Source organism: Cyclopterus lumpus, chromosome 24 (assembly GCF_009769545.1).
Source record: "Cyclopterus lumpus isolate fCycLum1 chromosome 24, fCycLum1.pri, whole genome shotgun sequence".
Classification (NCBI taxonomy): domain Eukaryota; kingdom Metazoa; phylum Chordata; class Actinopteri; order Perciformes; family Cyclopteridae; genus Cyclopterus; species Cyclopterus lumpus.
This window is the reverse complement of record NC_046989.1, coordinates 10,095,612-10,232,801: the sequence shown is the minus strand read 5'-3', so window position 1 is coordinate 10,232,801 and position 137,190 is coordinate 10,095,612. Positions and strand designations below refer to the sequence as shown.

The 137,190-nt window shown below is 42.0% G+C and overlaps 1 protein-coding gene across 1 annotated transcript; it reads left to right on the top strand.

The window, feature by feature from the left end:
• Positions 1-52,316: 52,316 nt before the first annotated feature.
• gphnb (gephyrin b) lies at positions 52,317-136,428 on the top strand. Its single transcript, XM_034527566.1, is given in 23 exon segments — positions 52,317-52,383; positions 77,225-77,303; positions 85,026-85,083; positions 85,190-85,282; positions 89,032-89,126; positions 89,605-89,671; positions 95,615-95,887; positions 98,374-98,508; positions 121,398-121,440; positions 122,826-122,963; positions 126,041-126,133; positions 129,158-129,213; positions 129,767-129,886; positions 130,059-130,117; positions 130,584-130,737; positions 132,317-132,438; positions 133,444-133,531; positions 133,855-133,928; positions 134,049-134,113; positions 134,235-134,264; positions 134,267-134,337; positions 135,327-135,423; positions 136,196-136,428. Coding segments are annotated over 23 exon segments (2,208 nt in total). The 5' UTR covers positions 52,317-52,319; the 3' UTR covers positions 136,330-136,428.
• Positions 136,429-137,190: the final 762 nt, after the last annotated feature.

Here is a 137,190-nt window from a genome sequence, read left to right as displayed (position 1 = left end):
CTTACTGAGGGGGGCTCTGGGAGTTTCATTACTGATCCCTCTTTAATTCCAACGCCGATCTGCATGCTTCATTGGACGGCCATAAGGAAAGTCACGGCGCTGTAGCGGAGATGAGCTGTTTGTTGTTGGAGAGAGAATAATGGTTTTATTTTTTTGTTTTTTTTCTCCTGCCTGACAACAATCCGCAACCAATTTAGCCCGCGTTGACAAAGCGTTCATAATGCACACGCAGCGTACAGCAGTTCATTGAATGTCTCAATTCACTGGGAAAGAGTCCCTCGTGGGCTTTCTATACGCACACGCTAACTGGAGGGCACTTTAATTAAAATGCACTCGTTGCTGTGACAGTGGCCTGCAACAGTCGTTTAAGAGAGACGTTAGTTCAGTTAATTATTCTGTTAATTGGACTCCGCTCCTGATAGAGAGCAGGCGGGTTTCTTTCCCTGCATTTGTGGTCTAGTTTTTGCGGAGCTCGAGAGCAGAGTGAGGTTGTTTGCCTTCCACTTAAAGTTGTGTGTTGAAAAGGAATCGGTCCCATCTAAGTGCCTTAGATGGGACCGATTAGATCCATTCCCAAACACGTGTGTCAACACGCTACTTTCATTTCATTTTGAGGTCCGTCTCGCATGGTCACAGCAACAAGGGAATGTTGTTCTCCAGCCATAGAAGCTCTGTGAGGCTGCACTTTAGCACAGTGGTGCTTTGGGCTAAGTGCTACGATCGGCATGCAAACAGATGTTGACGTTTATATCTATTAATTACTTGGTTCACTATTTCCGTCCGCATGAGACCGCATGAGGCTGATGGGAATGTCGTTCATTTTGTATTTGATGTAATCAAGCATTAGGTCAACAGAAGTTATCCTCTCAGGACCTTCAGTGTCTGTTGCAAATTCCATAGGAATCCATCCAAGAGTTGATGAGCTATTTCATTCTGAATAAAAAATGATAAGGATTCATCTTCTGAGCATCTTGAATGTCTGCAACATGTCATTGCAGTTCATGCAATAGTTGTTGAGATATTTCTGTCTGCACCAAAGTGGTGGACTGACTGACATTGCTGTCCATAAAGCAGCTGGTGTGGCTGAGAAGATTTACTTTGCAAGATGCACACTTGATTAGAATATAGCTAAAACTGCCGACGCCTCATAATCAAATTAGCTTTGTTTTAATTTGAACATTTTGCATAGACTTAAGCCTTTTGTCCCCAACCACGTATCACCTCGAGAGATGATCTGCATTTATTTGCATCAATCTGGAGGAAACATGACAGTTTTGGTATCGCAAGTGTTCTGGTTTCAGTTTGTAGTCTGAGGTAAACAGTCCGCGTGGAGAGCAGTAGAGGTGGAACGCATCGGCCCACTGGCTATCATCAGACAATGACTTCGATTTGGATTACTTTCAAATGTCCTTGTAAACCGGCAACTTGTGAAACTATCCGGTCGTATGTCATTTGTCCACTCCAACTACAGTCTTGCATTTTAAGTTACTTTTCGGACTGTAAACAAACCAGCTATGAACAGAAAAGGAAGTCTTAGAAATATTGCCCCTTGCCCCCAGAGGCTTATCCATCATCAGGCCGATAGCCAATGGCTTCACAGATTGGCCTAGAGAGGAATCGCCTCACGTGCGAAACAATTACAGCGACCAATCACTTTTTCAAAGTGCATATGGGCAAGCGAGTGTTGCTTCAGGACAAAAAAAGTGTGAACCGGTCCTTTAATGCTCCAAGAACATTTCAATGTGTCCGTGCGTGTAACTCTGATGGAATTCATATTACATCGCCTGGTGGAATTCTAATCTTGTAGAGGGCAGCTGAATTAATTCTGACTGACTCATGGAAAAGGGAGAGGAAATGGAAATGATTATTGTAGTCCTGGCCGGCTCCAATCAGTACTCTGTTGGCGCAGCAGTGACAAGTGAAGTCTGCCCCACGGTACCTGGCCCACATCAAAGCTGAGGGGAGGAACTCGGACAAGAGGCTGTCGGGTTTTCACAAGGCAAAGGATACAATTGTAGGGGGTGAATCTTGTTCCTCTTCCCCTTCAATCAACTCCGCAATGGGCCGCAGTTTGGCTTTTATTAGCTCCGTATTTTTAATCCCACCTGTTATCTCGACTCACTACAAACCCGATTCTATTAACCTGATTCTTGGCACGGAGCAGGGCCAACTTAAGCCGCCGAGAAGTACATCATCACTCAGAGGAACAAAAGTGTATTGTTTGGCACATGTGCTGTACTGTGAATCCAATAATCAATGCTTCTAATGGAGTGCAGACACACCTGAGGACAAAACTGTTATTTACCTCTTCAAACTCTACAAAAGCCATTTGCTATTTACAACTATCTTTATGAAAGAAATGAGGCATGTGTATTTTCTGATTTTAATCACTGTAAATATTCATTTTGGATTGAGTAGTGTGCTGATGTTGCTGTGATGTCACACACATAATGGAGGCTCAGTCACTCGACTCTCTGTCGCGTCCTTTGTTGCAAAACAGACAAAGTGCTTTGTGTTGCCAGCCTGATGGAGACCGAGTGTGTTGTTGACTTTGATGTCATAATAGTTCATATTAATACATGGTAATGATGGCACTCTAATATTGTGATAGCATGTTTTGAAGGATCATTATTCTTCATTGTAAAGAGTAGGTCATATTTTTCGAGTTTTGGCTATCATTACTATCTGTCATTGTTAAGATTTGGGGATTCGTCCTTGAGCAGACAATTATTCACAATGTAAATGCCTAACATATATGTATTAGCCTTTAACGTTAGATATGGCCGTCACCAAACGGAAATCATTTGACTGTCATCACATTTCTGATGACAGTTGATTGTGATTCAGCTCTCTCGCTAAACTCTGATTGGTGAACAGAAGAACATCTACTTTTTCCAATGATAATAAAGAGTGTGTTTGTGTAAGAACACACTCATAGTAATAAACTGACTACGTTTTCAAGAGCTGTAGTTAAACCCCCATTTCAGGAGAGAAAATGAAAGCAATGTATGAAATGATTCCCCCACCGTGCCGTAAACATCCAGCATGGTTTACAGTCCAACTGAACTTACCACTGTTGCATGTGAAGACAGTTTCCCTGTGCCACGGGGCACAATTACTTCTCACGTTTGGTTTTACCATTAAGTAAAATGGTTATGATAAGAGGTTATTAATCCCTAGGCTATGGACCAGTACCAGACCATGGATCATATGATACTGGGCTGCAGGGTAACTATTTGATTTGGGAATAAAAGCTGAGTACTAATTGTATAACTTAATATGCTATTGAGGGCAATTCATTGTTGCATGGTGATTCACTTGGGGGCAGTCTGTCTGTGCTGCACTCTTCCTCGTCTCTCCATGACAACAAGTAACCACAGAGGGTCATGCAAGGTAGCCAGTCTGTCATCAGCGTGTACAATACAGAACTGAAATATTGGATTCTATTTCATGTTTTGTTCCCTTTGTTATGTTCATTCTCTCTCTCTCTCTCTCTCTCTCTCTCTTCTTTGTGCTCTCTTTTGTCTCTTTCTGTACTTTTCTGACTTGATATTAAAGATTGTTTGTTGGTTAGATAATATAAAAGAGGTCACACCAGCCCTGAGTTAAAACTTCCATGATGGTAAATGTGTATGTGAATCCAAAATGTGTATGTGAACCCCCTGGGCTCATTACCAGCTTGTCAGAATATCTCATGTCTCTTACCCCACTGGACTTTGCTGATGCAATGTTGTTGAATCTTTTAGTGGGTAAAGTGTTCCTCAAAACCAATCACAAAGATGGGCAAATAATAATTGAGACCCAAGCATATTTAGTCTTTTAACTATAAGTCTGCCTGGATAGCGAAGACACTTTACAGTAACCTACTGGGCGTTTTGATGGGACGCCTGTTCGACTGTACAGCACAAAGACAATGTTGTTGCTGCAGCGTGCCTCCAATGTCGCTCTGTGTGAAGCCTGCTGCTGCAGCCGTGGAGAGCAGCGAGCACAGCTCCAGCCCCCTGCTGCTGCCTGCAGGGTTCAGCCCGCTGCGATGACCATTAGCGTCTGGCTGAGGCTGCAGGAGATAACAGGTGATTTAAGGCCCTGTACCCCAACACAGCCAGAGAGAAATGGCCGTCTGCTGCTTATCTCCCCCTCCGCAACACTCCACACACTTTTACATTAGGCTCCCCTGTTCAGAGCCATCTGTCTTCCCAGTCAGGGTTTGATAAAATCGCCTGCGTACATCACATGGGGGGAGGAGCGGGAGACGGAGGAGACGCACAGCGCCACTCCACCTGCATACATATACACAGCAATTGAGAGGATCACGATGGAAGTCGACAACTTGCTAAATACTTTATCCGCGCTGACTTAGAGCCTGGGGCGACACAGTGGGACTCGACAACAAGAGCTGAGCAGGAGCGCACACAAGATACTGTACCTGGTTGTAAAGCAGAGACCTGAGTAACCTGTAACACCACCCCTGGACTAATTGGACAAATCAATGGTCTGGGGGAAATTAATGTGATGGGGATAATAATCGCCCAGGGCTGCCGCACATCATCCATTCATGCCCAGTGCCGAACACTTATCACAGTAGGTGCCCCAGTAAAAGCTCTGGAGACGCTATCATTCCTCAACAGAAAAAAATGCATTATATATGGTGGAGGGTTCCTACCTCTGAGCAGGGCAATGAGAATGAGAGAAATATCATTCCTCCTGATTGCTCAGAAGTCTTTGGCATGTCTGTAGACTGGTGATTAAATCTTAATATTATAACATATTTGGCAGCCTTCAGCAGGAAAAGAGATTACTTCATCCTTCTTGGATGTGCATATTTGAGGAAATCTCCGTTATCTATAAAACACGAGAGGAAGAAACGCCTGTTATCTTAAGGAAAACACACAGATCCGGAGGAGATGTAAAGACTTAGATTCAGACGTGGAGCGGAAGTTGTATAATTGCCCCTGCTCGCTGATTTTCTCGCTGTGGAGGCTAAGTGGGCAGCGGCTGTCTTCCTGTGGTCCCTGCTCTGTAATTACGGTGTCATTGTGTGACAGCAGAATAGCCTGAGCTTCAACCAAAGGACAACAAAAAAAAAAAGTTCTCTTGTGTCTGGACATTCGCGGCCAGAAGAGCTCTCGTTCTTTGCTCCGTCCATATCTTTCCTGTGTTCTACTTTTCAGTCTTCCAACTGCATTGACTCTTTAAACCTGATGACCAAGCACTGGTTACAACGTGCATGTGCAATTAACTGTAGTGCACAGGTGTATTCGTTCCTCCTACGCTTCAAACTGTGACGCTCTATGTACCTCTTTAAGCATCAGTGTTTGGTCATACGCTGAAGTATTGGACATATTTATTATTTATATATTGATACAAAAGGTTGCATATTGCAATGAGTACAATATTATGGATTTTAACACATTTTTACCACTGGAGTTAAATCCAGGGGATCACATAGGTCAGTGTGACCCCCTGGATTGCATTGCAATCCTTCAAATATTAATAGTTGTTATTTAATATTTAACTAATAATATTCATATTTAATATTTTAATAATTATTAATATTTCACTGAAGTGTTTGGCAGACCAACGGACTGACCAACTCTAGCACTAGCATGGCTAATAAGATGCTGGCTCGTCCTCGCAGCTTGTCCAGCTCTGTGTTTATTTTGGCTGCCACTCTTCACATAGACTGTACATTTGTCTCTGTCGCAAGCGTGGAGTATGATAATTAAAGTGCTCTAAGAAATGTCTTCCATTAACACTAAGGACACGATTGACTGTGTATGTGGCATTCCGATGGAAAAGTGGCCTCTTTTGCTAGTTGGCACCCAACCAGATGAAGACTTATTAATAAATACCTCCTGCTATGATAAATGCGCTGCCAGGCTTGTAATGAACCTCCAAAAAGATTTCTTAACCGCATGGTCTTAGTTCAAATTTTTTTTTTTCAAAAGTCAGTTTGATTATGCATAGTTTAATCATATGTTAATTCAGACACATGTATCTGACATCATCCCACAATTATCCAGTTAATATTAGAGGGAGCAGGTGTTTAAAGGAGCCTTGGATGATAGGTATTACCTATAAGCCTTATTATGAATAAGCCTTAATGCTCCCATCCATGTTAGTCATCAGAGTAATTCCACCGGGGATATTTTCTCCATTTTGTTTTGTTTCTCTTTTGGGGGTATTAAAGCAGAGGTCTCTTGGCTATTTGCAGGGTGCAACTCCTTGATTTCGGCAGATAACAAAAAAACTGATATCTGAGCGTCATCTTTTTCTCAAGTAGGAATGTTTTCCTCGAAGATATGAGGATATAGTTCTAGCTTTTGAAGCTTGGCCGGGTTAAAGTTTTATAATTCCAAGTGGATTTTTCTCACTCCCAGATGGGTGAAGTCATGGAGTCTGAAGCTTCGATTAGACTCGCTGTTAGATTACTGCCTCGAGCGCTCGTCTCCCCGTGATGACGGCCCCGCCCTTGACCCACAGTTACCTTTCTCCCTGTGAGCCTAGCCACTGTCATTTAGGGAACAGTGGAGGCTGTGAGTTGTGTTTGTGTGTCCATGCGGAAGGATGGACACGTCTGCTGGGCAGAATGTGTCTGCACAAGTTAACACACGGATGAGCTCTTGAACACTTTTATGTATTTTGGAAATAAATCATATTATCGCGTTTTTTAACCCAGCTGATCCCCACAAGTTTAGCCCCACAATCAGCCCTGCAGATAATAAACTGGCTCGTATTTCACTGTGGCCTCGGTGACAGTATTTCAAGATCGACGACCACTTTCGCTGCATTTGTGGACGCTTTTGAAAGAACATACAGAATATGACTTTCTGTTTTATTCTCACTGTGGCATAATTTCCCTCTTGACACAGTCAGTTAGGGGTCACATTTCCTTCTACAGCTTTATGTAAAAGTTCTATCAATCAATTAAACACCAGGCAGTATTACTTTGTGAAATGCATATCTCAGTTTGCAGAGGCAGTAAATGAACCCAACACAGTGGTTCTGTTCTCCAAGCAGGGAGACCTCGCCAGCCGTCCCTGTCGCCCATTCTCAGCATGAGAGCGAATTAAAATGATGACTGAGTATTTATTAGGATGCCTGAGCACGCTGTTCATCAACCGCACAGTCGGAGTCATTTAATTTCCCAAGTTTAGTGGAAGATTCAGGTTATTCATATCATCCCAGATGTTTGCCGATTTACTTAACATCCATAACATATGCAATACCCCAAAGCAACCTAGCTCCCTGGCTAATCACAGGTTACTGAGAGGCTGATTCTAATGATGTCATTTTCCATGCAAGGTGACATAATGCTAATGTCACCCAGCCAAAGGGGCACACAGCCGAGGTTCGGTAATGAGGTCCAGTGCAACAAACAGCACACTGCAAGCAAACACCTTTTTACTCTCTTTTTATTAAAGGTCTTCAAAGGGTTGGGTCAACCACATTATTATTCTCAACAAAGTCACAAGCTCCCCATTGACATCAGGACAGCAGAAAGTCTCTACATCTTCCGTCGCAAACTAAAAACACATCTTTTTCGACTATACCTTGAATAGGGAAGGTAGAGCCGTAGTAGCACTTTAGTAGCACTTAAATGTCTCTTACTGATGGCACTTTGTAGTTTAACTTTATTGAAGAAATTGTACTTGCTTGATTCTTGTTGTTGAGTTTGGACTCATGGTTTAATGCACTTATTGTAAGTCACTTTGGATAAAAGCGTCAGCTAAATGACATGTAATGTAATTTTTTTTTTTTTTTCATTCTCACATCCAGTGGCATCTATCCATATGGGTCATTTTCTTTAAAATCGTTGTTTTACTGCAATGTCTGCCCTGACACAATGTGTCCTCACAGAAACAATCTCTCCTGCACTCATATGATCAGATCCATTATTAAGGTACATGTACAAGTGATGTTAGAGAATTCGTGGATTGTGGAATTTTGAATGAATTCATGTAACGTTCGTATTCTGTTAACCATATCAGTGTGAAAGTAGGGTTTTTTGTTGTTGAATTGGCACGAGCGTTGTGACCGCTACAACAATATTCTATACTAACTATCACAACTCTCACACTACAACAGCTGCCTCAGGGTCTTCATGCAAGTGGCTGTACAGACGAACTGAGGACTGTCACGTCCCGTTGACCAACTTCCAAGTTATGGGCCATAAGGTTTTTGGCATCTTTCTTAATGGTTAACTATTGCTGCCGCCGTAGAGCTCTGCAATGACAGTATTGGCAGCTTTTGACAAAGCTCCACTTTGTAAAGTTCTCCTTTTTACGCGTGGGAAAAATTGAGCAGAGCAGGAAACCTTGTATAGCAAGGGGTGTGTGTGTGTGTGTGTGTGTGTGTGTGTGTGTGTGTGTGTGTGTGTGTGTGTGTGTGTGTGTGTGTGTGTGTGTGTGGTGTGTGTGTGTGTGTGTGTGTGTGTGTGTGTGTGTGTGTGTGTGTGTGTGTGTGTGTGTGTGTGTGTGTGTGTGTGTGTGTGTGTGTGTGTGTGTGTGTGTGTGTGTGTGCCCAAATGCCCACAGATGGGCACCGTCTCATGAACAGGTTGCAAACTTCAAATTGAAACGCGCAATTTACAAGTTTGTGCTGTTCGGAGGGTTTTGTGAATTCAACTTGAAACCTTCACACGAGCTAACCACACAGAAAAGAAGAAATAACACAACAATGTTTAAGGTCAAATTGTAACAAGCTCCTGGCTGTCACATACGGGTCCCTCTCCCCCCCAGCACCAAAGGATGAGCACACTCAGTGTATATTCTGTAATGTCCTTTATTATACTGCAGACTGTGCCTCTGCTCTCCTCCCTCGTGCCTCCATCCCTATCCAACCTCATATAGGGCAGAGACACCATCACCTGATCCCCTGCAGCTGAGGCCAATTAGGCCTTTTCCCGGCACCTGTTCCCTGAGCCACTCCCCCACACCCCTCCGCAGCTGAGCCTAGCCACGCCCCCGCCTCCACACAAATGTTCCTCCATACTTACCTCATTGTGAATAGTTGTCATAGAAACTACCACTAAAGATGCCGTATGTAAAGAAACAGTTGACGGCGAGCTCCATGTCTGGTTGGATCCCACGCGTGCTAAGAACATTGTTTTTGATTTATTTAAATAAAGTGACACTTTTTAAACCTTTTTCCCTTTAAGGTTGGACACAACATGTTGTTCCACACAATACCAAACACAATGCGTATGGACTTGTTCCAGCTCTTCCTCTTAACTGAGTGAAATATTCAAATATCGTAGATGTTTTGTGCATCATTTAATGGGCATTTCTCTTGAATTCAACCCAACACATTTCTCCTCTGTTTCTGTCGGTTTGATAAACGTGAGTTGGTAAGACTGACCCACCAGCAGGCGAGGATTAAGGGGTTACAACGACCATGAGTTTGCACAATTTTGTGCTTGTGACATGCTTCTTTAAAAAGAAGACGATGTGTATTGGCTTCACTTTGGCTTTTGCAGATCAAAAGTAAAATAAATATACTGTAGCCCCGCTGTGTATGGGTGCATACTGCATGTGGAAGTTCAATTAGCATAATGAGATGCAAAGCAGTAATGTGCAGAATTGTGTCTTCAGATTGTCAAAGGATAAACTTAGTTAAGCCCTTATATATCCAGGGAATGTTTTTGCTGAGCGGGCATGTTCTTTTGCATACTTTTCGCTCTGCTCTGCTTCATGGTCTGACTCCTATACAGAACATTCCCACCTGGGAGCTGCCCAGTGCAGCGTCAGTGTTCCACTATCAGATGCTGAGCAGTTCCACTTGGCTAATTCAGTGTCAAGTTTGTCACTCAAAAGCACCTCCGTTGCAGCGAGGTGGAGTATTATTCTTCGTCGGACAGGTTTTCCCCAGCTGGTCTGAGGGAACCAAGATTGGTTTGTCCTAGCCTGTGGGGTAAGACAAGACATAAAGTATGCTTCAGCCTCCTTCCAGATTAATAATGCAGTGGCGCTATGTAGAGGCTCTGTGACTAATCCAAGTCCCTGAGAGCCCCACGGTATGTTGGTACCTTCACGTAAAGGCTTTTCCTGCCTTTCCTTTTGGGCCTCTGAGCTCATAACATGGAGCTGAAATCCAGTCTAGTTGTCCCAAAAGAGTTCCTGCTCTATCTGCTGTGTGCGGCGGAGAAGGCCTGCCACACAAGGGTGTCATGATCAATATTCCTGAGAGTACTTGCCAAGGCCCCACTGAAATGAGATAAAGAAGACAGATCTTATCTACCGTGTGTGTGTGTGTGTGTGTGTGTGTGTGTGTGTGTGTGTGTGTGTGTGTGTGTGTGTGTGTGTGCGTGTGCGTGTGCGTGTGAAGAAAGGAGTGGCGGTTGTGAGACGGAGCGAGTAAGAGATAGATGGAGAGAGTTCGACACCATCGTAACAGCCAGGCTCCATCGTAGATAAATGTACGAGGATGCACTCTGAATAATTTATACACGCCAAAAATAAAATCAAAAACCTTGTTCTCGCTTCTTACAGATAGATGAGTTCCCGGGATCCCGGGAGACCTGCAGACAAAGTAGCGAGGTTGGGAGACTGAGCCGGGACACGGCAGCATCCATGTTTGTGTTTCATCCAGTAGCCATTAGTGCACGGTTCACAAGTGGTAAATTAACATTTAACAATTAACATCCTTACTGGGATGGATTAAGAAATATATAATACAGAGGCGATCATGCGTGATTACAAAGAGCCCTGCATCGCCTAACAGAATGTGCAAAATGATACCGCGGTGTCCTTAATGATGTACAAGCAGCTTGTCGCGAAGTAGACACGAGATGTAAATCCCAAAAGAAAGACTTTATATAACTTTGGTACTTATTCATGTTAAGATGTACAGGAGTAATGGCATCCAGCCAAACAGGAAGCTTCTTTTGTTGTTCACGTGGTCAATCTTGCCACGTGTGCATGTTCATTAACGTGAGTCACAGTGTGTGCACACAACTGGCAACTTAATTGCCACCGCTTTTCACAGCCAAGCACAACTCCCCCCCCTCACCACCCCCACCACCACCACCACCACCCCCCAATCCTCAGGTACACGCTGTTTGCTCCGTCAGCGCTGTTGTCGTTGCACCTTGAGCTACAAGCCAGCGGCTCAGTAGCCCACATGCTGAGAGCTGTGTGGAGGCAATCTTTCACTCAAAGATACGATATGAATTTTTTCGAATGTACCACCTGTACAAATAGTGATAAGAAATAATAATTTCTTTGTTCTTCAACAGCAGCCAATTGTGTTCTCATTTTGAGTTCTCACAGCAACCATTTTAATCAAGTACTCACCCCGCGTTACTTTGTTGAAACGCTCTTAAAGAAGAAGATTCGCTGGCTGAGCAAGCACCAAATCCAGGGATTGTCCCCGGACAACACGGACGTCCTGCCATCCGGCCTCGGGAGTTCTCATTGTGCCTTGTAGTCGCTGTGTCCAAATTCTCAGGTCACTAAAGGCATGACAGTCAGCTTGTTATGGATTTCTCTACTCAGAATATCTCATACCAACACTTGCACACATGGAATGTCACTGACAATCTGATGGATTGTCTTTCATTGTAACTTGAACCTGCAGAGTTGGAGCTCCAGTGGTGTCCATCCTCATTACTTACACATTATCTAAAGTAAATGGGCTTCCCCCCTGCTTTGCTGTGCCTCTCTGACCAAATAGGTAACAAAATCATATTTCTTCTGGGGCTCATGAGCTTAATTTTGGAAACGCATTCACATTTGAAACACTAAATGTCATTATTTAAGATTCGCAAATGCAACATTCGAGCAAATGCAACATTAGAATGAAGGTAATTTGGTTACATAATCACTATTTATGCAATTTTGCCATAAGGCAACAAGAATCAGAATTGTTTATTTTAAGTAAGTACGTTGCGCACACAAGGAATTTGGCTAGGTGGCACACAATATAGATATCTCACTATGAACTAAGCAACTTATTAATAATTGGTTTAACAAAATCAAAAATGTCCATTTCATGGCCTCTGTGCTGAGCTCGCCTCTGGTTGTATGTTTAAAGAAATCTGTATTGAAAGTGATATCTTATGAGCAATATTATTATTATTATTATTATTATCAGATGCGAAAAGAAGCCATTTTTCATTAAACCATGGACAAACTGAGCTACGTGCATATGACTCACTTGGTAAACATTTAATAACCTATTTTTATGGAACAGAGGTAATGTCCGTATCTTGGTCTTGCAGATTTATTATATTTTACTGGATGTTTCTGCTGCCTGAAGATAAGTCTCAATATAGTTGAGTGCTAATCCAGACAGAATTCCAATAATTTATGAGAAGATAAAATAGAAGAAAGGATAGACAAAATGTTGCTCTTAATTGGATGCCAATCCAATCCAAATTATTTAGCTTCAGATGAATTCAAATAACTGACAGCACCTTTTAGAATATTGTTACTATGACATTTTCTTTTAGAAGATCCAGGTAAACGTTGTAGGTACTCGGACAAACATAAAGTCTGTCTGTAGCATCTATTATACCTTATGACCATTATATTTCTCTATGTCCCATCTCCCATCACTCCCTGTGAGGTCATTGGCTCCACACTGGGTCAGAGTTCAAATTGAATGACCAAATGACCCAGTGCAGAACTGATGTAGAAATGCCTTTTAATGGTCACTATACTGGTTTTAAGAAGGTCACCAGAGAGAGCAACAGCAGACGGACAGCAGTGAGGTTTATCTCAGTGACCACATCTTTCTATCAAGCATAACACAATCAATCTTACAATATATATCCTAGTATTACACATTAGATTTGTCTTAAATATTTTTTAATTTGGCACATTCACCAGGGAGGTCACAGAGCAAATGAGATACAAGCCGTGTTTCTTTACAAATAAATACATTGCATGACGTGATGGTGGAAAATGAAAATAAAGTACACAACATGAAAGCCCATAAACACCAGTGTTTCCCTTCTTTTTTCTCCTCTTATTTTGAGATGTGGAATCGTTCCCTGTCGGCTATCGAAAACAGCTGATTATTCAACGAAAATAGTATTCACATTGTTCATATACTATGAACAATGTGAATACTTTAATTGAGCTATTACCTTTAATATTGTTATGCATAGTAATTGGGGACCGTTTTTCCACTTGTCTTGTGCTTGCTTTGTCATCTTCGCAGTATCTATATCACATTAGATTACATTCTACTCTTAAGCCTTAAGGGAGTTATTTAAATGTTCAGATTTTCAATATTGGATTTTTGTCCCTGAGGGTTAAAAGTAATGATTCATTGCATTGAGAGTTTATACTGCTGCTTCTTCCAGGAGCCATTGAAAGAAGACCTGCGTCAGCGTCTCAGAAGTGTTTTCTTTAACTTTGAATGAAAAACAAAAAATATTCTCGTGATATCAACCAGTTCGGGAAGTCACACAGTGGGAAATATAATTTGTCTAATCTGCTGAGTGTGGCTACACGTGTATTCTGCTCACAAATGTGAATCCAATTATTTGTTCTGACACTAAAGTGCTGACTTCACGGAGACACAGAGAGACTAGCCGTCTGCTGGATCCCCAGGCATGGGACACACGGGAGTCCATCTGCTGGGCATGGCCCAGAGGATGTGGGGGGGAGAGGAAGTACAGTATACATGAATCCATTATGATGTGGGGTATCTATTCTCACAATATGGGGACTAAACTCCAACGTGGGGACAAAAACATGACATTCTGTCTCCACTTGAAGATCAACAACACCATTTGTCTTTTGTTCAAATGCTTAAACCAACCTACGTTTATGTTCCCATGACAAGCTGTTAGTAGTGTGCTGTTGTCAAACTGCCACAAAACCTCTTAGAGCTGACGTCAGGGTGGATGTTTAGATGTGCAACGTGCCCAACTTTGATAGCAGAGACTAAAGTCTTTGTCCTGCCCTCTATAAACTATAGAGTTTGCTTTCTTTTACCCAGGGCAGAGGATCTTTTGCTTACTTTATATGCATAATTTATATTTATAAGAGTTGGGCTCCGGGACGCAGCATACCAAAGCATGACATATATGCCATCTTTTCAAATTGATATGGTGAAAATGTTAGCAAACAGTTGCTTATCTGCACATCCAGCAGACATAGAGAAACATTTCTACAGAGTGGTGTTTCTCTCCACCTGATGAATGTAAACCTGTTAGTCCTTCTTTTCTACAGGAGCGCTGTTGTGGTCTCCAACTCCTGGGGGAAATATACCCGGCTCTTCAGCTGATGGATGCTTCACTATGTTCAACAGCTAGAGTTCGGTGATCGGCAGCTTCCAGCTGCATCTGAAAACGAGGCTTGTGAGCACCGTGGGACTGAACTGTTGTTAAGCTGTGCGCCAAAGACAGCATGGCATGACTTCTCAAGTGCCCGACATCTTTTGATCGTTAGAAACCTCTGGGGAAAAAAACCCTGTGGCTACTCATCATTGTTGACTTAAAATGCCGATCGATTCGAGCGGTATGTTGGTCTCCAGTGATTGTTTTGGGAAATCCAATGCATTCCCACATAGATAGTTTAGAGTGGAGGCAATGTCAGACTGTATTTTGAAATTCAGACAAAGAAACTGCACCGCCGTGTGTATGAATAAACATAACTGTATTAAAACACTATATACTTGAATGTAGTTGATGCATTAAATGTGATTGTGAGAGTGAGAGAGTAGACGCCATTTTTGCAAAACAAGACCATTACTTACTTGTTGATTAGACTTGTTTAAAGTTAGAAGACTCCAAGAGTGTCCTCACATTTACAGTAATACTGTATTGGTGTACAGCTCTGCCTCTGCTTAGGGGGTCACAGGTACAGTACATTAGATCCTATAACGGGGAATACTGAAGATGGAAAATGGAATTAAATCAAACCTCTCAGAGAAATTACAGCACCCATGTATGAAAAGATGTGATAACACGCTGCAGTGTTATAGTAATCATAGATCAACCTGAAGATTATTGTATAGGTTACAGCTATCTACCTGTTAATAGCTTGGGCATTATGCTAAAGTAAAAGGTTTGTGGTTATGAAATATTTAATGAAATGTTTTTATCTACAAAGGCAGATAGGAAACATAACACTCTCTCACTAGGCTGATTTAATTAAAGTCTTTCCAGTTCTTGTGTTTTTAACTAAACTTAAATAATCAGTGTGCACCTGCTCAAGCTGTTGAATTATTCTTTCTCGGATATTTGTCATTTTTCTTTGTGTGTAGAGAAAGTATTTTACTTTTTCTTCCGGTATCTCATAGAGAGATAAACCAAGCACAAGCCAGAGAGCAACTTTAATCCACAGACGGGACGAATGGCAGAAAGTCTTTACATCTTCCGTCGCAAACTAAAAACACATCTTTTTCGACTATACCTTAAATAGGGAAGGTAGTGCCGTAGTAGCACTTTGGTAGCACTTAAATGTCTCTTATTGATAGCACTTTGTAGTTTAACTTTATTGAAGAAATTGTACTTTCTTGTTGTTCTGAGTTTGGACTCATGGTTTAATGCACTTATTGTAAGTCGCTTTGGATAAAAGCGTCAGCTAAATGACATGTAATGTAATCCTGGTGATTCTGACATCTATGAGAACTGAAGATGATTTTTGATGATGTGTCTTTTTTGGAAAAGGTCTTCTTCAAACTTCAAAACCAGCTCAGAAAAGAAGGCTGTCACAGTGTCACGTTATCCTTTAAACCAACGCAGGTGGAAGGTGGAAACGCAAGGGTTTCCCCTCGGCCAATCTTATTTTCCTCACTGCAGCAGTGTCAGCTTGATTGGCCTTTTCCTGACTGTTAGATTTTTGTTCACCTGTTGGGTCAACTTACACAATCATCATTATCATGGTGAATTCAGGTGGGATTCACTTCCCATTCATTTCTATGTGGAACGAGCAGGGACACATTATGTATTTTTTGTTTATGTTCTTGTTTTATATCTGCATGGTGAAGTAGTACAAGTAGCAGAGAAGAAGAAATGCTGCGTGAATGCAGAGAGTGCAAATACAGTGGCAGAGGTTAATAACAAAGTGTTTGATAAAATACTGTAATTTACAACTTTGATTGATGTTGATAACCCGTTACCCTCAATGTATGGGGTTGAAACCCTAGCCATGCTATTTCATGTATTTTTTCTCACTCCATATTTGATTTATTATATATATATAATTCTCCAGGAAAAAGTCGTGGCAGCATTGGAGGTAAGTTAGTAATGGAAAAAAATCTAAAATGTCATAACTGAGAGGGAAAAAACACAAAAAATGTGCTCAATGCACATGCAAAGAATCTTCTTCTCTGGTATTTGATGCATTGTTGACGTGTCGCCACATAATCGCCCGGTGAGCGCTTGGAGATATTTTGTGAAACGACGGTTGTGTGGACAGAATTTTATTTCATATATCATACAAGAAAATATCTGTTATATCTAGATATCTGTACACTTTAAGAAATGGAATTAATTTAGTCCTTGTTCCTTTTTTATACTTTAATTATAAGAGTTTAATAAACACCACTGAAGGTGTTAAAATAAAGATTATGTCGTTATTTTTCTCAGATGTTTCCCTCTATTTTGTCCCCATTTTTCTAATTTTGTACATTTTCTTTTTGGGGCGTTTTTGCCTTTATTTGATAGTAGACAGAGTTGACTGGAATCACACCACATGTTGTATCTGTCTTAACCAAAAAGCCATCGGGGTTGTCCCAAGAGAGAAGACTACCATCTGCCTCCTCTAACACACAGTATATACATTGGGACAGCGTGTCATGTGGAGGTTCATACTTTCTCTATTTGTGGATGACGTTGCTGTAACACCCTGTTTGTCCCATGTGTGCATCTCCCCAGTGTCTCCTGATTGTTTATTCCCTTCACCTGCTTTCCATGTATTTGTCTCCTGATGTTTCATTCCCTCTGTGGTTACCCCCTGACATATATACTCCCCTGCTTCCCCTTGTCAGTGGCCAGATTGTCTTTGCAACCGTTGTGTGTGTGCGCATCGGCTTCGAGCGACAGCTTCCAGCATCGGTTTTGTGACTTTGCCTAAGTAAAAGACTTTGCTTTTGCCTCGCCTTGACTCCTGTCTTTGCCTCTGCTCCTGAGTCTCTGCTACTGCCCTTAGAAACGTGAACGTTGCAGCTTGTCTCTTTCAGATGTTGTGTATGGATGTTGGCAGAATAATGGTAAAAAGCCGAGGTCATTGGCCAGCATGATACAAGCTTTTTTTAGAGCCTCAAGTGGCTCCTTTGTCTCTCTGTTAATGACGGCTGATGACAGTTGATGAGTGGGATCTGTCAGACACGGTGGAGGAGGCTGATGAAAAGTTCACTTGTCTCAGAGAGCAATTAAGCTCTTTGGGAGTTGGTGTCCCACCAGAAGGTGAAGTAAGAAATGGACTGCTGGTAGGCTGTCAAAGTGTTAAGCTCAGAGGACTGCAGTGTTGTCAGAGTGTTAGAGGTAGACGACGAGCACAGTGGAGAGCAGAAAGAGAATGATGCTCAGTACACCGCTTTGCTTGTGGGGGTGGAGGTGCTTAGTGATGATGATAAATGAAGTTTTGTATCGGAGCCTGAACACCGGTGGGAGTGAATAGGGCGGAGGAGATTTTTGATAATTTCCATGTGTCTGCCATTTTTATAAAGGTTTCTGGAGAAAGATGCATTTATATATTTTTTTAAAAGAGTCAGGTGTCTTAGGTGTGTCCTGCTGGAGCAGAAAGCATGGACCCAGCCTTTTATTTATTGGTTATAATTTTGATATCTTGACCTGATGCAGCCTCCATATGATACAAATGAAGCTATCTGAGAATGGGAAATCTTCACCCTCTCGGGTCCAAGCCATTTTTCCTACTTTTGGTACGACTGGTTTCCCTTTATAATGATGCATGTAAAACACAACGATTAATTGCACAATACGATGGATACGATACCACCGGAGCCCTCGTTGGAAAGCTACAACAACGACGAAGTGGACTGTGCGTTCCAATACCAATACTACCAAACTATTTGGTATGCCAGAAATCATTTTAAAGATGTCCATATGTCAAATGCAGTATGGCAGGAGGTCACATTTTGTAAAATACAATTTGCCAGCATGTTTTCTCTGTGCAGCAGATAGTGAGCAAGAGGGTCAAAGTTCACGGTACAATGTAATTACAAAGTATTTCCTAATTGAATGAATACTGCATGCAACAGTACATACTTTGTGAGAGCAGCTGCTGCATGTAGTAAAAGTAAAAAGAAAAGTATGCAACTTAGACCACAGCTCGAGTGTAGATAGTACAAAATACAAATTCAAGTACGTTGATATTGTTAACAACATCACTGATCTCAGTTCAAAGTCTTTGAGATGTAAGATGTTCACAGCTCAGCAACATATACCACCTGTCACAGGTCACCAAACAGGAAATTGGAAAGAAAATGGATCTTTATGTTTTTCTGACTTTTCTCAAATCTTTTATCTTGAGAAATTTAAGATAGATTTAAATTATCAGGCCTCTAAAATGTATTCAAGTAAAATATTCTGATAAGGAAACATCACTTTTTTTGTGATCTACTCACAACTGCAAGAATGAGCAAGCTGGGACGGGGAATCACAAATAGATTGTGTCGCTTTCAGAGGAAACCGCAGTGAAGGAAGAGCCATGAAGTAATGTTGTGAGACAAAGGGTTTATTTCTGAAGATATCTTCTCTTGAGTGCAAGCCATGGTAATAAACACAATAATGATAGGTTTAAGGTCAGGTTATAAGTTTACAGTCAGGTTATAGCTAACACTAAAATCTCAATATTGTCTGGTAAACAATAAACATGTTTTAAGTCTGTGGCGCCTCCCGGCATAGAAAATGCTTTAAAGTCACAAACTCCCTTCCAATCGCATGAAATGATATACTTACTCAAACAGCGAGACGATCCTTATAAATAGATTTTTTAGATCTTTTTTTCTGCATATCACAACTCAGCATTGCATGATTTTTGGTTCATTGACTGCCTGCTTCCCAGCTGTTTAAATGTGTCAACCTCAACCTGTATTAGGATTTAGATGTATGTGAATTCAGCTTGTTTTTGATTCAATATGAGTTTATATCCAATGACTTTATAAGAAATAAATATATGTTATTGTTATTTTTTAAACCTATGGTGCTCATTCCAGCTGAGCATGATAGATGTGTTAGCTTTAATTCAGTCCTGCTCGGCCTTCAAATTAGTCCGTAACGGGTTTATTTGGACCATTTAATTACATTTCTCCTTTCCGAACATTTGAGTTTGTCATGTTTTTATGGAGGGTCACTTTGATTCATTGTTCATGGGTTTTGTGAATCCCTTAGAGTATTGTTGATTATGTAACAGAGTTTCCCCCCAGAAGAAGCAAGGCCATACAATCGTTTACAGTATGAAAATCAAGTTTGAGTGAAATAATTCATTAATCAGGAAGACTTTGCCTGTGTTCCTGTGTCCACGTGGAGTGTGTTTCTGTCAGTACACACATCATCTCATGCTCCTTATATTGTCACTCAACCTGAAACTCACAGGACGAGATGAAGTCTCCCTCAAAACCTGCTGTCTACTACTTGTCACATTCATATATTTTATATTTAGGGAATCTTTTGTAGTGGAGATGGCAGCTATGTTTGGAAGCGTGTGTATTTTTAAAAGAAAAAAAAATAGAAATGTAATGTGTTGCAAAATGGCTTGTAAATACATACAGACCTTTACACTGTAATATTAAAGTAACAGGTTGATATGAGAATCAGTTCAGACTAATTAGCTTTGAGGTTCTTCAGAAATGTGAAATTGTGTTTAATTTTTTTCTGTAAGGACCTCAAAGTTGGAGATTTGTCAATGCTGATGAAAAAAGTGTAGTGGATCCCATAAAAACGGCATAGCCAGACCTATCGTCACAGCACTGTGACAGTGCCAAAGAAAGGTCTGGCTCCACACATCATCATTCGGCTAGAGGGGGAAATGTATTGGTTTCACAAATTCTATCTTCAATCATTACGGCATCGATGCATAATAGATCCAGCCAGTCAGACTAGCTGTGGCTCAACAAGATGTCCAATCAGGAGCTTCTTCAAATCAGTCTTCAGACGAGCACCATCAAGCAAAAGAAACCGAGGAAAAGCTACCTTGACTACACATGAACATGACTACAATGGGCTAATGAGAGTGGCTATGTATACATTAGTACTTTCAATTTCAGTTAAGGGTAACTTAACTTAAGCATTAGTTAAGAATGAGAACACGCTTAATTCACTCATTAGTATGCAATTCACAACCACAGTTATACATGTTTTATTCTTGATTAATAAGCCTGACTATTATCATGATAGGGTTTTTTTACTTTATAAATGATCTATCCCCTATTTGTAAATTAAGTAATATGTATTACAAACCAATTATTAAGGATGTATAGATGATTCATTAAATAATTTATTAAGTGTTAGTACATTTTTTTTTTAAAGATTTTAATTTAAATTCATGCATTTATTTATACATATAATGATTTAGATATGTACTAATGGTTATGGACTATGTTAACATGTGCAAGTATTTTGTGTGACCTCATCTATAGGTTCTAATGTTTCTTAGTTTGCTGGCGCACACATGATTTATTATGAGTATTTAGCTAGCTAACCAGCGAGCGAGCTTTGGTCTGCTCGATTGGTCTGCTTACAACTGAGGTGGCGCGTGCCTGTCTCAGGACCTCTAGTTATTTGCTATTTGTTTACATGTGTTTGAGTTTAGTTTTGGCCAGGGAAGCCAAGTTAGTGAATCGTGTGTTACTTGTGTAGTTTACCTGCGCTGTTAATTTTTTAAAATTCATTAACCAATTCTGAGTTCAGTCACCTTCATAGACCTTCTGTGCTTCCTCACAAGCATAAAAGCTTATTTATAACTCGAAGTTCACTTACTTTTTACAGAGCTTCTGTCTCAAACTCCATATACTCAAGAAGGATTCAGTCCTTCAGGTATTTAACAAAACAAACATATATATTTGTTTTGTTAAGGATAAAAAGTAGGATTGGGATGTGTTTTGTCAAATAACTATAGGTATAGAAAAATACAGTATTGTTTCATGGGAAGTACGAGTATGAGTGTAACTTTAGCTGATAATTGTCTGTTCATGTAGGACCCCATTGCTTATGGTGTCAAGCTGATTAAGAAAATGGGTTTTCAGCGCCTTTAAGCTTACCTCCACCTGGACCAGCTGCAAAATTAAGCTGCTGTTTACACATAAAGGCATTTATTATTTAACGCTGACGGCAGCCATTCTTCATGAAGAGTGGTTTTAGTGCAATACTTTGGTACATTTTGTGAAAACACTGTTACTTACTAAACATAATTACAGAAATTAAATGTGAGGCTTTTAATTACGCATTTCTACTTCTACTCAAGTGAAGCATCTAATTACTTTCTCACTATACAGGTCTGGAGGGGACCACACTACATGCTAAGGGGTGAGGCTCCAGTGTGCTGGTAACTCCCACACGTATGGGGAGCTGAGAGGAATGTTCACTTCTCAGGTAGACACAGGTATTTCCACTCCGCTGCCTTCCATCTATTGTGTGTGACAGCTGCTCAGGCGCTGGCTTATGATGACATTGCTGTGGGGCAGGTGACAGAGACGGACGCCCAATCTATCGCTCATCTGTACCCCTTACATACACACAGACGCATGCACACATATCCTCTTTATTGGCTCCCTCACCCAATCATCTGAAGTACACCACACTCTCACATTTGTATCCCAAAATGGCACCTCCTCTTTATCCTGTCACAACCAAACAGGCTCCAAGGTGGCTGCTGGATAAGCCTCACAATGCTGCTTATGGCACATGAATCAGGAAATATATAACAATGAAATGCACAGATTCATGAAAGTAATTTCACATTGGAGTGATTTATGACATACTGCTGGATTGAGACAGATACCTGGAGGTTTGTAGCAGAGGGTTTCCTGGAGTGCTGTAACTACATGTATACAAATATAAAGTAGCAAAGTAGGAGGAAGCACTTGTCACAGAAGTTTCCATCCTTTCAATTAGTATTTAAAAGATGTATTACATTTTAACGTTCTGAAATATAACTGCATAGTTAAACATCACCAAGATAACAATACCATATGTATATGTTATGACAATTCCCATTCAGCATTCAAGATGATTTTATTGTGCTGTGAACACACCAAGACAGTCTATTAATATCTGCGTCACATCTTGACTGTGTTATGCTGGTCTAGCTTGCTTGTTTTAGACAATAATTACATTAATTGTGAACAGACAACCTGAAACTACACATCCTCACACACTACTATTTATATCTGTCTCGGGACACAACATGTATAGAATCTTACATGGAACAATGCAATTCTCAGGCCAGGTTACTGATGCTACAATGGCGCTAAAGCCTGTGCGCGTGATTAGCATCCTTTAGCTAATGGTGCTAGCCTTAGTTAGCTATCTTCTCTTTCAGTTCTAAACACTTAATAACTATCAAAACATAGCACCGCAAAAGCGAGCGAACATAACATAAATATATATGGCGCTTGTGTACTTTTCTCACCTGTGAACACACCAGTCTATTAATATCTGTGTCACATCTTGACTATCTGGTTTATGCTCGTCTAACTTGCTTGTTCTAGAGAATAATTACCGCGCCAGTCATGCCAAAACCTGCTACAGACACCTATTGGCGAACATGAGTATCGCCCTGCAGCTACTTTAGGTGAAAGCAGATGAGTTTTAAGTTGAACACAAAGCGTTTTAAATTATAATAACCAGAAAATAAGAATGAGTTTTAAGTTGAACCCAAAGTGTTTTAAATTATAATAACCAGAAAATAAGAATTGCGGGGGCAAGGTACTAACACAATATAATACAATAACCATTCTGACAACAACAGAAAATGTCCAGGGTGCCACACATACATTTATATTAATGCCATCAGTTTTACAAATTTCAGCTAAATTATTTTGTCAATGTCAGGTTTCCATCTGTTTGGGGTGGCAAATACTTGGCTACATATCAGCCTCAGTAGCCTTTGCTGTTGCAATTGGACATGAAACACAATCCCACAGTTGTTTTTAACATTGACACTGTTTTTAACTGTTAAGCGTTTTTAACTGTTAAGCGTAATAGTGGGTTTTTACCATAGACTGTTTACGAGAAGTGGACATAGTCACCGTGATGTGTTTACAATTTTTAGGTAATAAATCAAGTCAGAAGTAGGGTCATTTTCTCATAGACTGTCTTTGTTTAAGACACTTCCGCATTACCTTCACTTTTCAATGTAATCTTTAGCTTTCAATCATATTTCCATGTGGAGTGGAAATGTATATGTATCTTAATATTTATATTGTGGTAGTCTTTCCATTTATTTCCCAATAGTATTTTCAGTCGACAAGCAAGCAATTGAAGAATGAGCTTAGTGTTTTAAACATTGTTCAAAGAAATGTGTTGATTTAAAGAGTCATACCATAGAGCTGTGCCAGTGTCATCTCAAGATGTCAGCATTTTTCTGATGTTATTTTTCATGGACGTTGCAAGGTACCTGAAAAAATGACGCCTCATTCTTGATACAGCCTACTGATATGTGATTGATTGTTTCTCCAACGAGTGGAACCAGCTGTCAGTGAACATAATATCTGACCTATTTGAAACACTGAACAAGTCAAATATGTGTGCAGCAAATCAGAGATCTGGAACCAGGCTATCAACTACCTGCCACCTGACATGTCTTTGCAGGAAATACCTTTACCTTTTACCTCTTACGTTGTTACTTCTGGTTACAACACACTTCTTTTTTGTCATCCTATGGAGGACAATCCCATATTCTATTTTAGATTTCTAAAATCTGGTATTCATGTGCATCCCATGCTTCTGTGCATTCTCGTCTGTCAACAAAAGCAGCTTCAGAGGAACTTCCTGTGCTTGTAACCCTCCATGGCCTGATAACAAATTTGTCTGTAACCCCAGTCTACATTAAATAAGCTGTATTTAACATCCTGAACATTATGTAAAGATGTTTAGTGCATGTTAGCGGACCCCACTGGTTTGCTGCAGCTGATAACGCTGTCCTGACCGATAGCGCCATCGAGGAAGGGTGGCACCCACCCCCTGATTCCTCCTCAGGAAAAACACTGTTAGCGTAGTCAGCACATTCACTTGCACTATGCACTTTTAGCAAATAGCTTGCTGTTTCCAAGTTGAGATGCGTTGAGAGGCATTAAAAATGCTCCCAATCTTGTATCCTCTACCTTAAACCAAAGGTACCAAGAAAGGCAAACTGCTCCGCCAGACTTTGACCCTCCCATACAATACTGATGTGTTCAATGCTTTCATATCACATTGTGAACACCAGGGCGGGAGCTACAGATCACATTTTATATTCCAGACACAGAAATCCCGGATGCAGGCATTAAGAACATTATTTGCTGTCAAACCTATTTAAGTAATGGCTAAGGGGAAAAATAAAAAGCCCTAATAAATTACTGAATGAAAAGGTAGGGTGCCATAAGAGATGACCGATGCTTGGGCAAATGGAGGTTTCCTGTGCTTTGGTGCGTTTCATCCCGAGTAATGAAAATGAGGTCCCTCAACACAGAAATGACCCCAAAGATGGGACAATTCTTTATCTCCCCTTTTCATCCGACAAGGATTATTGATTCATGAATGTAAATGATCGTTCAGGGTTTGATGTGCCCTTGAAGGTATTCTCTCTCTCCTTTGAATCTTTCATCTAGTCCATGTTGGCTGCAGTGGGTTAAAATTAAGCGTGAAGTTGGCAGTTGGAGGCTATTCTTCCTATCCTGCAATATTCATACCCTACTGTATTGTTTTTTTTCCCATCTCAATGGAAATCCCCCAATTTGTGTGCTGGTGCCTTTGCAGCTCTGTAATGTTAATAGACATGAAGGAATAACATTATTTTGTGTGCAGCCATGGACTAATCTCCTAATAATGAGGTCCATCTGCGGGAGTGACAACAAGTACAGCACCTTCACTTTAATACTCGATCTTGGTTGACACAGACAGCATTATATTGCCAGACTAATCCACTGTCCGATTTCACGGCATCCAAAATCTAATTTGCCATTCCATTTGGGACTCAGATATTGCTGTTGTTAGTCCACCTGTTGATTGCTAACACTGCTTTCCTCGTGCACCTGCCTCACGTTTTACACACACACACACACACACACACACACACACACACACATACATACACACACACTCTCACACACACGCATGCACGCACACACACACACACACACACACACACACACACACACACCCCGCTGCCTGCGCTCCCTAAAATGGTTTCTCCCACATAGTTTCCATAGCAACAGTCCAGTTTTAGTGTTCTGTTGTTTTTCCACAGATGGAGAGTGGCTAATTTTTCAGAATGAGGGTCTTTGATGATAAAGAAAGCTAGGTTGCGAGATTTACATAATGAATGAATGCCACGCGAGATCAGTCACCACCTAGCACTGATGATTGCTTTTTGATTAATTTCTTTCCTCCATGTCCTTAGGTAGCCCAGCTGTGTGAACCCATTTGTGTCCTAAAAGAGCAATGCTCACATCCATCTTTTTAGGTCAGTCTTTGTCTCTTTTAAAATTGTAGTCAAATTGCACACACCCTGAGGGCATAATGTCAACGTGACACTTGACACCTAACACCACGGTCTTTACAAGAGAAAATAGCCTATACGGTTCTGTTTTGATGTGAACTATTTTTCAGGTCATTCGTATAGACTGTACCGTGGGGTAAAAATAACACTTCATGCCAACCTTTTCTCAGGACTTGAATTCCCTCTCACATTTTGTTCTCATCTGCCCCCTGCCAAGTGCAAATAGTACATTTCTGTGTGTGTGTGTGTGTGTGTGTGTGTGTGTGTGTGTGTAAATATGTATACATCCATAAGTGTTTGTGTGTATGTGGAGGGTGACGTCAAGGGAATGGGAGAATTTAATCACACCCTGACAGATGTGTGCATTATTGATTTGTTGATTTGTTGTTTTGTGAGCACTGCTTCAGGCCCTTTGGGAGGGACATAATCTATCAAAGCGACCTCCCCTGTGGGTGTTCACCAAACTAACACATTACATCATTTGTGTGTGTAAGCACATTTGCGTGTGTGTGTTTTGGGGGGGGGGTACAGAGGTGATGCCAACGTACTCGTTAAACCACTCCAGCATGAGAAATGTATAGTTCTCTACGAATAGAAATGGTTGATTCCTCCATGGGAGAAAGCAAACCTTCTAAATAAACAAAATTGTGATTAGGTTTGTGATTCAGGGCACACAATATTACAGCTGCAGTTTAGGTTGCACTGAAAGAATGCCAAACAGTTAGGGAGTTGGTTTCCTCACAGGAAAGGAACCTGAGTCGTTGTCCGGGTGAGTGCTGGCTTTGACAAAAGGTTTCTACTTTCCTCCAGTCAGATGACTGAAATGACACGACCTTTAATGTGAACTGGTGCCATTGTGATCTGACCCCTTCTGTCTCTTCTGACAACTTGTCCAGCTCGCCACCCTTTCATCCACACCCAACACACACTTTGTTTTACTCTCTAGTGGCGCCCGCCTCAGCACCCAGGGGGCTAGAAAAGAGAGTAAAGAGTGAGACCCATCCTCCCTTCACCTCCTTGTTGCCAAACGGATTGGAGAGAGGGATTTTGTTTACTGCCGTGGCTAATATCCTCGTTAACACTAATCTGTGGGGAGTGTGAAAGAGTGAGAAAAGGAGGGCTGTTCAAGAGAGAGAAAGAGAAGGGAGGTATGGCTGGGGAGGGAAATAAGTTTGGGAAAGAGTTAAAGGAAGAACCAGACAGACTGCATGACCAGTGGACTGGTCTGGGCACTTGATCCCTGATGGACTGCGATTGGCTCATTAACCCCTCCTCTCTAGGCTGGCTGTACTGCATGCTGCTCTGCTATATATATTTAGCACACATTATCTCGTAGATCCCCCACATACATGCAAACAAATATGCTCATTAGCGAGCCAATGACATGGGCAAGCATACACATACCATTTCTCCATTAGACACACAGCCAATGGATCATTACGCTAAGTATGTTCTCTGTCAAGACTGAACTTTGAACAACAACAACCTCTGAGTGGTGTAGTGCCATACAAACCTCAGATTTCCACTCAAATAAAGATGGCCTCCAGATTCGGTCTGTGGCAAGAAATAAAAGTAGGAGCAGTAGTCAATGGTGCAGACAGAACCTTTTTAACCTTTAGAGCGTAAAGATGCATCTGACAATCAAGATCTAATAATAGATAGCAAAAAAGCCTTATAATTTGTTTGAAGTTTTGTTTTTGGAAATAGTTCATTTTTGTAAAATGCCTCCATTAATTAATAATTAATCCGATAGCTTGAGTCCTTCGTTTTTATTAAATGAATCAAATTTAATGAATGAATACACACTTTTTGATGGCTACAACTGTTCATACCACATGAGCTGAAAGTCAACACATGATAGTGCAAGTGTTTTGTACCAACTGTGTTTCACAGAGGCAAAAAGTTAGCAATGATAAGAACACTGTCAACTTGACTGGTCCTCCATTGTCAGACATTTCTCAAACACGGCCAAACATTTTGTTTTCGTTGTCTCCCCTTTCTGATTACATCTCACACTGTCAAAGCAGAAAGCTATTTTTCTTTCAGCTATGAAACATCCCTGCAGATGTATGTCACAATTTCAAATAATAAATGGAAGTCTTGGACAGAAAAGGTCTTTATATAGCGGTGTACAATCAAAACGGCAACATGTATGTGTCCATCTAGTCCATTATTTATTGTAAAATTCCCAAAAGCACTTCCCACACTCTGCCGACGCTACTAACGACTCCAACTTGAACTTTGAGTGCATTTTCATTGGTAAAATAACTGGTTGCAAGCATTAGTCACACATCACCGTCAGAGCCTGCTCATTTGCTTTGTCATGTTTTTGTTGTTATTTCTGAGTGGCAGAGGTGCAATGACCAAGTGGTTGTTCACACGCAAATCTGGTTGTGTTTTATGGCCACATTGCTGTCAGATTTATATCGTTTAGTACTTAAGGTTGTATGTGATCAATTCCGAGGACAAGGGTGGAAATGTGATTTCCAGGTTGTAAAACACTCAACATTGAGCTTTTGATTGCATGTGCTTATCGGTTGGTTGATGAAGAGCCAGGTAGAGGGCAAAGGGGGAAAGGGCTGCACATAGCTTACTAATTAGAAGGGTGTGGTGACATTTTAAATGTATACAAGACATTTAATAGCTGTAATGCATGAATCAAAACTAGGCGCTGCTCCTAAAATCTTGACTGATTGCCCGTTTTGATGTTAACAGCTCAATGAAGTCTGTAAAACATATACTAATAATATAATGTCTCTATAATAATAGAGACATCAGAAATGGCTGGGGCTTTAGAAGTCCAATTGACTGTTTGCTAAACCCCTCCTCTATAAGGTGAATGCCCAAGCTCAAGACCCTGCTTTTGAAGACTTCCCAACAGGGTGAATTGGAATATATTGGGCACTAATATGAGGAAAACCAAATATCCAAAGGGTTTGAAAGAGGCTGTCAATTCTTGGCTTTTCCAAAACCACAAGAGCGAAAGTTTATAGAAGGAATTAAACTGTCTACTTCAAGTTGATCTGCTAATGTTAGCCTCATTAGAGTTTTCAATGAATCGTGGTTATATCTGAGCCGCGGTCCATGTTGACACACAATGCTACTATTATATATTAGTCACATTACTATTACCGATACCATATTGGCTTTTATCATTATTATTGTATTAAATCCACTGCTGCTGTTATTAATAGCAGTTGTTTCACTAACAGTTCCCAAATTCACCTGGACTGGTCTGTCATGGTCTGGGCTGTGCTCTTACCACTATTGACTAGTGCAGCTGGAATTCATCCCTCAATCAAGCTCCAGGATTGATATTCTCAAGGCCCTGCACTCATTCCTTGCCAGATGGTCAGTTTGCAACCAGGAACTAATGCTACGGCTCGAACATTCGTTTAACTCCTTTTGTCTTCTTCAGCCTGCTCCCGCCTGCCGACCATTCCTTCAGCCTGCCTGCCGACCCTTCTTCCAGCCTGCTCACCAGATTCCAGCCCCTGGTTCTTTTCTAATAAATGGCATAAAACCCATTTCTGCTCTGTTTGTTGTTCTGCTCTTGGGTCCAGCTCACATACACATGACATGGTCACTAAACGGGCCTTTGCTGTTTGGGCCCCTAACTGTGAAACTCCTTTCCTGGTAATCTAAGGCAAAACAAATTAAGTATCCTCTTATGAATCTCTTCTGGAGACTCACTTTTACTGGGTGGCTTATTTTAAATCTGACAGATAAAAAAAAAAAAGTGATCTTATTTACCTGTTTGATTGTGTTTATTTGCTTTCATGTTTTACTTTGAAGCACTTTGTAACTTTGTTTTAGAAAAGTGCTGTACAAATAAAGTTATTATAATACCATACTCAGGTTGCCGTGTGGACTTTTGCATACATTCTAGAATGCAAAGCTTGACTGGTTAATGGTCTGTTGGACAAAGGATTCTACTTATGCATGATGTTGGAGAATTAATAGCCTTTGTCATGAGCTTCTTTCAGAAGATTCACCAACAGCTTATCGTTGACACCATTGTTTCTTTTTCTTATCAGCCACACTTACATTAGCAAGTTAGTCAATAATCTGTGACTATGGATTAAGATGTCACCCTGCCATGGATTCCATTTACTCTTCATGTATTTAATATTCTCTTGTTATTTTTTATCTGTTGTTGGGGAGCATTCTATGTCGTGTCTCTCACTGATTTCTATTTAATGAACGTCATTGATTTGCCCTCATCAAAGCTTCATTAATCACCATGAAACTGACAGTCTCTGTGTGTGTTCATCATGGTTACTCAACTGGAAAAGCCTGCACGCATTTTTGTCGAAATGTGAGCAAATGCATATAGAATATTTGATTAAACCTTGTGGCATATCCTTTATTAGTCATTCACGGCAGTTTTTTTGGGGGGGGGCCTTTTTACTGCCTAAAAGTTAAAATCACCTGTGTGCACATGCATGCATAGAAGCATACATATATGGCAGGGAGTTTGTCTTTTTTAAGGCACTTGGCTGTGTACATAAACTGTGGCTGAAAAGCCAGCAAAACACAATTACGGTACTTATTTTGTCTTAACAATATTTCTCATGCAGCTCTTCTAGGGTGAGAGGCACTAGCAGAATGTATATTAAGCTCCATCTCACATACTCTGCATGCTCCAGCACCTGGGGGATGGGCCGAGCATCAGCTCCAGGGCTCTGAGTCAATATTAATCTACCAATATGAAAGACTGGATTATCACTGGGGTCGATTGCCCGGGCCTCATGTAAGAGAAGCGTATAATGGGAGGGAGAGTCGGAAGGAGGGAGAACAAAATGGACAGGGCTGGAGGAAGGCTGGGGGAGAGATAGAAAACTTTCAGTGCTTCTGCATGACAAACCTTGTCATGTGTCTCGCTAGTGAAGCGCCCTGAAATTGATTTGAATCATGAGAACAGTGTTACAGCAGAGGGTAGAATTACGAGAGGAGGGAGTGATACGAGGAGGGAGCCAAGGGCATTGGAAAGGTGGCTGTCATTGCATGAGCCCATCTGCTGGGGGGTGGGGGGCGTGTGTGTATACATTACACATATGTGTGTGTGCGTGTGTGTGTGTGTGTGTCTGCGTGTGTCTGTGTGTGTGTTGCGATGGATGAAGTGTTGCATGGAGAAGGTTGAGGGGGACAAAACATAATGTTGGCCTCAAGGCTTCAGGCAGTCATGTATTTGCAATTTCCAAAGTAAAACTTGGAGGTTAAAACTAAGTTTCAGTATGATTTTTTTTGTTTACTTTTAAAAGGATTAAGAAAATAAATGCAAGTTGGTACATAGTAACTAGCCCTTACTGAAACTAGTCCAACTTTCTTTATAAATTTCCCAGGATAAATTGGCCTATCGGGGACAGTTTCTCACAGGAAGACCTGAGAAGGTCAACAACAACTACAAACAGTATATTGTATGCAATAAACTGCTCAAAAATGTAATTGCTATGTTCTTTGTTCAGCATAAACATGTTGTGGGAAAAATCACAAGATTCCAGTTCAATATTTGACTGACCGTAAATTAAAGCAATCACAGGACTGTTTGAATTTGAAATGGGTCGCTCGTAGCATTGAACCCACAAAGAGTTATTACCAGACTGAGCTACCTGACCAGCACCAACCAGCAGACGGATACAGTTAGCAACCAGCTGGAGAACATAGTGGAACATTTAGCAGTAATTGAGCCAGCAAGGCAGAGTTAAAGGAAGAGTCAGTATTGGACTTTATCAGGTGGCCAGAGAGACTCCAAATGAATACTAATGCTCCAGGGTATCTGCTGGATGTGTAAATAGTCAACAGTTAGGCATTAAAAGGTGGTAATGGTTGTCTCTTCTCTAAACTTCTCTTTACATCTTTCTTATTTCATTCTTCACACAACCAACACTTCACATTATACTGTATGTCCAACCGAGTACAGCAGTATAAATGCCTTTGTGGTGATACCATCAAAAAGTGTGAGCCGTATTTGAACAATTATGAGTTTGTGTCTCTCTATATAATATTGTTGGTTTTATCCCACCATTTGGAATAGGTATGAACACTCATGACTCTGATGTGGTCAGACCACCTTAAGCATGAAGTAGTTTGTTTCAAGTACACCCTGGCCTTTATGAGTAGAGATACAGAATCCACCAACAAAAATAGTATTATATATTATATTAAATAATAGGTATATGGTGCTGACAAACCGCGTGTCTGCGTGTGCACACACAGGTCTGTATGTCATCCCAGAGCAGTAAAACATTTCGCAGCACATGCGAGATTGCGGCCTCCTTCCAGGCCTTTATTCCTCCTTCCCCACAGAGATCACTTCAGACTCTTTGTCCTCCTTGACCTGCTGTTGAACTTCTCCCCCATTATGCATACACTCCACCCCACAGGCTGTTGTTCCCCCGCCCCGTACCCGCCCCGCCCCACCTCCCCACAACCCCACCTCACATCACTTCTGGGCCACAGATCCGGCTCCGGCTCCTCGACAGCCCTCTCTGCACTGCGACACTTCGTTCCCGTCCGTTGCCTGCTGCCCGCCTGCTAATCGGGATTGGTGGGGAAGAATGGATCGCTGTGGGACATGGCCGTCCTCTGGAGCCCACAGAACCAGGCCAAGGTCACTCGCATCACTCTTGTGTTCCTGCAGCCAACAGCAAACAGGGAAGGAGAGAGAGAGGGATGCAGGAGTTAAAGGAAACAGCGATAAGATTGCTGCTGAGCAGTGCTTCGCAGTTGAATGAGGTCTTGTGAATTGAAGTGAACACAAGTCAATAACAAGACATGGGTTCATTTAATCTTAGCGATTAGAATGAAAGCATTGGAATATTATCATCATATCACATGCCTATTTACTCCTTTTGATTAAATATGCAGGCATGTCACTGTGTTTGAGCGTGAGCTTATAGGTAACCTATTTTCTACTCTCTCCTTGATCAACACTCATCAATAATTCACTCATGGCCCATTAGTTTTGCGAGAAATGCTAGGGAGCAACATAAACTAGTCGGGAATTAATTTCTTATTTATTGTGTGTAGAAACATATGGCACAAGAACAGTTCTCATTGAGGATGTTTGAGACGCTTCACTAAGCAGAATAGTTACATGGCACACTTAAGTCTTGCCGTTAACCTTGAGAAAATATTTACATAAATTCCAATCCAGTGCCACATCAGATTTTGAGCAATGGAGCTCTTTTTACACTTTTGCAAAACACACTCGCGAGACATATCTTCTCAGATCTCAGTCAGTCGTTGTTACGGTGTGCTGTCATTCAGTGGGTCATTCCCCAATATAGCTGACGGTGTGCTTTATGGAATAAGTTGAGAGATGGATACTAAATTGAGGGCCTTTGTCACAAAAGCTCACAGTGTTGTCATCAACAAGGCTGCTCTTTTTTTCCATCCCATTGCCTTTGCTGTAATTTGCACTCTCTGGTGTTCTCCCCTCCCTCTGCTGCCATTATTTCAGACTATGTTTTAGAAATCACAGCCGGTTTCCCAGCCAGTGTTCACACATTTGTCATTGCATGTCAGCAGGGCCTGGGGATTTTGCTGCTTCACTTGGCAAAAAGCAATTGTGTGCTTCAAGCTGCGGCTCTGTCGTGGGAAGCTGAGACACACCTGGATTGAAAAAGGGCTTGTGGGTAAAGACGCTTCTGAAGTTATTAGGAGGCGGTTGTGGAGTCCAGCCCATTTTACATGTCCCACCTGCAGGCGTGGGTCTCTTGTCTCTTTTGTCTGGCTTTTATCCAGACGCTTGTCTCTAAGTCCTCTCAAGGCCTGAGCATCCCCTCTTCCTCCTCAGCGAAAGCTCAAACCTTAACACACCGTGAGTCCTCAGCGCTGTTTCCAAAGCTCAGCTTCCAGATCCTGTAATCTCCCTCTGGCTGTACACACTGGATTGCCAACATGATTTTTGATTAGGTGCTTAAAATTATTGTACTTTTGAAGAGAGTATAGTGCTACATAATTGAGTACCACTGGATAGGGACCGAGGCAGCGACATTTCATATGACAGAATAAAAAATACCATGTTTTGCAACCTTAGGTCTTATTTTGCATAGTTTTATTTTTCTTATGGTTCTGAATATAGTGTGTTCACTAATTGTTGAGATGTAGGGCATTCAGTATGCAGATAACAATGCCATAATGTAACAATGTAAAAATCTTTCTTACATTTCAAATTCTACATGAGTAAAATAACACACAAATATTGCCCGCTAAATGTACTGAAATGTATATAAAACTACTATGTTTTTCAGAATGAACATTTCAGGGTGTCACATTATCAATCCCCAAAGGTCTGAAAAATAATATATTTTTTGTTGAACCTATGTCTACAAAATAATACTTTGTGCATACATTTGTGCACATTGTATTTGGCGGCTACAGCTGCTGTTTTTTTATTGATACATGTCTGTGTTGTCTGCCTTAGCAATGCTTTATTCTGCTGTCAATGTATGTAGCTAATCGCATTGCATGTTGCACTCGCCTCTGTGTCGTTATTGTTTCATGGTGATAATCATTACATTACATTACCTGTCATTTAGCTGACGCTTTTATCCAAAGCGACTTACAATAATCAGTTTTAGGCACAAGTTGCAAAGTGCTTGTCTTTTGAAAATAAATAAATTGTTGGTTTAGACAAAAGGCCATGGCATTTTAATGCACTTTATTTTATAATTTAAAGGTGTTCTTTAATAGAATAGTTCTTCCACATGACATCATTGTGTAACTTTTTCTTTTCTTTTCTTTCTTTATTTCAAGATGATTAGTAAGAAAGAGGAATTGAAATGACTCTAAAAGCCATTTAAATTAATCTGAAAAGAGCCCATCACTGCTCAATTGAACTGCTCACAGCTCATATGCAACCTGTAACTTGGGGTTGTGATTTGGCATTGCTTGACTATAAAGGGTAACAGACCACAAAAGGTTGGGAACCACTGCTTTAATATAAAATAATTCAATTCATCAGTGTGGCGTAAAGCACATTTGTAAATGTAGACACATGTACTGTATCTAGGTTTAAAAAGTTTAAAATGATGAAATATCATGTGGTGTGAGATATACTGTAGCTGGTGTTACAAACACTACCATTACTAGGGGAGACTTGACAATTGGGTGCAAAAACAACGACATGGCCCTAAATGGCAGCAACACTAAGTAGTTAATTGTTGATGTTCAGTAGAAGAGTGAGAGCCACACTCCCATCACTGAGACTGTTGCAACCGTGAAGGCAGTGAACAGTTTAAAGAGCCCCGACAGGGTGGGTTTTCACAGCAGCCTCCCTTCTTGCCATTTTTCAAACAATACAGCTGTCAAATGGGCTGGATGAAGACTCTGTGGATCGCGTGCAGGGCAGCAATCTGTTCCACTTTGCTATCCACTGCAGGTCTAATCCATTACTGCCACTGGAAGAAATATTAGAGTAATCTGATCACAAATGGAGCTGATTATTTGTGGGATTACTCAGAGCATGTTTGGTGGAGGAAAATGGTATTTTGATTGCGAGCGGTTGGACGCGCACACAACCGTACGCATCTTGAAACAATTGATGCAGATAAGACTAATGAAGTTGCAGCTAGAAAACTGAAATAAATTGCTTTTCAGCTTGTGTCTGAGGAAAAGACACCTTAAACATTGAGTGAAAATGGTCACATTTTACCAGCAAGTAATTACAATTTTCAGCTGGTGATATTACCTATGATTCTTGGTCATTCTCATCCAATGATGGCACAAGCTTTCAAAGAGCAGGACCCTGAGGCAGATCAGTGTGAGAGCATTAGAGTTAACTAGTGGCTCAGATCGTATGTTGGTAGTGGACATTACTCCACCTGCTTGTGGCAAGACATTCACACATTCATTGGGTCAGTAAAGGACTTCATGGTGGCATACAAACACTCTCAAAATAGTCTGTTCACACTGGTGGCATCACACATTCACCTCTCTAGCTTGTAACCTACACTTCATCAGCGGTCACTGACATACGATCAAAGTCTGCTCACCAAAGCAACAGCAAAACAAGTGATCACTTAAAAAGGCATGTTTTAAGACAAGTCAATATTAAAATGGATTGGTACTCACACATATGCTTTTCTCAATAGATATTAATGTGCTCCACTATGGCACGAACAGCGGCCGGCAGCATTAATATTCCCTCTGATTGCAGTGCACACAGGGCATTAAAATACTGCCATTAACATCATTAACGCCATGGAAATATATCAACAAGTCATGTTGAATTAGTGTTAATGTGCCAGCTGAAAGGGCACGCGTTCCCCTCCGCCCGGATGAAATGCCAGCATGTGGTTTTCTGCTCAGCCTGGCAGGAGGCCTGCTCTGGCTGCCCACTCATGACCCTCAAACACTTGCTGTTATCAGGAAAATGGATCAGCCTTTCTGGTGCACTAAGTTCTTTTTTCAACTTGGATTAATTGGAGTAATAAGAGGTTGTCTTGCCCTCCTGTCAATGCTTTTTATCTCTCGCTAATTGCTCTCCCCTTCCCTGCATCCCTCCGTCTCTCAATTTTCAGATAATATTGGTGCTTGGTGTCTCATCTCTCATTTCTTCAACTCCCTTTGTTAACCTTTAACGTAAACAATCTCCGATCTCTTTGTCTTCCCTCTTTCTGTTTTTTGTTGTATTCTCTGTCTGGCCATTGTTTGCCCCTGAATGACTTTGTGGTGGAAACTGTGCTTTTCACACACTGGCATTCAAAAGAGGCGCTTATCTCACTTCCTGTGTCGAGGGTTTCTCTCCCTCTGATCTTGCAGCTCCATGCATGTTAACATAGTCAAGAATGACATGTGGACATGCAGAGTGAGACAGAAAGCTCAAGCTGACATACTGGCACACACTGTACAGTACACACAAACAAGACAGACTCATGCATGAGCCAAAACAATACACACCCATATGTTGATCCACAGGATGGGAAGAAACTTGTTGCCATCGTGAATGCATGGATGTGTGAATCAGTGTTTGACTGGCATTTCCTTGTTTCTGGTTAACGTGCACAGAGAACCAGCTGTTGGCCATATTGCCATGTATTTATAATTTACGTGAACATTCAATAACCAGCATTGTGTATCTCTAAAGACTAAGTAACTGGATGTACTTTTTTTTCCCGCAGGATTTTTTCTCATGTTTAGGATTGTCTCTATGTACCTTCTTACAGAAAGCAAATAAAACATGTATCTGCAACAGTTTTGATAATTGATTGAAATAGTTTTCCAAGCAAACATTAAGTTTCTGGTTTCTGCTTCTTGAAGAAATACTTTGATGTTTTTGGAAATGTGCTTGCTGAGAGTAAGATGGGATGATCAATATGTCATAGTTGCTGAATATGAAGCTACAGACAGCTAGCAGCTGGTAAGCTTGGCTTAGGGTAAAGACTGTAAACGGCTCGCCTGGCTCTGTCCAAAAGCAAAATGAAATCAGTCGATATGCACCCAATCATTAACATGGTATGACTAATTTGTTTATAATAACAGCAAAGGAAACACTTGACAAAGCCAATCGGCAGCTGCCTCTAGCTTTATAAGTGCTGTATGAGTGATCTTCTGATCCAACTCTAACTCTAGCCTGAAAAATAATTTAAATCCTTAGAATTTCAATAGGGTCCTCTCCGACCGACGCTGTCAGTGCTTAGACCATAATAACTACTGTAATCCATGTAGCTCTTGTACAAGCTGTATATTTTAACAAAGGAGTGACTTTTACGAGCGTCATGCGTAATCATTAACCGGATTTCTCTCCAAATCAGGTTAACACGTAACTTCTCTCTGTGTGTAACCACTGGCAACAAAGGACAAATTCCAGTTGTTAAATGTTTGCATGTGCAGAATAACCTGCTGAAAGAAATAGGGGTACAACAGAACGATAAAACTCATAACAGCATGATGAATTTACAGTGGCACCACTTTGCTCCCCATGCTGCTTTTGCACTGTGTATCTGGTGAGATACCATGTGTCTGAAAGTTGGAGGGAGGAAATCTCTCTCTCTCTTTCTCTCTCTCTCTCTCTCTCTCTCTCTCTCTCTCTCTCACACACACACTCTCTCTCTCACACACACACACACTCTGACAGTCTCACTAGCCACAGTGGATGGGATACACATTTATGTCTCGAGTATCCGACACTCGCTGATGGTTAAAAATGACTTGTACTGAATGAGTTATATGATGCTTGCGGGCCAAAGGGTCCATAAATCCCGGACTAGGCCATGTCACACTGCTTGGCCAAGCCTGCTCTTGCTTATTAATAGCAATTTACCCACCTTGTGTTTGATGCAGTGCGGCTCTGGCTGGCCAGTCCACTGCAGGCCGCTCCCCTCTGTACTCCACTCAAGGTTCAATCCCCGTTTCAGGCAGCTGCTGTTGGGGTTGAGGGCTACACTGACACCTGCTGGTTACTAGTGGTACTTTAATTTTAAACTGCCTATATCCCCATTAACCCATGCAGTGATCCTCATACTGGAGTGATGATAATAAATGTCACACCGCTAAAGGTGCTATGGGCGCATGCCACACCGGCCGCATTCACATGGTTATTTGACAAATGGCAGCCCATTATTACGGTGTGATGGGGAGGGCTAAGCCTTTAAGAGTGGCTTAAAATCTCCTCTCAGACATTAAATCGTGTCCTACTTTTCCTCATTCTTTTCAGATAAAAACATAGTTGCCTTTCATGAATCACACGACCGAGGAAGTCCTCGGAGTGGTGTCCTACTCTGGTTATAATATGTCTTGCTCACTCCCTCTCTTTTTTAGAACATGGGCATGGTAATCACTCACTGTTTAAATATGGACGATTGTATCAGGATCAGGATTGAACTGCTTTCTCTTAATCTTACTTTCCCTACTCTCCCTCTCTTAGACCCCTGCCTACCCATCACAAATATCAGAAGGTATATTACAATTAATGGTTCAGAAGCTATGACATTAATGCATATCTTGCATATGTATTCAGTAAGTGTGTTGTTTTGTGTTAACCTATACATCTTTCTTTATGAATTTAAGTTTTTGACCTCCAGAGTGAGGACCTTTTTGCACGGTCCTCAGTTCTTCAAAGGCCTGTTTGAGGGTTTGGATGTGGTGACTCAGATGAGAATGAGGGTAAGGGTTGGGCTTTCAGTTGTGATGGTTACGGTTTGGGTAAGGGGCCAGCTAATGCATTATATCAATGAGTGTCCTCACAAAGATAGAAGTACAGGTGTGTGTGTGTGTGTGTGTGTGTGTGTGTGTGTGTGTGTGTGTGTGTGGTGTGTGGTGTGTGTGTGTGTGTGGGGGGGGGGGGGGGGGGTGGGGTGTGTGTGTGTGTGTGTGTGTGTGTGTGTGTGTGTGTGTGTGTGTGTGTGTGTGTGTGTGTGTGTGGTATCTGTTTGATTCCGTAACTTGTAATGTAAATACCCCGGTAGTTCAGAGCTATTTCCCCCGTGGGGCCTCTCCATCACTAGCATGTGTTTTGCACTCCCCCATCATCTCGTCAAGCACTCATTGTTTTCTCTCTCTCTCACACACACACACACACACACACACTTCCTCCCACTAGGTACATTAATGTTATTGGCTCTGAGGCAAAATAGTAATATCAACATGTCATCACGGGCATTTTTAATAAGCAGAATTATATTGACAGAAGATTAAATTGTTTTACACAGATGATTATAAATCCTCAGAGGGGATGTGGCATTATAAGTTGTATTAACAATAAATGCATTCCCATCTCCCACTTGATGCAGCACAATGTCCTCAGCAGACATTAAAATACTGTAATGGTCCAGTGGTTGGGAAAAAAAACCCTATCACAGCTATTTTGACGGGATACCACTTAATAAGCATGCTGTATTGATCCCTCATTGGGTCACAGTGAGAAGCACTTGTGGTTTTGATAGTATGAGCGCAGGTTCAGGCCCTAATGCATAAGCACATTACTTGAAGTGTAGTTTATTGTTTATTATTTATTATTCTCACTTTACAATCCTATTGACTTTGTACTATTAATTTATTTAGCACTGCATACTAGTCCCTTTGTTCTTGCCTTTAATTTGATCTCCTCAATTACACTGCAGAATATTCATTTAAATAAGTGAGGTAGTATTTAGTCTTAAAATCTACATCCATTTTTGATGAGGCGTCTCTGCTGTAATGCTCTAATTCCACAGGAAAATGTTCTGACTTAAATGTATTCATACTTAGAGTACTTTTTTTTGTGGAAATGCATTTTGTCCCAAAGAGCTTCGCGATGCAGCTTTTGTGATTTAAGGTTGATAGAAAAAAACAAAATACTGAGACTATTCGTTCCCACACAATTGTGACACTGAGAAAGTGTATCTGTTCATGTTGAAGAATAAGCGTATGTGACCTTATGAGATTTATATATAGCCGCTAAAATAATATGCTAGATTGAGAGAGAAATGAATGTCAGCCAGATCCCTTTTATAAACATGATGTGACTTTTCAAGGACATTCAATGACCGACCAAGAAGTCAGCTTGACCTGGACAAGAAGGTCGACTTGCTAGAATCAGATTGGTGGAAAGTGGCATGAAGGGAGGTATATAATTCAGATTTAGGGAGTCTGCTCTTGAGGAAATGTTGAACTTGTTGTAATACTTTATTCTTGAATAAAGTAATAAAACTTGCTTGAAATCTGAAATCTGAAACCTGTCTCCCGTTTCATTTGCCACAACATTCACTTGTCCTCAGCCGCCTGTAATGGGTGCACTGACTTTGTATGACCAGAAAGTCAAGGTTGAGTCTAATGCCTTTATGAAATATTAACACAAGGTGGTGCTCTTGTCCTCTGGAAGAGCCCCTTGGCAACCTGATGCTATACTATGTGGTTGCCGGTGAGACTGGTGACCATTAACTGGCTTTTGATGGTTTCAGCAGTTGGCCAACATATTTACAAATATAAGATGTTAAAAGAACATCGTTAAGGGGATGGGGAGAAAGGAATAAACTATGTAGAAAGTAATGTTAGAATTAGGTCATAATGTCTAAAAAATAGAAAATGTCCATCTAATCCCTCTTCACACCTGTAGAAACATAAAGGCCTTAATGTGAATTTATGTTGAAATGTTCAGAGAAGCATAAAACATCTGAAACAATGAAACATTTATGGGAAAATTACAATTTGTCGTCATATTCAAATGTTGCTCAATTCTGATGCACGAAGGTGTGTTGCATCATAGTTGTCCAAATGAAATAGGTTCAAAGCAAATACATAATAATAATAATAATAATAATAACAATATTTTAAGTATATAATATTAAGTTTCCATACTGACTTAAGGGTATTGTGTATGATAAATTCATTCTAATACAGAAACTGTATACAGATTCAATGATTATGCCAAATAAACAATTTATTTTCAAAGCCCCAAGAAGAATATTATTGAATGATATGATAATATTATCTCAACAATACAGTGCCAATATTGCATGAGGAGAAATAAAGTGTTCTTCTCTTCCATTAGGCAGCCAGGGCTCAATATTAGTACACGGTGCGTTATCCGTCTCAGTTGGCACAGCCCTCGTTAAATTGTTTAGAAAATTGCACAGGGCCGTTTTAATGTGATTAAGACACAAATTGAGCACGCTACCTACCTCCTCCTCCTCATAGCTCCTCTGTCGCTGGAAGATGCAAATGTCAGGCATGTGTAGTTGGAGAACAGAAGGATGGGAGATGCTGTGCAGAGCTCCCCTGCATCATTGACCCAGTCAAGTGGGAACTCTACAGTAGAACAGCATCACATCTGCAGGGAATAGTCATGTTAGGTGTGTATTACTCAGCAAGGGTGTGTTGGTTTGTAGAGAGTGTGAAGAGGAGATGTGTGTGTGTGTGTTTTGTTTTACAGAGGGCAGGCAAAGCTGGAGCATCCCATAGCTGTGATTGAAGCAAAGACACACCCCGCCCCTTTCTCCTTGCCTCTCTCTTCCTTTCTGCGGCCCTCTGTGGTCCCCTAGCCGTCTCCAAGTCATTTCAATCTAAATGCAAATTTCATCAACCTCCCTCTAAAAAGACTGATATTAGTATCAAATTCAATGTGTTACGGCTGTGTCGTGTGGACGTGTCACTCTCAATAGCCTCTCCGTTGCGGAAACCTGCCAATCTCCCTCCACTACTGAGAATGGATCTCAGCTTTCTTTCTCTCTGTTTGTGCTTCTTTTCCCGTATTATTCCCCTCTCAGCAGCACTCTCTGTGGCTAACATGTTCCCTTTCTGGACACCTTGATCCCTCTGTTTTCTCTTAACTCCACATCCCCTCGTATTTGGCCTTGTCTAACCTTTCTGCGAGAAGCCCTCCAAATAGATCCTCATTAGTTCTCCATATGTTGGGTTTCGCCTCCCAGAGCCCTCTTGCCCCCGCTCTGCACTTAGCAGCTCACTGGGACTCTGCACATGCTTGCAGACCAACAGAGAAACACAGCAGAAATTCACTTGGCTCCTCACTGCAGTCACACACACACACACACACACATACACACACACACACAAACACACACTCGCTCACTTCCCTCCTTCCATTTCTCTCCATCCCTGTCTGAAAACATCCATCCTCCATTTTCCTCCCCTTACTGTCTTCTCTCTGTGTTTGCAGTCAGGTGAAGCAAGGTGGAGTTCCGGGACGGAGGGATGGGTGAAGAGGAGGTCTATTGAGTGAGGGAGAGGGTGGGTACAGAGAGAGCAGGGAGGTGGGGAAGCTGAGAGAGGAGGCAGAGCACCCCGGGAGGCTGCGCTCCAGGGGTTGTTAACATGCAGGTTGCATATTTCTGAATTGCAGAGCAGCCTTATCTCACAGTGCTGGGTCACTGAAGCACTTCCTTTCTCACTGTGTACGTGACTGTATACGTGACTGTGTGTGCACTGTATTCCTGTCTGCATTTTAGGTTGTATGTGTGCATGTGCCTGCATGAGATAATGTGCATATGTGTATGCAACCGTTATGGTAACAGCAGTAAATGTGAAGCTCTGATGGGGAGGAATTCTCTCTCTCTCTCTCTCTCTCTCTCTCTCTCCCTCTCTCTTTCTCCCTCTCTCTCTCGCACTGCAGCAAGAAACACTCATCAAACTGCAACACGCATCTCGCTGAAGCCCTCAGATACAGCAGCAGCAGCAGCAGCAGCAGCAGTAGTAGAGCCTGGGCCTCCTGTTAACACACAGACATGACACAGCGACAGCCAACAGCTTAACACTCTGCTCCCCAGCTGGCTCTGCTCTCAGGTGGGCCTCTAAGGTCTGCCAGATAAAAGCTTGCACTGCAGGGTATTAGCGTTCTAGCCAGGGGGGGGCGACTGTTAAATAACTGGTGTCCCTGCCTGACTGGTGTACGTTAAGGAGTCTGTTTGTCCTTGGGAGGTCAGGCTCTGCTTAAGGCAGCGTTGCATGCTGGGCCCCTACATCTCCAACATTTACCACGCTCTAAATGAGCCTCCCTCCTTAACATCTTTGTCACGATCCCCTCCATTTGTCACAGCGTGGCAGTAACATTATTGTCATACACGTCGCTGTTGTCATTATCCAATAACGCAGTGTCATGCAGAGGTCAGAGTTTAGACTGCGAGTTGTGTGTGTAAGGACGATCACGTAATGCACAGTGGAGATCGTGTGACTTCTACTGAATGCACAATTAGGTCTGTTTCTGCTTTGACCTTAGTAAAGTGTACTTTAGTGCATAGGACAAAGGGACAGTTTTAGGTAGTATGCACGCAATAATACCTTCATATTTTCAGTTTGCGTATATTCTTGTGCTGTAGATCAGTAAGAGAGTCACTAAGACATTTCTTCACAGGTAGCTGTCGTCTCAGATTGTTTAACTTCAATTCACTTTTACGCACCTGAAGAGGAAACGCTTTCCTGAATTTCTGATTATTTTATTGCACGTATTACTCCTACTTATCATAACTCGGTGCCCACATTACTAACAATGCAACTCAATTGCAAGCAGTTGCGTCTGAGATTCGGGTGTGTTATGCTCGTGGCAGTGTATGTAGCTAGCCTCAAACAGAGATAAGGAGCGGGTTGCAGAGTTCTGCTTAATTGTTTCAAACTCCACACCCCCAGATTTTTTTAATTTACAGAAACTAGTCCCAACTGGCACTTACTCTTGTGACATCACTTGAGGCAATATATCAGATTTTATACAGATCCCTATGGAGAACTTTTTTCACATACTGTATGCAGAATGCTTCCCAAGACCTTTAAATCAACTTTGATATGTAATCATCTTTTGTCCTTTCAGACACAGCTTGTGACCCCATTGAGGGTCCCAACCTTAGACCAAAATGGACTTAGTCCTTGTGATGTCACCCACTGGTTAGTGGACTTCAGTTTTGAAGGCTTGGGTTTGGCATTTTGGCCATCACCATCTTGGTTCTTTGCAACCAGAAGTGACATGAGAGGGTGGAGCTAAGTACAACCCAACGCTGAATGAGACATTTTCGGGAGAACAAAATGTTACAATCAACAAACAGAAAACACACTGTGAACGGGTCAAAGTTCTAAGACGAAAACACAGACAACTCCTAGACAGGGTATTGCTGTGATAGCGACCGCAAGGTCAATCACAAGGTAGCCACGCCTTAAAGCAAAATGGGATTTTACTGTTTACTAAATTAATATCATGCTGTGTTAAAGAAGACTTGAAACTAAAGATTGAGACCATAAATTCATGTTTTACCATGTTTACTGAGGTTATAAATCAAGTGAGAAGTAGCTTAATTTTCATAAACTTATGACTTCCTTTCACAACCACATGAGTAATCCATTGCTGACTATTAGAAAGAATGTAAGTTTAGGGCACTACCGCATTGGCTTCACTTTTCAGACCTGCAGGTTGCAGCTGTCCCTTACCCCATGTTGCGAATCAATGATATAGACAATACAAATAAAATAGAATAACATTGCTCTGTGGTTCTAACAAATACTGAACATACAACAATGCATATTGTCGGCTCACATCATTCTTTTCATTCAAAATGTGTCACTGCATGCACTCGTGCATGTTTGTCCATGTGTGTTTTCCTTTTAGTGTGACTGTGTGTTTGTTACAGTGTTTGATGTATTTGCGTGAGGAGACCGGATCAGGGGGAATGCTGTGACCCATCCCTGGGGTCTGTCTTCATGACTGAGTGGACTTGCACTTTGCAGATTCAGGTTCAAAACTGCTGCTTATAATAGACACACTTTAGATCTTAGCAGCCGACATTGCTCTTGCCTTCGATGCAGCTCAAGGTTGAATGGAGCATGTACTTGTTGAGAAAATAACATGTCTGTGCTAAACTATGACATGTGCATCATGGGTCCTTGAGGAGCACTCTACCAGAGGCAAAGCTCTCTGCTTCGGTCTCAGCTGGCTCCATTGTTGATCTCTGGCCCCTGCAAACGCAAACACATTACAGCAATATATTTGCCACATCCAGGCCAGTGTATTTTCTCAGAAAAGTCCTTTTCGGCTGCTGATATGGCTTAGCTTAAATCCCCTGGCCCTGTGACGACACACCAACTTAAATGGGCCAGACAGAGAAGGGTTCAGGGTTTGGAAAGCAAGGGATGAGCGAAGCTGTTAATTATTCTTGTCTCTTTTCTTTCTTGTCAGATCAAAAAGGCTATCTTTAAATCACCAGCTTGAAATGATTAGATTTGGACTTTAAAAAAATCTAAATTGTTATCCGCTATTGGTATATATCTTTGCCAGTCATTTCAGCTCTCATATTGCCCCCACATCATCTTCTACCTCTAGCTTTTCCTCTGTATTGCTTTACTTTGAATGATGTGTATTTATTGGTCACGTTTTGCAAGGTGAGCAAAGGCTCTCGCCTTGAAAGACGTTGCGTGACGGACAGGAAGAGAGGTGCTGGGTGAGAGCATACCCTTCGGCCTTACATGTGTTGTGGTTAAATGAGCAGTGGAAGTTGGGAGTACCTATAGGCCAGGGAGAGGAGGGGGGGACTGCATGGCTTGATTCAGTGACTGACAGACTGGCTGGCTGATTGACAAGCTAACGGGCAGAAACAGGAGGAGTGAGGGGTGCACAGCTTCACGCTACTGCCGGCAAGCATCCTTGCGGCTCTGAGGTCCACCAAAGGCCTGGATGAGTAATACTTCATGTAGTGCTCACCCCCCCCCCCCACCCTAACTGCAGCACCTTCACTTTGGGGGATGGAGAGAGGATGAGGAAGAGGAGAATGAAGTTGAGGGTGACAATAGGAGAAAAGAGAAGAGACAAGATGGATTAAGAGAGAAGAGAGTAGTGTAAGGGAAAGGAGAGACGGGAGCATCTCGAGCTGCAGATATCTCGTGCACACTTCAGTACGTATATTTGTGCACATGCATGTCTACATACAAGAGTGTGTTTGTTGTGTTTATGTGTGTGAATTTAAAGCATCAGGAGAGAGCTCTCTGCAGGAAGATGTCCAATCCAGTCAGGCTATGCCACTGATCCCAGGCCACTGACTCTGCTCCCAGGCCCTGTCAGGTCCAGCTTCTCTCGCTCTCTCTCTCGCTCTCTCCTCTCCATGTCTCTCTCTCTCTCCCTCTCTGTCTCCCTCCACCGAGTTTCTTACCAACCCCCAACCTCTAACGCTGCCGCGGAGCTGACAGCTTAGGCCCAACAGCGCGCTAACCACATTACCTGAACTCACCACAGTCATTATCCTGCACTGGACCCACTGGAGCTTGAAAGTCATTCCAACTTCTCTGCTTGTAGAGGTTAATAGGTGTGTGGGCGTGAGATTACATCCCAAAGGCTACGTAGCGTCCAGCAAATCGCGTAATTCAATTCTTTCATGGGAGCACCTTGGAAGGACAGGTGCCAGAGGGTGGTTTTTTTCCCGTCTTTATTTTCTGTTTTCATTCAGTTCACGCTTCCTGACTTGCATGTCAGATTTGATGACAAGAGACAGCCACAAGTGTCAGTGCATCTGAAAGCACAAACGTATCAGCAGTGCACCACCACTCCTCGAGGTGATGCTTCTTTAGGGACTAGACCTTAAATGACCTTAAACGTCTCTTTAACTCTATTTGAAAATGGATTATTGATTCCAAATGGAACCAGAGCTCAGCAAGATTACATTTCAGATTTTAAAAATGTTATTTTATAGATTTTATAGTGAAACTTCGACACCTGTACCTATGGTACAAGTTAAGAGAAACAGATTTAATTTTTCAAGATTACTGTTGCTGAACTTTATACAGCTTGTAGCTAAATTAGCCAATTGCTGCTTTGTGCAGATAAACATATCTTTTATTGGACCATTTTCTTGCCCAACTGTCAACAATAAGAGACACTAGAAACAAACAAATAACATTTTAGATAGGTTAGCGGCTCCTTGACACAGGGCACCAACCACTTGCTTTTAGTGGAGCATTTAGTGTGTAATGTGCAGATACAATTACATTTTATAGCAGTTTTTATGTACTTATGTTATGTGTATATCCTTATATTGGCAACATAACTGGCTGGTATCCACTCTATAATAACAAATAGTAATATAGATCTGAGAAATTGGCAATGCAATATGTGGTTTGAAGCTGATTTGCCGGCTAATTAATAAAGTTACAACTTTTATTGGAGTTGCTTAGTCTGTATACAAAACTAAATTAGGTAATTCATTAAAATGATTAAATATAGTCCTAAATACAGATATAATTTTAATAACTTGTCAAAAAAGTTTTCATAACCATTTCCCTGAAAGACTTTAATATAGAAACTAAACTCTCTAAAAGTGTACCTATAGTGCCAACAACATTTCTGCTGTTACATAAACCAAACCCCCACTGGCTGTGTATCAGTTGTGGTGCTGCCTTACATAAAGTTTCATTCTATAGACTCCCAATTTCCTTGATATTGCATGTAGCTGTCAAGTGAGATGTGTTTGGGATGTAGCGCAGACATGATGTAGCCACATAGAGTATGGTTTCTTACACAAACAGTTCATCAGAATAGGCCGAGAGGCCGAGATGGATAGACGTGTTACCTTCACTCCACTACAGGGCAGCTCAGACAAAATGAAGGCCAGGCTTGCCAGACACATTGCACAACACGTGACCCTTCTTTTCAATCCTCATTTAAAACCACTAAGCGGTCTCACGCCAATTTGAAGGAAGTGCCACGTTGCGGATGTATACACAAGAGAGAGGATTTGAAATGCAAATGGAGATCCGTCATTTAGAAATGGTCATTTCCTAAACTTCCAAAAGTCCAAGCTGACTGAGAATCACCGACAGGAATCCGGGAGTGCTGAGCCCATTAACAGGAGGAGATTTTTGTTTTGCTTTAAGGGCAGAAAATCTCTATGTTTAACTCCTCTGCATTAGGAGCCAATTACACGGCTGAAAAAAATGACCCGGGGTAGTTTGGTGTCCAAGGTTGTTTGTGCTGACATTCTGCTTTTCAAATGCCAGTCTGTTAATTATGCAAATGGCCTACAAGGCCCCTGTATAAACATATACGTAGTCCCTTTTATGTGTACATAGTCCCATATATCCTGTGAGTTATTAGAGACAGCAAGCCCTTGTTTCAATATAATAAACAAAACATGTAAATATGAAATGACCCCTCCGGCTGCAGCGAGCCTGCCTCTCCAGTATCCCTCTCAGACTCTCAGGCCCTCACTCTCCTCCTCCCCTGTCCTCTCTTTCCTTGTGGTGCATCTCTTTGCGCAGCGATGCTATGCGACACTGGCCAGCTTTAGAGAAGGCGAGTCCACATTGCATTAATTCTGAGCAGAGAGAAATCCAGTATCAGATGTAATGGGTTTGATTCCAAAGCCCTGGGGCGATTTTCTGTGCTGCTGTAATGGTGGTGGGAGTCGGCAGAGATCCTGCACTCATCAGAATGCTGCCTAACACACACACACACACACACACACACGCACACACACACACACACCCTTCCCTCTCATGTCTGCTCTCTCATTCTTTCCCTTCTTGTCTACTCTTTCTTCATCTCTATCCTTCTATTTTTCTCTCTCCTTGGATGACCAGAGGTGTACTCCACCCCGCCTCCGACTTTTCCCAACCTCCTCGCCATGTTGTTGCCTAATTACTGTCTCTAAACAAGGGGCTTTGTCCCCAGCAGTCCTGAATTCAGTGTCTGTTGCTCATTCGCAGATGGATAATTGTTTTTCTTTTTTCTTCCTCGCTGACTTCCTCTACAGCTAAGGCCAGATTTAGTCAGGTATTCTGGAGGAAGGCATCCTTGGATAATGTCGAATAAGCCCCAGGGTAAGTTCCCCTTTTTGTTTTTTGCTTCTTTTTTTCATATTTTAATTAAAGAGCAGCCTGCTATCGTGAACAGGGCTCCTCTCCAAGACAACGTATGATTGGTTTAAGGAGTGACAAGTCTAATTGTTTGCTCCAATCATTGCCATCACAGAAACTCATGCACTCCCTCAAACAAACTGATATACTGTTGGCTAATCAAACACACCTCAAGTGCAATTTGATACTCAAAAAAATATTTAACCCTTATAAAATGATGGAGGTACAAAGTTGGAGCCATAAAAAGATGTTTAAACTAGTAGCTCTATTAAAGTTGCAACTTTAACAACATTAGCCTGCATTCTTTTTGGGGCAGGCTTGGGCTCATTGCAGTGGGAGTAAAGCTTTATGGCTCTTTGGCGACCATGTCCTGTATGCTTTATGGCAATGGATGGATGTGCACCTTTTTCCAGCCTCTTCACAAGCCCAGAGACTTTAGGGGAAAGTCATGAGACTGAAGTAATAAAACAGCATCCAAAAATACCTCATTTAATCTCTGTTGTTGAATAAAGTGTGTGTCGTGTAGCGTGTTTGCATTGATGTAGAGGGTGAGTGCTGCCCGGCTTTGTTTCCTTATAGTTTGTGGGGAGATTCTACCCCCTGCAACATGTCCCAGCAGCCTAAAGATGGGGCTTAAGCACCTCTAATGTGGCATAACACAAACCCCCAGAGTAAGCTGCTGTCCTCTGGCCTCCCCACCTCTCCTGTGTGTGGAGCCTTCGGGGAAAACGAGGGGCTTCCCAGGGCTCAGCAGGAAAACGGGGAAGCTTACATTTACAGCTCCCTCCATCAGCTGGGGCTCCCCTTATTATTGTGATGGATAGTAAAGGAAAAGGGGAGAGTGATGGCCCTTGCCTTCTCATCACCTATCCATGAACAGCAAGCAGCTCGATCGACGGTGAGGTAATTACACGTCATTATAATGTGCACTTTTGCACAAGCATACACACTCCAACACTACACAAACACACACCAGATGGGGTCCCCAATGTCTTCAGCCTGGTGCCTCCCTCCCCCCCTTCTCCCTACATCCCTGCTCTACTATCTTCTCTCCTCAGCTCTCCCTCTCTGCTCCATCGGGGGAATTCCAGTCATCCAAGAGAGCTTGCCAGCTCTGGACCGTGGAGTGTGCCTGTGTGTGTGAGAGCATCTGTTTGCATTGTATATATGTGCACAAGCTCACATGCATATACAACTCCTCTGTTGATGCTAACCCTTAAGAATGGCCTGGTTAGCATTGGGCCCTCTCCATCATTGACATATGTGGATGCTGTTGTGATGCCATGCTACAGGGAGCAAGATCTCCTGTTCTACACCAACAAATGGTTTCTTTTCACAGAGAGAGTCAACATGTACGAACAGTTGATTCTTCCAGAGTAAACAGCAGCTTAAAACGTTGGTGTGCCCTCCAGGGGTTTAAGTTCTTGCCTTACTGCAGTGATGTAGCAGTGTATGTTAGTACACCATGACATCACTGCCAGCTGTGGTTACAGGTCTGACCTCACAAAATCACTCTCAGGAATGGAGGTGCAACAAACTTGAAATGATGAACTAAAGAAACCACTAACACATTGCTTTTCAGCCTGGTATTAAAGGAAAAGTTAAACGTGTTGTGGGACACTTAGATGAAAAGAAACTCATGTGACTCTCATGTTGGTACGTTAAATATTAAGCTAGAGCCAGGAGATTGTGAGGTTGAGCATGGCCAGCAAATAGTCCAGCACATAACCCCAAACATGCTGTAATGTTTCACTTGGTGAGCTTTAAAGGTGCTGATAGATGGATTTTCTTCCCTTTGGAGAAATCCAGCACCGCTAATTGTCTCCTCACTGTGGCTTCATATTTACAACACTAGCAGAATCATCTTCTCATCTAGTTATAAGTAAGAAAGCATACATGCGTATTTCCCAAAATATTCTCTTCCTTTAAGATACTCCTAAATAGCAAGTGTTTGCTGGTGTGTATGTATTTGTGGTAATAACATATGCATTAGTGCATATGGTTATACACATTCAATAAAATAAAATGATGTTTGAAACCAATTCCTTTGAATGTGTGTATGTGTTTATGCAGATTAAAATAGTTTGACCAATGAAATGCAGAACAATGAGCGTTACATAGCCTAAAGCCTATAAAACAACTGTTATTTTAGAACAGGGAATAGTCAGGCTATAGCATATATGAGAACAAAAAATACAATAAGACCAGACTAGACTTTGCATTGTAGCTAATGGTCCAAATTAGTATTTGCATGGCAAATTGCTGAATGATTGTCCAACTCCATGGTGTGTATATAATGTGCAGTAGGACTCTGGTTAAAACATCAGTAAAGCTTTGAAGGTCTATGTCATGTCCTAGGCCGACTCACACCTCTTGTTGCTAATTGGAACTCAATGGAAGAGGGACTACTATATAAAGTGTGGAAACTGTGCCAGTTCTTTTGGTCAGGTCATTGGACACAGACATGGCAAAGCTGTTGAAGTGAGCCAGTCATGCTGGAAGAGTTACCCCATTTCTTGCCATGGTAACTGCGCTCATGCATGTGTGTTAATGAATTATGCATATTGATAGATTTCCAACAGAAACTGGAGGATGGGCATTTGCTTTCCATGAGAATAAACAAGTGAAATTATACACCATGGAAGCGTGCAGCCAGCCTATAAATAGCAGCGGTGCTTTTTTGCCCGGGGATATAGTTGCATTTTTACAGGTCAGACTGGGATCTTCTGTTAAGCCTCTGCATTGAAATGTGGCCATCACATCTCTGGGGTGCTGTCGCTTACTCTTACAGGGGCCCCTGTAATCTCTAAAAGCAGGGGTGCATAATGGATGAAAAATGGGTGGGAGGGGACTTTTTCGGGGGCCCCAAGACTATTTATATTGAAGAACTGATGCTGTTTATCATCAGGTCATGGGGTCAAATTAGAGCCCTCTAAGCTGCACAGATCTAAAACTTCAGCTGCAAAATGTCATCCAATGCAATGCATGCCATGAGCAAAGTGAGTGGCGTCAGAAGACGTGCTGCTTGTCAGTCTCCCCTAAAAGCATTCACAGGAAATCAATAGTGGTCTCCATGAGACTTAATCCGGGATCCACACTACTACCGTGGCAGGCGGCCAGCTGAGTGATGTGTGCGGTTTAAACGGCCCCCGCATCAGCCCGCTTATCTGTAGGTGTCCCGATGATCACTCGACTTTCTACTCATCTCGTCTGGCTGTTTTTTTTCGTGTGATTTTTTTTTTTTTGTTGCTGTATCCCAGCCCTCCTCCATCTCGTCCTCCTCTTCCTCCTCCTCCTCCTCCTCCTCCTCCTCCTCCTCCTCCTCCTCCTCCTCCTCCTCCTCCTCCTCCTCCCCTCCCTCTCCCCACTAAGTTCGATGCGATCGGCTCTGGGGCCTGCCGTGAGTTCTCGGTGCGGGCGACAGCGCTGCTGAACATGGCGTCAGACGGGATGATTTTAACGAACCACGACCACCAAATCCGGGTCGGGGTCTTGACAGGTAACCGCATATTTTTCCATCGGCTCTTTGACATTTTGTTCATATTTCCATGAATTCATTTCCGCCGGCTGTCCGCGCGGATCTTCATACATGTCGGCTGTTTTTTTTTTTGCGTGGTGGCGGCTCTCGCTCGCTCTCTCTCTCTCTCGCTGGCTGTTGCAGCGTCTTGAAGGCGACGCTGATTTAAAGCCTGTTTTTTGTATTCCTTCTTTTCATTTTACCGGTCGGCTTTGCATTGATGTACAAGCTACATTACGTCCAGTGCTTATGCGGTTGAAGCGGTAGATGTGGGCTCTGCACTGGTTTGTGTCCGCTCGTGTCTGCTGGATTTCTTGTCGAGCCGTTTTCCTCGCTGAAGAACAGGAGCTCAGTTTATGTGTATTGAATAATTCATGTCCCTATCTGCTTGTCAGAGCTGAAAATTACAGCTGATCGTGTGTTGTGTCGCTGCTAAAGATGCCCGGATTGCATTAGATTGCATTATTGACACCCAGCTGACCACAGCGATTTTTGAAGTGTCGCTCACGACAGCTGCTGAAGGTGGATGTGGTGATGAGCGCATCCTTGGCCTATTAAGAGCAAAGCATGATCTGAGAAAATCTGTGAAAATGCGTGTAGACGTCGGCTGTGGTTTATTTTGTGAATGACAGTGCCAGCCGAGGAGTTTACATGACATATGATCACGGCTCTGGCTCGGTTTGGTGGGTACATCCTCCTGACAGTCCTCTGAATGTAACGCGATGACGGCGCGTCTCTCACTTACCAATATTGGAAACGTTATGCGCTTTGGATGCGATGGCTATGAGGCGGCGGATGGTGTTAGATCTGGTCGCCGCCGGCCCTCATTTCCTTCCCCTGTGTGTGTGTGTGTGTGTCTGTGTGTGCAGCCTATTGCTTTGTCATGTTTCTGATCGGCAAACATCATGCGAGGCGAATCCAGCGGTTGGTAACATGATCGGAAAGTGAGTTTTTTTTTCTTCTTTTTTTGAGAATGTGGGGAGGGAGGGTGGTGGTGTGGTGGATATATGATAAAAGCTGTTCAGAAGGAATACCTCTCTCTCTCTCTCTCTCTCTCTCTCTCTCTCTCTCTCTCTCTGTCCATTCTGTGTGAGGCTGGGTCGATCAATATTTCATGAAAGAAGTGATCTCACACATACGGTATTCCTCCGTATGGGAATCCAGTACGGAGGAGGTGGTAGGCGCTGTGCAGCGATGGAGGAATGACTGTATAGACCCTCTCCTGAAATCTGCCAGGGAAACCCCAACCACCAACAACACCACAACCACCCATCGTCTCCTTCTCCATCCCTCCTCCTCCTCTCCGAGCGTTGGAGAGCGCTGTCCATGGTGCTGAAATCCAGCATCACTCACAAATCAGTGCGGTACTGACCTTACCACGGTAAATACTGCATCAGTTAGATACACCCAGGGATGGGACTCAAGTCACTTATTTGCTCCATCTCCACTGTTTACGGATGAGGTATTTAGAGTACATGTGGAACAAATAGTCACAAACCGATGAGGAATTGGTATTTTAAGCAGAAATAAACATCCTGTCAGGTTGTTTTTGTTGGGGTGACCGTTTGATGTATGTTAGTCACCAGCTGAAGGTGAGAATATACCGTCACTTTTTTTTAACACTACATCAATGCCCACGCCACATCAGAGAGGTTAATTTCTCTATGTGTCATCAGTCACTTGAATCCCCAACTGAACCTCTAGTATAGTGACAGATTGCCGTTTTGATCTTGCTATGCAGTGTTGAAAATTCCAGCATACATATGTCGATGTTGAGAAGCGCAGAGACTCAACAGACAGGCTTATTTGTCTTTTTGATGTCTTTGTGCGTGTGTGTGTGTGTGTGTGTGTGTGTGCGTGTGTGCATGTGTGTGTGTATGGAGTATAGGGCTTGCACTGTCAGGGAAACAAAGCATCAAAGGAGTGAGCAGAAAACGGGGAGGAAACGGTGCACAGTGGCATTAAGTTGCCATGTTTTATACCTGACCCTTAACCTTTTAAGAATTTAATCGTGGCAGGATTACTCATGCCTACAAAGAGCGTTGTGTGTGTTTTTTTCTTTTGTGAGATGATGCATTTTGACAGCAAAAGGTCCCCTGCTGTGCTGCTAAGGGGAAGCAAAGCTCAAAATATTCAGGTTATATCTCTCTTTCAACGCAGAACATTTGTTGACACACCTCAGTCTTATACCACAGTGTTCATTAGTTTGCTGTTGTATGGCCTGTGTGAGCAGAATGCTAATAGAGTCTGGAGCAGTGCTCAATCTCCCTTCTTGTGAGGGTTAAAGGTCAGCCGTCCACCCCTGCATTCAGTCACCGAGGAGGAGATGAGACCTTGGCTCACCCTCCTCCATCACTTAACCCCCCTAGGTGACAGGGCCCAGGGGACATCTCTGTTTAGACCCTGGACACACAGTACAGGGAAGTTGAAACTGACGTGACCAAGTGTGTGTGTGTGTGTGTGTGTGTTTCATTTCGTGGGATGTTTGAATAAGAGGTGGGTTTTATTTGCGAGGAAAGGGAGGTAACTTGAAACAAGATAATTGGGGTGAACATGCTGTCACTTGTCAAAGATGTCACACTGAAAATGTGACCTTTGTCAGGAGTGGATGAAAGCTTCTCTCGCTGTGCTCAGCTTATTGTGACATGTGTGTGTACCTGTTTACTTGTTTGTGTATTTTGATGCATCAGTGCTCATTGCCCAGTTTCTAGCTGTCGGTGTATCTTCCTGTTGAGCATGCGTTTTAATTGTCCTGTGTCTCTCTCCCTGGACCTGCCTCAGGGTCTGGACAGCTTCACGCTCACTCATTTCAACTGATTCTGTGTGCCTTAATTGCTTGATGCATGTGTATTTGTGTATCCAGACATGTGGGTGTAAAAGAAGAGGTGGTGAATTGTGGCCTCAAGTTTGTGACAGGCAAAGATAAACTGTGTTTTCAGACTTTTATTGTAGGGGTGCTAGTTTGCTAGCTTGACTTAGTATGATACATAGTGTGAATTGATAATATAATGAGACATTCCAAGATTTTTCTCAAAAGCCCTCATGAGAACTGGGTTGTACCACATGTCAGACACAAACCAGCTGAGCTTTCATGCATTTGTAAGCACATATGAATGTGCACATGCATGTGTGGTGTGTTTGGCCTGAACATGTGCAGGATGTGCATATGCATGCTCTTTGTCTTTCTGCACTAATACTGAGCTCTGGCTGGAAAACACAGCTTAGCATATCACCCCGGCCCTAAATATAGCTACAGTATACATACATTTCATGATCACACACTGAGAGAGAAAGATGGCAAAGAGAAAGAGAGAGGCCTGCAAAAGGCATTCAGTTGTATTTAATCTGTATAACACCAGTGTGTCAGACCATACGGTATTATTACACAGAAACTCTCCATGCATGGGCCTCGGATACTCTTGCGTGTGTTACTTGATTTACAGCCCGTAGCCCATTGATGCTGGCTGCTGAGAGTGTGTGGGTTCACTCCAGCCCTTCCTCAAAGAGACGTGGACACACACTCTGCACCGGGCCTCCAATAAGCAGCCAGGGCTGGAAGGCTTCACTCTGCAACAGACAGCACACATTTTTACATCTTCTCTCTCTCTCTCTGTATATCAATCTCTCCCTGTCCCTCTCTCTCTGTATTCTATTTTCTTTAGCCTCAATTGTAACAACTGAGAGAGGCTCAGCGATGTGTGGGCGGCTCTCTAAACTTACATGTCTATCAGAAAGACATGAATTGTCGGCAGACAGGCTTCCAAAAACAACCTCATTTAGATCACTCGCTCAGCCCCTCTGCTAAGTAGAATGTGTCTGTGACTCCCTGTAGAATGAGTGGAAGCTTTTACGTTGGCAGGAGTGGGCATCCATTCCTTAATTGCATGTGGTCTGCATTTATTTATCTGTTAAAGAAGTGAAGGGTTGTCCCAGAAAGCTGCCAGAGAAAAGTTTTTGGGACATCAATATGTCTAGTTTGAGACACACCACACATCGACAAAACACATATTGATAATCCCTCCATATTGAAATAATACATATTGAAATAATACATTTTGAACAGATACAGGAAACTTCGCAGCCCCAAAATACATATGGGATTTATCTTTTTTTAATAATGTATCCTTTGGTGCAGGCCTACATGTTGAGTGTGTGTGTGTGTGTGTGTGTGTGTGTGTGTGTGTGTGTGTTCCCCCCTTTTCTATTCTGCGAGTGTGTGTGCACGTGGGCACGTGGGTTGCGAACATGTATGCGTGCCTGTTCGTGTGTGTACTTGTCTGGCTCCAGATGGGATAATAACTATTTAATCTGCTTTTCCACATAATTTAATCTCTGGAGTTTGTCCCAAGCTCACCTCAACAGCTCAGGTGCTAAAGAGGCTCACTAGAGAAACAGGAGTCAAGTCAGCAAATGCAACCTAGCGTGGCAAAGCACCTTGACCAAAAGTAGGAGACGGCGTCATCTGTCACTGAATGGCGTGGGTGGCTGCCAAGTTATGGAGCAATCTCCTCTCGCTGTCTGTTTCTGAATGACTCAATCTACTGACTACAAGGGAGGCCCAGGGTTTCAGCTGTGGGGTTCTTGTGTGAGCACTGATGGCAGATCACTTTTTGATTTGATAAAAAAAAGTGTATGTATGGTAAATGCAGTGGGCCTTATAGCTGCATTGCACTTTAAGCATCTGTTGGTGGACAAATGATGTAACATGGATTCTCAGTGTATTATATTTGTATTTATTATTTAGTGAATTATGGTGTAGAGTTTTTACATAATTGAAACAATTTTTATTTCTCAGCAATAACTTTGTGCATTCCAACGAAAACCATTGACCATTGTTGCTGGTGGGAAGCTTTTGAGGGTTTGTGTCCATGTTTGACTCAAACTGGTTGACTCGGGTGTCTATATAGTGGGAAATGTTGTGTTAAATATCAAGTTGACTTTTTTGAAGTAATCTCTAACTGCAGTTAGCTTTGATGAGAACCATAGTATAGGAACTTTAACTTTCTAAAGAAAAAAGAAAAAAACGGAAACACCATCTGCTCTCAAATTCTGTTGTAGTATTGGTACATTACGTTGTCTGCGTTTGCCTAGTTGGAGAATGACACAAATACACCATCAAACTATTAATCAGACCCTGAAATGGATATCAAATTGATGTTATTTTGACAGGGTTCAAGAGTTGTATCCACTTAGCCACAGGATCTAGAAATATGTAGAATGAAAGATTAGATTGGAGTTTTTAAGTTATTTGTTTTTTACGTGGATGACCTAGACCTAGTGCTGCTTTCTTGTTATTTTGTATTTTATGTAAAGCACTATTTTTAATGATATGGCACGATATAAACTCAAACATTGGAATTGAATTGAATTAAATTTCCCTATTGAATTTACCACAGCCTTAATCTACTGCCTGTCAACCACTCAGTCCATATGCATATTGGCGAAGTCATTGCTAACTCCTTCACGGCCACTGGTCTGTCTGTCCTCCGATTAGCATCACAACGTTATTATTCCTCCCCATTTTCCACTCTGTTGACGCTGAGACAGCCAAACGTAAAATCTTGACATGCTGACATCATGACTGAATAACAAAAACACAAAATAGATGTTAACATTCGGTTCACTTGTGATAGAGTATAAAGATATGTGGTTTGGATGGGAATCAGAGAGCCCCAGGCGTGTGTCTACCCAATAGCATGATTGTACTCCTCCTTTTTCCTGCTTTGACCCAACTCTCTGTGTCTGTCTACGGTTGAATCATCTCTAAGCTGCTACAAGGGTGTTCCCTCGCAACAATATGTGGGCATCTGCTCAACAGTATGCTAGTTTGAGAGGGATACACTTGGAACAGAAGAGCTAAACGGGGGGAAAATCACAGCCATTGGGCATACACTTGAGCTGCTTCTTATTTCCCACCAAAATCCTGTACTCAAATTTGAGTGACTGATTTGTACAGACCTTTGTGGATTTTGCCTGTATCAACCTGTCTGGCTTTCAACAGACTGTGAAATCAGAAATACTTATTACTTTGTCATCCCAAAGGCCATAAAGACAAAATGGCAGCATTGTGAGAGAAGAGGCAAACCTGGATGGTTTGTTTGCTGTTAGTTAGACTAGAAATATATGCAGCCCTGCATGTGGTCAGACGAGGATTTATCTTTTGTTTGAGTGGGGCTTGTACTGTAGCAGTGGTTAAAACACTGGCTTACACATTTTTTACTTTCTCACTCTCTGCATCACACACACACACACACGCACACACACACAGCTGTGACAGTGGACAGGAGTGAGGCAGGCGGACCACATGACCAGAATAGACAATACAGGATCAGGGACACAAACACAGAATGAGAATTAAGTCTTCACTGCAAAGGAATTACCCTCCGCTTTGAGTAGTGGGGAGTGAAGTGTGGAAGAGGGTGACTCTCCTCCCCTTTTGCACCCCCCCCCCCCCCCCCTCTCTCTCTCTCTCTCTATCTGCTTTCATAGCCCATGGATATAATCCTCCCTTACTGTAAATAGTCTTCAATTGGGATGCAAGCTAGAACAACAGACAGACGGTATTTGGCGGACAAGGAGCAGAGTCTCCTCCGCTCCCGGCTCTTGTCAGCTCTCCAGAGAAGAGCTCCATCGGGGCTGCCTAGAAAGCTATTCCCAGAATGGATGCGTAGGTGTAGGAGAGCTGGTCCGTTCCCACTCCCTCCTGGCCTTAAGCAGTGTTACAGTCTGTCTTTCATCTGAGGTGATAATCACAGGAGGCTAGCGTAGCCCAAAACAAAAACAGGAAGATTGCGCTCGATATTTTTGGGAGTAAACAAAAGAGCAAAAGAGATGCTGGAGCTTTTTAGTGTCAGCAATTATCTTGTTTTGACAGAAACACTGACATTGGACACACAGTGCTTGAAGCTATTGCTTTCTAATTCTATATTGGTGATAAACAGGATAGACTGTTCTGAAATGAGTTGTAAAACCTTCCAGCAAGTGTTTGATGAGCGGTGAGGCAGCTGTGTCCAAACTCTTGGATTCATATGATGTGCAACACAGGTAAAATGATCTGCACATCCCAAAAGCTATTAATAAAACTTTGTTGCAATTGGAGCGATGCTATACATTATGCAAATAATGCTAATCCTGAAGTCTTATTTGAAGCTTTTAATTCCTATTTAGTGAAATGTAACATTGTTTAAGATGTTTTCTAGACATGTGTGCTCTGGTGCTCTCCACTGAGGCCATCAGCTTTCTACGCGTAACGTATGTATGCTGTGTGCCGCTGGCTAGCGAGAGACAATGTCTCTGTTCCAATGTCTTTCTTTCATGCTCAGTTGCAGAATCTTCCCCCCAGATAGTTAGTGTCTACACATGTTGCATTTAGGCGCAGTACTGCTGTGTGTCACCTGCGTTTGGGCATCACTGAGAACTCGAAACCCCAATACACGTAGTGTATATTAGTTATGTAAAAGACATTTCCAATACAATCTTTCTCCTTTGCAATTCAATCACAAAATGTATTTGGATGGAGCAGTAGGCCGGAATTTGACCTTTGGGGAAGATGACCATTTTTGCAGTGCATTTTCAAAATCTTCTTCAACATCTTAACGCGAGGTATTTTTACAAATTGATTTGAAATCAAAAACTATAACACTGCTGCAACAGTGATGTTCCTTGATCCATGATCCTTTTGCTTTTACGACAAAAGACAGTTTTTTTTTTTACATTACTCCCCCCCCCCCCCCCCTCTGCTTGGGTCGCTCCCTGGCGATAACCTGTGCAAGCAGAGAACCGCTGAGTGATGGCGATACAGATCGAGATAAGATACAGCGGTGCTTTTTAACTGATGAGTCACTGCCGCTGGATCCCGTGTCCAGGCTTGAGGTGTTAATTAGGGCTGGAGGGATGGGGGGGAGGGGGGGGGGGGGATGCAGGAGGGACGTGGGGGAAGGGAAACAAGTAATTGATTCGTCAGTGTTGCCCAGTGTGCAGCCATGCCGCCTCGCGTCTTTATCAGTCCTCATCTAATAGGTGTCTGAAACGTATACCTCTCTCGTGTTTCAGGAGGTCAGCTCGCCTGTATCTAGCATCTATCACAAGCTGGCGGGGGTGAGAGCAGGGGCTATGCTAACCATGCTAATAGTAGCAGTGCCATCACACAAAGTGTAAGAACTGATGGACACATTATATTTTGGTTTAGATGGTTGTTTGGTTGCTTAGTGATCTTAAGGTTTTACCATTTTCTTGACTAGTTTACGTCGAGTGGTGGTCGAATAATTCAGACCCTTCAAGTAAGAGTAACAATACAACACTATGAAAATACTTCAAAATCCTGCAACCAAAACCTTACTTAAGTTTAAGTATGTAAATATTATCAGCAAAATACTCTTACATGTACTTTTATGATTCATATTACTGCTGACTCAATGTGTAAGTTGCAATTCACTGCATATTCAAATGTTGAGCAAATTTGGACTACTTTATATACTGTTGGGTAATGAAATATACAGCAATACATCCTATTCTCTAAGGTCATCATATGTTTGTAGTGCTGTGTCCTTTGAAAACCATGTATCTCTAAAAAGTAAACTTTTCATGAGCTCAAGAGGCTTGATCCGAGAGGCTTTTTAAATAGTTCATATAGCATATTTTCTTAACCCATTAGTGGAGAAAATGTAGACAAAGAGCACATAGTTTTCACTGCTTTCCCTTTTGTTTGTTTTTTTGCTGACTGAATGTGTCACTCAAAACCATGATCCAATTTGAACTGAGAGTTGTGTAATCCATTGCACCACCAGTTCGACATAGACATTATTAAACCATGATTTATCTCTGTGTCCAAAATGTAGACAGCTGTAGTAGAAGTAGTAGTTTGCTTCTGTTCAATACTTCCGGAGATTAATGGATCATCAGATTGTTAGTGACTCGAGGGTGCGTTGGATTCTGGAGTCTGTCAGATCACAAACATGTTCACGGTAAGTGGAGATACAAGGGTGACAACATCCTAGTGGAGAAGAGTCATTATGTCCTTTTGTTCACAGGTGAATTAAACACCAACATTTTGTGTCAAATATAAATGAGCCGCAGAATGTGATGTGGTTGTTAGACAAACCAAATAATTAAAGGGGCACCAATTTTACAATGTTGAATACAGCTCGGGAGGCATGAAGGCATCTCGGTTTGTTCATGGAAATTTAAAATCTTTAACAGAAAGCTTGTGTTACAAACAGGGGGATTGGAGTTAGGAGCACATGCATATACCAGGTAGGAGGTGTCAAACAAACACACACTATTGAGTTGCAGGAGAAGTGTAAAAGTTAGTTTTGGGATATCTCGACCTGTGCTTTCATTTTAACACTCTATCTGTTTCTTATTGAATTGCCGGTGTTCTCATCTAAAACATCAGTTTTTTGTCTCTTCATTTAGCATCCTGCAACACAAAGCTAGTCAAAGTATTGTATGGACTCATCACATCAATAAATCAGCGAATTGTTTCCACAGTTGCAAACATGATCTGTACCTGACTATTATATGCAATTCTTGATGCAGTTTTGGTCCAAACAGCCATAAACAATACATTTATTTATTTAGAAATATCAACTTATTAACTTTAAAAAATATATATTTTGAAGCCCCATGGGCAACATCCTACAGTTTCCCTCCACTTCTAGAACATCAGCCATGACAAGAATCAGGAGCTGAGAGGGGGAACTGTTTGGGGAACAACTTCTCAGCAGCTATTAAATCTGGCTCACTGCGAGAAGAGACAGGGAACTTCATTTATGTCAACATAACTTTTTTCAGTATTTCGACATGTAGTTGCTGTTTGCCAAACAGTTTGAAGATGGTCGGGTTGGAACACAAGAGACAGAAGAAACAGATCCAGTCAAAGTGAAGCAAGTAACAAATGGCACAACATGTGTCTGTGTTTGTTCCCAAAAGGTGTGGATGACTGCAAAAATACATAGACGCTTTCATTTGAATTCCAACATGCAAATAATACCAAATAGAAAAGCTTGAGTTTAGGAACGATCACACACCACATTATTATGATCGGACATTAATAAGAACAAAAACGAGCATCTCTACCAAGACGGGGGAAAAGTCCATTGGCTTGTTACTTGTTCAAATCCCCTCGGTCTCTCCTTCCTTCCCTCCTCCCCTTCTTCCCGTGGCCCACAAGACGGCCACGTCGAGGTGCGATGCCTTGCTAGATGTGGGAGACACGCGCAGTGGAACCACTGCCGCCTGAATTTGGGAGAAATGTTTCTATTTTTGTTGCGACATATGCAAAGGTGACACACTGACGGGGGAGGATATTTGGGAAAAGTGTCCAAGATCTACATGATGTTTGATGGTTCTCAATTAAAAAGGCTTTTCCCTGCAGTGTTTAGAGTTGCTATGGAGTGAGCGTTACGATTAAATTCATAATTGAAAGTAATTATACCAGTCGTTGGCTTGCTCACACATTTATATTTACATCACTTTCACTAATCAATTCCATATCACTGATAATTGAAATCGAGTTTGACGAGTGTCACAAGACTTCATATATAAATATAACTCATTAGCGCTCTCGTTCCCACTCATACATCATATTTTATCTCAGACCATCTCCCTTTCTCTCACACACTATTTTTGTCCCCTGTCTCCTCCCCTCTCTCTCTCTCGGTCCACCTTTCTCACTTTTTACCTTTACCTTTGCTGTCGGTCTGCGCTCCACTCGCTCCATCTGCCTGGCAAAGGGAAGGAGCGAGCAGTACGCGGGGAGCATGTACATTTGAATAATTGAGGAGGCCAGCTCCTCCCTAACGAGGTGTGTGTGATGGCCGACCTCAGGCCGGTGTGTGTGTGGTCAAGGTGTTCTCCCATTCTCCTCCTCTATTATTCAGCGTCATGCATTTTTCATGTCTACCACGAAACCCTTTCAGATCATGGCACCTGGGAATCAAATGTTAATAGACACCTGCCTACACACTCGCACATGCATCACAGCCACAAATACTCAACACACACACACACAAGTTTGATTGACATGACATGGCATGGCTTGACTGCTTTGTTGCCTTTTTGCATCATTTATGGTCTTACAACAGGCATGACTCATGTTGTTTTTTTAAATCTTGACTCATGACAGTCAGGTATAGTTTCTCACTCAATTTCATTGCCCGGACGGTTATTTAGTATTCTCTCTAATTAATGGAGATAAATTAAGTCTCAGTACTAGTGACGCAATAGGAAATTCCCCATGAATGTGCTGAAAATCCAGAAGTCTTGAGTTGAGTCCTAAAACGAGTTTAAGTAATTAGTTGGCTGACGAGAAATGAATCGGCAACTATTTTGTCTGCGAATTAACAATGTTACTACATTTTCAGGCAATCATGATTTTCTTTGTTTTATTTAATTAATTAAACATATTTGGGGTCTTGTGGTTGGACAAAAAAGTCATTGAAACCTGCCGTCTCATAGTGATCGGCATTTTGCACTAATTTCTGACTGTTAAAATTATGAACTGAGTAATGAGAAATAATATACAGATCAATGGATAAATTCACACGTCAGCTTGCAGAATTGAGAAACCGTAAATAAATACAAAAAACTCATTCTACAGCATTCCAAATGGTAATGTTAGGTGTGAATTAATTTATTCAAGGTGGGTGGCACTTGTTTGTGCAAAAGAAGGCTGAAACAATTGGTCAATTACTTGATTTGTCAATTGTTTTGATAATTCATCAATCAGTCACCCCTATGTGCAGCCACAGTACCCCATACGGATTAATGATGATAACCAAGGAAATAATCAGCAGATTAAACAGTAATGGAAATAATCAGAAGTTGCACACCTATGGGTGATGAAATATGCCTTTAAGATCACCGTAATGCATTTGCATATCATCACGAACATGTTGCATATCTTTGTCGGTAGTAGTGTGTCTTATTTATCTGTGTACACATTTTCCTAATAATTTCCTAAAATCATAGGCTTAATTTCCTATACAGCATCACAGTCAAGTCAGTGGAAAACCCCCTGACTCCTCCAGGGGCATCCCTCTTGGTTCCCCCTGCACCGACATGTACATGTATGTGTGTCTCAGTGGGATAAGTGATGAGATGTGTGAAATATGGCAAGTGGAGCACTCTATTAGGCAGCTCCCCCCTCGCCTCCAGGCTTCCTTCTGCTCCAACATACAGAGAAGCTGAGCGAGAGAGACGTCACAGGCATGGTGGTGGGCCTGAATTAGGCGTATGGAGGGGTTTGGGATTTAAACAGCCAAGTCTGAGTCAGACACCCACCACCAAAGAAGAAGAAGAGCAGGAACTCCTCTACGCATCAACTTCAGCTAGCATGAGCCTTGAGCAGAAGGACACGCTTCCAACTGTGTGTGTGTGTGTGTGTGTGTTTGTGTGTGTGTGTGTGTGTGTGTGTGTGTGTGTGTGTGTGAGAGCTCTGACAGTGGGAAGCTGCAATGTAATTGCTGACACCGTCCAGAGGATTGAATGTAATGAAGGTAGCTGCTTACAGGCTGCTTCATTAGTACAGCTGGGCCCAGGGCACCTGTGTGTATGTGTGTGTGTGTGTGTGTGTGTGTGTGTGTATGTGTGTGTGTCTGTGTGTAAAACTCTGCATCCTGGGAAATAAGGAGAGTCGAATGGTTCAGGCACACACATACACACGTGTACCAGCCACCCACTCCCACATTAACAAACACACCAACAAGCATAGGCAGCATATGCAACATGTTGATTCTAACTTTAATCCATAGCAGTTCATTTCCTCCATGTGTTTTATACTTCAGGTATGTGTTTCTCAGCAAATGCTGCCCCTCAAAAGGCCCCTTTGTTTCTTGTGACAACCTTACTCTGTATTGTTGTGGTCAATCCCCTCTTTACTCGATAAATATATAATTTTTTGACATAAAACTGCAACCTCGTGGAGGTGTTGTTGGAGTTGTCACGGTTGACCTAAAACAAGCAGTAGCAAGAAGGTCCTTCTTTTTGAGGAAGCTACCGCCGGACGCACCCTTAGTGCCACCTGTTGAACAACTGCATAGATTTGGGTTCTGCTTGGTTTGTTCCACTGATTTCACGATGATCGTCGGCACAATGTGTAAAACTGCAGCTGTGCTGATCGGGCTTTTGTCTTGCCTTTTCGGAAGCGTGGCTGGCATGAAATGGGATTTGCGGGCAGGGAGCTGGGGCTGGTCATGAGGAGGGCAGCCGGTGGACCGGACGATGATGAGGCTGCCATCCTCGCCTCATGGGAACCCTGTGTAGATGCAGTTTAGATTAACTTTCCACTTAGTGAACAATGTGTCACTTACAATACGGTCACATCTCCTTCTTCCATAAATCGGCTTGACAGCTGCACCTCCTGAGACGCGTTGGTCCCATTCAGGGTCAGGGTGGTGTATGTGCATTGGCTCTGACCATCAAATGATTCCCCTGATCAGCATGAGTGTGACCTCTTACTTTGATCAGAAACCTGCCATTGATTCTGAATGGCCATCTGCCAGCCTAACCTTGACCTGTATGACTGAGTGCCGTCACACCATATCCCTTGACCCAGCTGCCTCTGTTCTTCCTTCTCTTCTTTCCCTTGAGTGAAGGATCACAGAGAAGCAGGGGGGGACATTAAGCCTCCTCTATGAAGACCAATCAATACCTGATCTGATTAGGCCTAAGCACATACGACAAACCCTAAAAGCCAACAGATAAAGAGCCCCATTACTAATGTTAGCCATCCATTTCAGAGCCCGTCCACTTTCCGACCCTTCTATCTTTAGTCATATCGAGTGAGGTGAAATGAACGAGCCGAGTGTTTTCCATGCAGATTCCCCCAGCTTGTCCAAGGATGCAAACTGGAATGAGCAGCTAAGCCATGGTGCAGCCCTGGGTTTCCCTACATCAGCAGCTTGGAAGGATGAAGGAGGAGGGGGAGGGCGAGAGACGAAGGGATGTTGAGGCAGAAGGGGAGAGGAGGGAAGTTTCTAACGGGAGGTATCAGAAATGTGCAGCTATATTGATGCCAATGTAAGCACATTTCTATTGAAATCAATAGAGCTGCTCTCAAGCTCATGTTGGCTTCCAACAAGAGAATAGTACCTGGCTCACTAATGGAGCAGCCATAGATAACACTCACTGAAGGAGCTGAATTGTGGGGGGGGGGGAAAGGAATGAATATGCCAGTTAGTTGTGAATTCATTTATATATTTGTATTTCTGTCAGCCTGAAGTGATATCATCTGTGTTGTCTTTAACATATGTTGTTGTCTGAGCTGCAGGATTCTATTAACAGCCAAATTAAAGGGTCAGTTCACACAAATTACACACAAACATTATTGTCACACTTATCTCGAGATGTATCTGCCAGACAGTTTTGGTGTGATTCGTCCCAGATTTTGAGAAATGAGAGTCCACTCACACAACGTTCTTAGGGTTGGCTTTCTGGTGAGCTTCCTGATTCAGTAAGTTTCCGACTTATATCAGCTATAACTAATACAAGTTAAATTAAAATCAAGCCTTGTTCTGTTTCACGGTTCACGTGCTCTCTGCAAGCTAATGTTTGTGCTCAGGCAAAGATTAGAAGTAAATAGACATATTAGTCTGTATCACCACTCCGTGACCATCAGCACATCGTGTGTTTTTGTTGTTCAACGAGACCAACCGATTTGTGACTCTTCTCTATAGTAATGATCCCATCAAGTTAAATGAGACTCTCAGTTAAACTTTGATGCATAACGTATCAATATTTTAAGCTAAGTTATTTGTCCCACCACAGAATGCGTGTTTAACTAGGATGTGTACTATCAGTTAAAAACTACTTCTATGTTATTTTTCTTCTTGCACTGACATATACTTCAACTGACATCTACTATGGCTTTTATAGTAAACTACATATGAATTGCTTATACAGCATGTGCAGTCATGTTTTCCACCGTGTGCATTAAGTGTGTGTGTGTGTGTGTGTGTGTGTGTGTGTGTGTGTGTGTGTGTGTGTGTGTGTGTGTATGTGTGTGTAAACAGCTGTTGGAAATGCCACGACGGGCTGGCTTGCCGTGGGTCCTCTGCAATCGAAATGTCATGCTAGCTGGGAAGGGGGGGGGGGGGGGATCTGCGATAGCTCATCAACTCACTTGCACCCACCCATCCAGTCTACATGCACACTCCTGCCTAGCTGTATGACCATGCCACACTGAGCCACAGACACATTCGTCACGCCTGTTGTCACTAGAAACAAGCCTCATTATACCAAGTCTGTGATTTATGATTAATATTCACAAGGGGTGTGGCGGCTCGTCAAGCCTCTCCAATCCATTGATTTCATTGAACAAGAAAAACATAGAGGGGGAAGATGGTGGGGAAATGTGTGTGCATGGGTGGGGGGTGATGTAAAAGCTGCAGGGGCATTCCAGTCATGGCGTGGGAAACGAGATGCAGGCGAAGGGAAGTCGAAAGGGGGGGAGGGGGGGTGGAGGGTGCTATATCCAAGGTCCCTGTATTCCCTGGCACTGTAAATTGTCTCTGGAACTTTTTTCTGTGGCTTCATTAGTAAGTGACTTTTAAATATTTATGGCCTTGTTAATAAAACATCAACACGAGAGGTCTTCGTGGAGAGCTGCAGGCTGTTGGGGGATACAGTCTATGGCTTTTCACAGAGAGAGGCGCAGGTGAGTGCTACGAGTGTGAGAAGTGACCGATAGTGGGCTGACTTAGGGAGTTCACAGTAAAAACACACCGTGGATAGTTTTTGGACACGCACTGCATCATGATGTCATCTAGAGCAAGTGAAAACAGTATTTTCTACCTTGATTGTTGGTGATTGCTGTGTTGATTGCCTGTGGGTGGGTGTTGTGATGCTGGTGTATTATTAGTATGCTGGAGTTGGGGTTTGGCCTCTCATGTTTTATTTATTCCAGAAAATGACTGGAGTTGGGGTGAACACTCAGGGTCAGCACAATTTCTATGAGGATTTCGCGATCAATTAATCTATCAAATATGTTTTGATTAATAAATTCATTTTCAGTCTATAACATGTACAAATGTGTTCCTTGTGCTCGAGGTGGTGTACTAAATTGCTTGTCACAAGGCCAAAACCTGAACATATTCAGTTATCAATAATATCAAGCAGAAAAAAGCCCATATGTGGGTGGGCACTGGTCAAAAGAGGTGGTGGTCGTATTGTATTCCGGTGTGAATCTGTCAAAAAGACAGAATTGCTCTAAAGCACGGAGGGACCAACGAATGTTTGGCATTTTTCTTCTTGGTCAATGACTTAAATGAATAATCAATTATTATACATTGCTGTCAATTAATCTTCTGTCAGTTGACTAACTGATTAATTGACTAATCATTTTAGCACTCGTCACATGGACACTTCCCATATATTGATCCAAAGGGCCGTTAAAGGTTATACTACACTAAGTGAGTGTGCTTGTCTCATAGTAAACTTCACCTATCTAATCAACCGCCATGTGAGCAGAGTACAGATAAAGATAACACTTATTGATATTAACTGCAAAAGCCCATGATCGGACACCATTATCCAGATAACATATCAAGATACAGATTGCATGCTAATATCGGGTGCAAATGGGGTCTTAATATTTCTCACATCTATATGTCCATCTGTGACCTTTACTCTTGTGCTGTTTTTAAATGATGAATTCCCTTCAACTGTACACTGCATCTCTCTTTTCGCAGCCTCCTCCTATCAGTAATTTCCCCATCTCCCCATTTCACTACTCACTTTCCTATTATGCTCTTTTTATCTGCCCTCCCTCTCTGCTTTTGGAGTATTCCCAACACTGATCCCCTCCCCTCTTCCCTGTTCCTCCTCCTCTCATCCAGTATGAATTGCTCTCTTAATCCTGTCCACTCCAAATGTCCATCCTACCACCTCTCCTCCTCCTTCACTCAGCCTAGGATGGATCCGCCTCTCCTCTCCGGAGAGACAGGGAGGGCGAGAGAGTTTGAGGAGTTTGGGGGATTGGGATGGGCCCTGCCTGCCTTCCTGGGACACAGCTGTGAAGAACAGAGCTGTCTCTCCCTCTCTGTCTTTCATTCTCTGCACATCTGGTGCGTGGGGGGGGGGGGGGGGGGGGGGACTGGGCCATGTTGTGGTGTGTTGTTTTGTCCTTGGCTCAGCATGGTTCCTGGATTTTGGCCGGGCTATGCGCTGGAGTAGGTTTGGATTTGAGATGCGGATCGGCCCACTGCTGTACCCACACGGATGAGCCGTAAGAGTAATTATTAGCTGCAGTATTAGCGTGGGCCCAGTGCATTCTTTGGTCTGTTTCTCGCCATAATGTTCTTCAATGGCTGGCTCAGAGGTAGCAGGTGGAGTGTCGCACTCCTTGCATTATGTAACTCCACCCCAATTTAGATCTGCCTTCAAATAAATGAAAATCAAGCTGCTGGTTGGCTCCTTTCCCCGCGGATATAAATAGCATTTTCAAATCTTATCTAGAAACAGTGTTGTAGAGGGGAGAGGCTTTGAAATGCAGCCCGACGATTAGGATCCCATTGTTCCGCTCCACACCCCCTCCATTCTCCCGGCTGCTTACAGTAAGCCTGAGGATCTGTGTGTATGTGCCTGAGAGTGTAGCCCTGCACATGTGTATGCATTCATCTGCATCACAGTGTGATTGAGATGGGGGCTAATGGTAAGATAGCATGTGCGTATGCGTGGTGTCGTTGGTTTGAGAGTTTGTGAGTAATTGGTGTATATATGTGTGTGTGGTGCTGCTGGGTGTGTCTTTGATGATGGATGCTGTGCCTCCGCTGCTTACACCACTGCTCCTCTCAGAATTAACAAGGTTGCTAAGATACAGTGGGCTTATGTTAGATTAGGTTATCTGCTGTTATTGCTGTTACTATATTTTACCCAGCACCGTGAAGCATTTATTAATTTGGAAATTTACCCTGCCATGGAATGAAGACGCTGGTATTTGTGCACCACTGTTCCTCGCCTCTCCTCTTCTGGCTCAAGGTGCTGAAAGCCCCCGAGTCAGATGTCTACCCCTCCCCATTACAATCTGGAGGCGGATCCGTACCTCTATTTATCTTAAAACTCATTTAATCCCATGCCTGGGGCCTAGTGTTTCCATTTGACACAGAACAATCCAGTAAAATTGGAGACAGGGGGCGGTCATATCACTTTGGTTGAGGCTTATTGGTGTGCAGAGGTGTTGTCCCTCCCACCAGCAGATGTCAGCCCAATCCAGTGTTTGACCTCCATAGTAGCTTCTCCGGGGCTGGAGGGCCATTGGCGCTGCTGTTAGCGGATAAAGTACAGGAAACAATAGAGATGCCAAGTGGGCTGTTCAGACAAGGGAGGCGATGCGCTGCTACCACTTGTGGATTTTCACTTTTTCCTGCACACGTATTCAGCATTTTTAGGAGCACTTTTTTTGGAATAATTTACATTTTGACTGGCAAACTTGTTTAAACATTTTACTGAATAGTTGATCAATTTTATATCCATTTCTTGCTTAGCACTAAAATACCCAAGACAGCCATATTTCCTTTAAGAGCAGCGAGGTATAGTGCCATAATGATGGAAAAGCACTGTCAGAATTGGGCTGGAAGCAGACATTGGCTCAAGCCACCCTAGGCACTATGTCTTGCAATGCGATTTGGAGCGCATGTTTGTGTGCGTGTGTGTGTGTGTGTGTGTGTGTGTGTGTGTGTGTGTGTGTGTGTGTGTGTGTGTGCGTGTGTGTGTGTGTGTGTGTGTGTGTGTATGTGTGTGAGAACCTCTGAGAAGACCTGTTTAAGGGAACCCCCATTAGTGTGGGATCCCAGGGAGATAATGAGTGCTGACTGCTTTATGTCCTGGAAATGATTGAGTGGAACATAGTAGCAGTTCATGAATCCTCTCCGACTGACAGCACATAGCCTGCTAGCTAGCAGAGCTATTGTGTTACAGATGGACAGCATCTAGAGTGAATCATCAGAAAAAGACACATAGCATGCATACTAACTGCACTTTGACTATGAGCAACACTTCCTGTCTATTTTCCAGACAGACAGCATCTATCCTACTTGTTAGATGGTGCTCTGTCCCAATTCCACATAATATGTTTCGACGAGGAGCTGACTAAAGTAAGTACGCTAAAAAAAGTCAGTAACTGTGTCAAAAAAAGGTGTGCTGTCAGTGTCCCATAATGTAATGTACAGAATAGGGCTGGGTGATAATACACTGATAATGTATTGTCTTTCAATGGAATCATATCGTGAGAAAATCATACATCAAAATATTGTGATGTATACCATTTTGTTGTCTAAATTGCTAAAGAAAACATCCTTATTAATCTGATTACCATGCATTTGTTTGCATTCATGTAAATATAGCTGGGACTATTTATTCTCTGTAAATTCACTTGAAATGTTCATTTCGCACCAAAGTTCTTAATTAAACGAGAACAAGTTTACATTTGTCAAGTATTTAAATACAACAATATTCTTTAGCATGCCATAAAGACTTTGGCTTATAAAGCAAAGGAGGAGCTACTAACAGCAGTGAATGGTCGTAAAATAGCTCCTGGATGATCTTTGAAACTGAGAAATAAGCCTACTAAAAACTAATTTTCTTTGTCTAAAAGTACAACACAATATGTATAGATACCTGTGCAGAGAAGGACTCTCCACCTGTGTGCGTTGTTTTCTGAGCTTCTCCTTGCTTTGTTTATAAACAGGTCTGTTAGCACACATATTGCATCCCCCTTTTTTAAGCCTACTACAAAATGGTAGAGTACATTTATTTCTTAATTAGTAACCTGGATACCTCAGGCCAGCAAGAAGCTTGCTAATAAAGCTATCTGTATCATAGATTAGGCATACTCACATACTTTACCTAGTCAGTGGTTCTACCGTCTTTGCATGACTGAGTAGATTATTCACAGTAATAGACTCACACCACATGTTACTACTCACTATTGCCTATTCTCATTTGTTTAGTTTGTTTATTTGTTTTTTGTCTGCACAGTTTCTTTCATTTATCGCAATATTATTGACTGAAGAAGCGCACAAGGAATATCGTAAACATTTAAATAAACCTAAAGCTATATTTGTTCTGATAGTTTAGTTTAAGCCTAGTTATTTCCTATATTTACACATCTTGCTTCCACACTGATTTCCACACTGAAGGAAATACACAAACCCATCACTTTTTGATTCTTTGTTTATTACAATTCTCACTCTCTGCTGCCCTTACACGTCTTCTGAGTCAGACAGGTGAGATGACCTGAGCCTGTATCACACAAAGGGCCAGCCTGCTGGATAACATAGCAAGTGTAGTTACTTTAATTACTGGAACTTTACCAAATAAAGTGGATGGATTCAAATCTGATGCCAAAGTCCAACCTCTTGGCAACAACATCATTTGTGGCATACATACATTTTTCTTTCCAGTGGTGAAAGAAGTATTCAGATTTACTTAAGGAAAAGTAGTAATACCACACCGCCTTCCAAACCTACCCCATCGGCAAAATGTATTTAAAGTATCAAAAGCCAAAGTACTCATGAATAAAAATGGCCACTGTCGGTATTTTACTATTACACATACATGTGATCGGTCGCTTGTGCGTGCATCCACATGTGAGTCTGAGTGAGTGTGCGCCTCTGTTTTTGTCCACAGCTAATCTTGCATTCCGCTGCAGCAAATTGCACAATATGTTGGTTGGCCATCCATGGCTGCATGCTCAAGAACCTCTCGTAGGTAGCGGTGACTTTCATGCTTTTAAAACACCTTAGTGCCTGTTTTACACTGTCATTGACCTCCTGCTGACTCCTCAATCACCCCTCTTCACTGGGCCTCCGGCCGGTAGGAGCCGCCAGTGACACAGCTGAGTGCATCTGCGATTCCCCCATCGGCTTCTGCGTCCACAGTGTGTGTGTGTGTGTGTGTGTGTGTGTGGGGGGGGGGGGGTGTTATTACAGATGCTGTGTTTGCTAACAGATAACTGAATATATGGTGTGTTTGACTTCCAGCTAATGGAACCAGAACACCTGGTAACTCAGCTGCAAGTTTCATTTGTTTTTTGGTGGGATTGTATGATGTATCTTATATGACCATGCACTTCAAGCTTTTCCCCTGCATTCATCAGTGCTTGTTTTTTTTAGTTTGAATGAAGAGACAACCCCTACAGCCTATGTGAGCTTAGACAGGGCCGTTAACCAACTGTGGATTGTACCCATTCAGTCACACCTGGCGGAGATCTGCAGTCAACTAACTTTCTAGTTTTAGATTAACACACATTGATGCATGTTGTCTATGTTGCATTTCTAGGATGTGCAAATTTCACGTCATATATTCTTAGGTAGTTTAACCTACTACAATGCATCATATTCTGTAACGACAGGGAAACGGAGCATAAAAATACTTTTGCGACATCAACTTTTCTCAACCCTCTTTTCTTCCCTTCCAAGCAACACTTCTTCTTTTGTTTCTCCATTTATTTTCGCTCTGTATCGACATTTTTCCTTGATCAGTTCTCTTTGGTTTCCTGATGTCTTCCCTTGTGTCCTGATCTCTCCCGCTCTGCTATGGCTTAGCAATTAACCCTTTTAAGAGTGTACGCAAGTGTTTGTGTTTGGATGTGCACGTCTAGATCCCATGTGTGAGTGGTGTTGCCCTGCTTAATGCTTCTGAAGCACAGGCCTCCTGCTCTCCTCCCACTGCTGCAGCCTGGGGACATCCAGGCGTCTGCACTCAAGCGTGCTCACAGGTGGAGGCAAATATGAGATGATAGGAGTCAATCCAGGCATCGGCGCCAGAAAACAGATATTAAATTAAAAGAAATATTACAATTACAGAGATGCTCATGAAGATAAATACAGTGTGGTTAAATACATTAAGATACTCCATCTCAGTAAAGCAATGTATAGAATATTATAGCTTTGTTATAATCAGTGCAGTTTCTGAGTTTTGTAGCCACGTCCTTTAATCACAATTGGCACAAGCAAATAAAAGCTGATAAAAAAATGATAAAAGAAATTCAATAATAAATAAGTAAATCGACAAAAACAGAACAAAACTCCTCAGAAACAAATGAAGGCATGTTGAAGCAAAAGTGTGCAGCTTGCAGTCTTTGGTCGCACTCAATATCACGAATATCAGATATGAACTTGATTGCACTGGCTTGAATCAGAATTGCATTGCCAAGACTTGATTTTAAATGTCTAACCCCAAAATAGCAGTATGATATTATGGTAGTCTAATTTCAGCTTTGACAACTGTCTGTCTGCCCTTACAGTAGCTGCCTGTCCTGTAGTGGTTGTCCAGCCAAGTAGAAGCATTGACCTTTAGCCAGATGTGCATATGTGTGTACCATGGTGAATAGTTTCCTCTGGGATGGGAAGGGGTTCCTGCATTGCGTCTTAACTTACACTGGACTATAGTGGTGTGACTCTGAACTGGTCGGTAGGTTGAAAACAAAGCTAAGTGGATGTTTCTTATTCCTACATGCCGGTTCTAGAACGGACACCGAAGATGTTTAGTGGGCAGGCGATGAAAGCTGAGCTGCAGAATTACCTGGAAAAAGGTGTATAGGCGGAGCTCGGGAAGTGGGAGGGAGCGAGCGTCACAAATTCTAGCGCACCTTTTTTTCCTCCCCTCTTACTCCTCTTGCTCCATCCTCCCTCCCTCTTCCCCTGTCTTCAGCTCTTGCACAGGATCACATTAATATTCCTTTGAAGCCTGTTTCAACTGCAGCCAGATTTCTTTCTCTTCCACTCTCACTCCTCTTCTCCTTTTTTGTTCTCCTTCTTCTCCCTCTTGCTTTCTGACTCTTTTCCCCGCTATTGTTTTGTAGAAGGGATCACTTTCCTATCATTTCTACTAACCGGTGCAGCAGGGAGGGGCAGTTTCATTACCTTCACTCAGGAATTCCCCTTGTTGCACACACACACACACACACACACACATAAAGAGGGGTGGTGGGTACCGATGCCTTTGACAGAGCATGTTGATTGGTTCAGAATGGTTGCTGCCTCTTGTAGGAGAGTGGAACGGCTATTTTTAGATCAAGGGGTAGCTGGGAGAGAAAGACTGAGGAGGGTTCTGTGAGTGTGTGTTTGTGTGAGTGCGTGTGTGTGTGTGTGTGTGAGTGTGTGTAAAGAATACTGCAGTCTTGAAGGAAGTTCCTTCTTCACACACATATACACACAAACACACACACACACACACACACACACACATGCACTTATGCAGCAGTGCCCCTCTAAAGCCAGGGTGGTGTGTCTTCCATGTGCTTGCCCCCCCTCCCCTTCCCGCAGCTTCTCTGTCTCTCTTGTTTCTCCCTCTCTTTCTCTCTTTCTGAGCTTGCTCGGTGTGCAAATGTCAGCACTCTCCCATTTATTTGCCAGAGCCCAGAGCAATGTCCTGCACCCTCTGTTTACCTCCACAGTGCTGCCCCATCACCACTGCTTTTCTCCTCATCACCCCCCCCCCCTCTTTTAAAAAGAAAAAATCCCTTTTCATCCACTCTTTTCCACCTCAATCTCCCATTTTCCACACCAACATCCTTCACTTGCATCCCTCCATGTTCCAGCTCTGTTGCATTCCTGTCCTCCCAACCCTCCCCTCCCCCCCCCCCTTGCCATACCACTTCCATTTTTTACACCATTCTTGCTTCGCCCGTCCACTCACCCCATCCCGCCGCCCCTCCTCTCGTTCATGGATCATGGCACTTCATTGGAGTAACATCATGACATTTCCAGTCGTGTCTACAACTAGCACATCAAGTTTTTTGGATTAAATCCACTGCACCACCACAACCACCACCATCATCGCCCCCTCCGGTGCTTCGTTTTGAATCTATTTTAAGACGCGAGCGTGTCCGTTCACGTTTGGCCCTGACAGATCACAAAACACCTTGTCCCTCTCTTCATCCTCCTCGTCTATCTCTTTCTGTCTGCCCTCACTTTGTTATTTCTTTTCCCATTTCCCTCCGCCCATGTCTTCGTCCTCTACCCCTGTCTCACTCTATCCGTCACTCTATCCGTCTGTGATCACCAGGATGACTCATGTGGCTCGCACCTGCTCTGCAGTCGAGAGGCTGCCGTGCTTTTATGAGAAGAGGTTGGAGACGATGAAGGTGTGGCTTCACGTAGGCTCAGTGTGCTCAAACAGTGTGCAGGGTGAAGGTGATGTCAGTGCTTTATTCACATTGTGGCGCTATTTGATTTGCAACATGATGCAGAAGATAAGGTAGCAGTTGCACCAGACATGGTTTTTATATACAGCGCGGTTCACCTGCCTTATTACAGTCGAAACTGACAAGTGGGGCTGCAACAAATGGGAACATCATATCCTCCCTAATTTTGACACAGCGGATGAGCTTTGTGCTGTAATTCCAGGATACAGACTCGTTTCACTCGAAATGTGGATCAAAATATAATAATACAGAAACAGTCCCGAAGGATTCAGAGATGTGAGCGATCTTGGATGTTTTTTTTAATCTAGTTTTCATCATCTCATCAAGAAGAAAGGTGTGTTTCGTCATTTTCTTCATCTGATGTTCAGTCACCCACCTTGAGAAATCACATGCGGCATCCATTACACAGTTTCGAAAACTAGACAACAGCAATTCTCGGTTTTGATTTAGCTGGCATGAGAGTAAAGAATGTTTTGGAAGAAAAGTGTTTCAGTTTTTGTGTAGTATAAAACCTTTTTCCTTGTACTTAGTCACAGTTATGAGAAAGAATCATTTGCAGCAAATCGTTGCCCCAACGGTAAATTATAAAGTTGTGCTAAAGCCCCTGCATTTCATTTTAGATTAATTATGAGTTGTTCTGCTCATTTTCCTTTCTTGTGTTTCTCTCCATCTATCCAGTGAGTGACAGCTGTTTTCGGAACCTTGCAGAGGATCGCAGTGGCGTCAACCTCAAAGATCTCATCCATGATCCCTCCCTGTGAGTATTGCTCTTTTCATTACAACTCCACCTACAGAGATGATGAAAGAAAACATCAGGCAACACCTTCCTACACGCAATCATTTATTCAAGAGTCCTCTAACTAACCTTAAATCCACCACACTTAAAACAGGCTCTCTGTGGGTGTTTGCTCTTGTGTGTGCAAGCTGTCTTCTTCTTTTTTGTGAAATTAAAATATCTCTTCAACAGCATGCATGGCAACAAAAAACAAAAGAGTTGCAGCACTCTTCTGTTTAAGGATGACTCTCAGTAGCTGGAGGAAGTCAGGAGGGGAAATCAATACTTGTTTCCATTAATGGGGATGTGATCGGTGACACGCAGGAAAACAATAATCTCCATCACAACTGAAAAATACTGAAAAGAGTATTGTGCTAAATGCATTTAATCATTGTTTTTGCACCTTTTTAGAAGCTTTAAAATGTGCATGGCAGTGTTGTTTTCAAGACCACCTAAACCGAGACCAGGATGTAACCAAGACCAGAATGCATCGATACCGATACAAGAACAAGAATTTGAGGGATTGAGACCAAGTCAAGACCAAGACTAGGCCGAGTCCGACACTACATGACTCACGATAAAATGCAAACCATAGACACCACTGACATTGAGATCCATATTCCATAAAGCACAAATGAAGATTACTCTTCATTCACCTCTTTTATTGCCATATATAATCTGTGTGTATAGATAAGTCTACATGAGAAATGTCTTGATAAAACAATCAGAAGGCATTGCAGAGGTACATTTTGTGTGTGGGAATCTTTGTCTGTTTTCTACCAGCAATCACATTAATGATGTTAAGATTAAACTTAGACGATGCACAGGTAAATTAGTGATATCCCCGCAGTTATGGTCTTGACCGGCCTTGAAATAAAATCCAGAGTCCTCTTTGTCGGAGACTGAAAATGTGGTCGATTTAGCGATGAGATCTTCTAAAAAATGGTCTTGGAAAAGAGACTTCTGTACATTCTTTAACTTTAAAGCAAAGTAAACAGTTTTATGAGAGCGTGAAGGTAATAACAAAGGGCACGCTATTCACTAAAAACACTTATTACACATAGCATCCCACAATGTAATAAGACACATGAGCAAAAGTAGAATGTCCATATCATCTGCTCGCCTGCTCCTACTGAATATTTCAACCATAGCGGCCCACAGAAGAAACCATTGAGGTAGTTGTTTTATGTCAGATTTGATGTCTCTAAGATTTATAAGTCGAGCTCGAGCTTTTATATCACTGCACATATCGCACGTTGCTTTTTCAAAATGACACTTCGGCCTGTGACTCGAACGCTATGAACCGTGACCCTCGACACGCCACCTCAGACACGCTGCTCCAGACAACCAAATCATTCTCCAAACAGCCATTGATTTGCTGCAGCTGCCCTGCTCCTCTGTCACAATATCACACCAGTCAATACCACTGGAGTGTCACCAGTTCCCCCCCGCTCTGGGACCCTGGACTGATCCATGCTTGTCATGTCCATTACGGTATGTTTATTTTGAGGCTGATGTGTAATATGTATGTGTCAAGTCTGTGTGACACAGAGAGGGAGTGTGAGGAGGCTTGTGCCATGTCTTGTGCGTCACGCTAGACAGAGCGCCAGAGAGTGATTATCCACCGCATGTTTCTTTGTACAGTATGCTGGAGGGAAGGTTTGGAGGGTTTTTTTGTTATGTTTTTTTTTTTCTGTGTGTATCTGCATACATGAATGTGCTTTAAACCACGTGTGTGTTTCTTGTGGGCTTTTTACAGTTGTGTATGTTATAAGGTCATGTCCAGTATTCGCTGTAAGAATCACGACAGGCCAGCATTGATTCGAACATATTTTTAAACATTATTATGGTGCTTTTTTACACACATGTAGTTGTGCTGGTGTAGTTTCCTTCACATACTGGTATCCAGGATATTGAACGTGTTTAATGGTATCTGCAAAGTCTGAAAATATTCAGGAAACATATTAAGATTTAATGTTTATGTTTAGGCAACTCAAAGCACTTGATCGTGGTTCAGTATTGAAAATGTCAATACTGACTGGAAGCACGAGACATGATGAATTTACTTTGGCATCAAAGTTCTTCCCTTTGTACACCCACCCCAGATTTCTAGGAGTCCCAGACTTTGGAAGCTCTAATACTAAAAGAGTTTCACAAGAGTACAGCACTTAAGTGTAAGCAGTGTTTTATTTGCGATATTTTTTATCTAAAATATCTTTGTTTGAGTGAATCTGAGAAGGTATTATTAGTCACAACTATGTCAGTATATTGTCGTGCAGCTAAAATGTCTCTTAGAAAATACGTTCCCATACAGCGAAAGTGCATTGTCAGTTATGTTTCGAGGGAAACATATTTAAAGTTTGTTTTTGAAGTATCATCTTTGATGCGTTTTTTACTTCATCGAACCAAGTAATATTGTTACCTAAACATAACCAAGTAATTGTGTTGTATTTTGTTTTGTATCAATTGTTTAAAACTGCGACGGTAATCCGGGAGAGAATGTTTCTCACAAAAGATATTTGAGTTGTATGGGAACATCATTTTGAAGGGTGGCATAGAAGAAATATAAGAAGTGGCTTCACATCATTTAATATCTGGATACAAATCAAGGAAAGGACTGCACTGGTGGCATCCTAAGGGGCTTTGGATTCCACTTTAATGTCGCCACTATAATAGTTATAGACACCTCTTGTTGTTTCATTTGATTAAAATCAACTTATCATCAATTTTGCGGCCGCCTTATTTTGGTTGGAAAGTTTACTGATGTCATGCTTGTTGGCAAGGGTCTTATCTTCGGGGAAATGAATGGACTTCCTGTGATGGTTGCTGGTATAGCTCAGTGTGGCTGCAGAGTTAAAGGCTCTGGAAAGCACATTGGATGAAGGTGTTGTACACAAGTTAACTAAGAGAGTTGACCTTGGATTAAACAGGGTGCTGTTAAACACTTGATTTGGACCTTCAGACACAGCAGTCAGTGTAAGTGTCCATGTCTGCTCTGCTGCTGATGCGGACCTCCTCTAGCCTGAGATCCTCAATGCCATGTTAATCCACGCCACACCACGAGTCAGCGGCTCCATCAGGTCGACCAGCCGGAACGCTGTGCCCTCAATGTGCCACCCTGCTGTGACAGTGATACATAGACAGAGAGTGAGAGCGGAGAGCGGGGGGGGGGGTGGAGCAGAGGGAGGGAGGGAGTATAGGGGGACGGTACATAACATAAACTATAATCACAGGCACACACACACACACACACACACACACTTTGGCACATGCAATCCATCAGTCTGCCCAGTTTGGCATTCAGGAGTATCCAGAGGTGTGTCAGGTGGAGAGAAAAATTATATGTGGCAAAAAAAAGAGAGAGAGAGAGTATCAGAGGAGGGTGAACAAATGATACTGAGACTCAAGGACACACAGATGAGGCAGGAGGTGGACGTTTACATGTGGGTATCCCTGTGTGTGTATTAGTTTGTTGTATGCATCTTTACTTTTCCAATGTGAGCGAGTAGTTTTGTTTAGGTTTGTGTGTGTAGGTGTTTATGTTTGTATGTTGAAGATTGAGTTTTCCTGCTGAGCCGTCTCTGCCCTTCAGCGACTTGTGTTCTAACAACCTTTGTCAATTTTGCAAATTGTCATGGCTAAAGATATAGAAAGAAGAAATTTACACTTTTATTGATCCCCGTGGGGAAAATCGTCTCTGTATTTGACCCATCCTTAGTTATTAAGGAGCAGTGGGCTGCAGTGAAGCGCCCGGGGAGCAACTGGAGGTTCAGTGTCTTGCTCAAGGACACTTCGACATGCAGCTATGGGGAGAGCGGGGATCGAACCGGGTACCTTGTGGTTACGGTCAGTTTGATAGAAAGATAAAATAAAATGAGAGAGAGACTGTCAGCGATGGCAGTTCTGAACCAGGATATTTATTCTGTAAATAAAGAGAACGCTTCTGGGGTGGAGTGGTCTGCGGAATATTGGTGTGTGCGTGTGAGTGTGTGTGTGCGTGTGCGCGTGCGAGTGTGTGTGTGAGTGTGAGTGTGAGTGTGTGTGTGTGTGTGTGTGTGTGTGTGTGTGTGTGTGTGTGTGTCTGGTTCTGATGCAGTGTGCATGTAGTTCCGTGGCTGTGAGTGGAGTCATGAGAGTGGACCCCCTTGCTGAGCACTCAGAGCTCTCATCACGGTAGGGGTTTGAAGAGGTGGGCTAGTCTACTCCTCCTCCTCTTCCTCCTCCTTCCTTCTCTCTATCAGCTAACATGTTGAGAGGTGACCCCTTGAGAGCTTTCCTACATATGGACGAACCAACAACTCAACTGCAATGCTATTACTGGGAGTGTGGAGATCCTTTCCTCCCTGAGTGTGTATGTAAGAAAGCGAGAGAAAGAAAGAGAGAGTGAGATTGAGTGCCCTGTACAAAGAGCTTGTATTATTAATGAAATCACCCTGGCAGATGGGTCTTATCTTGGAAGTGTCCCACAACCACAAAGATTTGCAGCTGGCTCAAACATGCACACACATACTTTTCCTCTCTCTTGTTAAGTGTGCCCCTGACAGTCTATCGCTCCTTGTTCTCACTCTTTTCACCCCGTGCCTCTCTTTCTCTCTCATCCCGTCTTTCTCTCTCTATCCTCCTCTCTATGCTCGTCTTTTATTCATAGAAAGATTTGGCCAAGGCGTCCAGGCTTTCGGGCCAAAACTACTGCCATGCTCTACCCCCCTCCCCCGTCCCGTCCCCCCCGTCTTCCATTCCTTCCTCCGCCCGCATCAGGATTTGTCCACACCTCGAGCAAAAAGCCTTTATTCCAGGCTGACTACCTCTGGCCTGCAGTTTGAGGAAGAGCTTTATATGTCGTAACCCCCTGCAGTAGAAAGAGACATAGATGGGTGTTGGAGATTAGAATGTTGCAGGCCCTTTCCCCCCTAATAGGCTTCCCTAAATTCAGAGCACATCCACCAAAATACAGCTAGCACTCTATCTGCAAAGAAGCCAGTCATGCTGAAACACATTTATGCACATACTCATATATGTATGTATACTATTCACATACTCATAACTGTATATGCATGAAAGTGTACGCACATGCACAAATATATACAGATGTGTGCATATCAGATGTGCTGACGTGCAACAGCTGCACTTGAACCTGTCCTATTTAGGGTCGCGGGGCGCTGGAGCCGATCCCAACTGACATTGGCCGAAGGCGGGGTTCACCCTGGACAGGTTGCCAGTTTATCACACAGCACACATAGAGACAGACACCACATTCACAGCTACGGGCAATTTTTTAGAGTCTCCAATGAACCTAAGCTGCATGTCTTTGGACTGTTGGAGGAGGCATGAGAGAACCCACGCTGCCCACGAGAGGAGAACGTGCAAACTCCACACAGAAGGGCCACCCGGGATCGGGGATCGAACCCGGGTCCCTCCCGCTGCGAGGTGACAGTGCTAGCCACCCCTTCAAATTCCAGTTGTGTCGCAGTTAATTTCTTGTTGCCATGTATGTGGATGACATCAACGGATAGGAAGTAAACATGGACCCAAGCAGTTGTCTAGCATCACAATTCTGTTTGAAACGGTCCATGTGGTATGCCAACTTTCTTTTAGAGCTAGCTAGCTCTGTTGTAAAATTACAATCCAATTCCTATTCTGCCGACAAAACTCTGATTCTTTTGACATATTTGTTTTAAATTATGATGCAATGTTTACTTGTGTGGACCCCATGTAGAACAGCTGCTGCCTTGGTAGGGGCTCATGGAGATCCTATTTTAATGGAGGTTAAACATTTATGCATCACTGTGTACACATAGCGATACAATGCAGTACACACATTGTATCGCACATATATTGTTCGTTATTCAAATACATCCAGAGGAATACTGTACACATTCTCATACACTGCAGATGTTATACATTTTATAAGGATGCATGCCCACATGTCCGTAAAACATGTTGTGTTTATTGACATGAGCATGCATGCACACATGACTACACAAATTACGCCATGCCCCATGAACATGCCACAGACTCAAAAATGTCCAGTCAGCAACATATTGCTGCCTTCCCACAGAAATGGCATCCCCGATAGTGACAAACAAACATACAACGGCACACACACACTCTCACACGCTCACGATGAACAACACAGCAACTAGAGGCTTCAGGCAGGAGGGGTTGCCTAGGAAACGGTGGGAAGGAACCCTAGTTATTTGTGTTGAGCATATTTTCATTTGGGCTGAAACAGAGAGGCAGAAAAATCCCCAGGAGAGAGAGAGGTGATTTGTCCTGACAGCTCCTTTACTCTCCCGAGGTGCAACACAGACACACACAAACTCAGAAACAGACAAATGCACATGCATGAACACAATCACACACATGCCACCCACCCACCCACCACCGCGCCCCCCAAGCACATCAATAGAAGTAAATCACTCGTGCCATCACATGTCAGCAGGGGGAAGTTTGTGTGTAGATGTTGTGTGTGGGTACGTTATTGGATGCTCTGAGAAGCCCTGCATGTGCAGTGGTTCATGAAAAAGTATGTCTTAAATGATTCTCTCAGACTTCTCTGCCTCTTTTGTCAGAACCTGCATGCATGCTCGCTGCAGTATTTTGGCGCTTACTTGCTCTCCCTTGCTGCTCCGTTGCACAGTTTGAATACCGAGCAGAGACGATGGATTTGGTGAATGACGCTTCCGGGGTGCAGGGTTTCTTCTTTTTACCTCAGTGTGTGAAGAGCGAGAGTTTGTGTGTGGATAAAGTCAGAAATGCAGAGAAATAGCAGATGCTTTCATGTTCACGGAGTTCATTTGGTATTTGTCTGAGGGAGGGCCTTATGTCGTTTAAGTGGGAAACATGATGCAGTAGTCTCCCAAAAATAGCGCTCCTTAAAAAAAATGAAAAGGGTTACATAAGGGGTGTCTGTGCAGAGCCTTCACCTTGAGCCTGGGGTTGTTCTTTTTGGGGTGTCGTTCACAATTTGGCCACAGGAGGTCACCCTGGATCGCTGTCCTTGTTAGAGCTCCCTCTTCAGTAGGCCGTCCTGTAGAAAATCCTATCAGGAGGGGATGTTCAAGGGCATTCTCTCTCTCCTCCTTACTTGCTGTTATGTTCATATGTCTCTCTTTCTCTCTTTTCTGTCTCACTCACTTGACACTTGTGTTTCTTTCTCTCTTTCTTTGTCATCTGTTCTCTTTTTTTTTTTCTTCTCCATCATCAGTAATTTCACAGGCCTGCATTCCCTTGAATGACAGATGTATGGTTACTTAAAAGTCCTGTGTTCTGTCAGAACAGGAACTGCAGAACAGGCATTGACAATCAGTCAGACAAACACCACATTTGCAAGTTTTGGGATGCATGTTTGGGTCTTTTGTAGAGGGGTGTTTCCTCCTTTACTACTCTGAGAAATATGGAGGTGAGCCCACAATATCCCAGAACTGGTACTTAACCTGCTGATCCACTGGGATACTACATGTATGGCAGCAGGACAGTGCATATGGTGCAACTGGTCCTGCTGAGTTTAAGCTCTCCACTTCTGCTTAAAGGTAAAAGTAAACACTGACCTCTGACAAGGTCCATATAGTTCCCTAGCTGACCTTTCTAGCCTCCCTGTAGATCGGTGACAAGACAATAGAGGATTTTCTTGCAGGGATCAATAAAGTATCTAATACGTTAATAACTGTATCTGTAATCTAATGGCTTTCTTCCGTTTCTCAGGTTGGGGGGTATGATCACAGCCTACAAGATAGTGCCTGATGAGATAGACGAAATCAAGGTATGTGTCTGGTTATTTACTGTATCTGTCTTTCTGTTGTTTCATCCATAATGATGATTTACTCAATTACAATTAATCATTTGTATGTGTGTGCGTGTGTGAACAGGAGACTCTGGTGGATTGGTGCGATGAAAAGGAACTTAACCTTATCCTCACTACCGGAGGCACCGGCTTCGCTCCGAGAGACGTCACACCAGAGGTGGGTTTTCTGACGGCGAGCGTTGGAATTAATTCACATTTTTTTGTTTGCAGGATGTAAATTGTATAATGAAGCTCGACAGTTGTATTAAAATACAGCCAGAAACATGTTACATACAAATCAAGAAGGACAACTTGGGGTGAAATATAGTTTGGTACAAGGTCAAAGGTCGGGAAGTAATTTGAACTGCAATAGAGCGATGATCATACTGTATACCGATGATACTGAAGATATGTGTCTTACAGGAAAATTCATTTGAACGTTAGATCCCTCCTGTTACTTCACTCAGAGATCCTCAGCCTGTTTTTGCTGATTACACACATGTGTTGCACCACTGATTAACACAGCGTAATCAGCCTCATGGCCACATGGGAAATAAAGAGGCAGATGTTAGATCCTTATTGATTCACTTTTTTTAAAAAGATATGGGATCATGTAGCAAGCAACTCAAAATAATGGGTGTCATGTGTCTGGTGATAGTATAATGAGTGAACTCCAGGAGAGGAGGTCTACACACACACAATGTCAGGTTTCCTAATTTTTTATTGTTCTGACACACATTATTTTACACTTGAAATCAATGTCGGAACTAAATATTTCAGATGTCAACCTTGCATTATAAACGCTACACCATTCTCATCCAATAGGATCATGTGGATTTTTAAGTACTAAAACTGCAATCTCCCCATATTTTTTATTATATCTCGCATGCCATATTCATTGTTTCTACCCCACCAGTTCAGTAAAAGGGGAAACTCAATAACATAAACTATTTTATTGCAGGCTTCACAAACTGGTTTAATGTAGTTCTGTTCTTATCTATTATTTTTGTTTCCAATACCCATACTGCCATACTTGGGTATGTCAAATGCAGTATGACAAAAATAACAGGATTTCTGTCTGCATCCGGTCGCATTTTGCAGCATGATTTCTGGCTATACCGACCCACAATCACATTCGTCTGATATATGAGCAAAGGTGCAATGTTATGAGGGAGGAGTAGTATGTCCCAATCGAATACATACTGCATTCAAAAGTACGTACTTTGTAACGGCAGCTGCAGTATGTACTAAAAGTAAATAAAGAATAAGTGCAATGGGTTTCATTTCAACATAAAATACAAAGTTTTAAAGTGTGTAAAGACTTTATACACAGTCTACTATACCGTGAAGGCAGTATACTACTCTATATACATGTAAGGATCGACGATTCGTCTTTCTCATCTCTTCCTCGTGTCACACACTTGTTAACCACAGAACTTTAATGAAAACCGTTTTTTGGGGATTTAGAGATACTTTGGTTGCATGTACTCAGCCAACCTCACACACACACACACACACACACACGCACACATGCACACACACTCACATACAAGCAATTTGGCTGGGGATGAGCTGTGATTCTGAGCGGTATCATTGGTCCTCATCAATCATAGGAGGCAGCACCAGCCTTCCTGGAAGAGGGAAGACACATACAAACTGTAGTCACTGATAATACCGGCTATCTGATTCAGCCCTGTATGCTGGAGACAAGGACATCTCAGTATGTCACTGTGTGTTTGAAGGCTGTACAAGACACATATGACGGTATTTAGTTTTAGCTGAAAGCAGTAAAATGTCTTTAATCTAATCAAAGAACACCATTTTTGTTTTTACATTTCATGTCATTTAGCTGACGCTTTTATCCAAAGCGACTTACAGTCATGTTACATTCATACAGTGTAGACACAACTACAGCGAACAATTCATACGGACCTGCTAACCACTGACCCACAGTCCACTGACCCACATATTGTGTTAACACAGTGTGTTTACATTATTTGTGAGATGGGATATCATTAGATATAAACCAGCAGGGATACATTTTGGTTTTCAGAGGTGGTGGTTGTGTCCATTTAACTTTCCAAGAACATAACCGGCTCAAATGTAGCTCAGTTACCTTTTATCTCAACATTTTAATGGTTTGCAGCCGCCTGTTTGTTGTCTTGCTTACCGACGAGTCGTAACGACTACTAGCAATTAATAGTGATTATGTATTCTACTCCATTAATACCACACATCTCATTTTCTCTCAGAATTGTATGAGATCATGCTTCTTCGCTCCTTACGTTTGCAGCAGATATTTTGGTGTTTTACATTTAACATTTGAACATTTCTCTTGTTTCAGTTAAACTTTAGAACTGCATGCACCTCATGTAAATCCACAATAAGGCATGGAGCTCGATCTCTTCCTGTTAGCCACGTCCAGAAGATATATTCTCGATGAATTGCTTTCCTCAAGTGACCTTGATCTCTGGTGATTAGCCCACGGCTCACGTAGCATGAAGGATGTATGGGCTCAAATATTTAACAGGACTGAACTTTCCCTAAAAAGGCATGCTTTGCGTCAGATCACTGATGGTGAAGGAAACACCTAAATCAAAGCAGTGCCTACTTTCTTTTACACAGATGTTGCATGCTTGCAGAGAATATTTCATTTAAAAATGTGTTTGATTTCATCACATACACTCGAAGTACTCCCCCTTATCTTACCCACATCATACATATAATTATGTTTTTTTTGTTCTTGCAATTAGACAAAAGCAGAATATGACCAAATGCATACAGTCTGTCATTTCATACTTTGTCTAAATGCATGCCTGTTGTATCAAACAAATTCATCTTCCACTTCTACCAATCAAAAACTTTGTATGATGAGGTATGACTCCGGCCTCACCCCTCCCTTCTCTCTCCGTCCTTCCCTCTTGATTCTATCGCACCCCTCCTCCGTCCCTCCCACACTCTGTCCCTTATCCTCATCTCTCTCCCCTCTCTCCATCTCCATCCTCTCCTGAGTCCAAGCCCACGATGCTCATCAGTGGCTCCTCATCTCTTTGAAGTCTTTTCTCTCCCCTCTCCCTCACTAATGGTGCGTTTGAAGTGTCATTCAACTCAAGGGCACCCAACACACACACACAGCTGGAGGAGAAGGCACTATCTTCTCTGCTATCTATCTGTCAAGAACGTGCCGTATCAACTGCAGTCCCACATGTATACACACTCACACATACATGTGCAACACATGCCTTTGTTGCACATGTCTCCTGCAAAGATGATGAAATTTAACCCTTGCTGGGATAAACCCCCAGGCTGTAGAATCAATGAATTTCACATTGAACTCTTTTATTGCACTGGCTGACGAAGAAAAAGACATATTCCTCTATTGATTTCAAGGATTTGACCTATCTTGATTGCTAATGGTGGATGCAGACAGGTCAGATAAGGATTTCCCAGCCTTCAGACTATCATAAGATGGATTGTGCAAGAGTAAGTCATTTGAAGGGCAGTCCATATGTTTTTAGTCAAGACATGCATTCAGGAGGTTGTTGTAGGAGTGTGTGATGATTATCAGTATTTCTTGCTCATTTGTCAGATTCAGATCACTTACTTCTTTACTTACTAATATTGTCCATCAAATGGTGACATCCATCTCTTCATATGAAACTGTCCTTTAATTCGAACGTGATTACATTCTCAGGAATGAACAGCGCTACGGTGTTTTTGGAGGAACAGCGACATGCCTTTCTCTATACTATAGAGTTTACATTAGTAGTATTTACGTAGTTAGTACTATTTACGTAGCACTTTGTAAATGCTTTATTCAAAGGCTGTGATACATTGTTTAAAAAATACTTAAAATGGACACGTGCTTAGTTAGATTATGATCACACTAACAACCCTCCTCTTTATTCTTCTTCTTCTTCTATCCAGGCCACTAGGGAGGTGATAGAGCGCGAGGCTCCAGGGATGTCTCTGGCGATGCTGATGGGGTCCCTCAACGTCACACCACTAGGCATGCTCTCCAGGTCAGAAACACACACCTTCACATCTGACACACAACCAAAACACACTTAGTTTTATTGACATCATTTTCAATTGATTAATGTATATAATCGTTAATTTAAACCTAGCCTCATAAAGACACAGTGCACATGTTTAAACATATACTGTACAAGCTGAGACAAACACACATAAATCCACAGCAACACACATAACAAGCAGTACATGATAAAGTTGAAATGTCCCGTGACCTCACATTTTAATGACTGGCAGTTATTCCAGTAGAGTCTTAAAGATGAATATTATACATTGTGACTCCCTCGGGTTCATTAGAGAGGACCATCCCACCTTTTCATGTAAGACAAAATGGTGAATGAGTTAATTTCATGCCTGTGATAAAGGGCAGCACACTGGGATACACCGAATCAAAGCTTTAAGGTGGGGGGTAGAGGCATATATCCCTTTCTTCCTCTGTATTCATATACACTTCCTCCGGTGTTGCAGACCTGTGTGTGGTATCCGAGGGAAGACGCTCATCATTAACTTACCAGGAAGCAAGAAGGGCTCCCAGGTAGGAAACCCGAGAGATGACCTTTCTCCAGTGGCTGATAGTGTTAGGTGTCGTTAGTCAAATGCATAGAAAGAAACAAATACACCTGCTGTGCTTGTTTTTGTCCTTAAAATAAATACACATTTGGGTTGGGGGTTAGAACTTCTGTCCCCACGTTAAAGTGTCCTTGAGCAAGACACTAAACACCTGAAGGTTAGGCCAGTGACTGCTGCCATCAGTGAGCTTTGGATAAAAGCACCACATACAGTCCATATAGACAGTGAAGACAAAACCTCCTTTTTGATATTGGGACTGTTTCAGATCCCAGTAAATGTATGTTTAACAGTATAATACTTACGAAGTATAAACGCAAACAATTGGCTCTGTGTCAGTGCTGCAACTAGTGCAGCTATGACCCGTTTGTATGGACAGCCTGAGCTTAGCATTGTGCTAGTCATGTGCAAAGGTCAACTTTGCTTTAGACTATCACTTGCAGATCGTTTATGATGCAGAAATGAATCTACATGCAGTCATTATAGGTGTGTGTTTATGTACGCAGCATGTGTAAGATGTGTGTATGGATCTGAGTGTGTGCCTTTGTTTGCATTCATTTTCAATGATTAGTCAATGTTGTGTAGATTCTTTGAGTTTGTTTTTTAATGGTACATTTGTAAGTTTCTGTGTATTGATGTAATTCTATCTGAACAAAGGTACAGCTGCAGGGTGTGTGTGTGTGTGTGTGTGTGTGTGTGTGTGTCCACCCACGGCTGTCTCTGTGTCCCCCTCCATCTGTCTCCCTCTCTGTTGTGCTGACCTGCACATCTGTCTCTGTCTCGTTACGCGCCTGCTTCTCCTGATCGATTTTAGTATTTCTTTTAATCAATTACGCCACCTCTCCCCCATCTGCTGCCATATTAGTGTCTCCCTCATCAACCCCCAGTTAAAGTTAACGGCACAAGCCCATTGCAGGCTTTTATTACGATGATCTCCTGTCATAAAGATAGCGCTGAAGTCCAGCTGAGCTAGCCAGACAAAGGGCCTTGTGTCAGAGTTTCAGCTCGTTTGGTCTTTTTGGCCTAATTTACACTGCAGATAAAGTTTTTCTCATATGCTTTCAGATAGTGAACGATTCAATCACAGTTTTGTGTATTGTACGTGTTGTGGTTTGTATTTTATCCATATTGTAATGATATCTGAGTTTTCACCTTTTATAGATGATTTCGGTGAGGATTATTTTTAGCCATAAAGGTGGTGGTCTGGAACATCTCCAATGTGACCTGCTGGACTGATCTATAAACATCATGACTTTGAATGGAAACTTTGTGTTCTATTAATGCTTTTATGAAAACATGAATTTGTGTTCATTTAAGAAATAGGATATAAATGAAAATGCACAAAGAAAAAACATTTTCCAGTGATTTCATATACAGTATATATATGTTCCGACACTTCATCAAAAATGAATGAGCAATTTGAAGCAGTCGAGGAAGATATGTTATGACATTTAGTTGTTTTGCTTTGCAAATACTGGATCCTACGTTTCCCATAATGCTACTCAATTGTGCATATTTTTAAATCTTTCAAACTCCGCATCCCAACTTCATAACACAGACTTTCTGTTTAAGATCTGAAAAGTCCAATCTGAGATAACCCTGATGTGCACCTTTAATGCATTTTGAATTTGTCTTCATAGCAAAAATATGGCAGCCAACCTTTACAAACCTAAATTGGTCAAACTGCAGTTTAATGTTATACAAATTAAATTACAATGTTGGCTAAATAAAACAGAATATTAGTGTTGCACTCTATGAAATATGCTCACATTTTTACCTTTGATAAAAGATACGAAAGAAAGACTTTCTGTCGTGGCGTTTCTATTCTCGGACATCACATGAGGACCTGCAGCTGTAATGTTGCTGCCAGGTGTTGTCTACAGTTTTACCCTCAGGAATAGCCATGTATAACTCCACCAGTGATGGGCCGTCAGAGTCAGCTAAGCCTTCTCTGCTGGCCTGAACAGAATCACAAAGCTATAGCTATTTTATAATGTCATTTTTTTTCTCACAAATACACTACATGTATTATAATTATTGTTCCCTAATAGCTTATTTTCTCATTGCACAGCTCCTGTCTTCCTCTGTTGCTCTGCTTCCAGCCTGCAGCGCTGCTTCCAGTTTTTCAGACTTTTCAGATTTCACCTCTATGTCTCTATGTAAGAAGAGAGGCCCGAGGCCTTCTAGGTAGCCTTAGCAGATTAAAGTACATGGGGACGTTATCGTTGATTGTCATCGTCTTCAACCAATCAGATCTTTAGTTTGACATGCTCAGCGTATTCTTTGACGTGCAGAGCTATCTTGGTAGCCTGTAAGTACGTCAGCATTAACGTGCGCTGTGATTGGTCAGTGGGCCAGCGTGACTTTTGTCCAACAGAAAACGAGCTAGCAGAACTCAGTAGTAGCAAGAAGAGTGCAGGTTGAAACATGTAAGATAAGTCATTTTTAGTGTTTTGCTTGGTGTTTTATTACCTAGCTGGGTTTTTTAACACACAATGGCTGAAGGAGGAGGAGAAATGGACTTGGTGGCAGATTTACTGACAACGCCTTTCTCACGGAGGACGTTTCAGGAAACTATATTTTATTATATAGTTAATATCGTTCCTTCTGATGTGAATAATATTTGAATGGCTCGTGCTCTTGACTATGCAGTGTTTTAGTGTTGCAGTTTTGTTGGATTGTTTTGTTATAAATAAATGTGACTGGTTCTTTTGTTAATTACGTTGATGTGGACTACATGCATTGTCCGTTATTGACATCCCGTCATGCGCGTATTTATGTATATGCACTCTGTAGTTAGTGTATTTGTAGGTGTTGTGCTTCAAGTAACATTTTATTTCACTTGTCAAATGTTGCAGTGTTATGTGAATATGATAACCTGTAGCTGTGGTGTCATAATGAGGTCATTAGGTTGTTCAGCTGTAGTAAGACGGCACAGAAGGCGCAGGTAGAAAATGCACGGCCCGCCACTGAACTGCACTGATGCATTTGTTAGCTGAAGCGAGCATATTTAGGCCCCTCGCACCAATAACGACTGACTTGAAATTTGACACACATGTCCAGTTCTGTCTGCTCTACAAACAAGTAAATCAGAGCATTAAGTTCCGCCTACTTAGATTTTCCATCATTTTGCATTTTGTTTCATTCTATTCAAACACTAGGGGGCGATGCAGTTAATGTCTGCATGTTTAGCCATTTTTCATCATTTTCAAGTGTTGTACGAACTTAAATTTTATGAAATCAACTTCAAATTTGTGACAATATGTGACAAATAGCATCCGATTCACATGACATTTACCTGATGTTGTCTAGAGTTGATATAGAGCAACATAATGCTGACTCATGTTGTCTAGCACCCCACAGTGGATACAGGAAGTGGTAGACTTTTTGCAAAGCATAATTTTCAGCGTCATTCCATGCAGGAAACGAATGTCTAACTCGTAGGCGCGTTGTCCCACAGTCGCAGACATTCTCAGCCGCATAAGCCAGCATCCCACCAATACGCCCGACGTGCGCTAATGTGCGAGGCCCCGTACATCGCTGCTTGCAGCTTTAACTTTTTTTTGGGCGATGATGCAGGGATGATATTTACCTGTGGGGAAGACATTTTTACCCACTGTGATGACATTTCTGTATAATGGGAAAGCTTTGTTTTTTAGTAAAAGAAAAAACACAGAAACTAATTATGAAACATGATGACTGTTACAACATTTGTCAGGTACTTACCCCCAACCACAATGACATGACACTGATTTTTAATAAGAAGGAAGTCATAAATGATAAATGAGTCATACATAATTGTGCAGTAATTTGCAATGAAAGCACAATGGTTAAAGGGAATTGTGACTCTTCTATCTCATAGTCCATCATCAAACTGCATACACTATGCACTATGCCCCCCCCCCACACACACATACACACATACAGTTATTTTAAATTAAGTTTCTTGCAACTTTTGTGGTTTAGAAATTGAAGAATGTCCCCCTGTATTACTTAAATATTTCAGAAGTGGCCATTTCTAGTCTTTTCTTACTCTCTTTTTCTCACTCTTTCTTCTCAGTGTCTCTCCAAATCTGTCTCTTTTCATATCTCGAGATCTCATCCTCCCTGTCTCACTCACTCTTTCCCTTTCTCTCTGTCTGTCCTACTCTCTCGTCATCTCCTGCAACCCCCCTCTCAAAACAGCAGTGCCTTCCCCTCATCCTCCATCCTTCTCTCTCGTTTGTGTTTATCATCCGCTGGCAGTATATCCAGGGATTCTGCTCTTTAGTGTTCTTGACAGTTACTCTCCTCCAGGACAAAACAGAAAATAAGAGCAGAGAAGAAAAAAAAAAACACTCCTGACGTACCTAAAACAATTCCCTGCAAACAATGAAAGCAAAAAGGGGAGAGGAGGAATGTCTCCAGGCTCTTGACACTATCCTCACTCCTTCTTTTGCCCAATCCTTCTTCACTTTCACTCCCTTCCCAATCTTCCAAAATGTTCAGATGTGGGCTTCCAACACCCCAGCAAGAGGCATAAACAGTCTACAGTTCGCTGTGGGGTTTGGGAGGTGTGTGTGAGTGAAGGCGGGGTTATGGGTGGAAAGGTTAGCTTGCGGCTACACAGCAGGGCTGGCAAGTTCGTGGTAACCCATTCAATCTCTTTCATGTCTTTGTTTTATGTTTCTTGAACAGTGGTGGAGGATGCTATTCTTGGCATGCATGCATCCGTGGATCTATGGGATTTTAAATTCAGTGAAATCAAAGTTAACATCGTCGTGTTTAATCCAGCCTGTGATATGCACACTTAAAATGGGACGGGAAGTGGAGAGGTTGCTCAGAATGCCAGTTTGCAGCCAGCGTAGATACTGTAAAGCGTGGGGGCGATTAATAATGTATCTTCTCAATGCTTAAAATAGACAGGAAGATAAATAATTTCACAGATTAGCTCTTGTCTTTGGAGTGAGGAGAATGGAGCATTTAGCCTTGCCGAGGAACCCACAGGCACACTAACACCCAGAGAGACACTGGAGAGTGGAAAGGAGATGGAGGGAGCAAGGAATGAGCTCAAGCTGTTATAAATATGGCCAGAAGGAGGCGCTGTGATCTGCTGCTTCAAGCAGGTTCACACACAGTATTACTGGTTAGAGCACTGTAGATCACAAATACCTTAACTACAGAGGGAGCACGCCCTTCACTGGAAACAGATTGACTGTAAATTAGAGAAAGGCCTTTCTTTCTAACTTTCCCTGTATTTGAGTTTAATTGATCATATTTGTGTGAGATGATCAACACATCCTCCCTGTTGACTTGTTGCCTTGATACATTCAGAATAATCTACACTTCCACAGCACTTATTTCACAAGTAGTAATGTCATACTCAACAATCTGTTGATCTTATTGTTTTCTATTTTCCAAAATGTGTTTTCTTTCACTAGATATTTCCCAGTTCCCAATATTCAATTCAATTCAATTCAGTTTATTTTGTATAGCACAAATTACAAATTTGCCTCAGAGGGCTTTACAATCTGTACACATACGACATCCCTGTCCCAGGACCTCACATCGGATCAGGAAAAACTCCCAAATAATAGAAAAAACCCTTTCACAGGGAAAAAAGGAAGAAACCTTCAGGAGAGCAACAGAGGAGGATCCCTCTCCCCGGATGGACAGATGCAATAGATGTCATGTGTACAGAATATTCCACTTTTTATAACACATATATATCACACAACTTCTGGCTAGTACCATACATTATCCCTGATGGGCTAATGAAGTCAAGGTAGCTGAAAACATTTGGTGGGTTGTGAGGCATTGTGTGTGAAACAGCTGCAGGAAGTGTTGAGTTTCCATGACAGAAGCTCAACTCTGATAAAAAAACATTATTTAGTGAAGAAATACAAAAGTCTCTGTCCTTCTACGCTTCCAGGAGTGCTTCCAGTTCATCCTGCCAGCGCTGCCGCACGCCATCGACCTCCTCCGGGACGCGGTGGTGAAGGTAAAGGAGGCGGCGGACGAGCTGGAGGACCTGCCGTCGCCACCCCCTCCCCTCTCGCCGCCGCTTAACAGTTCGCCCTGCCGCCAGACGGAGGACAAGGGCGTGCAGTGCGAGGAGGACGATGATGAGAAGAAGGACAGCGGTGTGGCGTCCACCGAGGACAGCTCCTCCTCCCACATCACCGCCGCATCCATCGCTGCCAAGGTACCAGGGCGGAGGAGAGGAAAGGGGAGGGGTTTGCTGTTGCACTTTTCATCTGACTTCATCCATTTCAAACGGTCATTTATACACATTCATACATGCCATTCATAAACGCATGTGCTGTAGGTTGCATTTTTACATCAATACGTCCTTACCAAAGATGATTTAAAAGACTGTTGCTGAAAACAATAATGGCTTGCAGCATGTACAGTACAGCATCTACTTTGGAGTTTAGATTTCCTGAGAAAGCTGGACTACAAAAGCAAGAAGTTAGTCTCTTCAGTAAAGGCCAAGGATACAAAGGGAAGGTCGAGAGCAAACAACCAACATTGTTGGCGGTAACAGTGGTGTTAATAGAAATGTGGTCTTAAAGGGACAATACAATGTTTACAATGTGTCCTACTGACACAGAATAATACACAGGGCATGTTATTTGTCTTTCATGTCTACATGAAACAAGTAGGTTGACATACAAAATACAAAGACATATTGTTGTTTTGATCTTTGGCAGATACATGTTAACAGGAAAGTTGACTGGTTGTTTGAAAAACACTTAAATTAGATGAAGTATAAATGTGTGAAATACACAGTGCACTTTTATCAGAAATGCCATCACTCTTTGAAGGAGTTGTAGCATGTTAGCATAATTGGAGCAGATTCAGGTTGTTAAAGGGCTGTCATGATGGTATTATACCAAAGGTACACAATTACTCTGAACATAACACATTGATGTTTAAAAATAGCACCTTTTTAGATGATAGATTTACTGTTTTTCAACCCATACACTAAAAAAGTGTCTCTGCTGGTGCTTTCTGCTGGTCTTGAATGTGGACTAGGCAATACTGTATGCCTTCATGACAAATCTCAGTACACAGTCAAACATTTCTATTTTGGGAGTTTATTCCTATGAAATTTGCTACGTGTAATATAGCGTAAAAAGTTTGACTTCTGAGTATAGTATTCAAATAAAATTACCCAGATTTTCCAGCAATCTTCTGCATCTATGGACCCATAGAGCAAGAGCACTAGTGTCCTTTAACCCCGCCTCCCAGCTCTCAGGCTCAATCACATGAACAGAGGCAGGAAAATAACTCTGGATTTGGCACTTTAAAACTTCAAGGACCTAATGAGTTCAATACGAGCTATTACAGTGTTCGTATTAGGGAGTTGATTTACTTTTTTAAATAATTAGCTCATTTATATACTTCTCTTTCCCAATTGACATTTGGCCACTATGTAAAATTAGCTTTAAAGTCCAGCACTCTCTCTGGCGGCTTTAAATCAAACATTGAGGTGTATGCCTGTTATCTCTTACTTAGACTTTGTTTAACAATGAGCATCCAAATGCAAATAGGTCGTAAATATATGCAATACAGTATTTCTCTACTTTACAAGACGACCCAAATGCTCTATTAAATATTTTCATGTAGCATGGGTTTACTGAGGGTTTCTCAGGATACATCTGTTATATCTTCCATAATCTGGTAAACAAAAGCTGCATTTGGAGAAGCGTTTAACATGAGACTGGCCTTGTTGGACATACATGTACATAAGTGGTCCACATGTGTGGAATTGTTTTATGAATTCAGCCTGCTCTCAGATAATTGCAAGCCCTCTTTCAGGTTTTATTGACTTTATTCTTCCTGGCTACATCTTTGCCAGAAGCGATGTAAAAGTAAAGTCAATAAACCCCATGTCAAATGTTCTTTCTGATTATTGTTATCATTATGAGGAGGACACATCTGACTACACTACATTCCCTGTTATTAAAAAGTGATCTTTATCAAGGTTAGAATTTCTTGAGTTGAAAAAGGGTGAATCTCTTCCTTAACATGCGTAAGTTTCTCATGTATCTCTGTGTATCATATATCACAACTGTGTGTCTCTACATACATCTGTGTGTGTGTCTCTACATACGTGTGTGTATGTGTGTGTGTGTGTGTATGTGCGTGTGCGTGCGTGTGTTGTGTGTGTGTGTGTGTGTGTGTGTGTGTGTGTGTGGCCTGTGTCTACTCTGTGCAGTTACATGCACCATCAAGTATCTCTCCATACCCATCATCCTATCCTGCCCTGTCTGCAGCCTGGACCCTGCTTTGTGGCTCTGTTGTCAGGGTAACATCCCACTTCATTGTCCAGTCACAGAAGGATGTTGGTAAGACTCCGCCCCCCGATATCTCATTATTTGTCATCATCACGTCACATTTTTTAGGTCATTTGTCTTTCATCTTCATCAACCCTGTGAGTAGGCGTGGTCGTTTAAGTTTGACTACACTTTAGAGGTGTGGAATTAGTTGTCATCTCGGCTGTTTTTTGTGTCTGTATATAGGTTTGTAGCGTCTATATATATATATATATATATATATATATATATATATATATATGCGTGTGTGTGTGTGTGTCTGGATCTTCAATATGCGTACTCTATGGGTCTTTGGTGTGTGGTGTTTACATGCACGTGTGTCTGGATACGCTTGTGTGTGTGATCTCAGATCCCAGACTCCATTATCTCGCGGGGTGTGCAGGTGTTACCCAGGGATACAGCCTCTCTCAGCACCACGCCCTCGGAGTCGCCCCGCGCCCAGGCCACGTCCCGTCTCTCGACCGCTTCCTGTCCCACACCCAAAGTGAGTACGCGTAAACACACTGCCGCTCAAACATGCATTTAACATGTAACTAATAGATATCCCCATGAAACATACATTAAGATAATTATTTTTATTATGCAAATTAGGAATGATCTAATGCTAACTTTTGGTGAATTGAGAGGAAATTTACAGGTGCAAATAGACAAATAAATAAATAAAAATGTGTATTTGGGATGTGTTTTCTTACACCAGACAAAATAGTTCAAGACTCTCAAAATGTATCATGCATGTAAAAATGTTTCTGCCTCTAGTATCTTGCCGTTTTCCCCCGATAAACTCCATCCTAAACACAAAGTGTCATTACCCTGAATCAGTTAGTACAGGCTTAAAATGCAGGTAGTTCTAAAGTAATGTAAAGCCTTGTGCATTTTATTGTGTTGTAATGTGCAGATTAAATCCCCACATCAACCCCTAATCTGATCCCAATTTTATATTCAACCTAAAACCCCAAATATTAAATCTAAAACTGGCCTTGAAAAGTGCCTTAATCTAAAACTTCTACAGGTTTTCCCCCAGGATATGAGTGAGATAACCTACACCTCCAACTACACACGCTGTATATGCTCCATACACACACACATACAAAGCCTGCCGTAGCCCATTTTTCTGCCTGCTCAGCCCTTCTTTTTGTCTCCCACAGCTCAACTGCGTTTACCTCCACAAACTGGTTATTGTAGCTATGCAGTTTGCTATTTTGGGCTAAAAAAAAATACAGTATGGTTTCTAGTGGATTCACTTTTCTTACTAACAACAGAGATTTCTGATTGTGATTCGTTATTTCATTTCAGTTATTTTGGGGGGAGATAGATTGTCCTACTCCTCTTTTTTCCCTCAACTTTTTTTGTTTATTGCATTTTGGTTTAAATGTGTTTTTCATTTGTATTCATGTCTATGTTCATTTTAATTTAGGTTTAAATTAAAACAAACGATAGTTTCCTGCAGTATCTGCTTACACATCAAAACATGACACACACACTCACGGTCTTGACTGGTGTTCTCTTCCAGTTTCTCAACTTCGGCAAGTGTATGTTTTGTGTCTGTTTCAATATGTCTTATGTGTGAAGCCCCTGTTGGTTGTGTGTGAGTGTGTGTATTTGTTTTCCTGGAGACAGCAGGTTGTGGTTCTCATGCTTGGATGCGTTTGCCTACAGAATTATTCCCCAGGTGTAATTCAACATATTGCAATTCTTTTTAACTATATCCCCTCAATCTGCGTTGTCTGTCCCCGCTTTTATGGGATACTTTAACATTTTGTCAACATGTGGGCCTCTTTTTAGCGCTCATTTTGTAGCCCATATGCACCACATGTTGACGGCTCTCAGGTTAGTTTGGGGCTGATGGAGCCAGTTTGTTATAATGAAGAGTTCTAACTTGTTTAATGTTTAAGTGACAATTATTGATGCAAAAAACATCAAATTGCAATATGAAATGTCCAAGTATCCTTCTATGTTTTCACCAATCTCTCCTGCAGGTTTTTAAAATCCCAAATGGAGTCAACTCTCTCTCTCTCTCTCTCTCTCTCTCTCTCTCTCTTTCTCTCTTTCTCTCTCTCTCTCTCTCTTTCACCTCATCTGTCAGTGTCACGTCTCCATTTGTCTCCCGGACAGCAGGCAGGTGCTATGGGAACAGATGAGAGGGTTGCCATGGGAACAGTGGGATGGGATGTCGGTGGAGGAGGGAGGACGGGTGCATAGGCGGGTCATGAGGCAGAGGAGATCTCCCTCCCTCTCTCTCTGCTCGGTGTTCGTAGAGTGATGAGAGGGCAGCGCTAGAGAGCCGGCTTAACCTGGGCAACACATTTTTTCTTTTGGAAATGTCAATATTTAAATATGCAGTTCAGCCATATGTAAAAACAATCGATCAAGATGTGGAAAACTAAGCAGCAAGTAATGAGATGGCTTACAGAATTTTTTAATTGACTGGCTCAAGCCAGAGCTTTTCTGGGACTTGAACCTGCAGAGGTTTGATTGAAAATCCTTTTACAAGCGTTTGGCAGTAATGTACCTCTTTTGAAATGTTTTAGACATTTTTAGAAGTTTCTAGAAATCTCACATACTCCCTGCAGTACTGCAAAGTACGCCTTAAATAACATTGCAATCGAGTACAGTACAATATAGTTGCACTATGTAATTATACAATATATCTTATTGACAACATTGTGTTCCAGTTTGGTGCTCGATCTTGATTCTATGATCCCGGACGCATTAGTCTGCAGGTTTTTGTAATTTTGTCTGTTTCTTTTTCATTGCACAAATTAGCATATTAGCTTGAAGCTTGAAATGACAACAGCTTAGAAATAGTGTTCTCTTGTAAAAGCTCATGTAGAAATTGTTACTGATTCCCCTCTTGGTCTTAAACCAAATCAGTCTAGGTTTGGGTCCGCCGCTCCAAAATAAATCCCAAATAAGAATGGATGGCAAACACAATATGTTTTTTATTTGGTTCTGGATTAGGCCTGGAGTCTTTCATGGTTTCTGTGGAGACATGCTGAGCGTATAGCATGGCGTTTGGATTTTTTTATTATTTAAACATATTTAAGTAGTGCGCTGAAAGTTATTTCATCTATTCTTTGACCTGGTTTGACCAATAAGCTGACACAACCTGAAAATGACTCTTCAGCCATTGTCTTGGCAGGAGGGCAATTGCCAGTGTTTTATTCAGGATTAACAGAAATATATATGTAACATTGTTTTTGTTTTTATCTTTCTAATTTACTTTTCAGCTATCGGGCCCATGTTGTTGACCAAAAACCTATGCCACCTTTTTTCCTTTATTCCATGTGGTGATCACAGTTTGTGAGATTAATGATGGTGAGAGAGTCTCAGACTTAGCCAAGGTGTTTTCTGACCGCAGCAGAGCTACAGAGTGTAGAGATGTAAATAATTGGACAGTAGGGAGCTTTATTGCTGCTGCTGCTGCTGCTGCTGCTGCTGCTGCTGCTGCTGCTGTCCCAGTGCAGCGATGCTGGCTCCATTGATGCACTGAGGGAGTCCCGGCCCCCTGACCTTGCCCAAATACACTCACCTGTCTCTCCACTGAAGCCTTCTTTGTCAATGGCCCAGTTTGAGCATCCACTTGCCAACCACATTAGTCAGCGTTTGTGTATGACTTTTGCGTGTGTAGACATATGTATGTCTTTGTGCGTGGCAGATAACAGGCAGTTAATGACTTTTCTAGGTATAGCTCTTAGCTTATTTAGATTCTGTCACAGGCTGTTTCCCAGCGACAAGCTGCCATATGTTCTTTGAAATTCCCACGTTGCAAGCGGCTGTCGACAGTATGTACACAATGTCCCCCGAGCCAGAGCCCGAATGGCTCTGTTCACTGATGCATTTCATGTGCCACTGTGTGGCTGTGTTGATTTCTTAGCTTGGTCTTGTTGGCAGCGCTGCGTATGAAGGTACGGGTAGGTCTTAATCTTGTCACCGCCAGAGCTGCTGCTGCGGTTCCCACACAAGCAAAGCAGGAGCACGGATAGAAACATGCATCAATACACACACATCAGCACTTCAGCTCAAGTAGCATTTGCCAAGCTACGATAACATGTGTGTGTACTCACACACACACATGTTATCGTAGCTTGGTAGCTTGTGTGATAGTGTGTGTATGTGTGTGTGCTTTCACTTTTTAAATGTGCACGTAGTCTGTGATGATGGGACTGAATTTTGACCCTATGCATTTGTTAAAATGCTGTATGTGAACATGTCTGTGTTTGTGTGTGTATGTATGTGTCAAATGAGCTCTGTAGCTTTTATTAGGTTTTGCAATTAAGCATAAACCCTGCAAGAACTGATGTCCAATCCTATCTGTCTACAGAGTAACAACTGGGAATACACACAGCACACACACACACACACAGTACATTTGGACACACAAAGTTATCCTTAAGGGAGAAAGTGACTGTCTCATCTCATATGCAGCACACACACACAGCCCACAGCCCAGAAATGCAAGCAGATACAAAAGGATTACAAAATGAGCAGTTCTACAGCCATTCATGTAACCAGATTTTCTTTCTCTGTCACACTGTCTCTGACTTGTGCACACACACACACACACACACACTCACTCACACACACACTCACTCACACAGGCACAAGATACAAGGAGGGTAGTTGTACCCTTCCACTCCTGTGAGCATTTAGTACAGTTATGTAATGGTGAGTTTGGATTAATGAAGCATATGGTAGATGGGGCTTTGACTCAGAGGATGGTTGGCAGTGTGTGCGTGTGCGTGTGCGTGTGCGTGTGCATGTGCGTGTGCGTGTGCGTATGTGTGTGTGTGGTTGTAATGTTTTATGTTCACTCTTTGCTCAGGCACAACCACACAGAATACTACTTACTGCCTTAGCTGGCAGTATATTATAAAATGCAGGATTGTTTTACAAGCTCAAAACATAATTTCCAGTTGCACTACAGAGACATATTTTTCAACCTGTCTTTTCCTACTTTTGTTCATTTGACTAAGGACTGAAGTAGTCTGCTAGAAACGTCTGCAACTGTTGGCAGATTCTTAGGTAGTTAGGTTATCTGGAGGTTGACCCGGAAGTGGATATATCTGAGAAAATCATCGCTCATCATCATAAAAAGAAAAAGAAGCATTTCTGTTTCATTTAAATTTAGTTTATTTTTATTTGGCTGTTCTATTTTTTTTAGAAATACATAATATCATTATCTGGGTAAGATCTGGAAGGTGTTGTGCTCTTTGTTCTGATGAATGTTGTTCTTGTTGAATTCTGCGTTTCTTCAATTTTCTAGAGTGGAAGTGATGAGTTATAGTCATATTGGAGAAATATATGATACTACAACAGGTTGATGAGTACTGGAATGTGCCTATTAAGCTTGATTGTTCAAATATTTAATTATTCAGACATTATGAGATTGTTCTGTTGTTGTTAAAAGGCTCCCTATTGTCTATCATACAATACAATACAATACATGTCATTTAGCTGACGCTTTTATCCAAATTGACTTACAATCATGTTACATTCATACGCTGTAGACACAGCTACAGGGAACAACTCAGGGTTAAGTGTCTTGCTCAAGGACACATTGACTAGGGCAGGGATTGAACCACCAACCCCCTGAATGAAAGACGGACCTGTTAACCACTGACCCACAGTCGCCCCCATCATAAAAGAGATTTTATTTACCGTAGTTGCACTTATTTAATATATTTATTTTGTCAGTTGATAAGAAATCAATACAAACGCACATTAAGTTTTACCTCATTTTCTGTTTTAATTCAAGGCTTAAAATAATAATGCCTCTTTAGCCTGAGTGCTGCCCTTTGGCTCTCCTCTGCCCTTTCCATCAGAGCTTTCACCTTGATGCATCTGCAGGTGCTACCGGTATTTATGCTCTCTGTATTGTATAGTGTTCTAAACATCCCATGAACTTGACTGATATTGGCATTTATTTTGATTAAAGTATGCAATGCCATAATGCCTCTACACAAACGTATTCAGGTGCTGGCTGTGCATTGAGGACACTGCCTCACTCTGCATTGGTCTGTTAGCATTTCTTTTGATTAATGGCGTGATGTATTGCTTTGGAGCCAAGGCCAAGGCTTCTGGAAATCAACTCCTCCTTCACTGGAATGTGGGACATGAGTCACAGTGCAGTAGAGCAATTCAGCTCACGCCACTTCCATGACCTTCACCACGGACTTGTTGTCACTCTGGTCGCTGCCACAACACCACGTTAACAAAGAAGTGAGCTAATATATCCATTTATACACCAGACCTGTATTGCTGGAAAATAAGAACATTTTTGACTTGTTTTTAGTATCTGGAGCAGTAGATACAATTGTTTACTAATATGTTATATATGCTACCATTTTGGTAAATGTGAGCTTTTCTGTGATTGAGTTTGTCTACATTACCAATTAATTACTAAAAATGTTTTTTAGCTAATCTCTTTAAACTTCTTTCATGTTCATATGTAAAATCTGTAGGCAACTGGACAAGGTTTTGTTTTTGGAACTGTTTCTGTTTGCGTAGTAGGCCTACTGACATTTTTGATATTATTATATATATATATATATATATATATATTGATATATTGATATTTATTCAATTCAATTCAGTTTACTTTGTGTAACCTCAGTGGGTATATATATATATATATATATATATATATATATATATATATATATATATATATATATATATATATATATATATACACATGACTATATCAATGTATACATTGAGACCTTTTCATATCCGGTTCAAGGTTCCTTGTTGTACCTTTGAATACGAACCAATTGATTGTTTGACAAAACATTTGAGCACTAATTTAAATGTGTCCTCTATTTTGTAAACCTTAGACTGTGGGTACATTCGCATCATTTGGTTAATCAAGATTCACTTAGCTCACAGTCACAATTAGAAGCTTGGCTATCCAGTCTTCTCCCTTGCAGGATTTTCACAGCAGTCATAACAAATGTGTTAGTCATGGTGTGTGAATTGCACATGCTGTTTTGGCTTGAGCCCGATCTGTACACAGATCACAGAATCGTCACTTGCAAATGAGTAGTGACAGAGGATCATTGACATGGTGAAGCGATCAGACAGAGGGAGATGAATGAGTTATGCCCTGGCCGTGTGCGTAAGCACCACTCCAATGTCAAATCAGCCAGCTGTAGTGTGGCGGATCAATGACCTACAGTGCACGACAGCTCCTCTTCCTGCAACCCATAATGGTACAGGAGACATAACTCTGTACTGTCCATAACTATCAATAATATACAGCAGAAAATGTGTGCATGCATGTGTTTGTGTGTGTGTTGTAACCCCTGTGTCCCCGTGGCCCTGTTTCGAGCTGTGAGGATGAAGCTGGGTGTGTTCTGCTGGAGTGCTGTGCTAATGTCCGCTGGGTGCATCGCTCTAGCTGCACTGTCAAGGACCTCTGCAGGGGATTGTTTTATGTCTATTTTTGTTTGGGTAAGCATATACAGGAACTCACACCACTCACTAGTCTGGCACATTTTGTAGTGTGGTTTTTTTTGTTGCTCTTCTTCTTTTTCATTTCTAAAAAATTATAACTGTGGTCAGAAGGTAGCAAATACAATTATTTGTTTTCAATAAATGAGGAATAAACATAAGGAATGCAGATGCTTCTATACACGGAAGGAGGGGTCATGTAATGGTTTCATTTTAGAATATTGTTACCTTTTTTAAAAGTACTCTGGATGCTGCGGGGTGTGATAAAGACACACTTTTACAGATTTATTTTGTGTTTGGCCATCTTTTCTTTATTTCCATGACACTGGACTGTGTTCATGGGTGCATGCATTGCACTTAGTAAGTGAGTGTGTGATGGTTTTGTTGGTCTGTTCCGATAAGCACAGAGGCCTGGTGCAGTGTGGCGCTCTGGCAGAAACATTCCTTACAGGTTTATTCCCCTGTGGAAATGATAGATAGGATAGGAGATTCCACTGATGTTATTCATGTTTGGTTTTACTGGACTGTATTGACTGCTTGTGTGTCTGTTGGGCTGTGTGTGTGTGTGTGTGCGCGTGTGTGTGTGTGTGTGTGTGTGTGTGTGTGGTGTGTGTGTGTGTGTGTGTGTGTGCGTGTGTGTGTGTGTGTGTGTGTGCATGTGTGTGTGTGTGTCTGTGTGTGTGTGTGTGTGCGTGTGTGTGTGTGTGTGTGCGTGTGTGTGTGTGTGTGTCTGTGTGTGTGTCTCCAGCAAAGCAGCAGTGAGATACCTGTTATTGTCCTCCAATGCAGTAAAGCTCATAAATGTGACTCCTGGCCCGCTGGAGGTGTTGAGAATTTATGATGGAGTGACTGAGAGAAAACGGCGAAGGGAGGAGTGAAAAAAACAGAGAGTGGGAGGGCGTGAACGAACTAATGAGTTACAGAGGACAAGGGACTGAAAGAGTGGGAGGTGGGGAAGGACAGATGGCTATCATTGAAAATGAACGACACAAACTCAGAGGGTAGAAAGAGTCCCATTTGTCATTCCCCTCATCAGAAGCGCTCATGGGAAATGCACACACACGTACCCACACAGACATGCGCGCACACAGACCTTAGTCATGCGTGAATGATTTAGTGCAGCACCGTATGTGCAGCTATACCCTCCTCTTCTTCTTTCACCTCCTCCTTATTGTCTCTTCTTCGGCTGTTGCATTTCCTTGCTGCTCTTTCTCTCTCTTGTGCGTCCTTCTCACTCCTGCCTTCCCTTCCCCTCTCTCTCTCTCTCTCTCTCTCTCTCCCTCTCTCTCTCTCTCTCTCTCTCTCTCTTTTGCTCACTCTTCCCCCTCTCCCACTTAGTGAGTGTGTAAAAGTGTGTGCGTGTGTTCTTGTGTGCATGTGCCGGGGAGCTCATTCTGTTCCGACTCCAGGCAGAAGATGGTAAGTAAGGTCTTTCCTCCTGCATATCTTAGAGAATGTTTACAGGTTTTCAGTGTGTGTAGAAGTCATTGTTGCTCCTGTTTATTAATAAGTGAAGGATTTTGTATTATTAACTGTGTTTGTAAATATAAGTTGTGCTCTTCTATTAATATGTGTACATGTGTGTGCTAATGATGCCTGAAGGAGGTACGCTGTCAGGCCATGAATGATTTTAGAGGGTGAAGGGAGGAATAATGTAGCGATGGGACTTTTGTCTATCTTAAACTAGATGAAGGGGCTTGTGTGGTGTGTGTGTTGTAGCCGTAGGGTTTCTGCAGTAAAGGGGGCGGACATTACACGTTCATGAAAAGACAAAGAAAGGACGCTGAGCAAGCAGGACTCTGTCAGTGTTTAAATCAAGCAATCACCTTCTTAGAAACAGAAGCAACTCCATCCACATCTCCCTTCCTTGTTTAGTGCTGCTTTTACTCAGAGCACCTGTCAGTAAGATTCATGCAAGAGAAGAATCAGAAACCTCTTGGTATACCGATGCCTACGCTGCTATTTCTTTTCCCTGGAGTTACCATGTGCTCCCCTCAAGCCACCAACATTAGTAGCTTTGCAGGGGAGCTACTGTAAATGGAAATGGATGAAGAAGTGTGGAAGCAGCACCTTCAAAATCCATGACGGCTTTAAACAGCTGACATGGAAGAGCTGCAGGATATAGATGTAGCAGTGGAGACTCTATCGATAGCTAAATGTCAGGTACAGCAATACATTTGCAGCGTTATCGATGCAAAGTTACACAAAGGTTCTCACAGTGTGAAGAATAGATCCATGCAGCGCTTGCTAATGACTTTTGTTCCTGTTTGCACTATAAAGTTGTTGATTCCTGCTGTTTTACACATACACCAAAAATAGCAACAGTTTGGATTTGGTTTGCCAACATGTATTTAGTATACTGCTAAGTAATTTCTGTTTATAACGGAGTATAGATTTTGGGAAAATGTGTACACTTCTAAGTTTTCTTTTCAGGGCGAATATTTAGGAATAATACCACTCTCACACACATAGTACACTTACCAGCACCCAGTAGCATAATCAATCTGCTCAATCTGCTCTCAGCAAGAAATCAATAAAACATATTTCTAAATTAATGGTTACTGTTAAAAAATACATGAAACCAGCCTCCTGGCATTGGAGACAGTATCATGTTCTTATTGCACTGACAGATTTATTTTTCTTGTTTGAAGAAAATATGACTTCTAAATAATTTCATAAGGAGATTTGTGCAGAGCACTACTATTTTTCTCCCTCTGAAAATCTGCTTAGTCCAATCTTGACGTGGCCCGGGGGGGGGATATTAGCATGCATGTCGAGCTGGAACATATATCATCCTCTATAGGACTACTGCTTTCAATAATTTGATGGAAAAGGCAATTTGATATTAATTTAGCTTGCGAAGAAGGACACATCCCTGGGATAATTATCGGATGCAGAGGGATTGCTGAGGTGGCTAGGTCCTATAGGATGCAGGATGTTTCATAATACACGTGATATATTGTTGAAGAGACCAGATGAAAGTAGCTACGGCCTGAAGGAAAGTGCTCTTTTGTCTCGGATTCATGTACACGCATAAAAGCCCCCTCCCATGCTTCATTTGGCTCGGAGCACCCACAGACCATTTGGGTCAAGTTGCTAAAGGTTTCAAGTCAAGAGCACTTCAGCCATGTCCAGTGTGCTTGTTCATGGGTCTATAGAGCATGTGTACTGTTGTTGTTATCAAGATCAATACTGTAGATATCTACAAGCAGCCTGTATATCAGTCAGTGTTTAGACACGTCCATACTTCAGTGCACATGCCGCCTTATATCTGTATGTTTGGAGTTTGCATGCATGGTATACAATATTATATTTGTCTGGGAGTTACTCTCGCCCGCTAACTCGTAGAGTTTGCCTCAAGGGCGATGGAGAGAGAATGGAAAGAGAGTGCAAGACAGCTTTGAATAGCGAGACAGAAAGAGAGAGACAAACAGTCAGAGTGGAGGAGGGGAAGACGGTCAGAAAGACAGCAAATAAAGGAAGTCAGAGGAACGGATGAGACCAGTCTGTCCAGCAGCAGTCCAGCTGTACTGAGCGTGTTCATTCACCATAAAAATGAGAAGCGTGGGGGGGTTGGACTGGTGAGCAGCATAACACAAGCCTGTCAAATCAGCTGTGTTAGCTCTCACTCTCCGCCAGGCTGGCAACTCACTCAATAGCTCATTAATTTTGAATTGATGTTGATACAGCACATGCTTCTGGTCAGCTGTGGTTGCTCCTTTTATTAGGGGAGCCGTTGCAAGTTTTCTTTTTTTTTTTTTTTTTCAAGAACTTAGTATCCGTAAGCACGAAACTGTTTAAAGCACTGACAGCACCCAAGTTTAATGTGACAGCAAAATACATCAACTCCTCAAAATCCTGCACATTCACAGTGTTTTGATACCACTCAAAAGATGTTCACGCTGCTCAAACTGAATCTATTATTCAGTTAAGCTATGAGGAATACGTAATCTAATAATAGATATGTATGACTGTAAGTGTGTTACGTTGTTGTTTTGTAAAATCAAAGTGTTTCTCCGTGCCAGTTTCAGGAACTGGTGTCATGCTAATTTTGCACCCACTTTGATTAAAAACATAAACTCTAAACATTTTACTTGAATCATTCGGTCTGAACTAAAGTGATACAGTAGTAGACATTTGGATCTACTTGCCTACAACTTGCCGGCTAACTTTTCATCTGCACACGCATTACGCATTACATGTGTGAGTCTGTGTTTTCTGAAGCTCGAGAATGGAAATGACAAATGAAAGTTAACAAGACCCCCATTATAATTGCCACACTTAAGAATGTAGGAGATCTATGTTGGAAATTACTTTCCTTAATTAGTCATCCTCCACTAAAACAAAGGTGTGGATTATTTGACCAAGAGTAATAATGTGATACACATTACTGCCAACAGTTTCACACTATTCCACTTATCTGTAAGTGGTGGTAATGCACCATGAAATGCAGCGATGCATTCAAGCACAATACAGGAAAGAAGAAGTCTGCTAGCTAGTAATAATGGATATAAACATAAAAGATTTAAGATACTATAAAAAAAAACTCTTCTGTTAGACATGTCGATGGTAAGAAACAATGAATGTGAGCAGATGCTTTGTTTACAAGAAAGTTCCACCGAGCACTTTTATTGCCTTTACTATATGAGGTCAACTGTAATCTAGAACCGATCAGTCTTGTGTGAATTAGGATTAAATTTACAAGAGTTTAGTTTTCCTTTCAGTTTCTTGGATGGATTTCTGGTGGACCAAACATGATGCAACACTTGAAATGTATCTTCCTTTGGTCAGGTAGTGGTGGAATTGCCAGATCATTTTTTCTTACTTTTACATTCAAAGGTTTTATTCTAAATCATAGTATTTGCATGGAGTTTTGACAGAGTTGTTATTTATATTATGTTGTAGAGCCACTTTGGGAAGAATTCAAACTTTGGCGACCAAATGAGTGTGGAATAAGGAGAGGACAAATAGCGTCATTCGATGTTGGTAAATTGAACTTTCTCTTAATTGAGTACTACCTTGCTGCTGCAGGAATTTAGGAGTTCACTCCTGAGTTTCAATGTGTAGCCTCCTGTGGTTTCCTGCCAGTGTCCATTACCTGAGCTGTGAGTTTGATGAGGGCAGCTACTGTGAATCGAAAGTGTTTCAATTAGCAGGGAAGGGATGCTCATCTGCTTGACAGCCCCATTTTAAAAAGGTATTGTATCAAATAATCTAAAACTGTTACTGTTTCATGAGGAAGAATAATCTAACGACTCTAGTAATAATTCACAGTGAGCTTGGCGTTCATGCCGACCATCATTTTGCGGGGAACATATTTGATGTTTTTAAATGGATTTTCCAGTGAGCAGCAGCATTTTTGTGTTTTAGATTTGCTGACAAAATACCAATAGAATAAAATGCCATACATTTGATGTCTTGGGCATAGTGCATGACTAATCCCACAGTAAATTAATGGCATAATAACTATAGTTATCTATGGGCAACTTCCTGAAACCCTCTTACCAACCTTAATAGTGTAATAAAAGCCTTCATGTGCCTTTTGGTGGAAGCAATGTTTGGTGGAAGCAATTGTCTTACCACAGTATGAATGAAAATGCTCCAATCATGGCTGACCCCAGTAGAGCAGTAATAGGTGATGCTTGTGAGTGCTTGATATAAATGACACTTTCCTGGCTCCTTTTATTTCCTGTGTGATTTCCGGTGTACATGTTGTGTCAGTCTACTGAGTACGACATGATGGGGAAGAAGGGATGTTAAGGAGACATTTTGGATCAGTGGTTGACTCTTCTCTTGATTGCAAAGCTCACCTCCAGTACTGTATGTTGCCACATATGCTTGTAAGACAGTTATATGATAATCAAGATGTCAAACACACATTCCATTGTATACCTGTGTGCATGTCCCACATGGTACAGTTCACACGTCTTCCAGACTCAGACGTTTGAGTTTACAAGGAGCACCTTAATCCTGGATTAGGACATAGACAAGAATGGGATCGTATAGTGGCATTAGCCCCAGTTAGTCCGCTCTCTGTGAAAGGGCTCAGCAGGAAGAAACTCCTCCCATTGGGCGGATTTTCTATAACTCTCTTCCCGGAGCAATACAATCTTTGAACCTCAGATATTAACAGAGTACATGTGGAATCTATTTAGCTATCAGGTCTCATGAATATAAACTGACACACTTGCAAATTTAAGATGTGTTTGACAAGATTAAGTATTGACATAGAGCTCAAAATGTGTGATGTTTCAAACTGTGAAACCTCGACTCCTATTGTTCTGAAATCCTACCTGCTGTCCTGTCCTGTCCTGTCCTGTCCTGTCCTGTCCTGACCTGTCCTGTCCTGTCCTGTCCTGTCCTGTCCTGTCCTGACCTGTCCTGTCCTGTCCTGTCCTGACCTGTCCTGTCCTGTCCTGTCCTGTCCTGTCCTGTCCTGTCCTGACCTGTCCTGTCCTGTCCTGTCCTGTCCTGTCCTGACCTGACCTGTCCTGTCCTGTCCTGTCCTGTCCTGTCCTGTCGTGTCCTGACCTGACCTGTCCTGTCCTGTCCTGTCCTGTCCTGTCCTGTCCTGTCCTGTCCTGTCCTGTCCTGTCCTGTCCTGTCATGCCCTTTGCTGCCTTGGCTCATCCAAGACAGTCACACAGAGAACTGTCAGGCAGATACCCTCCTGAAAGACACCGGACGCCGTCTGCTTCACCCGTCAGTCTCTGTGTGCCTCTGTCCCCCTGCTCAACCCGGCTTTGGCTCTGTTAACCCTCTTCTCTTCTCCCCTCCTCTCTCTCGCGGCACCAGGCGCGGCTCCCCTCCTGTTCATCCACCCTAAGCATTGCTGAGGTACTCCTGCATGTGTTCTAAGGCATCGTTAAGGCATCGTTTCTACTCCCTTCCTCTCCAACCGCACTTCTTACTTGCTGCCTGGAATGATTGCTCCACCCCCCGACACCCCCCAACTTCATATTCTTTCCTCCTGTGTGTGTGCTGTCCTGCCTGCCGCACTCCTGCTGTCTCTCTGTGGTGTTTCTACACACTACCCACAATCCTTTTCGTTTGTCCTTTCTGTTTTTTGTGTGGATGTGGTCTTGTTATGTTTTCGTCAAATGTTTGTCTTGTAGTAAAAATGTTCTGTTGCCTTCGCTCTGGAACACGTTCTGTATCTAACCCTCGACTTATTTCCACACACACGCATCAAGAAAAAAATGAACCTGCATCACTTGGTATCTTCCTCAGCTGCGTTTCAACCTCAGAATTGAAGTTGAAAGATGCTTGAATTATGTATTTGAATAAAAGGGATATGGTTTGCACAAACAAAGTGTGTTTACACATCTCAGGGGTGTAAAAGGGCCTCTCTCATACACACACACACACACACACACGCGCACACACGCACACACGCACAAAGCATCTTGTAAAAGGGGAACGGCCTGGTAAATCTGCTGTAAGCCTGTGTAACTCCGTGCTTGTTACTCTGGTCAGGCCCCAATGACTCTGATAAACTGATAAAGACATGGCCTCAGTGCAAGGGCGTGGAAGAGTGCTGACACTTGTCCAATGTGATATCGGAATCCATTAATTACCTGTACACTAATGACATTTAGAGAAGAGCATCATTTAAAAAATCTTAAAGGTGGTGGGAGGAAATATACAATTTAATCTTATTTCTATCACATTTGTTTACTTTTTCTAAATAAAAAATATGCAAAAGTCATTTTTCACTTGGTGTTGGTTTTTATATTTGTTAAATGTCTAGTGAAGTCTATTTAAAATATGCTGGTATATTTAGTTTGTTTTTGACATTTTCAACTTTAAAATATGCTACTCAGCATATATCTATCTCTTAATTACAATGTTTTGATAACACAATTTAAGAGGTCCTTATTGGGGTCATAAAATGATATGATGAACGATACCATCTTATATATAGCTATCAGATCTAATTTTGAACTTTCAAGGTTGGTCTAAAAATCCAGTATCACTCACTGTATTTTCAGTGCCACTCATGTTATATTTACATTGTAAAAAAAAAAAAGAAGCCTTTTATGAATTTTAGCAACATATTTTATTTTCAACATGTCTTATTTGTTTTAATAATAATTACAAACAAGCATTGATATCCAAAAACATCATGGTAATCCAAATACTGTTCTTATAGCATTACGATTGAAATACCAAACAAACAGGCCACTTAACTGGAGTATTATAGGGACATTACTTGTGACCTGTATCTTCACATGTTCCCAGACAGAGGCCTTGGGCACGACCAGGGGTCAAGCGCTCCCTTGGGTTCACTTAACTTCCACTTGCACACACACTGATGGACAAATGTGTCCACAGAAGCAGCGCTCTGCTTTTGTCAAATCCACTGGTTCTGTTCTTTATCCATTTGTGGTGTTGTTGGTAGTTTTCCAGTTGTTTGCTACATCTTTTTATTTTTAAATTTCCTTTGATGCGATTGCAGACTGTGTGTCTGTGTGTGTTCTGGTGTGTGTGTGTGTGTGTGTGTGTGTGTGTGTGTGTGTGTGTGTGTGTGTGTGAGTGTGTGTGTGTGTGCGCGTGTGCGTGTGTGTGTGTGTGCTCAATTGTGCGCAGAATTAGGTAACTGTGAGCAACTGTTTAAAAGCACCACTAACTGATATGTTGTGTTGATCAGAGTGGAAGTGCATGTCTGTTGCCTGCACCTGTGCAGGAGGGTGTGTGGCATGAAGGTGAGTGACTATCCTGTGGCTTCCCCCAGGCCTCACGGAGAGAATTCAGGGCTCACCTGGATGAGGTCATCACGCTCAAGTCAAGGTACTCTACCTTGGACCAGGTAAACCCGCTAACCTTCTACCAAGCTTTTATCTACCGGCATGCTGGCCACTAGCATCCCACATAGCACCTCACCACACTAGTGACACACACCAACACAAATGTATACAGGCAGGGAGACAGCGGAGGAAGAGCGGCACATAGACACTTAACGTGTTAGACAATATGGCATGTAGGACTGGAAGAGGTTGGCAAACCAGGTCTTACAATAGTGTATTGTCTTTACTGATACTCCAAGATCAAAACAAATATGATATATACATTATATGGTGTCTTATATTAAGCTGCAGTGGGAGATATTGGAGACACAAAAGTTCAAATCCAGAAAAGTGAAGATGTCACAGTGCGAAAGATCAACGCAGGGTGATATTAATAGAGTAGACCCCATTTACACACGTGGTTATAATATGTGATCTGTGTCTGGCTATCTGACATTCAATTTCTTTTTAGAAAATGAGCATTTTTTTATTATTTCACCAAGAGAGTGCTGTATTTCCAGTGCTTTTTAAATGTTAAACTCCTAGTAAATAATGGGTTTTTTTGGGGGGCTAACTTTAACTTGATTGTTGCTTATTTAGTCAAGAATAGTTCTGGGTGATTATACATTCATGAAAACATATTTCTGAACATTATGTTACATTTTTGTTAATAGATCCCCTTAAATCCTACACACTGGACCGTTAATTAGTGAATACGATTTGAATCCAGGCTCTAAGACAAAAGTGCACCCAAGTTTAAAGGTCCCCACAACCTCTTCCTGCTGTATGAAGGTGTAGATGACCCCTTCCAAAGCAAAAATATATTGAGCCCACACAGTAGCATCCCTTCCACTGACCCAGAACATGTCACGTTTGTCCTGCCTAATTTGCATATTCACATCCAATCTCAATGTGGCCAAAAAAGAGATAACATGTTAATTAATACCAGGTCTAAATGCAAAGCCAGTGAGCTGATATCATTATCCAAATGCAGATTGCATGTTAATACCAGATGTGAATGGGGTCTTAGATGTTGCAAACACAAACACACACTTTTCATTTCCCCATCTCACAGATTTCTGCAGGGGGAGGTGTGTAGCGCATCGTTTTTTCAGAGAAGTTAGTTCCCGTTAGTGTGGTGATACACATGGAAGGACAGTTGGATACAAAAAACAAATGAAAAGTAATTCAAAGTAAAAAATGAATGAATATAGTAAAGCAGCAATTGAGCTGGAATGTGTTGCCCCACAGAGTTGCTGGAGAAGTTTCCCTGTGTATCACCACCTTTTAGTGGTCTGCAACATTCCTCCCCGTTGCCTCTCTCTCAGGATCTCCACTGGCACTCATTCTCTCTCATTCATCACACATCTGGTCATTTAATATGATTTGTGTATCAGTGACTGGTGATGCTGTAGTGTTTTTGCAGCGTGTGTGTGTGTGTGTGTGTGTGTGTGTGTGTGTGTGTGAGAGAGAGTGTGTGTGTGTGTGTACTTGATCTAAATTGGAACGCAAGTGCGTGTGTCTGGATTAACAGATCATCCATGGGGCAACAATTGGGAAGCCCAAGAGAAGCCAACACTGCTTCAGTCAGTGGAGAGAGCAGAGGCCTTTGCTGAATCACACTTCCTCACCTCTCCTCCACTCCCCAGGGAGGAGCACTTGGCTGTGGATTTCCACAGTACCATTTTCTCCTGCCCTCTACCACTCTGCTGCTATCAGTCCAGCGTTTTGTCCTCTGCTTCATCCCTCTCTTGCCCCGTCCCGTGGGGAGTCGGTTAAAGCTGGTTCAAACTAACCTCCCTTGCCCTGTCACAGCCCTTTCCTCCTCAGGGCGGACGGATACATCTTCCCCTTTTTGCATAATTTGTCTTGACAGCTCCTTTGTTTTGTGCTGAGCTTAGCACCTCAGTGGTTACATCCCATCATTTCCTGGAGCGTCTTCTCAGCAAGCGGGTTATTGGCGCCATCGATTTTCCCGGAGGGGCTTGCTGCCCCCAGAGCAACCTGTCTCGCTGACCTGGCCACGCTCACTATTCTGAGTCCGTAGAAACCATCGCCGCAGCCACCCATTCCCAGCCCATTGATCTTCCTGGCAGATCTCCATGACAACCCGTCGTCAGGCTGTTTCCGTGGCGACAAAGGGGTCGGCGTGTAGAATGATTAGTGTTTCTAGCATGGGAGCCACTGTTTATTTTATTTTTATTTTCCTGTGTGTGTGTCTGCATTCCCAGCATACTGCGATACGCTACGAGGACGAGTGAAGGTGTCGAGCCCCAAATCTTCAGACACACACTCACACAGATGTGTCAACAATGGCATTCAGTGACTTTATTTCATACTTTTTTGCGCACTGAGGGAGTTTCTAAACAGTCTGTGTTTGTGTGTATGAGGCGCATGTGGGAACATCGCATGCATCTCTCATTTGACCTCACTCTCTTTTCTCACCAGTAGAGGGGGGATTGCAGTAGAGGGTAGATTAGAAATGAGTATGAGAGTGTTTGACAGTCTGCTTTTTTGCCCCCCCCCTCCCCCTCCCCCTTCCCCCTACCCTATACGTCCAACAACCCCCATTCTGCTTCTTCACTCATTCTCCATGAACACTCACTTCCCAGCACACACCCTCCCGTAGCTTTTCCACTGTGTTCATCTCCATTTGCAAACAGTCTCCCCCCCATGGCCCTCTGATGGTATGATCTTTTCTACTTAGCTATTTTTTGCCATACTGAGGTCTTGTTTTGCACCGGTGTCAGTTTTAGTGTCGTCACTCAACACTGCAACAAGATTTCTAGCTGTTTCTTAGTTAACAGTGATTGTATATTTACTGCATTACCCTTAGCTGCAGGACAGATTTATGATTAATTACCGTAGAGGGATATGTGAAACTGGATTAGGAAGCCTGTGATTCTTGTGGTTTGTCTGTGTGTTTTAAGAGACTAGCTAGGTAGTAAGATTCTGCTGTAATTGTTCTGCGTTAAATGTGTCTTCTTTTTATTTTAGATGTCTTTTGCAGTTCTTTTTTAGCAAAGCACACCTTGTACGAAAATGTCCTAGCTGTTGTTAGTTTTCATATGTGCTTTTCAATGTCTGCAAGTTTGATCTGTGTCTTGCTGTAGCTGTATTTAGCTCCCTTAATCCCCACCTTTGTCCTTTTTCTGTCTCTTTTTTTCCTCATGCCTCTCCCCCTCTCTATATATGAGGGCTGTGCAGTTGTGGCACAAATCTCCTAGCAGCCACAGCTGGTGCCATCACAGAGGTCTACATAAATAAATAAGCTGAAGAAAAGTTAAAAGAACAGAGAGGCACATTTCAAAATATATAATATAATATAATTAGCATATATATATAATGTACCTGTGAAAAGTCTGACAAGGTTTAAGGTAAAAGATTATTGGGTGAATGGTTCATGTGGGATTGGTTCATGGTAATACAGATTTTTGATAGTGGCACTCAATGCAGAGGAATAATCTATATTAGGAATACAGATGCAAGACTTGTTAGTTGTATCAATTTATTGAGTAAGTCCTTTCATGGGATTTGTTGACTATGAGAAAATATCACCAGATAGTTAACCGGATAGCATTATCGCGGACCAAAATTACACTTATTTTTGGCCAAGAAACATCACAAGAGTGACACATTTTTTCTCTTTTTTGAGAAAGTTGAATAGTTCAAAATGTTTTCAGCTGTTCATCTTTTCAAAAACTCCTAAGGCTCCTTATACCACCTGAAAGCCCACTGCGCTTTCCTTCTGTCTTCTTCTCTTTCTTTCTTTCTTTCTTTCTATCACAGTTCTCTCCTTGCTGCTCCTTTCTCCTGCTATAGGGTTGCTTGTCGTAGTGGATGCCAGTCTGTCTGTTTGTCCCTTCGTCCATCTGTCAGTCCATCTGTCTGTCTGTCTGTCTGTCTGTCCGTCTGTAGTGTTGTGGTTGCCAGGACAGATGCACTGATGCCTGTGATTCGATGCTTTATCTCCACTAGCTCCAGTGTAGGTTGGAGGGGCTTAAAGATGATCGCAGGAGGACCTTCAGCTCTCGAGTAACTATCCCGCCCCCTTACCCCCCTCCTTGCCTTTCCCTCACCCTCCTCCGAGGAGCGCGCAAAAGAAACGCCCCGCTCTGTGTCTCCCCCCCCCCCCCCCCCCCCCCCCCCCCTCTCCCCTTCTCCCCCCTCCCTCTCTCCTTCCTCGCTTGCCGAGCTATATCTCTAGCTCTCGCTCACTCTCTTTTTCTTGATGTCTCTCTATCTGCCTGTTGCCACTGGTGTCTTTCTCGTCCTCAAATCTGTCTGTCGTTCACTCTGTCTCACTATTTCTCTGTCCGGTCTGTTAGGAGTCTTCCTTTCTACGTCTCCCTCGCACACGTTTCTCTGTCTGTCTCTCTTTCTCTTCCTCCATCTGTCTGTCCGCCTCTGTTTCTGTCTTTCCGGTTAACATGCTCTGCTTTCAGTAGCTATGTCTGGTGTGCTGGATGTCTGTTAAGTAGATGCCATCAGGCCGCAAGAGTGGTCTTTATTGTTTTGTTCTTTTCCTCCTGTTTTCCCTCCTTTCTGCTGTGTCTCGGCTCTGTAGTTTAGTGAAGTCTGTCTAGTCCGTGCTTCCTGTTTTTGTTTGTTTCTTTTCTTTCCGGGCTGTGGGACCACGTCATGCTGATCTTCATCCTTCCACTCGCTGTCTCTTTCTGTTTATCCAGCTGGGGTTTTTCTATCTCTCTGTCTCTCCATCCCTCCTCCTCCACCATCCCACCCACCCAGCCCCACCTCCCATCTCTCACCCTCTCACCTCGGCTGTTTGGTGCCTAGTGGTGTCACAGTTATAGCCTCGTTATGATGGCAGTGAGGGAGGGGAGGAGGGAGAACGGGGTGGGTGGGGTAGAGAGTCCTTCGCCATGGGCGTTTTGGTTCTCCATACGCCACACACTGCCCACACCCAACTTATGTGTGTTATTGAGATGCAGCAGATGCAAAAAAGAAAAGTAGGACAGCCAGAAGACTTAGGACATAAAGAACAACAGACAGACAGACCAACCAGCCATAATGCTTGTCAACACATCTGAATAAAGGTAGATGGACATTCAAATCAAAACCAACAATTGGACAAAAGACACTGAAGTTAAAAATAGCAGCCCTGATTTTCTACTGTTTGTAAAATGTTGGAATCAGATGGCATCAGATTAGATTTTTATCTAGAGTTATGTACTATTTATGTATGTTGGTGTACAGTACTTGTACAAAGTAATACTTTAATTCTGTGCCAATCTTGTAGCTTGATAATGTAGAACGTGTGGATCTCCTTCCCTTATGTAGTCCTTTCCTAAAGCTGAGCTTTCCAAAAGCATGCTCATACTGTGACACAACACATGGAGTTGTATATTGTTGTTGTTTATAAGTGTTGTGTAGCATCAATGCATTGGTGCTATGTTAGTTTTCTATAACTACCGTTAACAAACAGCATGATCACCAGGAGGTTGGCGGCTTCTGACGGCAGTGGTGAGATGAAAAGAGGACCACTGGCATGTACATGTCCCACTTCTATTGCCACTAATTATATGCTTTGCACTTAAAATTATGCGCAAACTGTTTAGGTTCCACCAAGAAACTTCTGATCAGATCTGCTGCACATTATTATACCAGAAGAGAATCCTAGCTGTGTCCCAATTCCACTCTACATACAAATCGTAAGCAGGTTTTGAGTATGTAGTGTTTGACACCCAGTGAAATGAAATTTCCAGTTTAATCCTGTGTCAATTGTTCATTTACATCTTGTTATATTCCAAATATATCTCAATCTAATCCAATCCCTGTTGTTTCTCGTCTATTAATTGGTTTCAGATGTCTGTTGCCAAACAAATGAGACTTTGGGCAACTAGCCCCTCCAGTCAATCAGATCTGCACCTCGTGTGGATCGTCGTAGCTAACGGAGCAATATGGAGAGATAAGAAGGGAAACGTGTTTAAATAGCAGAGGACAACAACTTCTAAAACAATGTGGCTAAAATCACAAATCAGAGACAGTCCAGAAAGGTGACAACCTGCTGAGAGACAGTTTCCTGTATTTGTGTCAAATATTGGACCCATCTTTCCAAACATCTTACAAACGTTCTGACACCACAATAGCATTTTTTAGAAAGCCCTGGTGAAAATAAATAAATAAATGTAATGTAAATGTGGCTACTTTGGAACGCCACCTCAAAAAGAAAAAGTTTTCTGATTGTACAAAACAATAAACGTTATTGTTTATTGTATTTAAAAAAAAACAGTGACAAATACAATATAGTACTGCACTTTACAGTATGTTGTATGGAATTGGGACATTATTTATGGCAGATCTTGATTTTGAAGACCAGGGTTTTTTGGGGGAAATGTGGTCTTTATTTGATCTCTCATGAGACAGAGGCTACTTATTGTCTCCACCATGGTTTCCTTGTGTTGTACTGTTGCAACTAATTTAGCAAAAATACATTACTTGTAAACAATAGCGGCATCACTTTTAATTTTGTTTGTTTTCCATTCCCTCACCGTTAACAACAGTTAGCTGTCGTCTCAAGATGCTTCTGGAAAGCTCAGCCCGGTTCTAACCCACTCTGCTCTCCTCCCCACCTTGCCATAGATTACAGGTAGTAAAGCGCTAGTGCAGCTATCTATCATGCTGCATCAGCGCTCTCCAGAGAAAGCTTACCGTGCTGCACCATATCTGAACAGCCACTATCTAAACTCAACACTACATTTTCACTACATTTGATGTTACACCGTTGCACAGTTAGTATCTGTTATGACCTTGTGATGAATTATTGTCACTCTGTATGTTGTCGCCCTTGTCCATATATTCCTTTTTAGATATGTCAGTGCATTTATCAGTGTGACCATTAACTGTGATGTTATGACGGAGTGTACAGCAAGTGATGATAATGGTAATGCAGGAGATGCAGCCGTCTCCCCAACTGCAGGACAAAGTGCACAGTGTAGTGTGACACGGCTCTTGACAATGCTTCTGACAGTTGTATAAACAGCTTCTCATCTCATGTCAAAAGAGCAGCCTGGTGTATCTCAAATTACCACTACCTCTGCTCTCTCTCTCTCTCTCTCTCTCTCTTTCCTTTTATCCTACACGTCTTGCTCCCGATCGCCCTCTCCATCTTTAGGTGCAGTCGCGATGCAGCAGCAAAGAAAATATCCTAAGATCAAGTAAGTATTAATTTTCCAATTCAAAAGCACTCTCTCTTTCCTGTGTGACAGCAAGTATGCCCACAAACACGCATAATTAGATAGTAAATGCACATGTTATGTGTAAGGTCGGTTTGTGTGTTTACTGTGTGCGGCTGCTGTCAAGCACACCCCTGTGTGTGCGTGATGTGTTGCCAGAGGTTGTTAAGCCTCATGTTAAGCATCAGAATATGCTGTGGAAGCGTAAGTGTATGTTTAAAGGAGAGAAATTGGGTCAAGGGAAATCAAAGCACAGCGCCTATTCCTCGCTGTGAGGCGGAGAGGCAGAGGGAGAGCAAGGCAGAGAGAGATAAAGAGAGAAGGAGAGAGAGAGAGCAGATTACATATTAGTTACACCTTGTTTTGTTCCTTTTACCTTTGGAATTATTAGAGAGGTATTATTAGACCAACATGGCTGCTATCGAGCACATTTGTCATCCAGCTGGGTTCCACAGCTTCAGCAAACAAACAGGACCATGTCCTGCCAATCCCTCCTCATGGTGTTTAAATGGTGTTATTGCACATGTGCGCTGATTATCTTGGTGACACATTAGACTACATGTGTTTATTTACATAATTGTATGTTTTGCATGTGTGCGTTATCATGTTTTGAGTTTGGGAATTCAACCGCTACCGCTACAGCAGCAAAACCAGTGCAAAGTTTTATTTTTATTTTTTATTTCTGCGGCTCTTGGCCCAAAAATAACTTCCTAAAATACAGTTTTTGTCTCCAGAGATAGTTGAGTGGTTCAGTTCCCTAACTTTGGAGCCACATAGATGCTTCCACTGTCTCTGGATTGTGCCCCAGGAGAGTTTTCTCTTCTCTCCGTACCCTCTATCTTCATCTCAACTTTCAAACTGTCTAAATAAAGAATTAAAATGATATTTTAAAAAAAGGGTGAATGGACACAATATTTTTTTTATTCAGGCTTGGCTTAAATATCCAAGCTTGGTAGAGCTATGTCTGAAACTATCTCTGTCGACTGAGCGCAATATATGTACTTTACGTGTATGTTCCTGAAAGACCACTGCAATAGAGCAACATATCTCGTGTCTAACGAGAGAATCTGACACTGCAATCCTTTAACACAATAACAGATACAGGACACTTAACATGCCAGTGTTTGCATCTCAATTTACTGCTCACAATAAAGTCAACTATTTCATATATTGGCTGGTTGCAGATATTTTTTCGATGTTATATCTGATGGCCAGTAAGTAGCTAACAACAAATTGCAGTACAGAAAAAGGCAAAGATATTTTTGAAATCATTTTGGAAAGAGCAACCAAACTCTATACTGTTCCTCTTTTGTGATATGGTTTGATTGTGTGACAACCATTTCATGACAGTGTTTGTAATGTCCCAGGTCACAGTGCAGTGGACATCACCAAAGTGGCCCGGAGGCACCGCATGTCCCCCTTCCCCCTCACCTCCATGGACAAGGCCTTCATCACTGTGCTGGAGATGACCGCCGTCCTGGGCACTGAGATCATCAACTACAGAGGTGAGGAGGGCAGACACCTTCTTCACACCCACTTAAATGTCCTAAATGTGTTCATCTTGCCCCTTGACATCGTCAGTTAACCTTCTCATTATGTCAACCGACATCAGCCGCTCAGCATGCTGGGATGTTGGGGTTTCACACCTTTCAGATTGTTGTAGGAACTAAAGTACACATGGCACCATTGAAACCCTCTCTGCCTGAATCAGCAGTGTGTGTCTGCATGCCACAGTGTCACTAACACAATGCACACACACAAATGTACTTGGCTACAAGGCCACATAACATACAAACCTTTCCTAACGATCCATGTGTCATTTACACTTAATGCTCCATAACAGACTATTTTCAAGTTATTGAATAGAGTGATTGTCACTTTAAAGCTGCTATAATCAATATTTATTAACATACACACATACAGTATAAATGTGAAGGGTCACACCTAGTGACCAAAGGGAATTATTACCTGACTCTGCAGTTTCCCCCTAGATTTAAGGAGCATTATAGCATCTTTCAGCTCATTGTTTTGGTTTTACGACCCATAACTGTACTGTTTTGGTTCCCTGTCATCAGGTTTAAAGTGAAATGGAAAATAATGATGATACTTATGATTCATTTTAGTCTTTGTTGTCACATAGTTATGTTGCTGGTTACTTTTTTTAAGTTAAAGTAAAGTCAAAAATAAATAAAGAATTCACAATGTTACATGGTTTATTTATTTGTCATTTTAGAGCACAAGGTTGCCCAATGTATTGTCTTCTTTGTAATATTTTGGAGAATCTGCATGTCTAAACAGGCAGACACGATACAAACTTACAGAGATAAGTTAGTTTAGCACCCGTGGGTCTTGTAAGCCTTCTGGCAGAGTGGCCTCTGCGCCTGCGGAGGGTGACACAGAGCCAGGCTGTGGGCCAGAGGGGAAAACACACTCTCTTTAATTCATCTCTGAAAATGAGGTAGAGAGGATTGGGGGCAATAACACCCTGCAGCTCGCACAAAGTCTAGGTGAATGATGGTAGAAGGAATAACACTCTTTCTTTTCCAAAGTGTAAAGTGATGTTTCATGTTCTTGGAGAGGGGAGAGGAGGGAATGGCAGGATTTGCAGGAGTACAGCTGGGAGGAAGACAGTGGGGTAAGGAGGTGAGGAAGATGGGATAGAAAGATGAAATATTTAAAGAGACAACAGCTGGACCAGATCCCCTGCTGGATTTAGAGGGGCCTACATGTGGGTGTGTCATAGTCTGTGGACTGTGGATTATAAGGATCTACCATAGTGTCATCATAAAAATACACAAAATCATAATAATACACAAAATAATCTGCATTGAATGTCACACTTGTGTTACTGTTGTATTTTTTTGAACGTTTTGTTCGGTAAGAAAGTTAAAGAATAGTACGTTATTGACAGTATAATATCTCAAATCTGTACTCCAATTAGATTTTATTTGTTAAAGGAATAGTTTGATATTCTGTGAAATACACTTTCACTTTCTTGCTAATAAGAAGATTGATATCACTCTGGTTTCTACACTACATGTGAAGCTCCCAGCGTCAGCAGGGTAGCTTCACAATAAGCATTATTCCCAAAATGTCGACGTATTCTTTTAATTCCCATCAATCTATCTGCAAGAATATGTTTGTATATATGTAGAAGTATGCACAGATGTGTACATTCCAACTGCATCTTAGTTTATTCCTTAATACATACTAATTCCCATATTTATATAGTACTTAGAACCAATACAACTCAGCAAATGTGCAATATACAGAATTGCAATATCTTACTGTTTTCACTGCAAATGCATAGTTTCTCTTTATAATATGTATTTTTATTCTTTTTTATTTGTATTACAGTTTGATATACAGTATGTGTAGCACAGTCAAGATTGCTCCCTAATGTGGTTGTAAAAACATATATTCTACTCTATATGTACTGTGTGTTTAGCATGAGTATGTCAATACTCATGCATGCATATGTTTACATCACACGTTTATTTTTTAAATGTCAATCTTTCTAAAGAGAGGAGTGATGTCACAATTACCCTTGATGTAATCATCATAATGTAACCCTTTTCAAACCTGTGCTTGCTGGCAGTGATGTTTTTGCAAAGCATCTGATCAAACACATATTTCTGCTTCGGCAACAAGACATCACCTTTGTTCTATTTTTTTCACAACTCTCCTTCAACACATGGTTTTAACAAGCTGTTTGAATAGCAGCTTGGAAGCAGGAGCAAAATACACCAATATCTCAGATGAAATGCTGTCGACTTAAAAAAAAAAGATGTAAGGATCGGACGCGTCATATAGGCACGAGTGTCTTCTTCGACGACTGAGATGCATTATTTACAGCGGCTCGTTATGACTGCCGTAAGCTGATGCGTGTATGCATGTGTGTGGGTGTACTTGCATATTTTTTCAACACATTGATATCAAAGCTTAGATCTTCATATTAACGCCCACATAATCATGGCATAAAAGCTCTAACAAATGCTATATATAGCCACACAGCAGCTTACGGTATTTTTAGTGCGAGGATTTTTTTTCTTCCACCCACTCTGCCTCTGTCTGTTTCTGTTTTTCTTTCCTTCCTTCCCTCACTCTCTCTGAGCCATTGTGGCTCAGAGAGAGTGAGCACATTGTGTGTGCGTGTGCGTGTGCCTGTGTGTATTCCTGAGTGTTTTTTAAGTTGTCTGACTGGTTAAGAAAAGTGAATAGCAACACTTCACTGTTCATGAGTCAGTAAAGCTGAAAAAGAAAAGCAGCGTGTGTGTTTGTGTGTGTGTGTGTGTGTTTGTGTGTGTCCGTGTGTGCTGGTCAGGTAGTGAGTCATGCAGAGAGATTCTGATGCGCGGTGTCACACTCTGTCTCTCTTTAAAAACACACACACACACACATCTGTACACACCTCCGGCGCATATGCCTCTCTGTATCTTCATCTGAATCAGATGCACTTTCTCCCTCACCCTCTCTGCCTCTGTCTCTCTTTCTCTCTCCAGCTGTCGCTCTCTCCCTCCGCCACCCTTCGCCCAGCTTCTCCTCCTCTCCTCATACCCATGTTCTTCCTCTTATCCCACAGATGGGATGGGTCGAGTCCTGGCTCAGGACGTTTATGCCAAAGACAACCTGCCACCCTTCCCTGCCTCTGTCAAGGATGGTTATGCTGTGAGAGGTAAGCACCTCACACACCTATGTGAAATAACTGTTTCAATATTCAAAGTAATATTCAGGCTTCAAAAACATGACATTGTAAAAGGAATGAGCAGACCAGTCCAAGATGTCCAATTTCACTTTAGTAATTAACACCATAAACTAAATTATACTTGTTATGTACACACATATATGCAATAAGAGGTGGAGCTGAGTTTCTGCTCATTAGGCACAGTGACTGGTCCCCAAAACTAACAAAAACACTTTTTATTGTGTTTTTATCTTTAGGAACATTTATGAACACAGTTTCGCCAGTTGTTTGTTTTAAAGTTAAGCCTTATTATAAAGTAAAGGTTTACTAAGTGAAATGGAAATAGGTTCCACCCCACAAACTATTTTTGGAAAGATTGGTAATGTCAGAAATGTTAAGGAAAACTGAGCAATCACTTGATCCCATGCAGTTTGCTTATATGCCTCACAGAGGAGTAGAAGATGCCACAGTCACTTTGTTTAATTGACTTTTGAAACACTTAGAAAATGGATCTCATGTCAGACTTTTATTTGTAGATTTCTCCTCTTCTTTTAACACAATTCAACCCCATATTTTAACCAGTCGGCTTTTAGAACAATTTGACTTAAGTCACAATCTTGTGGGTTGGATTCTTGACTTTTTAACTAATAGGACACAAAGCGTGAGGGCAAATGGAATTCTGTCAGACCAAGTTTGCTCCTCCACTGGCTCCCCACAAAGATGTGTGCTTTCGCCCCTATTATTCATCCTCTACACACATATGTGTCCGAGCAGGTATGAAAATAGGACCATTTTAAAGTATGCAGATGATTCTGTTATTGTTAGTCAACTGCAGGGCGATGAGACCAGCCACGGTCCGGTCATCCATGACTTATTGAAGTGGTGTGAGGAGTCCTATCTTCAATTAAACATATCTAAAACCAAAGACATGATAATTGATTTAGAAAACATGCAGTCATATCCATTAAGGGTCAGACAGTGGAATATGTGAAATCCTACAAATATCTTGGGCCAATTATTGACCCAAAACTGAATTTTGATGCAAACTGTGAAGCTGTGTGCAAAAAGGGTTTGAGGAAACTGTCCTATTTCCACATTGACAAAACCATGATGACCTTTTTTCATCGTGCTTTTATTGAATACATTTTGATCTTTTTCTTTGGTGTCATGGTTTGGAGGCCTGTTTTTAAAGAACAGTAACTTCAGATTGTGAAAGGGTCTAGCAGGCTGATTGGTGAGTCACAGCTGAGCCCAGAGTCCCTGAACAGCAGACAGATACAACGGATAACCGGCTCCATCTTAAAGGACGACTCCCACCCTTTGCACAGGGAGCTTCAGCTTCTCCCTTCTAGACGGAGGTGTTTAGTTCCACGTTGTAGAACATAGTGGTGTAAAAACAGCTTTGTTCCAGCAGCCATCACTGAACAAATTAGAATAATAACAGTGCACTGATTTGTGGCTTTGTGTACTTTTATCATCATGTCTGTCTTGTCAAATAAAGTAACCTGAACCTGAACATAGAGATTAGTTGTTAACTGCCAGGTTGTCTGGCACAATGAGTTTTGACGAAAAGACTAAAAGAGGTATTATGAAATATGGTTCACACTTCTGACCTGACACTTGATCAAAATGCTTTTTAATAGTGATACAAACATTTAATAAAAATCATACAATACACATTAAATTACACCATTTTATGCCAATAATGTATCCGAAACATATTCAAATGAATGAACACGGAGAGAGGAAGGACATTACACACAAACTTGGTGATAGATTTATGAATCACTGATGTGACCCAATCCAGTTTACCATCTCTTGAGTAAGTTGCAGAACATAAAGCTGAATAACTAACCTGGCCAGTGTGTTTTTCCTCCTGTACAAATGACCTTCTTTTCCTAGTTTGAGATGAACAGGACATTGAGGCAGTGGAGAAGTGACATGGGAGGGGACTGTCCTCCATAAGACAAGAGCAATGGGGTTTACCTCCGCTCAGAGAAATTGGTATGATTCCTATGGCTGCACTAACTCCTGAGAGCAGTTCCGAGGTGAAATCCAGGCAAAGTTATGTTGACTTGGCAGGGCCAGGGCGTCCGTGGCAGGGCGTCCTGTAAAGCGTCGAGGACCCTCTTAACCTGGAGAGCAGTGTGGCAGCTTGCTAGCTCCAGGCAGCTCAAAAGCTCTTGCATGTGACATCTGCTGCTGGCTCCTGCTGATGGAGTAGGAGGAGCAGAACACCACAGGTCTCTCTGGTTTTCATGTGTCGGTCCTGAGGGCCTGGCGTCTGCCGAGACGTTCATGTGCAGATTTGAGAGATGTTAGTGCCTCGACCGTCGGTGTGGAAGCAGCCAATAACCTCTTGCTTTCTCCACAGAGCCAGTGTGTAACAACAGATGCTCGTCATCCTGCGGTGTGTTTTTATGTTGAGACAAGGAAGAGAGTGGCAGACTCTATTTTTAAAAAAGAAGCATTAAATCCTTTATTAAGATATGTTAAACCATGAAATTAAGGTCACACTAAAGTGTTTTACTCACCAAGGACCTTTTGCAATGTAAAAGGATATTTTTAAGTTTGAATTGGGGTTTTATTTGTCTTTTAGTGAGCTTCCTTTTTGGTCCTGTGTGTTCTGTGTGTTTGCAAAAGAGCAGAAAATAGATAAAATAGAAAAAACAGGTATTCTATTTTTCCATTGGCTCAGGTCAACTATTTAGTTGTATAGCAATACTTAAAGGGGTGGTCTCTTAACACCTCAGAGTGGAGGGCATTATTTGTAAAGGAGTTTGATGGAAAAATTTAATCCGTGAGCCCTCCAAGCATTGAAAATACTGTGTATGCCTGTTTTTGAGATGTTAATTAAAGAACATCAAATGTCTTTCCTTCTCTACCCATTTGTTCAATCTGTAGCCCACTGAGATAAAATGACTCAACTAAATGGCACACTCCTACACACACACACACACACACACTTTCAGCTGCACACATGTGTAATGCTATTAAATCTTTCTTTTATTTTAGCGGCCGACGGCCCAGGCGACCGCTTCATCATTGGAGAGTCCCAAGCTGGAGAACAGGTCCGCCGCGCCCATGTTGACACTTTAGACACATCTGCTTTTTGAGCTCACAAAAAGACCCTCACACACACACACACACTAACACAGTCACTGTCAAGCAAACACCCACATAACCTATGCATGAAAATAAAGTACTTCACTTTTGTCCTTCACCTCACGCCTTGACCAGCTGTAATTGCTCACCGGTGTGTTCCCTTAGCAGGTGATGAAAAGCCCTTCGCCTCTGAGCAGGGCGAGAGAATCAGAGTGCTGCCAAACTGTAAAACAGATTAGACCTCTGAGACAAGAGTAGGCTGCACAGATTTATTGAATAACTCAACTTCTCATCTTGAACAAAATGAGCACACACGCAAACACATATTCTGTACATGCCTTCATATCCCTTTATTAGGTTTTTACTTTAATTTGATCAGACCTGTCATCAGTTTGTGCGATGCTTTTTGGGAAACTTTGGGAAAAGAGCATGAAAAGGCATTGCATTTTGTTTTTACTTTGATAGGACACAATATATGACTCAATTTAAAGGATGGACTCTGTCTGTGTCTCCGTGCAGCCCACCCACACAGTGATGCCTGGCCAGGTGATGAGGGTGACGACGGGTGCCCCTATTCCATGCGGGGCTGACGCTGTAGTCCAGGTGGAAGACACCGAGCTGCTCCGCGAGTCTGAAGACGTAAGCCGAACTTTTGTTCTTGAAGAGGCAGGAAGGGTAGCAAAGCAAATGAACATAGATTCTGATTGTTTGAAAGAGTATGTTTAGCCCAGAGATGAGCCGAATACACAATGCATTTTGGTTTAGTATAGTTCAAGGAAATCTGAATATGTTTGATGCATCTATCTTTTAGGGCACAGAGGAGCTGGAGGTACGAATCCTAGTTCAGGCTCGCCCGGGGCAGGACATCAGGTAATGTGTTATGTGTTGGTTGCTTTTAAGAAGCCAAAATCAGAATCACCATTTTATTGATCAAATACTGAAGATCTGGTAGACAATGTCACCCACCCACCTATTTGTTTGTTAGCCCACCTCTTTAAGCAGTAATAAACTGATACAAGTTATAGTGAGAAAAGTTTATTTTATATAAAAGATTGAAATAATTTTTGAAAGCACAGTTGATTAATTTGGTTGTACTGCTGGATCCGTCATTTTGATAATTCCTGATGTTTTATTAACGTCATTACTGGTTATGGCATAGTGGCTCTACCATAATGCTTATTTCTGCTACATTTGGGGTCATTGTTTGGTTCCCAATATAACTTTGCACCTTAGACAGAAGGCTACATACTAATTTAAATTGCAAAGTGCATTTTTCAGAATTCTTCCATTTCTCTTTCTTGTCCTCTGAACTTTGGTCTTTGCTGTCCTGCCCTAGGCCCATCGGTCATGACATTAAGCGTGGGGAGTGTGTGCTTTCAAAGGGCACCCACATGGGCCCGTCTGAGATTGGTCTTCTGGCCACTGTGGGAGTCACAGAGGTGGAAGTCCAGAAATTCCCCGTGGTGGCCGTCATGTCGACAGGAAATGAGGTAAGGGATTAAGAAAAACTTGCATGTCAACATTCTTTTTTTTTCATTGGGGAAGTTATACTCATCGTGTGCACTCAACCCACACTGTATCTGTATTTGCCAAAAAGGTTCGGCCTGAGCTGCTAAAGGTAACAACAACGTGCCGTCTTCTCTGACAGCATACCTCGTTCATATTTATGCACAATCAACATTGTTTGCTTTGACTGCGGACACCAGAACAACATTCAGAGCTGAATGCGCACTCAGCCGTTTCATGTGTGCTTTCAGTTGTGAAGACTGTTTATCTGTGACCAGGTGGTTTCTCTTCAACGCTGGGATCATATTTGTGCATTTTCTGTGTGACCGATGTGCTGTTTAAATTTCATGGGGTGTGTAACCTTCATGGAGATTCTCAGCAGACTGTAGATACTCATAACACCTTGTTCTCGGTGCTATGCAGATATATTTGAATTGTGTAAATCAGCCAAGAGTCACCTACCCCATGGCCACATTCCAAACCTATTAAGTGGTATATTGTGCATATCTCCCCTCTTTGGGCAAGACTGATGAAGTAGAGGATTTGTCTTCTCATTTGTACACACTGTTAATTTGACCATCTAGATTTTGAGTACATTCTATGTACTAATGGTGCAGATGAAGAAAAACAGGAATATCTGAGCAGAGCTGGCATTTACAACTGAAAGTATGCAGTTTGTCTGCCCATAAACCCACTGTGAACCTGCTGAATTAGATGCATGTTCATTTGTGGTGTTGCTTTCCTTTTATAATTGTAGTAATTAGCAGTGCTTGTTGACGTTTCCTCAGAAACAAAAAAATTCAGATTTGTAATTCTATTATGAAATGAAGGGAGGTCAAAACATGTAAATATAAGACGAACAAAATGCTACGTTGAACCAAATTGCAGTTAAATAATTTATTTTAGCCATTTGTTTTTAGTTTTGTCTTAAGGTATGGCTGCAATAAATGATTATTTTTCATTATTCATTCCATATTTATAATCTATTGATTATTTTTTCAATTAATCGATTAGTCATTTAATCTATAAAAAAGATAATTTTAAATTAAATATGCACATCACAGGTTCCCAGAGTTGATGTGCTCAAATTGCAGAACCCGAGAACGAATGGCATTTTTGCTTGATAATTAATTTGAATAATGAATTGATTCTCAAAATGTATTGCAGTTAATCGACTAATCGATTAATCCTTTCAGCACTATCTAAAAGCACAAGCAACACCAAATTATCAAATGATCACTTCAAACTGCAGACAGTGTCTTCTTTGCCTCTCAGTCATTGTACAATATCGTGTATTTTTAAAGTCACAACCAACCCATTTGATACCAAGAGAAGGCTAAACATAGTATGAGAGTTATCAAAAGATGTTTGCCTACAACCTCCCTGTCTAGCTAAATAATTAATTATATACCCACTAGATGTACTGCCACCCAAGATATGCTAAGAATATTTTCTAAATAATGTTAAAGGCAGATCTATTTATTCCTTACACTAGCTTAAAAAGTACAGTTATTGAATGATCAAAAAGTGTTTCTGATCATTTCTCCCTATGTGTCGTGGTAGCTGCTGAACCCAGAAGACGACCTCCATCCTGGGAAGATCAGGGACAGCAATCGCTCCACCCTATTGGCCACGATCCAAGAGCACGGCTACCCCACCATCAATCTGGGCATCGTGGGAGACAAGTAAGCCTTCATGTTTATAATACATTTGTCACATCTCCAATGCCAGAAAACTGCACTTACTCAGATCTCCGCCAGGTACGTCTGCAACGACCACTGCTGTAATGTTTCATTGAACAATCCACTATTAACTCCCCGTCTAGACCTCAAGCAATTCACTCATATGAAGATAAGCTTTGATTTTAATCTATGCAGCTGCGTGCTTCGGCTGCGTGCACACTTTATGTTGACTGTTATGTCCGGCCTGCTGTGTGTTTAGTTCCGTTAGCTGTTAGCTGTTAGCTCCCTTGGCCAATCACACTCTTCTGCCCCCCAGCAGCTAACAGCTAGCCAGCTCTCCTCCTTCCGACATGAGAAGACGCACTGCGTTGTAGTCAGCGCTTGGTTCAGTTTATCATTTGCTAAAACGCTTGATTAAACTCAACAGAAAAGAAAAGAAAACTCACCCAAACCGTCTTTCAGCTGTTGCAACAAGCATCAACTCTGGTTTGGTCAAAATAAACACTTAATTCACTGAGTTAGATCAAAAGAAAATGCGCTGTACACGCTGGTTTCCCCATGCTGTATCTCTCTCCCGCCTAAGCAGCCGCTGAGCGTGAGGAGTCAGCAGTCAATCACAGCATAAAACAGTTGATTGAAAACATGTTATCAAAAATCGCTGCGACCACGAGAGGTCCTTGAGCATAGGCTACAGTCATAAATAAAAAGAAAAATATTTTGCTCATGTGTCCAACAATATGAGCAGTGGACAGACAGATAGACAGACACAGAGCTGTACACACACTCACACACATGCAAACGACCAAATAAATAAGCTCTTGACAGAGATAATAATAATGTTCATCATCTTTCTGTACTTCCTCCAAAACTAGCTCTCTATTATCCTTTTCCCTCCATTATTTCCTCTTCTGTGAGTTGGTGGTTAATGTGGGTGTGCGTGTGTGTGTGTGTGTGTGTGTGTGTGCGTGTGTGCGTGTGCGTGTGTGTGTGTTTCTCTCTGCCCCACAGCCCCGATGACCTTCTCAACGCTCTAAATGAAGGCATCAGCCGAGCTGATGTCATCATCACCTCAGGAGGAGTGTCCATGGGAGAGAAGGTATGATTGCAGAACAAAAAGTGCACACTTCCAATCATGACATTGTCTTTTACTGACACCTTGTGGTGAACGGGGGAACGGCAATCTTTATTTGAGAGTAAATTATGATAAAAACACCAAAACTCAGACACGTATTACTTATTTATTTTATCTTATTTGATTGTTTGGTTTTTATTTTATTTTAGAATTCATGGTGATTATTTTCATCCCCATTATCCACACAAATGCAAATGTATTTTTAAACTTTACTATTTGGTGAAGGCTGGATGTATTGCTCTTTTGTGTTTGTTGAATGTTTTTTTTATTTCAATGTCTTTTATTAGGACTACCTTAAGCAGGTGCTTGACATTGATCTTCATGCTCAGATCCATTTTGGTCGTGTTTTCATGAAACCAGGGTATGAAAATGACAGGTTTCCCAGTTTAGTTACAAGCACTTGGCAGAAATTTTAAATAGATGTACATATACACAGCAGTGTTGCATAAAATGTACTAAAATGTTGTTTTTAATTTTTTAGTCTCCCAACAACATTTGCCACCTTGGACATGGACGGTGCTCGCAAACTAATCTTTGCCCTCCCAGGTAGTGTGTGAAGTTGAGAGAAAGAGTGATTCACTCCGCTGTTTCTGAAGACGTGTTACTCATTTATTTCTCACTCTTTTCTCTTGTCGCTGTCCTCTCTCTCTCCGTCCGTTCGTCCTAGGAAACCCTGTTTCCGCTGTTGTCACCTGTAATCTTTTGTCATCCCTGCCTTGAGGAAGATGCAGGGCATTTTGGACCCTAGGCCCACCATCATCAAAGCGAGGGTAGGATGCACAGGGCAACCAGGAAAGCCGGACTCTCTGGCCAAGACACACAAAGTCAAAGTTCATCATCTGTTGAGGCACTTGTGGTTTCAAGAAGTGGGATTTTTTCTGTTAAATGACCAGACACAAGGTCTCTACAGATGTCAAAAAAGGTAGAAAGACCAGTCTCCGTATGCAGAAAGATCCTTTCTCTTCCCATACGTGAACATGTGAGTGTAGATGCAACAAACTGCAACAGAGAAGAGACATTACAATTGTACTTAAGTTCCAGGGTGTATCGTTGCAGTCCATTGCATCTTAACTCATGACGTAATACAATTTTCACCATCCGTTTGATACATATTTATGACCACCAAGTTTTGCTTTGACTTGGCAGAGGAAGCAATCACGGCCAACACCGACCTGAAGGCCTGTTCCCTGGTCATGAATATTCATAATTGTAGAGCAAATAAAAATCAGAATGATCTCAACAGCCACCAATTGTGTCCCCAACTAGCATCATCAAGTAAGAGGTCTGGTCACTTGCCATCATGGGTACTATCCAGGAAGCTATGTTACGCAATGTGCTGTTAAAGAGCAGTTAGAAATCAACTTGCCACTTCATAGTGGGACCGATGGCCTGGAAGCACAGATGTAGCCGGATGATAACCCTGAGCACATGGCATTAGACCCAGGTCAAACTGGAAAAAACGTTGCCAATAGAGTTGGAAGAGTATGGTTTAAAAATGCAAAAAAGGTGTTTGGGTGGACAGATAGTCTTTTACCCAAGTTAATTATATTTAGTTGATTGTATTTTTGCCATTAGAAGATTTCCCGTTTTTTTTTTTCCGCCACAGTTATTGTGCTGCATTCAAGTGCTCTCCACAGTAAATCCATCTGGTGTTACAATTATGAAACAAACATTAAGGGTTGCAGATAAATTCCCACGGTGATGAAAATAACTTCTTGACATACATCATTATAATTTACGTTGTATGTTATTCCTCTAGTTGTCTTGTGATGTGAAGTTAGACCCTCGGCCTGAATACCACCGCTGCATTCTGACATGGCATCACCAGGAGCCTCTGCCGTGGGCACAGAGCACAGGTACCCGAATCAAAGCCTGAATCAGACTCTCAACTGTTCACTGGTTGACAGCATCATTTATTTAATTTACCGTTCCCTTTCTAGCAAGGAATCCAAGGATAAAAAAAAAACTGATTTAGCTTTATGGAATAATTTTTAAGTCTACAGTTTTTCACAATTAGTCCATAAAATACTAAAAATAAACATACTGACTCACTGACTTGCAGTTACTTCATATGTCCCTCACATTTGTTGCATGCAAATACCTTGGTTCATTCATGGGATTTTTTAAAGTTGATATCAGCCAGAAAAGAAAACGTTATTCGGACAGAGAAGTTATGTAAAAAGCCTTATGTGTGCCCAGATGTACCAAAGGGGGAGTCCTTTTGCTGCATCTTGTCTTATCTCTCTCCTCCCTGTCTAATAAAGGCAAAATGGCCCAAAAGAATAATCTTGTATACTCAGTGTATAATGGCAGTTGTAACCTCAGGAGGCCTTTATCAGGGTAGATTGATGATATATGTTAGTCTATATAGACACACTGGACGATTATTCCACACCACAGCCACCTTAGGTTATTTGCATTAGCTGATTCACACTGATTAGAGCAGCTGACTACTGTAGTATTTTAATGTTAGCCATTTTGACAATGAAAAATATAATAGACAAACAGCCAACTTAATTGAATGTGCTGACCAATTGAATAATTTAATTATGAAAAAAAAAAAAAATCCCAATTTCCTTCATGGGTTGGATTCTTATCTCAAATATGTGTTTCCTCTCTCTGCTGCAGGGAACCAGGTGAGCAGCAGGCTGATGAGCATGCGCAGTGCTAACGGGCTCCTGATGCTACCTCCAAAAACAGAGCAATACGTGGAGCTGCACAAGGGCGAGGTGGTTGACGTCATGGTCATCGGCCGGCTATGATGTCATCACAGGGGGACGGAGCGTCGGCGTCATATAGCGAGGGTTGGAATGGGTGGTTCACGGTGCATGTCCACATATCATTGACTATTCTGTAATATGCAACGGCACAGCTAGTTTTTATTGATTTGGATAACGTTGAGGTATAGTCAACATCTTGATCACAATCTAGATACATATGAAAAAAAATGAATTTAAAAAGATTATAGTATTTCAAACAAAGAAAATATAACTTTTAATGAAAAAAATCTAATTATAAAAAGAGATTTATTCTGTAATATATTATTATGATTATTATTATTATTATTATCATTATTCTTCTTATTATCATTATTATATTAAGGCAACTTCGTTCCTTTCATTGCAATTGCTTTGTGTGTTCAATGCTAGACCTTATCTATAGCAGTAGCATTTTAATAGACAGCTGTAGGTGCCTGCCAGGACAAAAAAAGAAAATTATTATTTTCTCATCTTTAGTGGAAAAAAATATTCAGTTTTTTGAAAATGAAGAAAACATTGAGGAAGACTCCAGATTTCCCATGGTGCTCAGCTAAAAGGAAGAGGGGGCACATCAAGACCACTTCCTCTTTTGAGCGCCCATCAAGGTGACACTTCTGTTTTTCTCTCATTAGTATGCATCATAATGGCTTCACAAAGAGCTTTGCTTGTTGTTTATCTTGTGAGTCTTGTTTATGTGCGCAGTGCCAAATGCCTGGGCAGGGAAGAGGTGATGTTGGGATGGGGAGGTGGGGGGGCACAACCCAGTCTGCCCAGACCCTGAAGCTTCCTTATATTCACGGTGACCGGGTGTAAACTTTGCCCCAACCCCCCCCAGGGGCGAGCTTAACCTGGGAAAAATAATCT